General features: G+C 42.6%; 1 protein-coding gene across 1 annotated transcript; it reads left to right on the top strand.

Moving 5' to 3' along the window:
* The first annotated feature begins 38150 nt into the window (after positions 1 to 38150).
* On the top strand, positions 38151 to 117050 carry LOC126456059 (esterase FE4-like). Its single transcript, XM_050091814.1, has 11 exons — positions 38151 to 38165; positions 39467 to 39604; positions 62553 to 62687; positions 62831 to 62981; positions 70433 to 70618; positions 71925 to 72124; positions 75117 to 75282; positions 94700 to 94881; positions 97640 to 97772; positions 116548 to 116665; positions 116897 to 117050. Exons 1-11 carry the CDS (start codon positions 38151 to 38153, stop codon positions 117048 to 117050), a joined length of 1578 nt encoding a protein of 525 aa, XP_049947771.1.
* The last annotated feature ends 27129 nt before the right edge of the window (positions 117051 to 144179 follow it).

Genomic DNA, 144179 nt, shown 5'->3' with positions numbered 1-144179 from the left:
GAGAGAGCATTTGTTGCAGGGTAAACAGTTATTTTGCTACTTTGAGTTTCATCAAAGAAAACGTTTTCAATTAAAATAAGGTTTCCACAGCATTTTTCGTATCAAAAGCCTTTAGAAAATCAACATTAAAGTTACCACAGACTATTAATTGCTTGCTGCTGTCTTACGCATAGCACATTAAGGGCTCCAGATCCCTCACAAATAGTTCAAAATTTCCCAGTGGGGATCTATATACAGTTATAATTAAAAGTGAACTGTTTTCCATCATTAATTCACAAGCACACACTTCCATGTCCTAATCACTAGAAAATTTATTTGTCTCGATGTTTTTGAACTTGTGTTCCATCTAACCAACTCCACCTTTTCTTATGTTATTTCTAAATGAATGAGCTGCAACAGTTTAATCTTTTATATGTAACTTATCTGACACTGTGTTCAGACACAAGATGTCTCTCTTTTCAGCTCTCTAATTTTTCCAGACAGACAAGAAGCTCTTCTATCTTACTACTCTATCCTTTAATATTTTGATGAAATAAGCTAACCTTACTTAACTGTGCGTTATTAAGTATTTTTGGTAGTCTTCATCAAGTGCTACATATCATCAGGTCTTGTTGGTATGCCCTTGCAGGCAGTGTCTTTCAACTTTCGTCATAAAAAAGTCTGTAATTGTCAAATCCGGGTAATAGGTCTACCAAAGCGCAGGTCCACTGAGTCCAGTCCAACGATCGCCAAACAATTATTGTATACATGCTGTAGTATTTCGTACACTATGGGCTGGACAGCTGTCATGTTTGTACTACAGGTTCGTCTCAGTCTGCAGAGGAACGTTTACTAGCATCCGTGGAAGATGGTCTGTTAGGAGGCTGTGCCACTTCTGCACGTTCAGTCTACCATCTATGAAAAACTGGGCTATGAGCTGATGGTTCACTATCCCATACCATTACACTTCAAGGTTGCTGATGTTACACCTGAAGAAACCAACAGAGATTGTCAACTGCCCAATAGTGCATGTTTCGGCGGTTTGCCTGGCCACGACTCCTAAATGTGGTTCATCACTAAACAACATACGATACTCCTAGAATATCCTGTTTCAATGGTCATATTAACACGATTCTCATAATCGTTTCCATGAAGCTCTTCATGGAGAGAGGTGTGATAGGGATGGAACCTATATCGATGGAATATGCATAGGACTCTTACATGATTCATGTCGCTTCGTCGTGCGATTACGCAGGAGCTAACGTGTGGATCACTGCAACAGCAACAAGAACATTAATTTCTTAAGCAAGAGGAGAGAGAGCAGCGGTAGCGCGGTTACTTTCGTCCATTACCTGCTCCTACCTGTGAACTCGTTGCAGCAGATCGCCGGTAGGAAAGCCGAACAGAAACGTACCGTACTTCAACTCTAATGAGGCTGCATACAACGTAACTATAGGGAAAAAGTCTTAATTTTGAACAAAATGTGTAAGTACTGGCAAAACTTCGCTGTATTCTGAACCTTAATAATGTACACGTTCACTGCCAAGCCCGTGCTGATGTTAACACACTCACGCACAAAGCCATTCATTCACGTTAGCAAGTTTATGGTAACATGTTTCCCGAAATCTGAATGGCCACTAAGCGCGGCTTGCTCTTAAAAGAAAATGCTCACTATACTAGTAAGTTTATGGGTGTCTAATGCACTCAAGTTTTTTGTGAACGATCTGCTCAATATGCCACGCGGAATTACTGTCTTTTCTCATACACAAAATTACTTAAAAAATTCGTACATTCTAAAAACCACACAGTTTAAAGCACTTTTGAGGCATGTAGCACAACTAAAACCTACAAACTATAACTTCCTTCGGAGCTCATACTACACACGAACCTACGATTGAAAGGCTGGACTCCGACTCCCAGACTGCTGTAAGCATTCTATATCTCTAAGAGAAATGACGGGTGAAGAATACTCCGTTCTGAATGGTCGGATTTCTTTAAGGCTAATAGAAAAACACTATTCTCCCGCGTTCGTCCACGCTTTTCATGACTAACCAGTCAAAAAATAACACACTTTAGAACTGTACTTTTTCCTAAAATTAATATTTAACATTCTGGTGCCTAGTTTATACGTTATACGTTATTTACTATTTTCACTTGCACCATAATTAGCTTTCCTGTTACCATAAACTTACTTAACATATTTGATACAAAATTCTCTGTCGTCCGCATTCACACTGTCTTCAAATTTCTAACGCCAATTCGTACAGCGTTTATCAGTAGAACAATGTTCTGTACATTTACTTCAGACCACATTCACGCTTTATTCACACTGCTAAAAGCATATACAAAACTGCACAAACATAAATAAACAAAAAAGCCTTCCAGAAATAAATGGAACAATTCACAAAAACATTCTCTTGCCCTGTTTCTTGAATGTCTGTGTACTACTGGACTCTAATGGATGAAACTTAGAAATACGTACTCGACTGAACTCGCTTCAGACCATCTGTCACTGTGCACGCATGATTCATTCTCCCGATACACGGGCTCTAGACAGAAACGATATAATGCGCCACGCTTCAGAGCGAATAGGTGGAACGACTACACTTAAGGCCTGTATGAGGAGGAAGACTTGCCTGATGACGTGATAGAAGGAGAAACAGAAGTGGATTTAGAACAGATAGGGGATCCAGTATAAAAATTATAATTTAAAACAGCTTTCGAGGACTCAACATCAAATAAGGCAGAAGGGATAGATAATATTCCATCATAATTTCTAAAATAGCTGGAGGAAGCGTCAACAAAACGACTATTCACGTTGGTGTGTAGATTGTATGAGTCTGGCGACACGCCCATCTGACTTTTGGAAAAATATCATCCACACAATTTCGAAGACTGCAAGAACTGACAAGTGCGAGAAATATCGCACAGTCAGCTTAACGGTTCATGCAACTAAGTTTTTGACAAGAATAATGTACAGAAAAATGGAAAAGGAAACTGAGGATGTTATGGATGTCGATTAAACCATCAGAGAGTCAGTTCTGAGCTTGCCGTTGATAATCGAAGCAAGACTAAAGAAAAATCAAGACACGTTCATAGGATCTGTCGATCTGGAAAAGGCTTTCGTCAATGTAAAATGATGCAAGATGCTCGAAATACAGAGAAAAATAGGGATAAGCTATAGGGAGAGACGGGTAACACCACTAGCGCTTGCAAAAAGGGCATTCATGGCCAGAAGAAGTCTACTAGTATCAAACAAGAAATTTCTGGGAATGTACGTTTCCAGCACAGCATTGTATGGTTGTGATACATGGACTGTGGGGAAACCGGGACAAAAGAGAATCGAAGCATTTGAGATGGATGCTACAGACGAATTCTGAAAATTAGGTGGACAGGTAATGTGAGGAATGAGGATTTTGTACCCAGAATAGGAGAGGAAAGAATATGTGGAAAACACTGAGAAGAAGAAGGAACAGAAGATATCAGGGAAAGACTTCCACGGTACTAGAGGCAGCTGTAGAGGGAAAAAACTGTAGAGGAAGACAGAGACTGAAATACATCCAGCAAATAACTGAGGACGAAGGTTGCAAGTGCTACTCTGAGATGAAGAGGTTGGCATAGGAGACGAATTCGTGGACGTTAGAAGACCGATGACTCAAAACAAAAAAGTCCACCACTTTAGGTTACGCATTAATGGTTGTATTTTTTTTAAAAAAGGAACTTAAGGTCTTACAAAATAGCGATAGTAGTAACTATCTTTTAAGAATAATTGCGCCTCCAGTTTTGTTATTACGCCTCAAAAAAGCTATGTTTTAACTCTAAGGGAATAATTACCTTCAGATTGGGAACCGCCGATCTAGTAACAGATTTTAGAATGACATGAAGAATTACGCATCAAAAACGACGCATGCAGTTTCCAGGGTCTTCTACTGTTCTTGTTATTGTTAGACATGATATTGTATTTTGTGCATTAATTTTAAGTATTTTGAGTTCTTCACGGCTAACTTCAGTATAATACGAGGGCTATTCGGAAATTAAAATCTGATAAGGTCGAGGAATAGAAACCACAGTGGAAATGAAAATTATTTTTTTATTCGTATATAAACAGTTTGCTACACCTTCCAGCTACCTCTCTACACAGCCGCAGCTCCGACTGAGACATTTGTTGCAGCGTACCTACTTTCCAATATTCTCGTCATAGAAAGCACCGCCTGTGCTTTTTGACAATTCTCTACGCTGATTTGCAGCTCCTTGTCTGCGCCAAAATGTTGTCTTCATAGCCAGCAATTCTATTACTTTAAAACCTTTGGATGGTTAAACCATAGATTGTACCTTAAAACGTTATGTAGCCGCTGCTTTAGGGGAGACATGCAGCCATGACAACATACAATATTTACAGACATAAGAAAATCATACAGGCATAGGGCATGTGCTTACGTTTACGCCTCATACGGAATCAAGACCACAAAAATGTACACATGTTTGTATATTTAAATAAAGGGTATCCTTAGGTTGTACACAAATGCAAACGTAACATGGACAGGAGAAAAATCAATTCCTTTGAGAATGAACAGAAAAATTTAAAAAATTAAAAACTGAAAAAAATGAAAAATCATATTTAGCATTCGTAAACAACAAAACGTATTTTACATCCGCTAAATCACAAAAGGCCGCTTACATTAATATGATGTATTTCAAAGAGTTCATTACCCACACTTACATCACCATGGAAGGAGTCACATTCAGTTGAAACACTGTGGCTCGATTTCACATATTCACTTGAGTATCATTTCTATCGGAGCAAAGCACAAGCCAATGCGATATACCCATACCATTATGCGTCAGAGTATTATTACTCCAGCTACACTGTCGAGGATAAAACCTCATCCAGTGGGTCCGTTGGATGGACTGCCCATGATACAATACTTAGCTCTGCAATATCTTCTTGTAGCTCATGAAATTCCTTGGAATCAAACACAAGAGTAGAGCGAATTCATTCTCCTTTTTTCCTCTTACATTTTTTGATACTAGGGCCTGGAGTTTGGATTTCTCTTTTCTGCTCCTTCGCTGTTTACTGTAGCCATATGGAACAGGGTACTGTTGGTTTGTACCTGCCCATGTACATGCGCAATGAGTATTTTTTGAAGACTGTCGCAAAGTTGATAAGGTTTTTGTACCGGGTTAATTTTCAGCGGTTTTTTACAGGATGGTGCCTTCATCGGTCATAGATTCTCTGTCGAATTTATTTTTCTGTGTATTCAGAATATGTAGTTTCACTGTATTTCGATTGTTGTTTACAGTCACTAAAGTTCGCTGCCATCGCCACAGCCTCTCCCACTACGAGAGGCTCATTATGACGTTCCTGATCCCATACAGTGACACTGCTGATGATAGCAGCTTGACCTGTAATTTACTTTGATTGTTCGCTATGTCGCCCTACATTCCGTTCCCTTGCTCTGCGGCGATGATTTCACTAACACTTGCTGCCTTTTCCGTAGTCTCTTCCACTTCCATAGACTCATCCTGGTGTTCGTCATCGTGTGTGTCATCATCAGTGACGCCGCTTTCATCCTTCACGGTTAAGTGTATTATCAGACTTAATGCTTTCCATTCGGTTCTCTTGCTCGTCGGAAATGGAATTGTAACTTTCTCATTCACATATCTCCCACGGTTTGGCCCTGATGCCCCCCTAGTAGGATCATTCCCCCTAACAACAGTTGCATACACCATTGCTCCAGTTTGACTTCCTTCAATATGCAGTTTCACACAGCATCTACGGTTACAATTTCTCCTCAGGTGTTCAGTGGAATTGCATGTTTAGCATGTGCGGGACTGGTTTCACATACAACATTTGTCCTACACTGAAGCGCCAAGGAAAGTGGTATAGGCATGCGTATTCATATACATAGGTAAAAAGGCAGAAAACAGCGCTGCGCTCGGCAGGGCCTGCATAAGACAACAAGTGTCTGGCGCAGTTGTTAGATCGGTTACGGCTGCCACAATGGCAGGTTATCAAGATTTAAGTGAATCAAAAAATGGTTCAAATGGCTCTGAGCACTATGGGACTTAACATCTGTGGTCATCAGTCCCCTAGAACTTAGAACTACTTAAACCTAACTAACCTAAGGACATCACACACATCCATGCCCGAGGCAGGATTCGAACCTGCGACCGTAATAGTCGCGCGGTTCCGGACTGAGCGCCTGAACCAAAGTGAATCTGAACGTGATCTTATAGTCCGCGCTCGATCGATGGGTCACAGCATCTCCGAGGTAGCCATGAAGTGGGGGTTTTCCGGTACGACCATTTCATGAGCGTACCGTGAATATCAGGAATCCGGTAAAACATCAAATCTCCGACATCGCTGCGGCCGGAGAAAGATTCTACAAGAACGGGACCAATGTCAACTGAAGAGAATCGTTCAACGTGAGAGATCTTCCGCAACTTGCTGCAGATTTCAGTGGTGGGACAAGTGTCAGCGTGCGAACCATTCAAAGGATCATCACTGATACGGGCTTTCGGAACCGAAGACCCATTCGTGAACCCTTTCTGACTGCAAGACACTAAGCTTAACGCCTCGCCTGGGCCCGTCAACATCGACATTGGATTGTTAATGACTGGAAATGTGTTGCCGGGTCGGACGAGTCTTGTTTCAAATTGTATCGAGCGGATGCAGAAAACCTCATGAATCTATGGACCCTGCACGTCATCAGGGGACTGTTAAAGCTGCTAGAGGCTCTGTAATGGTGTGGTCTGTGTGCAGTGGACTGGCTCTAGACAAAAGTCTTAGAAGTGTTCCAAGGAACAATATTCCCCGCATATTATGTTCCAAGACATCCGTCGTCTTATGGGTAATAGCTGAGTGGAATAGAAGACTGGACTCAGTAATTTATAATTGCTTTTCTTATAATCATTAATAAGTCTTACACCAGTTTCCTTTCCAGTTAACAAAACTGTGCCTTCGTGATTATTTATGAATCTGAGTACCTGGTCACCTGCTGCAGTTCCATTTTTCATGAGCTGTAATATACTCTTCTCACGTGTTTGCTTATCTCCCGCATGCTTTAGAGTACTCCAAAGTTGTCCACGTATTCATTACTTTTTCCTGATTTCACCATTAGCATCTGTCAGCTGCAATCGATATACAAAAGTTTATATTTAGTGTACATAGATGGAAAGATACATAGACAGGCAGATAGAATTGTTATTCTGTACATTAATAGTGACTAATTTCATAAGTATGAATAACACGTCGAAAGAAACGAAAATATGTAACAAGTTTATAAAACAAGAACTACCCTTGTCATTTTTCAACATATATTAAGATGAATCGTCCTCTAAGGTGCGGAAGAAATAATAAGTGTGGGATTTGTATTGATGTCCCTTATTACGCCAACGTACTTCTAATTCTGTGTATTATTAAGTACAGAGAATCAAGGCATGTGCAGAATAAGAAGAGAGGGAGAAACACAGTGCTCAGAATAACAAATCAATTTCTTAAGAAAAGTAAACAGTCCAGAAATCATGCGTAATAACAACTGCCAAAGAACTCAACGCTCAGAAAACAAAAAGTGGCTTATGAACTAACACTACAAATTAACTTGCCCCAATACGGTGAATCAACGTTATAATCAGGAGGCAAAAATGAATCTACAAATTACCAGCACACTATTACTTAATACAATAGACAGAATGTCAACAGATCAGACAATCTGAGTTCATTCAGACTAAACGCAAGTCCACGAATGAAGATACACGAATATCAATGCACACTAAAAGAATAGCAGATCTCACCCCAAAACCTATTTCCAAAACTAATCAACCAAAGCCAACACTAAACAGACGAACAAGAGGGAGAAAATTCTCGACGGAACCCACTATCTACGCACTCTGTGGCTCACAGAATATCTGACCGATAAAGCATTGAAATCCGTCAGCAATGACACTTATAATTTTAGTAGATATCACTCCTTCAGGTAGTACGCTTTCAGGTGAATACAAAGGAACCGGCAGCAGCCTCCTTGTGCTTTACGACGTTATCAGTAGGCCACTTAAGCAGACCTGTTGTGCGTCACTCTTTATCCCTACAGCCAGATCTTATCACAATAGGCAGACACTTCTCTAACTGTTATATTTGGAAACACTTCAGCAACCAACTCTCCACTCCCGGGTGCTCTGAGTTACTTGCATCCGCGAAAACCCAGCGCCGACCGCTGCTACAGCTGGAACAATGCCCCGTGTTGACAGCAAACATCTGCCAGCTTTGGCTGTTAGTCTGCCAGACTTCGTCGCTGCTCCGCAATACGTTTCCCTCTTCGTGTCTCCAGGAGGCTCTCTCCACCACCAAATTCTAGTGTTCTTCCATTCACTGACCGTTTCTCATCTGCCCCCATTCCAAAACCTCTACCTGTAGGTAACTGGTGGTGGTGCTCCGATTACTTGCCGCGCTCTGTTCGTGACGTCACGCATGTTCAGCTGCCAAATAAATCTGAACACGCACCGTTGGGAACGACGAATCTGCCGCAATTCACGATACACCCTTGCTCGACGACACTCTTCACCATGAGGGAGCTCCAACGTATATAAGGAAATCATTTACATAAGAAGCCAAAACAATACCTTACGACCAAGTCACACAAACTGGAATTATAGTTCGGTCTGGTTACATGTCGATTTTAGCTGGGATAAGTGGAGCCTGCACTCCTTTGCAGTGGCTACATCCTCCAATATGACTGTGACCAAAGTCACAAAAAGAGTGCTTGGTAGGACCTCTGAAAGCGTGACATAAGCTTATCCATCAGTTTCGCGTTTGCTTTGCTCAACATTCTGAAATTCCTGAGATACATTCTGTCTTCCACCAAAAACATATCTGGCCGTCTCCTTTGAAACTTCCCCTCTGTATGTAAAGAAAGACTGTGCTGGTAATCTTCTACGTTATTTGTCACAGAAACAGCTGATTAAACTGAATGTACTCAGACAGTTTTCTCTTTACTTATTCTGATCATTTATAAACTGACAAGCAATCTGACTTTTAATAATCCCTACAAAAGAATAGCCCTGGCTAACAATAGCCTATACCCTTCACGAATCACTTACCTCACAAAAATCTTCGTTACTCGAACTACTGCAATACAGCAAGCGCCAATACTGCCAGCTAAATAAAAGATTCTAACTACTGAAGGCACTAACTACTGACAGGTAGATGGTTAGCAAATGAAAGATTTTGATAGAGAACAAACAATTTATTTACCTTAATAGTGTTCCAAAGCCATATATATAAATTCTTGACATCTATTCCGACAAATTTCCTTTTTCTGACGGACACACGTCCAGATCCTCCGCTCATATTAACATCTCAGAACTGTGGCATCTCTCTCCCCTCATCCAACACTACTGGCGGCTCGCCTCCAACAGCCCAACGCTACGCGCTGTTCACAGCCAACTGCCCAACACTACACTGGCGAATAATCCAACAATGAGTCCAACCAGCCACAGACTGCACACAAAGCAGTCAGCGATTTTAATACAGAGCGCTACGTGGCATCACCAACATAAAAACCTGAACAGCCTACTTGCTACGATGCCCTACGCAACACCCCCCTCATCTCTTTAGGAGGTGTTTTACGCAGTAACGGCTCACCAGCACACGACAGACTCGATAACGGGGAGTTTGTCCGAAAGGCAAACATTAATCCAGCCGGAGTACCGTTGTGCATTTCGTGTTTAGTACTACTGAACGCATACATCAGCAATTCCAAAGTTTCATCCCAACAGGAATTGTCTAAATGATGCTAAACAATCACAGCGGCACACATATTGTGGTTAACCTTTCCAGAAAATGATGTGTTCGGACAGTAGGAAATGGTTGGAGAATGTCTAACTCATAGACAGATACAGAACGTCTGGGCGTAAACTCCTTCGTACTATCGGGCACCAAGGCCTGGCATGGACTGAATGTGCCGAATATCTGCCTCAACCAGTATATTTTCACCTGCACCGTCGAAGCGTGCGTAGGAAACAGTTAAGAAAACCTGCTAAAGGCGTCCACGCACACCAGTGCGTACTCTTTCGATTGCAAGAGCAAGAACGGGAAGTCGTAGTTTCTCCAACTATTTCTCTATACGTTTGGATGGCAACACCTGTTTAGTATCTTCCACTGCCCTACTGTTGGAACACGTTTTATGTGTCTGCACCGTAGTCCTAATACATGTATCCATCCGTTTCCAGATGAACTCTTCTCTGATCTTCGCACTTGTCTTACACAGTTCCAGGTGGCCATACACTAGCGGCTGATGGTAACAGGCGAATAATATAGGAGCCACTCCCGCCAGAACTACTATCCTGCAAAAGTGGTTGCCCTTAGTCATACACTACAAGTGGTGCATCTGAAAAATTAAGTGAGTGGTTTCAGAAAATAAAGGAAATAAGAGCTATAATTAAAATAGCTTTACTGGTCTTTAAATTAATTCATTTAGATACAACATACTTCTGCCATCAGCTGTAAAACTCTTGGAATCCGTCAGCAAATGCTTCTTGTGAAATCGCTTGCAGCAACGTGGTCATGCGTTGTTGGGTATCCACAAATTCTGTGAAGCGCAAGCCTTCCAGGAATTATTTAAGGCGGGGAAAGAGGAAGAAGTCTTCCGGCGCCGTATCTGCAGAATGAGGAGCATGTTGAAGAACATTTTCTTTGCGATGACAGTGAAAGTTGAGCACACGGATTGCACTGTGCGGTCGAATGTTGTAGAGAAAATTCCACTGTCAGCTCCGGTATAGTTCTGATCTAAATCGTCAGGGGCATTGCAGTATTCGATTAAGAACTCCCTCGAAACCATCCGCATATCTAACCCCGTCAAGCTATTTTGGTCGAAAAATGCGATCAACATGGTCTTAATCTTGAATTTGGTCAGACAACTTCTTTTGGGAGGAGGGGTTGGGGGGAGGGGAGACGACGATGAGGGGGGGGGGGGGGGTAGGAAACGATGAACACAATGCCACTGACCGTCGATTGGTCTCCTCACATCAAGTCAGATCTGTAATGATGGTTTCCAGAAACTGTGAATTCCGGTCGGACCTGTCGATGAAATCTCTGTACGTTTCCATCCACACGTTTGGTTCTGCTCGTTCGTCACCACGTATGGCACAAACCGGATACAGGTCTTCCGCCTTTTCTAAATTTCCGCAAGCAACTGTGATTGCATTGTCTTTGCTTATCTTTAACTCTTCAGTGATCATTTCTAAATGCAGCCGCCGATCATCCGCAAGCATCTGTCGCACTCGTTCGATCTGTCTGGCATTATGAGTAGACCACTGAAAAACCAACATTTTACACACTGTTTCAACACTGTACACTTTTACTAACATTCCGTGGGCCTCAATCCCGTTTTCCCTAATTTCAAGCAAAATCCGACATGGCTCCATTTTGTGCTCAATTTTGCAACGACAGGACTTCTCACACTGACTGTGTTACCTCGGCAGCAACGTGCACCACGGCTTCACGTCGGTGATCTGCATGACAGGAGGCGCTCGTTAACATGTTTCTCCCTATGCGTGTGTGCTGGTGCCTCTCTTCAACCAGCACATTTTTCCGACGCACTTTCTGCTCTGTCATTACTGAGAGTTTATGGCTTCACACCTCCCCATTGACGAGCTTACCACTCACGAAACTCAAGATATTATCCTCCTCTCTAGGCTCCTCAGTGCCCTTAAACAACTCCGGAAAATGTCCTAATCTAGGGTTGACTACACGAGCCTCCTTTTCTTGTCCTCTTAATATCTCAGTTGCACCCTCAACAAAATCCCCTTCTAACATTCTGCTCAATCCGTCCGTAATCACGTTATCGGTTCCTGTTAGTTGCTCATACCAAATTGAAGTGCTGAAAACCGCATCGCTCATCTGTCCATTCTTCCCATATCCCTAGGACTTGCTAACACCAGCTCAAAGCCTCATGAAACTCCTCGATCACAATCAAGCCAAGGCTTCCAGTTCATAAATGATTTCTTTTCTATTGACGACAATTCAGTTGACTCTTATGAAACCAGTCCACCAACCTTCTGGACAATCCGGTAGACATACAGCTGTCGCCCCTGACAGGGAAGCAATCATCTGAAAAATAAACATTGGAAATTGCCACTAAAGAATTGCATACCAGGGTATCCTTCAACCCTCAAAAGTCACGTATTGTGGTTTCCTCCACTCAAATTTTCGCCCCTTATTGAGCCGGTCATTCAAAGATGTGGCAATGTGGGCAACATTCTGATTAAATTTCCTGAAGAAATTGACTATGACGATAAATCTGGCCACTTCCTTAGAATTTCGAGACACTATCCACTCACGAGTCACCTGGGTGGCTTCTGACTCTGTTCACACTTCCGCAGGCGGCGGTCCCCGCTATAAAAATGCTACTAGCTTTCCATTCGCTGGACAGTTCCCTTCTGCCTTATTTGATGTTATGAATAATATGAGCATCACTTGACTGTACTGAGAAGTGGTTCACCAACAACATACCTCTAGAATTCTTTCTAAATTGTACTCCATTAGTACTTAAGCGTTTCATGGTTCCTAACAAGCTATTGAAATGCCGTGTTCCTCAGCAACGTGACTTTAAATACTGAACTGAACTGTTGTTTAACGTGGTTTCTTGAGTTACACAAATAGATTATCCAACATATGTATAACTCTCTATAACTCCATTTATTCTGAACTGTCCATCTTAAATACGCTGCACTTATGGCTTTCTCCTCCCTTCGTGCTTTTGTCAGTAGTTCTTTGCTATGTACATGCTTGCAAAGAAATTTTCTTAGCTGTTTCACGCTATAGGAAGTAAAGGCGGTTCATCCAGAAAGGGAAGCATCGTAAGGGATTCGATCGTTGATAAATACAAATAAAACGTTTTTCTGCGTCTGTCACTTACTTATTTTGCCACTGAGCATTTAGATCGTTCACGCCATCTCCAGTTGGAAAATTGTTTAGTTACGTCGCTTGTGTTAGTGATGAGCACAGACGACTTTTCACAGCAGCTGACCAAGGGCAACATAACTTATAATGCGTAATTTAGAGGGGCAGCAGTGTCAGAAAACGTCAACATACTAGTACTCACTTGCAAGATAATTGAAACGTATATTTTATTACACTTTTTTCACAAAGAAAACTATCTGACGCAGAAACGCAGAGGATATTGCAACATACATCAAACAACTGAATGACCTGTGAATAATAGAACCTCCTTAGCAACGAGAATGGATTCTGCAGATATTATCCGCCCAAAAGGGAGCCCAATGTGAGATTGAGCACTGAAGTTGTCTCGAATCCTGAGGGCGGTTATGAGACGCGCTCTGCACAGGGAGACTGAAGACTTTTTGGTACTGGCCGGATGTTGTGCCTATTTTCCACACGGTACACTCCAACTGTTGTTGCTGTTTGCGCTGGGATCATACGTCTTTTATTTGAATATAGGTTCAGTTGGGTCAAGCACAACGCTATACAGAGTCTCAACGACGAGCGCCAGAGAGGTCATGCTCAGGTCGGTCGCACAGGATCGTGCAGTCTCGTCACGGAACTTCAGTCGGGAAATGGTCTACTTTGCAGCACGTATCGACACGAACAGCATGGACCATCAGCACGACATCCTTTCTTAGGCTTTCCTTGACACGGCAACAGACAGAGACAGGTGTGGTACAACACGGTCTTTTCACAAGGTCCCTGGTCTGCGTATATCTCCACGATGGGCGTATCCATGTGTGGGACTCCGAGTAGAAAAACGTCGGCCTGGTGGTTTGTGCTGCTATTGATTACACACCACGATCTATCAAGTTAAAATAGCCGATATTTTGGAGAACAGCAGTGACAGCTATGATTTATTAAGGGCACTTGTAGTGCACTATGTCCTAGGTGTCCCTGACATCTTTCTATTTGGTAACCTAAGACTGAATGTTGACCTCTTGTCTTATATCGGTACAGACCATGTGTGACTATTTCTCTGTGTAGCAATTTCTCCAGAGCTCTTAACCATTATCATATCGGGTCATCGTTCGCCAAGGGTCGTCCGAAGAGCGAGGTACTGTGGCAGAGTTGGTACCTCACAACGGAACCACAAGGAAACATAATCGCTGCCAGAAGCAACGGTAAATGATCGACGGAGGTGGAGACTTGCGGCACTGCCTCAGCTTGCTTACTTACGTCGTATTGCCGCCTAGCTCAGTCTTCTACCGAGCCAGCGGTGCGATCAAGGCATTAGTCAGAACTCTGGATAAAAATTCATACTCAGTTGTATCCTGTGAGAAGAGACTAGTATCTTGTTCTGTACAAAGTGAAATGTTAACATTCAGCGACAGCAATTAATACTCACGATTTTCCTGTGGACATAGATTGTTGCAAAGTTAAGCATTCCATGTTGTTCAAGTTTTAATAAAGTGATCTAGTATTTTACATGTTTTCGGATAATATGTGACCAACCGGAAGTAAAGCAAAGAACCCACCACTGTACTGAATAGTGCAATTTCGACCGGTAAAACAAGTGAGGACGAGTTTGGTTGTTACGTAGTCTTTACTCTCCTCATTACACGGTGATGTTTGGTGCATTCTTATTTCGTGCATTGTCCGCCCTAAATTTGCCTTGTGCATTTTGATTTTCTGTGTATCATATAAAGTATTGAACCATATCCGAGCCGCCACAGGGTATGACTCTAAACGAAATTGTTCAGTTTCAGGAGCAGCAGACTGAACGACTGTTGCTCAGTGTCACAGTTGCTATCGCAACAAACAGCAACCCACTGGTTCTTGCACGCAAGTTTCACCGGTTCAGCGGTAATGAAGAGGGTCGGTCAGAATATCATGCGTAGATGGAGTCCCATTTCGTCGCATACAACATTACAGGTATGGCACGCAATGCTTTTCTACTTTCGATGGTCGGGGCCGAAGTGTACCGCCTGAGATTAAGGCTGTGCCCGATTCTCATCCAGAAACTATTAATTACGACGAACTTGTTCGGCTGTCCAGTGAACATTATGATGCTCATATACTAGCTGCTGCAGCAAGATTTGAGTTTTTTCCGAATGAAGAAGTAGTCTGCATAAAATTTAAAGTCGACTGCCGAACTTACAGGGCTTAAAAACATGGAAAGTCTAAGGGTTCCTGTGGATTCAGTTACAGTGATGTTACAATATGTGATGCTATCGAACAAAACATCCTAGGCGTCTGTATTCGTGCTGCTGTTCTCTAATTGCCAGATCCCTAACGGAAAAAAGTTCTGTCTGTTGGGGAGTCTCAAGCTATTGTGCACTCAACGTAATTAAATTTGAGATCCTGTGAATTTATGTTGTTAAAAGTACGCAAGACACTATCTAAACGGATTTTCGGTACGCTGGTTTGATTACACGACAGCAGCTTGCGTTAACCAGTTTGTTACAGAAACAGTCAAGTTGCAAGATTCACTTTTTATTTAATTGATGACTATTTTTGGGTTACATGAACCCATTTTCAAATCACCCAGTTAGACAAAAAGCATTTTTCGAAGAAGCATACAGACCACATCAGTATTATACATATTAGAAAGGAAAGTGAAACTGTGAACTGTGACACTTACACGTATAATCTGTCAGTGATCATGTTTAAACTTGACTTTGGTATATGTATAACTCTGCCATAGTCGGTCCCAAGCCCGGTTGAGGAAAGAGGAGGAGAGGAGTAACACCTCGTTAAAAAAAAGACCTGGCTCACCTGAGACACGTGATAGTACCTCGTGAAAGCAACTTGCCAGGACAACGATGAAGGTCTCAACAGCAATGAAGGCGGAGAGGGAGGTCATCTGGAAGAGGCACCCACAATTATTAATGTCAGTTCTGGAATCCAGCGGTTAGTTGTCAGCGTCTGTTCACCTAGTTGGTGCAGCTGATGCGTGCTCTTCTTGATCTCAAGACGTAAACATGTGACCTTTACAGAAGACCACTACAAAACTAGTTTCAACTTGAATAGGCATGATGGAACAAAAGGAAAGAGTTGAGCTACCCTGGGCATCAGTCTCTAGACTGAATTTTCCTGGTCATCGGATTCTGGGGGATGAGAAACAGCAGGCACGGAAGAGTCGAATCTTCTCAAAATATCTACGACCAAAACAGAAAAACTTCGTAGAAGCTAACAACATGAAAACTCTCTCTATGGTAGGTAATCTCAAACAACTCACAAACACGGTGAAAAAATTTCAAATAAAAGAAACACGGTTTACCGATGAAAATAATTTTGATTCAGGGAACTTCAGAATCCACAAAGGAAAACCTGCAGTCCAGCTTAACATGTTATCCAAACAGTTTGGCACAGCTTTAGTTCGGTAATAAATTGCCATTCAACATCAGAAAGAATCCCCACAATCTCAGTAAAATCTGGAAACAAGGCATACACACTGATAAATGCAAATGCTCCCACAGATGACTTCTGGGAACTGTTGGAGGAAACGTCAATATCCCTGCACATCATGTGAAAATTCTCTTAGGAGATTTCAATGGGCAACTCGGCAAAGAGCAAAAAATCAAGCAAAACAACAGGAATTCACAGGGCTCATAAGAGAACAAATAAAAATGGTGAGACTAATCAAATTCTGCGAAAATGTTGATCTTACAACCATGTCCACATAATTCCTTAAACCTGCAAACAAACTTACGAGGTCGAAATCATCAAATTCGACTTTGGCTCAGTTTCAGATGGACTATGTTGCTATATCCAAAATAAGAATACCATAGAAATACTCAACGTACGAAAAAGAAAGGGAGTTTTGACTCAGAACACCATTTGCTGCAAATAAAGATTAGATTTCAACCCAGCAGAAAAAACTACTAATGAATAAAAGTTTCAGAACTGATCCAGAATGCCTGAAACTCAGCAAGGGCGAAATTCTTCGGGAAATTAGGCAATCAGACACGACGAACTGGAAGGAACTTGCCGAAGTAGTGCATTTGATCAAGCAATAGAAGAGACAATACGAACGTGGAAGACTTACAGTAGCAACAAAACTCCAGGAAAATGACAGGAATTTTTGACAATAGAGAAAAGTCCATCTAAGGCAATACGAAGAGAAAAAACGTAGGTATGGTATAAACCAGCTTAACGAAATTGAATAACAATTTATTTTTCACAAAATTTTCAGAGAACACCTTATAAAATATCACTCACATAATCTGAGCTTTCGCCGTCCTGACGGATCACTGGGAACCAACACCAGAAATAATTGTCAAATTTTAGCCAAGTATTTTCACTCACTTCACAACTGCGAGCCTTCAATAGAACAACTAGATTTTGAGAAACCCCCCTCGAATCCTGATACAAAACCACCATCTCCTAAAGAAGTAAAGGAAATAATCAACTCTTTGAAGAACGACAAGTCTCCCGGGGAAGACGGAATCATAGCAGAAATATGGAAATTAAATGACAATAATCTCACAGAGAGCAACTCACAGAATAATATAAAGCGTTTGAGAAACTGAACAAATACCCGCAGAGTTGAAATGTGCATTAATTCATCCTCTCCACAAAGGGAACTAAAACCGATCCAGACAGTTACACGAGAATTTCACTGCTCCCAGTAGTATACAAAATTCTTGCAAAAGCCCTGTTAAGTCGACTAGAAGAACAGGCGGGCCAATTAATAGGAGAGTATCAGACAGGGGTTCGCAAAGGTCGATTTCGAATTCAACAGATATGGAACCTAAAGACAATCTTCCAAATCAGAAATGGTTCAAATGGCTCTGAGCACTATGGGACTTAACTGCTGAGGTCATCAGTCCCCTAGAACGTAGAACTACTTAAACCTAACTAACCTAAGGACATCACGCACATCCATGCTCGAGGCAGGATTCGAACCTGCGACCGTAGCGGTCGCACGGTTCCAGACTGTAGCGCCTAGAACTGCTCGGCCACTCTGGCCGGCTCCAAATCAGAGGGTGGAGGAATACTGTGGTGACTTTTGTCTACTTTAAAATGGCTTATGATTCACTAGACTGCACACTTTAGAGAAACTGAAGATTGACAGGAAAACAAAATCGGTTATCCAACAGACATTAATAGGTATAATTTCCAACATTAAGTTTATGCGACGAACGGCAGAAGCATTTCATATTCGTATTGGTGTTTGTCAAGGAGATGGTCTCTCTCCCCTTCAATTTCACATGGTTCTGGAAAAAAATTGTAAGGACATGGGAAAAGAAAATAAAGCGATTGAAAAGGAACAGAGAATAAATGTGAAGTGTCTGGCTTTCATGGACGATCTTGCTATTCTAATCAAACTTAAAGAGTCAAACTTGCACTGGAGAAGCTTGACGAAATCTCACAGGAAAGTGGCCTACAAACTGGCCTACGAATCTCCTTCGACGATACTCAATGCATGCAAAGCAAGCCTGTAGATAATCTCACCATTACAACTCACTGCGGAAAAGTGGTACGAGTTGCGCACTTCAAATATCTAGGAGAGATAACCCGACCATCAGAGCTGAACTCCATAGCCAATCAAGAAAGAATCTCCAAATTACAGAAAGAATATAATCTCACTTGGAATCACTACAATAAAAAATCTATTTCTGTAAATGCAAAACTAAGGCATTACAACACAGTGGTTCTACCAGAAACGCTGTACGCTGCAGAAATTACAGTGATTCATGGTCATATGAAAATCAGACAAATTGAAAAGCAGGGAAGAAAAATTCTGAGGAATATACATGGACCAGTGTATCGTGAAGGAATTTTGATAAAGGGACCAACAAGAGAGATCTAGAAAGAGATAGAAACAATAACGGACATGTTTAGAAAGAAAAGGATGAAATTTTATGGATAAACATGCTCACAAGGCAAATCTCTGAGATAGCAAACAATAATAAGTACAAGACAAAATGGATCACTGAAGCAGATGAAGACATTAAGGAACTGGGAATATCACGATACAACATAAACGATCCAGAATAGTTCAGGAACATCATAAAGAAACACACACTTAAACAAAGAAACACCGAGAAAAGAACAGGAAACAAATGGCCAGTAGAACGCAAGAGAGAGCACAGCAAGCATGTGGAGAGAATTTAGGAAGAACGATGGAAGAAGAAGAAATTATAACTACTCAAGTTCAATCGCTTTCTTAGAAAGGAATAATCGAAAGTAAACATGATATTTATAATCTCGACTCGGTTTATACACTCCTGGAAATTGAAATAAGAACACCGTGAATTCATTGTCCCAGGAAGGGGAAACTTTATTGACACATTCCTGGGGTCAGATACATCACATGATCACACTGACAGAACCACAGGCACATAGACACAGGCAACAGAGCATACACAATGTCGGCACTAGTACAGTGTATATCCACCTTTCGCAGCAATGAAGGCTGCTATTCTCCCATGGAGACGATCGTAGAGATGCTGGATGTAGTCCTGTGGAACGGCTTGTCATGCCATTTCCACCTGGCGCCTCAGTTGGGCCAGCGTTCGTGCTGGACGTGAAGACCGCGTGAGACGACGCTTCATCCAGTCCCAAACATGCTCAATGGGGGTCAGATCCGGAGATCTTGCTGGCCAGGGTAGTTGACTTACACCTTCTAGAGCACGTTGGGTGGCACGGGATACATGCGGACGTGCATTGTCCTGTTGGAACAGCAAGTTCCCTTGCCGGTCTAGGAATGGTAGAACGATGGGTTCGATGACGGTTTGGATGTACCGTGCACTATTCAGTGTCCCCTCGACGATCACCAGTGGTGTACGGCCAGTGTAGGAGATCGCTCCCCACACCATGATGCCGGGTGTTGGCCCTGTGTGCCTCGGTCGTATGCAGTCCTGATTGTGGCGCTCACCTGCACGGCGCCAAACACGCATACGACCATCATTGGCACCAAGGCAGAAGCGACTCTCATCGCTGAAGACGACACGTCTCCATTCGTACCTCCATTCACGCCTGTCGCGACACCACTGGAGGCGGGCTGCACGATGTTGGGGCGTGAGCGGAAGACGGCCTAACGGTGTGCGGGACCGTAGCCCAGCTTCATGGAGACGGTTGCGAATGGTCCTCGCCGATACCCCAGGAGCAACAGTGTCCCTAATTTGCTGGGAAGTGGCGGTGCGGTCCCCTACGGCACTGCGTAGGATCCTACGGTCTTGGCGTGCATCCGTGCGTCGCTGCGGTCCGGTCCCAGGTCGACGGGCACGTGCATCTTCCGCCGACCACTGGCGACAACATCGATGTACTGTGGAGACCTCACGCCCCACGTGTTGAGCAATTCGTCGGTACGTCCACCCGGCCTCCCGCATGCCCACTATACGCCCTCGCTCAAAGTCCGTCAACTGCACATACGGTTCACGTCCACGCTGTCGCGGCATGCTACCAGTGTTAAAGACTGCGATGGAGCTCCGTATGCCACGGCAAACTGGCTGACACTGACGGCGGCGGTGCACAAATGCTGCGCAGCTAGCGCCATTCGACGGCCAACACCGCGGTTCCTGGTGTGTCCGCTGTGCCGTGCGTGTGGTCATTGCTTGTACAGCCCTCTTGCAGTGTCCGGAGCAAGTATGGTGGGTCTGACACACCGGTGTCAATGTGTTCTTTTTTCCATTTCCCGGAGTGTATTTTATTTCGGAAAATACTGTTTTGTCTGTCTCGATGATTTTAAAATAGGTTAAGATAACTGGAAATTAGTTTTCACTTAAATAAGAAGTGTATGTTGCAACTTCGACTGTTTCTGTATCGAGCTTTGTTTAGTTGGTTGGTTGGTTTGGGGGATTAAAGGGACCAGACTGCTACGGTCATCGGTCCCGAGCTTTGTTTAAAATTCATGTTAATGTAAAGGTGAATAAAAGCAGCGCTTCGACTAATACTAATCATAGAAATAAAAACTTTCAGCCTTGTGGTACACAAAATGTACTGCAGTTCAGACGTCTTGTTCTCAGTGGTTTTCCAATCACGACAGAAAATTTTGTCCTTTTCATGACGCAGAATCGTTCCAGTGTGGTAGGCAAAGTTACTTCCAAACAGTGAGTTTACAAAGCAGCCGGGGCTTGCGCCAGATCCGTCGCCACACAGAGTCACGGTATCAGCGAAATTATCAACACGTGCCTGCCGTGTTTGCACTGCCATTAGAGCCGATACAAGCTAAGGTCCGCATTTCCGCGTTGCGGCAATCTTCTGCTACAGTACACAGGCAGGAGAAAAAACCTTTTGTCCAATAAAGATTTGCTCAAAAGGCAATTCTGTGTTAGTTAGCCTGACGTGCTTCTGTTTCTCTTATCATTAAACACGAATATGAAAGGATCGGTAGCCCGTTGTACAGAGGACTACTTGTGTTTGCCTATAACAGAAATGGAACACCATTACTTGGCGTTTGCAGTTTGGCAGCAACTTTTCACGATATTATGAAACGTTTCGTGTACTCAGTTCTAGGAATACTGCAAATTCTTTTAGCTTACACTTGATTGATTTGTCCAGCCTCTGCATTCAAGGTAGTGTAGTACAAACCAGTGTTCCAGTTACTAACAGTATTGTTTTTGACTTTGTAATAAGTACAGTGAACAAATTTAGGAAAGGCTAACAGTCTGCTATTTTTTCGCACATGAGCTGTCCCCTATGCAGTATATGAGCATGTCGCTCAGGATCCGCAAAGATGAAAATACGAGTGAGCTATCAAACCCATTTCTGCAAATGTGTCGGCATCACCTTTGGTATCCTCAAAAAGCCATCAGGATGTTTAAGTATGTGTGCTGATTTTAAAGTAACAGCCAACTCACAAATCATTGTGGATTTATTTCATCTACCATGACACAGAGGAGTTCATGGACAGATTGGTGCAAGACAAATTCTTTTACAAGATTGACTTACGTGAGATGTACTTACAGTTCCTACTGCACGAGCAGTCCAAGCGATGTTTTGTGGCCAACACTCACTTAGTCTTCTTCCAGTTTCAAAGACTGCTATTTGGAAGTGCTTCAGCTCCAGCCGTTTTTCAACGGTTCCTGGAAATATTAACAGCAGAATTCTCTTCTTGTAGAAAGTATTTCGATAATATTGTCGCCGGCCGCGGTGGCCGAGCGGTTCTTGGCGCTCAGTCCGAATCCGCGCGACTGCTACGGTCGCAGGTTCGAATCCTGCCTCGGGCATGGATGTGTGTGATGTACTTAGGTTAGCTAGGTTTAAGTAGTTCTAAGTCTAGGGGACTGATGACCACAGATGTTAAGTTCCATAGTGCTCAGAGCCATTTGAACCATTTTGATAATATTGTCTCGAGTCGTACAATGGCTGAACGTTTGGCAAATGTAGACTGCTTGTTTGAAGTTCTTTCTGCCACTGGCTTAGACTGCAATAAGGAAAATCGCTCCTTCTTCCAAAACTAACTTCAGTAGTTAGGTCATGATGTAAGTGCTAAATATATTCATTCTGCTAATTCGTACTTGGCTGCCCCATGACATTTTGGAGCTCGGAGATGTCACGGGAAAGCTTGCTTACTATATTAAATTCATTGCAAATGATGCACAGATGTTCGCTCTGCTGAACCGGCTGTGTCGAGAATGTATTTCCTTTGTCTGACCCAGGACGCATTCCAGCATTAAAGGACACATCATGAAGACGAGGTTGTGTGATTCATTTTCAAACAGCTAAGCCTGATGGTTTACATGTGGGTGGATTTTCTTACAGGACTGAAGTTATTCTCTACCATAGAATTGGTTCATCTGATGGTCCTGTTACCTTTTCCTCGAAAGACCTAAGCAAAGTGCAGTTGATTAGTCAGCTTTGAAAGATGCGGTGCCCATTATCTAAGCCATTACCGAGAGCGACCCTTACTTATATGGTAGGAAGTTCTATTGGTTCACCTCTCTAATGGCCTTATACGATCCTTCCAAGCCAGTCACATCATGGAAAGCGCAAAAATTGCAACGTTGGGCCCTGATATTGTCTAATAACAGAATGAGTTGTTGTACAGGCGGCTGCACAATATTCGACCGCTGAATTGTTGTCTCGGTTAACAGTCAGTACCGACACAGTGTTTGATTCATCTGAGTAATCATGTCATAAAACCGCTACTTACGATTTTAAAATGCTTCAAAATATTTCTTTCGATTTTCATTGTGTTTCACAGTAACTGCTTCTGTCTCAGATATGCATTTTGTTCCGTAATGGACCGCCGCATAGTCTGAAAGAAATTTCCTACCCAGTGGTGTGTCACTATTTTTCGCATCGTCACGCACTATCCACGCTGGCAGGTGTTCTGCTGTTGCATAGAGAGTATGACGATTCATGTGTTGTAATTCCTCTCTCCCTCCAATGGGAAGTTTTGTCTCTACTGGACCAATGTCGTTGGGGCATATTTCGCATAAACTGTCTCGCCTGACTTCATTGCATTTATCAGGACATGGATGCTCAGACTGAGCAAGAGACCTCTTGTTAAAATATTTGTGTGGATCATGAATCAGCTCAGCCGTAATGTTTATTTGAGTGGCCACGTCCGTCCAGACTATGACAACGCATTCCTATTGGTCATGCACGTCCGTTGAAGTGCATGTGGATCGCTGTTGATGGTACATGAATACAGTAAATTTCCTTTTGTTGTCCCCACGCTGTCCCTTACTACTGCTGGCAAGCTGTCGGCTTTGTCTTCTGTTCTTTGTCTTAAAGGTATTCGTGATGTCCATGTCCAGGACAACGGCTCACAAATCACATCATCCAATTTTCAACAGTTTTGTGCCCCCAATGGCATTCACGATTTGCTTCTGTACCTTTTCACCCTCTAACAATGAAGATGAACGGTAAATCTGAACATTCAAAAGTCTCATGGGAAACTGTACTCATTCCACATATGGAAGCAAGCCTTGAAGATTTTTCTTTCCTCCTACCTCTCCTTGCCACGTGACGGGAAAACGCCACAGAATTATTTCACAGTCGTTCCTAGCTACCCAGTTGAATCTTCTGCAGCTTCCGCAGAAACTATTCGTTCCACCGATTCAGGCAAACTTTCAGGTGCAGGATGAAGTCTTCTATATAGTTTCTGGCAAGAAACAGCATTAGGAGCACGGTATCGTAACAGAAGACTTAGGACGTTCTTATTTCATCGTGCGAGGTTCTACTAGACCGGATCAGCGTCTCCACAACCAGCTGTGGCGCTCTTATCAGTATGTTAGTGATTCTACTGCTGGACTTTTGCCCCCTTCCCCAGCGTGCCCCCGGGGACCTCAACAGCAGTCACATGCACTAGCGCTAGCGGCTGTGGCCGGCACCATCCTCAATAGTGGCCAAGTGGACTGACGTCGCACCACCACCCCAGTGGTCATCTCCGGCTCTCCAAAAGTCATGGCTGGCACCACCTAGAGTGCTGCCCTTGGGGATCAACGAAGCACCGACGCAGTCGCCGCCGCCGTCGCCGTCGCTGATGGCGTCGATACAGACCTGTCTTGCAGCCTGCGCTAATGGCCATATGCCCCTGGACAGCCATCGCACCATCCCACTAGATCATCTTGCTGGCAGCCAGACCAGTGTCTGCATTACTGGTTGAAGGCATGCACCCTGTGGTGGGTTTTTTTGGCCGGTGTTCCCTGTCACTCGCAAGGTGGATATCAGGGTGCAGAAAGGGAACTACAATCGGCTTTCATTTCACTCCCTGACTGCTGGTCTATGTCAGCAATCAACCTTCCACCTCCCTCCCCAAACCCTCCGTCGTCATATGATACAGTACTACACAATGACAGCCCAGATGTTTGGAGGGTTAGGGGCGAGGAATGTGGAGTCGTCCGAAGAACGAAGGACCCTGGTAAGGTGGGCTTCTCCCAACAGATCCACATGGAAACATGTCGCTGCCAGCACCAACGATGAATGACAGACGATGCCGTAGACACGCCCGGACATGTTTTCCTACGCCAGCACATCAGTTCATTTACTTACGTCTGAGGGCAGTGCCCAATCAGGAATGATCGCCGAACACGAAAGCATCACTTCTCTAACGAGCCAGCAGTGCGGTAAATGTTTTCGTCAGAACTCTGCATGAAAGTTTATAGTCAGTTGTACTCTGTGAGGAGAGAATAGTATCTTGTTCTGTATCAAGTGACAGCGATAAATACTCACGAAATTCCTGTGGGCATGGATTGTTACAAAGTATTTCATCTTGTTCAAGTTTTAATAAAGAGATCTCATATTTTTCATATTGTAACATCATGTGGGCCCTAAAGAACTAAACCAAACAACCCGCAACTGTATCAACAAGTGTTGTTTCGCCTGGCAAAACAAAATGCAAGATGAATTTCTCTTTACAAACAATCAAACTTTTGGGTTAATCATCGGTGTACTGAGATCTCACTGTAAAATTTTCACTTCGGAAATCAATCGATAACCCTTATAACGAAGGTATCACGAGGATTGTATCTTCTCGTAATGATCTATTCTTTGGGAATATCATATGTCCCTCAGTATAAAGACACGCCTTACGGAAAGATTGATAACGCAGCAGGTGTTTAAGAGCCCCTTCACTACATTTGTGGTCATAATACTGGAGTATGATTATGACAATACACGTTCGTCAGAATAAATAACATGTATGTCATATGACTGTACATCACATGATCTGATGTTGAGAAGTAATGTATGTCAGTCTCTACATTATCTTGTGATTTTGTCGTTAGGGAAAACTTGCAATTAATCTTTGTTTTCAGTGTACGATAAATGGACAATAATTGATTCTCTGATAAAATTATCCATTGTAAGTGATACGTTGATAGGCGTCGCTAGTGACTCACAGATAATTACGAAGTCTGATTGCTGATGAGTACTTCAGAATTCTCTGAGGTAATGTGACGTTACACAACCAATTAGATCACCCTAGTATGTAGGGCAGTCTGTAGTGACGGAGGCTGTGACGGTTTGTGCTGACAAGAAATGTTTTCTCTTAATTTGGGAATTCAGGAAATATGTGCCACAAATCTCTCAGTTTGCTCAAATACTATATTTATCAGCTGTAGACGACGAAATCCGTTTGTATTTCAGAGCTGTGTGAAAGGTAGATTAATTAACGATTTACACTTCTCTGGCTTCCAGCCGGGTTAGTCTGCAGAAATGGGACGACGTTTCGTGGAAGTCACCGCAGGAGACACGAGAATCCTATTAATTCAACTCGATGGGACTGAGAGAAAGTTACAATTATACTATACAACATATCGCAAGCTAAATAATACTTGTTACTTTATAACTGCCTCTCGTAATACCACAAATAAAGATGAACAAATGGGAAAAAACGTTATAAAGCGGTTTATAAGGAAAGTAAGACCTGTCGTTTTGGTAGTTTGGAGGCGTGACCTATCGTCCCAAAACATTATTCTATTTAAATGGCTGTTAGAATTAATTTCTCTTGTCATAGTGAGTGAAAGAATGTATGGAATGTTCCTATGGTCGGTTATTTCAGCTATTTGCTACTTAATTCTAGCCATATTCATTCTCATTAACCCATGACTTTGTGCCTCGTTCATCCCATACAAATACAATTAGGTCATGTGAATCTGATATAGTTCTTAATAGTGAATTTGCACAACCTTCTATTTCCACGAATGTACGTATTCCTCGGTATTTAGGTGAATTAGATCCCCTCTCTCTGACATTTTCACCAGAAAAAGCAGTCTTGATCATCTGTTTTGCTTATCCTGCTGTATAATAATTGTCAGTAATTGGAATTGCAGCAACACAGTATTGGCGTACAATATGTCGCCACTAAATTGAAGCTCAACGTCAGTATCATGAAAGTGCTGAACCATACTGCATCAAAATATAGAGTTTTGCAGCAGTCAGTCCTTCAGTACACAATTATAGATAGTTAAAAAGCCTCTCGACTTTAGCTCATCGTCATTTGACGCATCTCTCCATAACTGCTGCAGACTATATCCATTTGAACCTAATTACTCCATTTATCCATTGGACTTCACATACAAATTTCAAATCCCACACTTTTCCGCATTACCAAATTGACGATTACTTCATGTCTCAAAAGGTGTCCTAGCAATCGATATCTCCCTTTTACTCAAGTTGTCCTATAAATTTCTTTTCTTCCCAGTTGGATTCAGTACCTTCTCCTCACACAGTCTGTCCATTTAATCTTCACCATTCTTCTGCAGAGTCACATTTCAAAAACTTAGGTCTCTTCTTGTCTAAGATGCTTTTTGTCCCCATTTGACACCCGTATTAGCCTACACCCCAGAAAAATACTTTCAGAAAAGACTTCCTGATGATTACGTATATATTAGTTGTTAACATACTCATTCTTCTCAGAAATTCTGTTCCTTCTACAATCAGTATTCATTTTGTATCGTCCATGCTTCGGTAATCATTAATTTTGCTGCCCAAATAGCAAAACTCATTTATTACTTTTCGTGTCTCACATACTAATCTAATTCCTTGAGTAGCATCTGATTTAATTCGACTACATTCCCTTATGTTTGTTTGAATTTTGTCGATGCCATTCAATTCCACGCCCTCCTCCTTCCTACTGAAATTCCTGGGGTGTTTTGCAATCTCTATGGCTTCTCTGTATAGCCTTTCATGGTACCCATTTATAGCTGCCAGTACTTGAGCCCTATCAAAATGAATGTGGTGGTCTCATGATTGTAAGGCATATTCCGCAACAGCTGACCTGTCAATCTCCCCTCTTCTGCAATTCCCATTGAACTCTTCGAGTCGTTTTTTGACTGTTCATTTTGTAGTATCCACCCCACAACTACAAGGAATCCTATAAATTACAGCTTTTTTCCAGTGGTTGGAGAGCATTCTTGACCGATTCTATGCGGTCAGTCACGTCCTTAATAAACGGCAAGAAAACTCTATTTAGCCGGCGCTTGAACGTAGCTATAATATCCATACGGTGGTCTTAACGCTCTTTTCATATCAGTGAACGAATAACCATTCTTGAGCAATGCATTAGTGAGATGTTTCAATTCTGCGTCAAGCAGCTCTGATTCGCTGATTTATCTTGCTCTGTCCGCCAACACCTTTATGATGCCTCGCATTTGTTGTGGGTGGTGGCTTGAATCCCGGTGCAGGTAACGGTCTGTGTGCGTGGGTTTTCGATAAACCATGTGACCCAAGCTATCATCTTCTTTCTTGAAAACTAGTACACGAAGAAAATTTAATCCTCCATCTGCCTCCTGTTCCTTGGTAAACTGAATCTTCGTATTGATCCCTTTCAGATGTTTGTGAAAACGATCCAGTTCCTCCCTGCCATGCCGCCACAGAGCAGGTATCGCCCACGTAACTGAACCAGATATTCGGTTTCTTGTTTGCAGATTCCAGTGCCTGCTCCTCAAATTTTTCCATAAAAAGTTCGCTGTAACCGGGCTTAAGGGGCTCTCCATAGTGACACCATCCGTCCCTTCGTAGAACTCTTCTTCCATTTGAAATACGTGGTTGCGAGCCAATATTTAAACAGTTCTGCAACATCGGGAGAAAAAATCCGATTCACTTGTTGCAACACTTCATTGAGTGGGACCATAGTGAACAGCGACAGAATAGGAAGGAGTAGGGGGTGAAACTGAATGACATTTGGAATCCGTTGTTGAAGAATATGTGTACCTATCATCCACCATGGGATGACAGTAACAGTGGACGACGACAGTCAACAACGGCCAATTGCGCTATCGTTTTCAAAACATGTGACGTCACGCCATTGCTCGGAAGCCCACGGAAGCGAAATTTTTACTGTAGTTAGTAACTAGCCAGGGTGTGAATCGGACATATACCAAAGCTACGATACACCTTTAAAATGTTCACAGATGGGGACGAAACGTCGGGTTCTAAAGTGAACTCCATTCGTCCACAGCAAATAGCCTGGAACATTGTGTTAATTGCGACATTTCCGGCGGTGAAAGTGTACATTTTGGAATCAGTCCACCCGATTAAATGAAAACTTGTAAAAAAGAAATGCTAATGAAACAACATGAGATAAACCGTTAATTAAGAACTAATCACATAAGCTTTTCAATTCATAACTATTCACATGTGCAAGTTGCCAACTGCCACTGCTTCAGATGACAATGAAGCTACCTTCTTTCGTAAATATCAGTATCTTCCTTGCAGCAATTTCATTTTAATTCTTAATTTTTCTTTTCTGTCAATTTGAGATAATCAGTCAACTTCCACAGAAACAGTCATTATGAGACACTCTGCAGGAGTTTCATCATTTGTATCAGTGCTGCAATTTTCATTGATGTTTAGAAAGCAACAAATAGGTATTAGCTTAAATAAAGACAGTAGGTCGTATTACAATTTAATTTGTAAAATAGTTTGAATTAGGCCCTGAAGTTCACTCTAACATGTATTATGAATCATATTCATTCAATAATAATATGATTGATAAATGTCTCATAGAAACTTTTGCCAAATTTTATCCTAAATGAGATGCATTTGAGCTTTTCCATAATGCTACCGTTAGTGTGGAATTTCCTCTTCTTCATTTTCTTCCAGCAGTAAGTACAACTAGAAATCGCGATCATTAATTTCAGGAATGTGCGACTACTTGCAGGAACTGTTCACGACACAGATGCAGGCTACTTGCAAATGGCACTGTGAAGCAGAGTGCTAGGCGCCAGTGCGATCAAATTAAGTACTTCAGCACCACGTTGCCGTAGGAAGAGGTTATCCTTCCAATTTTAAAAACAAGTTAGATATGGAAGATACATGTAGTGGACAGCAACGTATCGCCTAAAATGAACGAAACGCAAAGCAACGAGTGACCAAATTTTTCACTATAAGTTCTTCAAATTTTATGCTGCAGAATGACAGTTTGTATGCCAAATAATTTGCTCAGTATCGAATGAGAGATGATACATACAGTAGTGAAGAAAATGTGTAAATACGACAAAAGTCGTTTTAATTTTCTGCCGCGAGGGATTAGCCGAGCGATCTGGGGCGCTGCAGTCATGGACTGTGCGGCTGATCCCGGCGGAGGTTCGAGTCCTCCCTCGGACGTGGGTGCGTGTGTTTGTCCTTAGGATAATTTAGGTTAAGTAGTGCGTAAGCTTAGGGACTGATGACCTTAGCAGTTAAGTCCCATAAGATTTCACACACATTTGAACATTTTTTTTAATTTTCTTATACGAAAAGGAGAAGCTCTACTGAAAAACTAACTCCAGGAATTATATAGCTTTGCTTCATTTACGTACACTATTTTTTTGCATTTTAATCAGCCTTTACTGTCTACAGCAAGAAAATATGAAAAACTCATTTTTCTCATGCACTGCTATCATCCGCTTTGTGGGAACTTTCCGTTCCTTAATTGTTTCTAACTTTAACACTACATCAAACAATGATTTACTTATAGGTAAGCCTAACAGCTAAAATGCACAATTAATAAAATAAGCAAAACGTATCCGTTCGCCTTATGTGCACTAAACGTTTTTGGCGCATGGATTGTAGCCGAATTTCCATTGTGTATACTCTCCATACTGTCGTACTGACGTCGGGTACGAGTTCCTGATATTCAAACAGCTGGTGCTGTGCTCATCAAACGTTCAAATGGTTCAGATGGCTCTGAGCACTACGGGACTCAACTTCTGAGGTCATCAGTCCCCTATAACTTAGAACTACTTAAACCCAACTAACCTAAGGACATTACACACATCCGTGCCGGAGGCAGGATTCGAACCTGCGACCGTAGCAACAGCGCGGTTGCGGACTGAAGCGCGTAGAACCCCTCGACCACAGCGGACGGCTGCAATTGGTCACCGTGTCAAATGCTTTCCGAAAATCTGGAAATGTGGAATCTGCCGGTTGCCCTTCATCCATAGGTCTTTGTACGTCATGTGAGAAAAGGGTAAGTGAGTTTTCCATGGTCAGTGCCTTCTAAAACCATGCTGATTCGTGGACATAAGCTTCTCAGTCTCAATAAAGTTTATTTTATTCGAACTGTGAATATGTTCAAGGATTCTGCAGCAAACAGAAGTCAGGGGTACTAGTCTGTACTTCTGCGGGTCCGTTCTTTTACCTTTCTTATATACTGGAGTCACCAGCGCTTTTTTCCAGTCGCTTGGGACTTTGTACTGGGCGAGAGATTTACGATAAATGCAAGCTGGTAAGGTGCCAGTGCCTTAGAGTACTCTTTGTGAAACCGAACTCGGATTCCATCCGGACTTGGTGATTTATTTATTTTCAAATCTTTCAGTTGTTTCTCTGTTACAGGTATGCCTACTTCTTTGTCGTCCATACGGTAGTCTATCCAATGCTCAAATGACGATATGTTTGTACGGTTCTCCTGTGTAAATTATTTCTTGAACGTGAAATTTAAAACTTCGGCTTTCGTTTTGCTATCTTCAACTGTCACACCAGACTGGTCAGCCAGGGACTGATGGAATCCTTAGACCACCTTAGTGATTTCACATACTGACAGAATTTTCTCGGGTTCTCTGACACATCTTTTGCTAAGATCTGGTAGCTGTTGTATGCTTCGCGAATTGATCTTTTCACAGACGCACGAATCTCTACTAACCATCGGTTGTCGTCATTTGTGCGTCCGATTTTGAACCCAGAAGCCTCTGGATATTTATTTCCTATGTACTCAAGACTTTCCCTGTAACGTTCTACGACGTTTGTTGCGAATTCTGGTTGTCTATAAAAATATCCTCATACAATGGTCACTCCTTGCCTGAATGACAGCTTTATCCAGAGTATTTCACAGTCCGACCCAGTATCGATCTCAACTGCGTTTGAACAGCTTTTAACTGCAATGATCACAGCACCTCCCACATCAGTCCTATCCTTCTTAAACATTGTCCAATCCGAGTTCAAAATTTCACTGCTATTTATGTCTGGTTTCAAATGCCGGGATGGTTCCTTTGAAAGAGGACGGCCGACTTCCTTCCCCATCCTCGCCTAATCCGATGGGAGCGATGACCTCACTGTCTGGTCCCCTCGCCCAAATCAAGCAACTTAGTATAAACTCTTTGATAACACGAGACGAGAGATACTGAATTTAACTGACGGGGGGAGAAATAAAAATGTAGCATTTGAAGCAGCTAGAAGGGAAGACGCCTAAAAACTGTGATTGGTAGAATAAGCAAAAAGACTACGGAGGAATGGCTAGAGGACAAACGCAAGGTTGTAGAAATTTGCTTTACTAGAGGAAAGACAGAAGACACCTACATGGAAATCAAAAAGACGTTTGATGAATGCGGACTAGCGGTTCTAGGCGCTTCAGTCCGGAACCGCGCTGCTGCTACGGTCGCAGGTTCGAATCCTGCCTCGGGCATGGATGTGTGTGACGTCCTTAGGTTAGTTAGATTTAAGTAGTTCTAAGTCTAGGGGACTGATGACCTCAGATGTTAAGTCCCATAGTGCTCAGAGCCATTTGAACCATTTGAACCAAACTGCAGGCTGTTAACGAAGCTATGAGCATAGGAATAAGTTGAAAAATATGTGAGTAGCTCGCTGACTTCTTATACAATAGAGCCCAGTCTATTGTCCTCGACGGTGAGTGATCATCAGGGACAAGGGTATCGCCAGGAGCGCCACAGGGAAGGGTGTTAGGACCGCTGTTGTTCCCTATATACTTAAATAATTTGACAGACAGGATGGGCAGCTATCAGCGGTTGTTTAGGGATGATGCCATGGTGTACGGTAAGGTGTCGAAGTTAATGACTGTAGAAACCTACAAGACGACGTAGACAAAATTTCCAGTTGGTGTGGTGAATGGCAGCTAGTCCTAAATGTGGAAAAACGTAAATTAACATGGATGAGTAGGAAGATCAAACCTGTCATGCTCGGATGCAGTATTACTAGTGTCCTGCTTGACACAGTCAAGTCGTTTAAATAGCTGGGCGTAACTTTCCAAAGCGATATGAGTTGGAACGAGCGTGTGAAAACTGTGGTAGAGAAGGCGAAATGGCGACTTCGGTTTATTGGGAGAATTTTAGGAAATAGTGGTTCACCTGTAAAGGAGATCTCATATAGGAAGCGAGCGCAACCTATTCTTCAGTAGTGTTCCAGTGTTTTGGATCCGTACCAGGTCGGATTGAACCCTTCCTGTCTCCTCTACATCTCTTTTGTTACGCAACCTTCCCTTCTACAATAACCTATGAAACCTTCACTTAGGATTTCTATCTCTTGCTCAATAATAACAAACGAATTCTTCGCTTGAAAATTAATTCTCTTTCTCAATAATAATAAGTGCAATCTTCGCATACAAATTTAAATGCTGCTAATTAAAAGTGATTTGCTGATTATTTCGACGAAACATAGAATGTGTCGTCGTCGTCGCCCTCAGTCGTTACCTGCAATAACCCAAAACTGCTCCTAACCTTTTTTACTGTTACTGGGTCGCCATCTGACTGCTACATCCAACTGCGACATGGTTATACTTACTCTGTTTTGCTAAACTCTACTACCTGCTGGTGGGCTGTCATAATAAGCGGCTGTATTTATAACCAAAGCTGACGTTATTCTTTAATAGGAAAGCTGATGTTATTCTTTAATTAATTTGACTGAAGTTACGTAATTCACAGTTAAACTTTTTCTTGATAACAATAAAATTTTGCAAAGTTATACGTCGATGGTTTTTGGGATGGATTATAATCAGTAATGCAATATTGCCGGCAAAAATTAATTATATTCTGAAAACGATTCTTCAAATGTTTACTGTTGGTAATGAAATGATTTTACAAACGTTCAAATGGGACTTACTTTTTACAATAATCTTACAACTAGCACTGCACAAACATACCTTCAGTATTCTTGAGTTTCTCAAAAAAAAAAAAAAAAAAAAAAAAAAAAAAGATTCAGTAATATTAGTTCCTCTTATGATAATAGTTAGCTGATGTCTCTGTAGATCCGTTTATAATCTCTTGTAAATCATAGCTGGTGGCTGGCTGGCAGACCGCTCCTCTCAACCTCTCACTTCAGACCTGCTACCAACTCGCTTCACATCTCGCTTACTACTGACTTCCTGCGGACGCTAAAGTGCGGTCTCTCCCTTCAACAATGTTTTCTGGTGCAGACAATCCTTTCTACCATTACAAAATGTATCAATGCGCGGTCTTTCCCGCTCTTTTCTTAAAATGTATCCATACGCGGTCTCTCCCGCCCTTTTTAAAATTATATCAATTTGCGTTCTCTCCCGTCAACAATACTTTGGTACAGACATTCCCTGCTACCACAATTATTTCCAAAATTACAAATATTAATTATTCCTACTTAATCATATCAATAAAATATAAACATCTTTCACAAATTGTCGTTTAATAATAGACAGTAGAAATATACACGTCTTACAGGATTGAAGGAAGACATCGAAGCATTTCAGAAACGAGCTGCTACTTTTGTTACTCCGAACTTCGGACTTCAAAACAACACGTGTTATGAAGATTCTTCAGGAACTCAAATGGGAATTCCTGGAAGGAAGGCGACGTTCTTTTAGAGAAGCACTATTGAGAAAATTTAGAGAACCGGCATTTGAAGTTGATGCAGAACGTTTCTACAGCCGCTAACAAGCGTCGCGCATAAGGGCCACGAAATTAAGATACAAGAAATTAGGGTTCATAAGGAGGCTTATAGACAGTCATTTTCCATCGCTCTATTTGCGAGTAGAGCAGAAGGGAAAATGACAAGCAGTGGTACAGGGTGCCATCTGCCACACACCGTACAGTGGTTTGCGGACTGTCTATGGAGATGTAGATGTAGAAGAAGAAGAAGAAGAAGAAGTCAACGAAGAAGAAGTTAGTTCAGAGTGCACATTCCCTCATCTTCCTAATAGTAGCCTACTCCCAATAACCTACAGCTCGCCAGATGCACTTAATGTAAAACTCAGAAATGAGTTAAAATAGAACGACGGCCATAAATAAACCTCCAGCTATTAGAAACAGTGTCATAATTAAAAGACTATCTTGATGGACTACTACTACTACTAGTACATGATCAGGCCCAGTGGACCGCTCGCATCTACAAGTTTCCTCCTCCACTGTATTCTGTCCATTGCTGCTATCCGCCATTCGTTCACAGATATTGACACTTGGTTTAAATCTTCATTGAGTCCATCCCTCCAACGCTTCTTGGGTCTCCCTGGCGGTCTCTTTCCTGTAGGTGTGAAATCCTGCAGCTTCCGAGGCCATCTGTGATCCTCCATCCGAGCCACATGGTCGGCCCACTGCATTCGTTTGGCTTTGACAGTTCCTGCTATGTTGGGTTGCTGGTATAGTTCCTCAAGCTCTTGGTTGTATCTGATCCTCCATTCCCCTGTATCTTCATCCAGAACCGGACCGAAGATCTTCCGAAGCACTTTTCTTTCAAAAACAAGGAGCTTATGGAAGTCCTGTTTCCGGATACTCCATGTCTCACAGTCACATAGAACAACAGGCTGGACCATGGTTTTGTACAGTCGAATCTTGAACTGTCTGGAGAGATATCTGGACCGAAGCAGTTGTACTAGGCTGTGGTAAGATCGGTTTCCTGCTTGTATTCTGGCCTTGATCTCTGCTTCACATGATAAGTTCTCAGTGAAAAGTTCCCCTAGGTATTTGAATTCTTGCACTCTCTTGTAGGACTGGTCCCCAACTTGCAGGGATTGTAGATGATCAGCAGTCTGACAATGACCACGCGTCATAGCGAGGTACTCTGTCTTGGCTTCGTTAATGTTTCTATCTTGATGGACACCACTGTTTAATATTAAAGCGCCTGATAACCACATCAACGACTCGATATTTAAAGTAATGTAGAGAGAAGGAAGAAAAACACATGACGATGTTCTCAAAAGCGCCATGGGTGAAGCTTTACGAGGATATTATGCAGTCAAATAACGTCATAGCCTGTCTAAAAGTCGAAAACATTCGTGTTAGTTGTTGCTTCGGTAGGAGGGCATGTTGTACAGGAGCTTCCAGAAGGAGAACGATATCAGAGGTAGACTGATACCCAATGAACCCACACTGAAAGTGAATACAGCTGAGGCCAGATGCTAAGACCCAGATATTATAGATAATCCGCTCCGTCGTCAGTAGGCAGCATACGAGTGTAACACTACGATAGCTACTTGGCATCTGCGGTCCTTCAAAGGCTTGGGAAAGATAATTAAAATAACTTGCTTCCATGAAACAAAAAACCGTTCAGTTTCTCATAGCGCCATAAAAATTGCGAAAACGTTTCCTGTAGCATTCCCAGCAGTGCACAGCAACATGCTGTAATCGATTTTGTCCTAACTTGGACCCGTGTCGCGTGCTGGGGTAAACACTGAATCCAGCTTCCACATAATAATAAAGGTCAGCTTTATCAACTTTATCAATCGTGAAATCATAGACTCAACTGTCCCTCTCAATAGAAATTCGGTAGTGAAAAAAAGCCAGATCCGATTGGCGGTAGCAGTGATTTAAAAGAAATTCTCCGCCGCAGTCTCAAAAATAACTCACTCGCTGGTAAGGAGATTTCCATTCTTTACCACAGCATTAGCATGGCACCGCTCACCTCCTTGTAATACCTCTATAAACTGCTGGTACATGGGTTAGTGGAACATTTGATGGAGTTGACGAACTGTTACAACGATCTTCTGTTGCCGTCGTTAACGATAAATCTTTTACGCCTCACCACCCAGAAACCTACGAGGTTCTTATCAATTGATCTGCATCTGAATTATTTGCACATCCGCAAGGCTGCACGCACGGTGAGCGACATTCGTCAGTTTCCAGTTACCCTGCATTCGTTATACCTCCAAGAGACAGGTGATCTTTGGCAGGGAGGTACCAGCAGCGTCAAGCATCTGTTTCGTTATATTATCCATTCATATTACTGCTCGTGGACGCTACTCTCAGACATAGTCAGCAGGCAGTACCGCGCCCAGTTCGCCTTGCATAGCACTTACCTGGGCTACGGTATCTACACCTCCATTAGGCAGCATCTGTAGTAAGCATACGCTCATATGAACGGCAGATACACTGCTGCTGTAACTACTTGCACACTAGTGCTTGGGAAGGAATCGAGGACAGATGTTTTTCCTTGATGCGACAACCTCACAGTACAGAGGCCTCGGTAGATTTAAGATAAATCTCCTGGAGATAAAAAATGTCGTCCTCTTTATAAATGCCAAGGTCTGGTTTTCCTCTATATGTATCCTTAATCTATTGAAATTGCATTGGTTAATCTTTTCTACTTCTGGCCCCTTTTATTGCTAAGTTCTTAAACTTCAAGAAAGGACTGGGTGCTTCCCTCCCGCAGGCTTCAAGCAGACAAGCCTTCTTTGGGTTCGTTTGACACCATCACACGCAAAAATGGTTAGATGGCTCTGGGGCACCATTGTCAGTTTCTGGGTGTTAGTTTGTCGGTTTTCTTTTTGTAGCGAACTTGTTTGCGCTGAACACTCTGGTACAATACCGGCAGGGGTGAAGCTGCGACATCGAGTGGCTCAGCAGCTCACTTGGTGAGGGCATTGTCTGCGAGAATCAAGATTCTGGCTTCACGGCTCGGTCTGATACAAAGTTTTCATCTGCCCACAAGTTTTAAAAGTACACACATTCCGCCGCGGAGTGAAATATTCATTCTGGATTCAGGTTGAATGTCTCGCAGTTTCTTGTTGGATTGTTGTACGCACCTTCGTAAGGTTGTTGGCACCCGCTGCAGCAGAACCGACGGATAACACAGTGGTTCAAATGGCTCTGAGCACTATGGGACTCAACTGCTGAGGTCATGAGTCCCCTAGAACTTAGAACTAGTTAAACCTAACTAACCTAAGGACATCACAAACATCCATGCCCGAGGCAGGATTCGAACCTGCGACCGTAGCGGTCTTGCGGTTCCAGACTGCAGCGCCTTTAACCGCACGGCCACTTCGGCCGGCGATAACACAGTGGATGCAATAGACTAAAAAGTATACTGGCGAGAATATATATTTGCATTGGTGCTACTGGTTTGTGCCTGCTCTATTGTATCAACGTTTGTCACAGGTATTTTTCATATGGGGACGAATGATGGAGGCTTTAATGAAATGGAAATTTTGTACGCTTCGTTATAAGGAATTCGCTATGTGAATTTAATCTGCCGGCCGGGGTGGCCGAGCGGTTCTAGGCACTACAGTCTGGAACCGCGCGACCGCTACGGTCGTAGGTTCGAATCTTGCCTCGGGCATGGATGTGTGTGACGTCCTTTGGTTAGTTAGTTAGGCAGTAATGGAAACAAAATAAAGGGAGATTTCATTTCAACCGGTAAGGGCCATTGTGGTAAAATGTTATCATTCAAGGTATTAGAACTTTCTTTTATGCGATACTTATACTCAGCTGCTCGTGCTGTTGTTTTTTTACAATTCCCTTATAAGATACATGTTGCGGTGTGGTCAGGCAAATTATACTGTATCTTACATTCTTAGTAAAATAGTTCAATTCATTATTTATCACTTCTATTTACTTCAGTAGAGGAGCACATCTTTGAAGGCACTTTGCTAGTAAACATGTATTCTTTGTTACAGGTCGATTATATAACAAATCTTCCTTGTGTTTCGCAAGACGTGCAATAATGTGATAACATGATAAAACTTTATCTACTGATTACTTCAGAAGATCCATCTATAAAAGGAGCAAAGGAATGCTACTGGCTAATTATTTCATCAGATCGTCTGTTGTTAACTAAAGCCGAACAACATCGGTTATTTTCATTACAAATATAGGTTGTTTCCTTTCCTTCTTGTTATCGTTTGGTTAAGCGGATCATTACTGACGTTAGTTTTTCTATGAAGACTCAGACAGAGTTACCCAGTTAGGCCACCAACAGCTATCATTTAAGTAAAGGAGATCTCCAAGACAATGGCGACACTTCGCTTATTTGCAATTTTACACCTCTGTTTAATGCCACTCGTCATATCAGTAAGTACATTAATTTACTCAGCATAACTAATTACTTTTCGCACAACGCATTCTGCATCATACAGTGTGTGTGTATATGTTACAACAAGAAAAACACACCGTGCTATGTCACTAAAAAGAACCATTTATTAATCGCTACGTATTTCACAGGGACTTAGTTTCAATTTCACAAAAGAATCTAGAATTTTAGTTCGTAGCTCTCTTCAACGAAACGTAGTTCGACGTTTCAAAATGTATTAAATGAGACCTTGAAGGCCGCAGAGGAACACTAAAGTCTCAACAGAACCAGCTTTTTTTTTCTTTCTGTGAAACAATGTAACTTCCTTTATAGCCTACTAAAAAGATATACGCGACAGGAAGCTTCGGAAGTTTCTTTCGGTAACCTTTGTCTTCTGACAATATTTCTGCGACAGTGAAATAACCATTGCACATTTCGTCTTTCCCGATTTTTTAATCGTTTTCCACAAGCTCTGATGATCATGTTTTCACACGGTCTCTAAAGTACCTTGTGTCTTGCATACAGCCCGCTGTTGCTTTCTCCTTGTACTTCAGTGAAACCATGTTTCAAACGTTCAGAGCGATACTTCGTAACTTGAAAGGGGTCACCAATCTGCTGTTTGATATTTTCAAGATTCTTATTAATATGATGTAATTTTCATTGTTTTCCTTAAATATTTTACAGGCTGTCGAGTATGTTACAGTGGACACAGAAGAAGGCACATTGAGAGGTCAGATGTCCGAAACGTTAACAGGCAAACCCATGTTTATGTTTCAAGGCATTCCGTTTGCGGAGGCACCAGTTGATGATCTCCGCTTCCAGGTAAGTGGCTGTTATCACACACTTAGTGCTCCACAATCTGTGTATTTCTCTTGTGGGGAGTTTTATACATACAAAATAAAACACTGACAAATTTTATGACCGTAGCTCCAAATGAGCTGTTTATTAAAATACATAACGTTTTAATGTCACAGGCGACAATGAGAAGTTTGAAGAGTGAATAATTATCCGGCACAAAAACTGTCACTTTTTTGACTATGCAGGTGTCATAATTGTCGACAGGTTTTTAAAAGCGACAGTGCAAAAATTACGAAACGCACCGCAATTACACTCACACATATGTAGTATGACATTACAATGAAATGAATACCCTTAGCTACATATAGGCATTGATATAAGTCAACGGGGACAGTTGAAAATGTGTGCCCCGACCGGGAATCGAACCCGGGATCTCCTGCGTACATGGCAGACGCCCTATCCATATTTTTTTTTTTTGGTTCGTTGTTGATCGTTGTATTTGGTTGTTGCCGACCGTCATACGACATCCGTTCATGTTCTATTGTTGATCCTTCCACCCAGCTCTCTGACCGAACACGCTGAGCGATCGTTCCGGCAATCCATCTGAGACACCGAGGACACAGAGGACAGCGCGACTGCAGGGACTTATCTCGGGCACGTCTCCCGTGAGACCCACATTCTCAGCTTATTGTCCCGCACTATATTCATAGTGACCATGCCCATCATACTCATTACTCGCGGCTTTACCGCCGATTCCCGTAAGAGTTCGGGCACTGTTTGTGAATCCGCATAGAAGAAGATGGTCAAACGGCCCGTGAGCCTTAACTATATATCTATGAAGATGGTATGTGATCTTTCGGACATGTCCCAAAGAACTGAAACCATCTTCATATACCTATGAAGTATCTTTGCCAGTCTTCATATACGGGGCAAATCACTGAAAACTTACACAGCAGATATTGTGGAAATGCAAAGTGCTTTTGACGAGCAGTTTTCACAGAATGGATTGGCGGTCAGGGACTTGCACTGTTTGTCAATAACCAAATTATAATAATACTTAGAAAGTGATTTTTTTTTTGCAAATACACACTTCTTAATGAAACAATGACGTTTCACATCAAGAGGCTGAAAATAGGGTCAACTGGAATGTCAGTAGCGTTTGGTGCATGATTCTAGTGAGAGTGGTTTATGAGGTATCGTATTCTGAAAAGTATCCACACCAATACTTGTAAAATAGCTGCGGTACCGCACACTAAAGAACAACACGAGTGCACACAATAGTTGTGTGGACTCTGACGGGTAACGAGACAAATGACCATCTCAGGTTGTGTTAAAAATGGCCACCTGCAGCGGCAGTACACACTACCAGTCTGGTGTGGAGCGACTGCTGCATACGTGCTAGCATATCAGCGGAGATGTTCGAGCAGACAGCAGTAATACGTCATTGCATATCATGGGGTATAGTTGGTATGTACCTGTAGACAGCGTCTTATAAGGGCCGTCCAGCACTGGGGAGGGTCGTTGTAAAAATCACATGAAAGCCGAAGGAATCACTCGTGAGTTACAAAGTGCTACCAGGAATTCAGACCTTCATAAGCCACGCATTTCTGTAGTCAGTACAAAGTGACGTTTCAAGTGGTGACGCTTGATAGTGGATGACTGGAAACGAGTGAGTTGGGGTGAGGTATCCGTCTTCACGATGTGGCCATCCGACGGAAGGGTTTGAGTTTGGCGAACGTCTGCAGAATCTTATGGGCCAAAATATATAGAGGCAAGAGTGAATTGCGGCGGAGGTGGTCTGACAGTATGCGGATTATTTTCGCGGTTAGTGTGTAGTCCTCGTATTGTGCGTATTTTCCGTAGTCAGTAGCGATCCAGGGTGTGAATAGGACATTCAACGAAGCTACGATCCACCTTGAAAATGTCCTCCGCACACACTTTACAGCACTTTGTACTGCGTGTAGAACAGTTCAAAGATGATGACTGTTTGTATCAGCAAAACATTGCACCGCTGGAAGAAGCTGGAATTTATAGGATTCTGTGAAACTGTGGGGAAGTGCACGAGGGTACTACAAAAAGAACTGTCAAAAAACGACTCTAAGGGCACAAGGGCAATTGCAGATACGGGGAGATCGGCAGATCAGCTGTTGCGGAACATATTTTACAGGCAGGCGACCACCACATTAATTTCAATAGGACTCAAGTACTGGCAGCCACAGGCGATACCAAGAAAGGCTGTAGAGAGAGGCCGTAGAGATTGTGAAACACCCCAGGAATTTCAATAGGAAGGAAAAGGTCGTGAAATTAAACGAAATTTGGATTCTGGTGCTGAAGAAGATGTGTACCAGTCTTCCACCATGGGATGACAGTAACAGCAGACGACGGCAGTCGACAACAGCCAATTGCGGTCACTATTCGTAACATGTGACGTCATCACACTGCGAGGAAACTCGAGGAAGCGGAATTTTGCCGTAGTCAGTAGCGAGCAAGGGTGTTGCGAAAGGGACATTCACCAAAGCTACGATCCACATTGAAAATGTTCTGCGCAGATGGGGACGAAACGTCGGTTTTTAAAGCGAATTAGGTAGGGAAATGGTTATGGGACACAGCCCTTGTCGGCCTATTCACCTTCAATATTCCCGACGCACAGGATCCGTATACCACTGACCAGGTTTGATCGTAAATGGAGCGTTCATCGGAGAGCGTACTAGAGAAATCTAGAGACATATTTACGTGCGAAAGGAAGAGTTAAACGCAACGCGCTACTTGTGACAAGTCAAACTCTGGATGAAGAAGAGGCGTAAGTAGCACATATGAATTTTTCTGCACAATAGTCTTGGCTACATACTAGAAAGTTGGCGAGCAGGCGAACGCAAAAATAAACATTTACCGAAAACAGCCTGCGCCACGGCAGCGGCAGTTGGTGGCAGCTTATGCCCCACGTTACGCTGTTCTGTACGTAGCGTTGGGAAAAGCTGACTGGTTAAAACCGATACCGCTAGTTTTCGGTATTTATTTGGTCCCAGTTATAACAGGTGCTTTTTTTATTTTTTACTATTACCCAGCTAAAAAAAACAAAGTTAGCTATAGCAACCCTGCTAAAGTCTTTCATTTTTTTAATAAACTGTATTCCTAAAATATTTATTGCCTTGAAATATTGCGTTTTTATCCAGAGCCCGCCAGGAAAATGTATACACTCTTTGTCAGGATGTATCGAGGTATAGATGTAGTCGTTCGATTTGAGTTACGAGTGTGTTCTAGTATGGTTTTTGGCGCAACAGTACTTTCATCTCGGTATTGACAAAACAAAATGGCTGGAGCACGCTTGACATTCGAGCAATGAAAATGTATTGAGAAGTGGTTTTACAAGTTTGATAATCCCGTTGAAGTGCAACGTCAGTGGAGGCGAGGTTTCGAAGCAGAACCGGCAACCCGCCTAACAATTAAACGCATCAATGACCAAGTTTGTATTACATGGAACGATTTGTGATATACTCAAAGGAACATCAGGAAGATAGCGTACAGCTGCAAGTCCGGCTTCGTCGGCTCTCGAGTTGGAAAGGTTTGTTAATTCTCCACAGAAGTCTGCTACGCAATGTGCACGTAAAGTGGGGGTTAGCAGTACAAGTGTACGAAGAATTCTGAAAGCTGCAAAGTGGAAAGTTTACATTCCACAGTTAATGCACGAGATTAATGCTGGCGATCCTGATCGCTGAATGCAATTTTGTGAATGGTATCAGAAGATGGTAACTAATGACGAACAATTTGTGACGAAGGTAGTGTGGAGTGACGAGGAACAATTCAAACTTAATGGAACAGTGAATCGGTATAACAGGCACAGAAAAATCCGCATGTTTATATGGATAAAGCGACCAATCTATTAGAGATTCATGTGTGGTGTGGACTATCATCCAAGCGCTTAATGGGACGCTTTTTTATTTGGCGCTACTGTCACTCTAGAAATGTACCTGGAAATGTTATTCACATCAATTTTGCCAGGTATACGTCCGATTTCTGGGGCTGATACAGAGGTCTTATACAAGACTGCGGGGCGCCACGACACTTCCACCTAGCCGTACAAGCTTTTCTGGGTGACAATTTGCCGGGGCATTGCATTGGACGAAAAACGCCCATTGAGTTCCTTTCATGGGCGCCAGATCTAACACCTATGGTCTTTTACTTCTGAGGAATCGTGAAAGACAACGTCTAAACTGTGAAAGCCAACGTCTATCGACGTACGCCACGCACGCTGGAGTAACTTCGCCAGGAGATTAACAGCGACATGTGCAGCGATGTCCACTGTAACAATGACTGACGTAGTAGCGGCAACTGCTCGTCATTCTGTTATTTGTATAGCCACATGGTAAACATTTATAACATTTACCACTGGTATAACAGTTGTACATTGTCGTAGCTGTGTTGGGAAAGTACCAGAGTTCCAAGCGCTAATACACTACTGGCCATTAAAATTGATACACCAAGAAGAAATGCAGATGGGAAACGGGTATTCATTGGACAAATATATTATACTACAACTGACATGTGATTACATTTTCACGCAGTTTGGGGGCACAGATCCTGAGAAATCAGTACCCAGAACAACATTCTCTGGTCGTAATAACGGCCTTGATACGCCTGGGCGTTGAGTCAAATAGAACGTGGATGGCGAGTACACGTACAGCTGCCCATGGAGCTTCAACACGATACCACAGTTCAGTCATTGACCAGACGTTTTCAATTGATGAGAGATCTGGAGAATGTGCTGGCCAGGGCATCAATCGAACATTTTCTGTATCCAGAAAGGCCCGTACAGGACCTTCAACATGCGGTCGTGCATTATCCTACTGAAATGTAGGGTTTCACGGGGATCGAATGAAGGGTAGAGCCACGGGTCGTAACACATCTGAAATGTAACGTCCACTGTCCAAAGTGCCGTCAATGCGAACAAGAGGTGACCCCATACCATCACGTCGGGTGATACGCCACTATGGCGATGACGAATACACGCTTCCAATGTGAGTTCACCGCGATGTCGCCAAACACGGATGCGACCATCATGATGCTGTAAACAGAACCTGGATTCATCCGAAGAAATAACGATTTGCCATTCGTGCACCCAGGTTCGTCGTTGAGTACACCATCGCAGGCGCTCCTGTCTGTGATGCAGCGTCAAGGGTAACCGCAGCCATGGTCTCCGAGCTGATAGTCCATGCTGCTGCAAACGTCGTCGAACTGTTCGTGCAGATGGTTGTTGTCTTGCAAACGTCCCCATCTGTTGACTCAGGGATCATGACGTGGCTGCACGATCAGTTACAGCCATGCGTATAAGATGCCTGTCATCTCGACTGCTAGTGATACGAGGCCGTTGGGATCCAGCACAGCTTTCCGTATTACCGTCTTGAACCCACTGATTCCACATTCTGCTAACAGACATTGGATCTCGACCAACGCGAGCAGCAATGCTGCGATACGATAAACCGCAATCGCGATAGGCTACAATCCGACCTTTATCAAAGTCGGAAACGTGATGGTACGCATTTCTCCTCCTTACACGAGGCATCACAACAACGTTTCACCAGGCAAGGCCGATCAACTGCTGCTTGCGTATGAGAAATCGGATGGGAAACTTTCCTCATGTCAGCATTTTGTAGGTGTCCCCACCTGCGCCAACCTTGTGAGAATGCTCTGAAAAGCTAATCATTTGCATATCACAGCATCTTCTTCCTGTCGGTTAAATTTCGCATCTGTAGCACGTCATCTTCGTGGTGTAGCAATATTAATGGCCAGTAGTGTAGAAAGCACTGATGCTGAAAACGTTATAGGCCCTGGAAGATGGCTAAAGCCGAATGTAAGCTGAGTCGAAATTTTTGGGAAGAACCTAACCGTGTTAGGAAAGGATAGGCTAAACATTGTTGGCGGTGGCGGGTTTGTTGCTTTTAGAAGTAGTTTATCTTGTCGTGAAATTGAAGGAGATACTTCCTGTGAGTTAGTAACCGGAATTAAATAATAATAGGATCCTTTTACCGACCTCCCAATTCAGATGATACAGTTGCTGAAAGGTTCAAAGAAAACTTGAGTTTGATTTCAAAGTCGTTCCCGACTCGTGCGATAATAGTTGGTGACTTTAATTTACCCCCGATATGTTGGCGAAAATACATGTTTAATTCCGGAGGTATATATAAAATATCATCCGAAATTGTGCTAAACGCATTTTCTGAAAATTATTTCGAGCATTTAGTTCATGAGCCCAAGCGAATAGTAAACGGTTGTGAAAACGCACTTGACCTCTTAGCAACAAATAATCCTTAGTTAATAACCAAGCATCAAACCCGATACAGGGATTTGTGAACACAGGGTTGTCGTAGCGATATTGAATGTCGTAATCCCCAAATCCTCCAAAAATAAGCGAAAAATATATCTATTCAAAAAAGCAGATAAAAATTCACTTGACATCTTCCTGAGACACAATCTCCACTCATTCCAAATTAATAATATAAGTGTAGACCAGATGTGGTTTGAATTCACGAAACAGTATCGGCAGACAATTGAGAGATTTATAATAAATAAATTAACAAACGACGGAGCTGATCCTCCTTGGTACACAAAATGGGTTAGAACACGTTAGCAGAAACAACGAAATAGACATACCCAAATTTAAACAGACGCAAAATCCTCAAGATTGGTAATCTTTTACAGAAGCTCTAAATTTATCGCGCACTTCAATGCGAGATGCTTATAACAGTATCCACAACGAAACTTTGCCTCGAAACCTGGCAGAAAATCCAAAGAGATTCTGGTCGTATGTGAAATATGTTAGCGGCAAGAAACAATCAATGCCTTCTCTGCGCGATAGCATTGGAGACATTATCGAAGACAGTGCTGTCAAAGCAGAGTTACTAAACATAGCCTTCCAAAAAGCCTTCACAAAAGAAGACGAAGTAAATATTCCAGAATTCGAATCGAGACCAGGTGGCAACATGAGTAACGTAGTAGTAAATATCCTCGGAATAGTGAAGCAACTTAAATCACTTAATAAAAGCAAGTCTTCTGGTCCAGACTGTGTACCAATTAGGTTCCTTTCGGAGTATGCTGATGCATTAGCTCCTTACTTAAGAATCATACACAACCGTTCGCTTGACGAAAGAACCGTACCCAAAGATTGGAGAGTTGCACAGGTCACACCGACATTCATGAATGGTAGTAGGGGTAATCCATTAAATTACAGGCCCATATCGTTAACGTCGATATGCAGCAGGATTTTGGAACATATATCGTGTTCAAATATTATGAATTACCTCGAAGAAAACAGTCTATTGACTCACAGTCAACATATATTTAGAAAACATCGTTTTAGAAAACATCGTTCCTGTGAAACACAACTAGCTCTTTATTCACATGAAGTGTTGAGTGCTGTTGATAAGGGATTGCAGATAGATTCCGTATTTCTGGATTTCCCGAAGGCTTTTGACACTGTATCACATTAGTGGCTTGTAGAGAAATTGCGTGCTTACGGAATATCGTCTCAGTTATGTGACTGGATTTGTGATTTCCTTTGAGAGAGGTCACAGTTCGTAGTAACTGGCGGAAAGTCATCGAGTAAAACAGAAGTGATTTCTGGCGTTCCCCAAGGTGGTGTTATAGGCCCTTTGCTGTTCCTTATCTGCATAAACGATTTCTGAGAAAATCTGAGCAGCCGTCTTGGGTTGTTTGCAGATGAAGCTGTCGTTAATCGACTAATAACGCCATCAGAAGATCAAAACGATTTATAAAAGATATCTGAATGGTGCGAAAATGGGCAGTTGACCCTAAATAACGAAAAGTGTGAGGTCATCCACATGAGTGCTAAAAGGAATTCGTTAAGTTTCGGTTACACGATAAATCAGTCTAATCTAAAAGCCTTTAATTCAACTAAATGCATAGGTATTAGAATTACGAACAACTTAAGGAAGGAACACATAGAAAATGTTGTGGGGAAGGCCAACCAAAGACTGCGATTTATTAGCAGGACGCTTAGAAAATGTAACATGTCTACTAAGGAGACTGCCTACATTGCACTTCTCCGTCCTCTTTTAGAATACTGCTGCGCTGTGTGGGATCCTTACCAGATAGGACTGACGGAGTACTTCGAAAAAATTCAAAGAAAGGCAGCACGTTTTGTATTTTCGCGAAATATGGAAGAGAATGTCACAAAAATGATACAGGATTTGGGCTGGACATCATTAAAAGAAAGGCATTTTTCGTTGCGGCGTTATCTTCTCACGAAATTCCAATCACCAGCTTTCTCCTCAGAATGCGAAAAAATTTTGTTGTCACCGACCTACACAGGGAGAAACGATCACTACCATAAAATAAGGGAATCAGAGCTCGTACTCAAAGATATGTGTTCGTCCTTTCCGCGCGCTATACGAGAATGGAATAACAAAGACTTGTGGAGGTGGTTCGAAGAACGCTCTGTCAGGCACTTAAATGAGATTTGTAGAGTATCCATGTATATGTAGATGTAGATTTAAAGTAACCAAGTGCTAAAGTGAAGTTTGTACAACATGTGTGATCAATTATTGAATGTTCCTTAAAGTGTGTATACATTTTTCTGGCGATCTCTGTAGAAAACGGTAAAATCGATCAGTGTTGTTTAAATAGTAATGCCGACGTTGACGAATAACAAAGGCATAGCATAAGAAAGAGTGCTGCTGAGACAATAATGTACCTGTTACCATGAGACGTGGCGTATGTGTTTGTACGAGTGTACATGCAGTGGACTAGGCTTACCCCTTCTGGTCTACATGGTAGTTTTTCACTGTCGTCTCCGGGCAAAAAAATGGCATCAACCGTAGTCTGGAAATATTTTACGAAGTGATATAGTAAAATAGAAAGGAAACTCTGGTAAGAGTAATAAATTGAAAACATAACAATTCTTTCATAGTTTCAATAAAAATGGAAAGCGTCTGATCTACTGCCTGTGTCTACATAATATACCTTTAACTGCTTATAGCCCTTGAAAACGGACAAATTAACAAGATAAATAGAGTTCTTCAATCCAACTTTTCACCCTATAGCATTGATTATTCGTAATGTTTAAATAGTGGTATGATTCCCAATTACAAGGTGGTTTTTGAGCAAAGATTCAAAATGTTAGAATCAGTAGAAGAATACCATTTGTTTTTGGAGTATTCAATCACTTATCACTTTTCGGGATAACCAGCAAACGATGGAAATACTAACTTCTTCTTCGTTTGCTTCTTGTATTTTGATCCTATGTGTCTTGAAACTGAGGTAGTCCCAATTTTCCAGTCTTTGTTCGATTTCTACGTTGATGACAGGAACATGTAGGAATAAAGAACAGATTTTCGGTATTTTGGATCATCTTAGATACCAGTTACTTTGTGCCGTTTTAACAGTCACTTTAAACTGGCGTGGAAGGAAACCGCTATAACCGTAAAAGGGTTCTTTCATCGATAATTCCCATCCTTATCTGGGGAGCTATCTAGACGATGGAATTATGGGATGGGTCTGGCCTTTGCACTTTGTGTTCACACTTCCCTGTAGAAGAGCAACGCACATTCATCGGGGTACGGCCAAAGGAGCAACTTCTACGGTCTTTGAGGTGCTTCGATGCAATAGAAAGACAGACCAGCCTGAATACGATCCCGTGCAGTGACGCTCCATATCGGCAGAATACGGCGGATGGGAAGAATGACGCACTTAGGTGAGACCGGGGACAACATCGGAACCAACGCTTGCGCTATCCAGATGGAAATGATGTGCAGGATCGTCTCCGAGGTTCACGAAACCAGTGACGTCGTAGGTCCGAAACAAGGGAAAGGCAATGTTAGCGGCAATAAGATTTTCCAGTGCTGTTCATGCACTGGGTTCAAATGGTTCAAATGGCTCTGAGCACTATGGGACTTAACTTCTAAGGTCATCAGTCCCCTAGAACTTAGAACTAATTAAACCTAACTAACCTAAGGACATCACACACATCCATGCCCGAGGCAGGATTCGAACCTGCAACCGTAGCGGTCGCGCGGTTCCAGACTGTAGCGCCTTTAACCGCTTGGCCACCCCGGCCGGCCATGCACTGGGATTACCAACCGCGCGAAGTGTGATACTGGCGACCACAAGCACAGCGGGATGTGGGACAGTATTGTGAAGACCTAACAATGCCGGAAAAGGCAGAAAACCAGTGTCCCCTCGTAGGAATATCTGTGGATGTGATTCAGATTAGAGCTTGTCTGGAAATGAGTTGTGAGGAAATGCCCGTGCCGTTCCGGCTTATAGGAAACTAGTGGGGAGCGGCAGGATATTGACGGAGACTCCTGTTGAGAATTCTCACTTACTACAGCCTTTGGTGGCAAAAGAAGCACTGAAGCTGAAATCGTCATAGATACAGAAAGCTGCCTAAAGTCGGAGATAAATTCTTCTGAAATTTTTACATAGGCGCAAACCGTTTTCAGAAAGGATACATTAAATAAAGTAAATGGTGGTGTGTTTGTGTCTGTTGGTAGTAGTTAATCTTGTAGTGAAGTTGAAATAGATAGTTCCTGCGAATTAATATGGGTAGATGTTATACTCAACAGCCGAACCAAAATAATAATTGGCTCTTTCTACCGACCCCCCGACTCAGATGATATAATAGCTAAACGGTTCAAAGAAAACTTGATTCTCATTACAAATACGTACACCACTCATACAATTATAATTGATGGAGACTTCAATCTACCCTCGATTTGTTGGCGAAAATACATGATCAAAGCCGGTGGTAGACAGAAAACACATTCGGAAATTGTACTAAATGATTTTTTCTGAGAATTACTCTGAACAATTAGTTCATAAGCCCACACGAATTGTAAATGCGAAAACACACTTGATCTCTTAGCCAAGAATAATCCTGACCTAATAAAGAGCGTCATGACGGATACAGGGATTAGTGAACACAAGGTCATTGTAGCGAGGTTAAAAACCACTAAAAATAAACGCAAAATATGTCTATTTAAAACAGTAGATAAAATTTCCTTCCAAGCTAATTATGAAAGTGTAGATCAAATATGCCTCAAATTCAAAGACACAGTATCGACAGCGACAGATAGATTCATACCGCATAAGGTGATAAGAGGCGGGACTGATCAGCCATGGTACACAAAACACGTCAGAACATTGTTGCAGAAGCAACGAAAACAGCATGCCAAGTTCAAAAGAACGCAGAAACCCCAAGACTGGCTAAGTTTCACGGAAGCTCGTAATTTAGTGCGGACGTCAATGCGAGATGCTTTTAATAGTTTCCACAATGAAACATTGTCTCAAAATAGGGTAGAAAACCCGAAGAGATTGTGGTCGTATGCAAATTACAGCAGTGGCAAAAAACAGTCAATACCGTCAATGCGTGATAGCGATGGAAATGTTACCGATGATGGTGGCACTAAAGCGGAGTTACTAAATAGGGTTTTCCGTAATTCCTTCACGAAAGAAGACGAAGTAAATACTGCAGAATTCGAAAGGAGAACAGTTGTTAGCATGAGTGACATAAAAGTAGATATCTTAGGTGTTACGAAACAACTCAAATCAGTTAAGAAAGGCAAGTCTTCCAATCCAGATGGTATACCAACCAGGTTCCTTTCAGAGTATGCAGACACAATAGCGCCTTTCTTAGCAATCATATGCAACCGCTCATTTGACGAAAGGTCTGTTCCTAAAGACTGGAAAGAAGCACAGGTCACACCAATATTAAAGAAAGGAAATAGGACTAACCCATTGAGTTACAGACCCATATCACTGACCTCAATTTGCAGTAGGACTTTGGAGCATATACTGTACTAGAACATTATGAATCACCTTGAAGAAAATGACTTACTGATACATAACCAACACGGATTCAGAAAATATCGTTCTTGTGCGACGCAGCTAGCTCTTTATTCCCATGTAGTAATGAGTGCTGTCAACAAGGGATCTCAGATAGATTCCATATTCCTAGATTTCCAGAAGGTTTTGATAACGTTCCTCACAAGCGACTATTAATAAAATTGCGTGCATATGGAGTATCGTCTCAGTTGTGTGACTGGATTCGTGATTTCCTCTCAGAGAGGTCAGAGTTCGTAGTGATAGATGGTAAATCATGTCACCACTGTGTAGAGAATATTGTGCTACAACAGAAGTATATGGGAGAACGTTATACTGTCGGAAAACACCCCCTGTAATGTTGTTCATGAATGGCAGCGCAACAGATCGAATCACTAGAATGACGTACAAATTTGCAGTCAGAGTGCATGGGATAAACACAAGAGTGCTCCTGCTGTCATACGAAGTCGCAGCCCAGGCCATCACTCCAGGTGTAGGCACAGTGTGTCTAGCACGTGGAAAGGTTGGTTAGAGGCCCTCAATTGGCCACCTCTTAACCAACACACGGCCATCACTGGCTCCGCGGCAGATCCAGCTTTCATTAGAAAACACAACAGACCTCCACTCTGCCCTCCAATGAGCTATCGTTTGACGCCACTGAAGTTGCAAATGGCGGCTGTTTCGGATCAGTGGGAAGCACGCTGCGGGGCATCTGGCTCAGAGCTTTCCTTGGAGTAACCCATTTGCAACAATTCGTTGTGTCACTGTGGTGCCAGCTGCTGCTCAGACTGCTGCTTGAGATGCAGTACGATGCACCAGAGCCACGTCCCGGACACAATGGTGTTCCCTCTCGGTAGTGTCATGTGGTTGTCCGTGGCCCAGTCTTCTTGGGACGGTACATTCTCATGACCACCGCTGCCAGTAATCACGTACAGTGGCTAGATTCCTGACAAGTCTTTCTCCAACATCGCAGAAGAAACATCCAGCCTCTCGTAGCCCTGTTATGCGACCGCTACATACTCCGTGAGATTTTAATAATGATGTAAAGGCATTTTGACTAACATCAACTCACTACGTCCAGTCTCAAAGGTAACTGACGCTGACGACCGTTACAGCGCGTGTTTAAAGGAAATGTGATATGTATTCTCATAGTGGTGGTCTGATTTTTTTTCCATTACTGTAAATGACACGCAAACTGTGGTGGGAGATAAGTGTTTATTATGTTCATATCACTCCTAGAACGGTATTTAATAATTCTGGTGCGATGACACCTCAGTACCTTGGGCAATAATTAAATCTCTCGTACAGTATACCAGCGCTTGAAACGTAACTTAAAGCGTATTAGGTAAAGCTGTAATAAGCTGTGCTAGGAATTAAGATTAAAATGGGAACCATTCATTAGTTTCATGCACGCTATACCCATGATACCTGTGATCATAATTGTGTAGACCTATACCGCTTGACATTTAGTGGATGTACATGTCAGCATGTATAGCCAACTAGCCAACTCACAAGGAATGACAACCTGGATGGTTAGTTCCTGGCAGGTATAGGATGCCTCCTGCGTATCAGAACACGCACACACACACACACACACACACACACACACACACACACACACACACACACCTGATTAGTGAGAGAGATATGCAGTTGAGTACGATTAACTTATCCTTTTGTCTTGTCCATCTTTTTGTATCTTTTGAAAGTCAAAGCTGTTGTACCTCATGAATTTTTAGCTGCTTGTTCACTCGTAATGCAGCGGAACAGACCGTTTCTCAGTAGGTAGAAAGCGAGCAGATGGGAATGGAAGTTGCTAGTAAAATACACTGATTCAATGTCAGGGGTGCACTTAACTAAAATCTGCACAAGTATATAAGGGCAGAGCCGTACGGAAATGATTTTAATCCCTCATTGCCAGATACGAAAGCTTCATTCCTCCATTGTCTGTAAAACTACTTTTGTGTAATTTTTTATACGCTCGCACTCGTGATTATGAACGATGCGTCTATCTGTGGCATGGCTGGTAGTTACAGCGAAAACGATAGTCCAAATGCGATTTGATACAAGAAATACATGGGTTAAACGGTTCTCATAGTGATTAGCAAACAAAAAAAAGAAAAGAAAAGAAAACAAGTTAAACATAGTAAGGCGTACTGCCAGTGCTGTTACGTTGTCAAATGCTTGAACAGTACAGTCCCCTATCGACCTTCCTCTCTTCTTTCCTCCATTTTCGCGTCTGGCATAGATAGTCAGCATAACGGTACAAATCGGTCAAAATAGGAAGCCTTCGGCCAACTAAGCACATTTGTTTCAGCGTCCGCTCGCCGACCCTTGATATCCTACAAAACAATAGCGAAATGGCAGCAGTAACTACAACGCTGAACGGCAAACTTCTCTGAGGGTGAAGATACGTGCACCAAACGCACTTTTGCCACATAAACCATATCATCGATAGCCCTAATAGTCATTTCTTAATTATGGTATATGAACGAAATGTTACTGTCACAACTGGATGTGTTTAGAGTTGCACGCCGATGGAAAAAGGCCTCTTCTCGAAGGCAGAGGAATGGAACACAATGGTTGATTCGTAAACCGTTGATTCTTCCTTTGTTTAATCTGGTCTGTTTTTTCGCCCCACTGTCAGTAGGCCGATGGTACGTGCCGATTTCGCCATGCCAACGGTATTTACATTAGAATTAACCATATGCTCTATCGCCAATTAAAGCTTTTATAAAGGAATTACATTAATGTGCAAGATGGCAGGTCCTCTGGCCTCTTTATACCTTTGTTAAAGACCATCAAAGCAGCCTACCACGCATTTCTCAAATCTCAATTTGCCTACATGCAAATTAATATCATAACACTACTGTATTTCACTGTCTGCAAAGTCAGTAATCCGATGCTACGTATCGGTATGTACATGATATGGAGTAGGATGCTTGAGTATCATAATGCTGTTCATTTTCATTGGAGACGAGCTGTAACCTTAGGCTTGCGAGAAGGTCAATCACTCACAATAGCAGCAAATGGTCAGAAGATGGAGGGAACGTCAGGTCACTAGTCATTGCGGACGGAGTCTCAACCTGTCCATGGCTAGCGGCTTTATCTCTCGATGTCAGGTCTCAGGTGACAGAGCAACGGGTGCTTCCTGTATTCATCGTGTCTCGGGCGGTTTTATCATGTAAGCCTCGTGTTTTGAGCAGGAATGCGTGAGCTCGGCGCCATAGCTGTGCTGTTGCTTGGAATGTATCGCAGAAATGGTCGCTGAGCTTCACGGAATAGCCGGCAGAATGCCACCACACATAGCACCCCAGTTATCGTATTCCTTTGGCGCCCGTTGCCAGAATGCTGCCGGCACTAAGTCCTAGCGGAGGCTGTTCAAATACAGGGTGTTACAAAAAGGTACGGCCAAACTTTCAGGAAACATTCCTAACACACAAATAAAGAAAAGATGTTATATGGACATGTGTCCGGAAACGCTTAATTTCCATGTTAGAGCTCATTTTAGTTTCGTCAGTATGTACTGTACTTCCTCGATTCACCGCCAGTTTGGCCCAATTGAAGGAAGCTAATGTTGACTTCGGTGCTTGTGTTGACATGCGACTCATTGCTCTACAGTACTAGCATCAAGCACATCAGTACGTACCATCAACAGGTTAGTGTTCATCACGAACGTGGTTTTGCAGTCAGTGCAATGTTTACAAATGCGGAATTGGCAGATGCCCATTTGATGTATGGATTAGCACGGGGCAATAGCCGTGGCGCGGTACGTGTGTATCGAGACAGATTTCCAGAACGAAGGTGTCCCGACAGGGAGACGTTCGAAGCAATTGATGGGCGTCTTAGGAAGCTCGGAACATTCCAGCCTATGACTCGCGACTGGGGAAGACCTAGAACGACGAGGACACCTGCAGTGGACGAGGCAATTCTTCGTGCAGTTGACGATAACCCTAATGTCAGCGTCAGATAAGTTGCTGCTGTACAAGGTTACGTTGACCACGTCACTGTATGGAGAGTGCTACGGAAGAACCAGTTGTTTCCGTACCATGTACAGCGTATGCAGGCACTATCAGCAGCTAACTGGCCTCCACGGGTACACTTCTGCAAATGGTTCATCCAACAACGTGTCAATCGTCATTTCAGTGCAAATGTTCTCTTTACGGATGAGGCTTTATTCCAACGTGATCCATCTGTACATTTTCACAATCAACATTTGTGGGCTGACGAGAATCCGCACGCAATTGTGCAATCACGTCATCAACACAGATTTTCTGTGAACGTTTGGGCAGGCATTGTTGGCGATGTCTTGATTGGGCCCCATGCTCTTCCACCTACGCTCAATGGAGCACGTTATCATGATTTCATACGGGATACTCTACCTGTGCTGCTAGAACATGTGCCTTTACAAGTACGACACAACATGTGGTTCATGCACGACGGAGCTCCTGCACATTTCAGTCGAAGTTTTCGCACGCTTCTCAACAACAGATTCGATGACCGATGGATTGGTAGAGGCGGACCGATTCCATGGCCTCCACGCGCTCCTGACCTCAACCCTGTTGACTTTCATTTATGGGGGCATGTGAAAGCCACGCAACCACGGTACCAAATGTAGAGACTCTTCGTGCTCGTATTGTGGACGGCTGTGATACAATACGCCATTGTCCAGGGCTGCATCAGCGCATCAGGGATTCCATGCGACGGAGTGTGGATAGATGTATCCTCGCTAACAGAGGACATTTTGAACATTTTATGTAACAAAGTGTTTGAAGTCACGCTCGTACGTTCTGTTGCTGTGTGTTTCCATTGCATGATTAATGTGATTTGAAGAGAAGTAATAAAATGAGCTCGAACATGGGAAGTAAGCGTTTCCGCACACATGTCCACATAACATATTTTCTTTCTTTGTGTGTGAAGAATGTTTCCTGAAAGTTTGGCCGTACCTTTTTGTATCATCCTGTATATGTGAATTCCTAAGGGAACAAACTGCTGAGGTCATCGGTCCCTAGACTTACACAGTACTTAAAGTAACTTATGCTCGGGACAACACACACACCCATGCCCGAGTGAGGACTCGAACCTCCGCCGGGAGGGGCCGCGCATTTTGTGACATTGCGCCTCAAACGACGCGGTCACACCGTGTGACCTAGCTAAGGCTGTGACAGGCTGCTCGACTGTTATGTCAGTACACGTTTGCTGCCATCGTCGGCAGCTGGAAAAAATGGTGTTGGCGCTTTGGTGACAGAGCAGAATGGTGCGAGTCTAGACGAATTTCTGTATGCCCGTAATTGGTGGAACTTTCGTTTATCGCCAACGATCGGCCAAGTTCTGGCACAGGTCCCTCTCGGGGCGGGGGACGGAAGAGAACTGACTGGAAAGTTGGTTCCTGGCGAACGCAGGAGTCGGTCGTGTATTTTGCCATTCTTGCTACGATGTAATTTCATTCGTAGTTTCACTTTTCAGGCTACCCGAACAAACACTAAAGTTTTTTCGCGCTCGCTCTTCGATCGGTCACCATGGTGGAGGCCATCTCCAAGCAGTATCGCCGACCTCAAGGAACAGCCGTCATCACCACGCTCAATGTGTCAGTAATATAGTCCTGTAGGCTTTAGATTGATTTTTCAGCCTCCAAAAATTCAAAATGAGGACAGTGGATACACCGGTTCCCGTCAGATCACCGAAGTTCAGCGCTGTCAGGTGTAGCCGGCACTTGGATGGGTGACCATCCGGGCCCCCATGCACCGTTGCCGTTTTTCGGGGTGCAGTCAGCTTCGTGATGCCAATTGAGGAACTACTCGACCGAATAGTAGCGACTCCGGTCACAGAAAACCATCATAACGACCGGGAGAGCGGTGTGCTGACCACACGCCCCTCCTATCTGCATCCTCAGTCAGGATGACACGGCGGTCGGATGGTCCCGATGGGTCACTTGTGGCCTGAAGACGGAGTGCTTTACGTTAATACATATAATTATTCGTTGTACAAATTCAAGACCAATTTTGTGTTCCATGTAAAGAAAGTAGAAGTAATTGTAAATTTTTAGGACGGCATTTATGTGATGAACTGTCACACTCACCAAACTCCTTTCCCATCTTCGTTTTTGGAGGGCTACTTTGATCAATTAATTTGATGAATAAATTGTATGAGAGTTTAGCGACCCCACGTAGGATTTGTATCAGAGCCATTAAAAGATAGCGTTACATAACTTGTGCAGATTCAGTATAAACACACTCGGGTGTGCTTTGCTTAATATCATGATTCTGCCCCCTAGCTTGCATATCAGTTAAGGGTCCCACAACAGCAAATATGTGGCTAGTTTCTAAATGCACTCAACTCATAATAAGCAGCTGGTCTATGTTAGCAGGTGTCGATGTGCATATTGCCTGGTAAGATACCGCAGTTGTTTTTTTTTTTTTTTTTGTGCATTACGCTGTCCATGCAGAGGAGTTACAACATTAAAAACCTCCCATTATAAATGAACACAGATATAATATACACAATGAGACATATAAAAACAGACAAGGTATAGAGCGTGCATAAAAGAGCTTAATGGTAAATACGAGAAACCCTTTCAGGATTCTGCTACCTATAAGCTAATACTATTAAATGAAAAAACTATTAACATTAAATAGATCCTTCTTAATGAAGAATCCAGTTACCAAGGGGATTAAATTTAAATAACTACCTTAGAATAGGTATCAGCAAAGAAGTAGCATCAGAATAGTGCAAATATGTAGTGCACATTTGTATAGAAAGAAACACTTCTTAAACCCGTCATAATTTAATGTATACAAATACTTTTACGTTCTGGTAGAGGAGCCATAATCATTATAATGGAAAACAAAACCAAAGCCCGACAGCACTGCAACGACACTGAAGCATTAAATGAAGCTTGGCAACTCAAAAAATTCAAGTGGCTCTGAGCGCTATGGGACTTAACATCGGAGGTCATCAGTCCCCTAGAACGTAGAACTACTTAAACCTAACTAACCTAAGGACATCAGACACATCCGTGCCCGAGGCAGGATTCGAACCTACGACCGTAGCAGTCACGCGGTTCCGGACTGAAGCGCCTAGAACCGCTGAGCCCCCGCGGCCGGCTTGGCAAGTCAAATTCAGTGAAAGTTTATCCTAGGTCAGCCATACATTGACCACGCACAGGAGCACATAAGTCTCTTCAGTGTGGTAGACAGGTATCTCAAAGTATTTGTTTTAAAATGTTTCTCACCGGGTTAAATTGTTTTCGGTACTCCACTCATGGTGCACTGAATGAAGAAGATAAGAGCTGTTGGCGCAGCTGCCATAGGTCTGCTGTTAGACCAACGTAACAGACTACATCATCTTCACGCCCATGTCTCCGCATATTCCGTGTAAAAAGTGCGTCTCCTGCCACGGTGCCACGAGTTGACAGAAGACAGACAAGGTCGCAGGCATCGCAAGGAAAAGGAGCACATGATTCGTCGCCTAATTTGACTCAAAGCCACTACACGGAGGACACCATTCAGAGCGAGACTTTGCAGGCAGTAGCCTCTTAATTCAGACAAGCGGAGCATGCCGCACACCCTAGCGGGCCGCGATATCTCTCGTTGCTAGGTTACATCGTGCAGAGATACCGTAGCCCGAAGACTACAGCTGTAGGAAGTTCACGAGCTGATAAATCGCTCAATGTTTGTTTCTGTGACCTACTCGAAATTCTTGCAGTGTGTTGTTACACATTTCGTGTTGTTATGTTTTTCATGTTCTCTTTTATTTGTGATGTCGCAATCTTATTGTTTCTGTTTAAAGGTACAGACTGACAATCATTTAACTATGTGAAATAAAATTGTGATAACTTCAGAACGGTTTGCATTAGACGTTCAAACTGCACCACTGGTCGCGGGGCATGATGAGAATCAGTATGCGCATGCGCATGGTTTATCGACGAACCCACTTTCATTTGAATGTGTTCGTCAATAAGCAAAATCGGCGCATCTGGGGAACTGAGAATCTGCATTTCGCGATCGAGAAATCTCTTCACCCTCAACGGATGGCTGTGTGTTGGGCAATGTCCTGTCCCGGAGTAATCGGTGCGATATTCCTTGATGGAACAGTGACCACCGAACTGGACGGGAAGGTTTTGGAAGATGATTTCACCCTCATTATCCAAAGTGACCTTGATTTCCACAAGATGTGGTTCATGCAAGATGGAGCTCGACCACATCGTAGAAGGAGTGTGTTCGATGTCCTGGACGAGCACTCTGGCGACCGCAAACTGGCTGTGGGTTACCCAGAGGCCACTGGCATGAGCTTCGATTGCCGCCATATTCTCCGGATATGAACACATGCTACTGCTTTTTGTGGGGCTGTAGTAAAGACAAGGTGTACAGCAATAGCCCCAAAACCACTGCTGAGCTGGAAACGGCCATTCAGGAGGCCATCGACAGTATCGATGTTCCGACGCTTCAGCGAGTCATGCAGAATTTCTTTGTTCGTCTGTGCCACATCACAGCTAATGAAGGCAGTCACATCGAACATGTCATAACCTAAATATCTGTAGTGACATTTACATGTTGAGTTAAGGGTGCGCACGTCATAGTTTGTAACTAATTTACTTTTTTACATAAAGTTCAATAATTGTCACACTATAAATGTCATGAGCCACACGTATTTCTTGTTTATTTTATTGATATGACATTTATTGTTTGCATTCCGCTTATCTGGCCAGTGGGATGTTGAAAATGAAATTTGACAAATTTATGAGTTTCGTGTACGTTATTTATCTATTGTGTTTGGTTTACCTTGTACATTGTCAGTATATTTTCATATCTCTGAAGTATGCAGTTTGTATTGTTAACATAATGGACGTGTCACACTTTAAACCCTTCTTAGGTATGGAAATGAATTACAACTATTTATTTTTAGGAAGAGAAGTGTCTACTCAGAGGAACCGAACATGAGAGGCCAAGTGTATAATACGTGAACTACAGAGCCATACCTCATTCACTTTCTGTGCCAGAAACTAAAGAGTGACTCCATAGAGCGATGTACTGACTAAAACAGGCTCAAACCTAACGGATGCCACACGTATAAGGAAGCCTTACGTGTTTAATGATGCGGTCCAACTACATCGTATCTCAGAGGACGACAATGCAGACAAAACGCTAAGGACGGTATATGCCGCTAAGCTTTGTTGTGATTGTCTCACAACTAGCAGAAGGGACTGGCCAGTTGTTGCCCTCTCGGCACGAGAAAAGCAAACATCTTAGCTGGTCCCTCTGCCCACGAGAAACAAACACAGCAGATGCCAGACAATCCTGAGTTTTCTCCGAAAAGCTGAACTTCTTTGTAAACACTCCGTAAACTGGAAGCTTGCGGGACCGTGAAAATTTCCTAGGCGACCACGCAGCAACGGAAATTTAGCTTTCTGCACCTCGGAATCGACAGGAGACGGGCACCCAAGAAGGCATCTTCTATTGACTGCCACTAATATTTCGCCAGCCAGTGACAGGATTGTTACATAGTTACAGTGTTCTGGTAGCACAGAAGGGGATGGACGCCAAACAAAACCAACAACTTGCAGTCTTATCATTTTCATCTTCACCTATAAAATGAGAATGGGTACTCGCTTACGAAAACTGTAGCAGAATCTGAAGAGTACAACTTTGTAGTGCGGAAATCTGTAAGGGGTAAAGCCATGAATGTTACACTATTGATGGAATGAGCATCGAAAGTAGTGTGTGAAATTTACAGGAAATGAGACAGGTCAGCGTGTTACATCGATCTTTGACCCAAAGCGCAAGTTTGGGAACGTGAAGCTAGTGGAAATTCTTACTCGCATAAATATCTAATAACTTCTCCTGTCGTGAACGAAATAAAGCCAATAATTCGAGATTTACGTTACACAGAACGCCTCAGTAAATATAACAGAGGCTGCATTCGTAATCCAAATAAATCGGTCGGTAATATCATCCCGATCCAGATTCCTAAACATGTGTTTCTTGATTTAAAACCAACGATGTGGGACGTCAACGATACTCTAATTTTATTTAAAGATGTCGCCTCGGTAAACTGCAAATATTAAAAAGTCTACACATCGAATCATATTTTAGTACAGTCAGAAGAAATAAAATATCAGTTATACATCGCATACGGAAGCCCCAAACACTCTGTCTCGATTGAAAACCAAAAAGCATGGGTAGCAAGAATTAGAAATGAACATGAGGATTCAGGAGATCAATTTGGTTATGATGTCGACGATAAAATCAATAGAGAAATATTAACTGAGGTTAATAATAAAATGCAATTATACATTTTTCCCCACTTTCACTGCTGAATACGGACAGTAAGTATTTGACGTTAGTTTCACGTTCCATAGATCATCTGTACGACTAATCATAATGATGTGGAGCGAGTCATTTTACATTCAAATTACACATTCATTTCTGAATATGATTACATACTGACCTTTTGCGCCAGCCGATGTGACCGAGCGGTACTAGGCGCTTCAGTCCGGAACCGCGCTGTTGCTACGATCGCAGGTTCGAAGTCTGCCTCGTGCATGAATGTGTGTGTTGTCCTTAGGTTAGTTAGGTTTAAGTAGTTCTAAGTCTAGGGGACTGATGACCTCAGGTGTTAAGTCTCATAGTGCTTAGAATCATCTGACCTTTTGCAAGGCGTTTTTTTCTAACAAAGATGTGAGATAGTAATTTCCACGCAGAGTTTTGCACGTATTAAAAAAATATAACTTCTTTTAGGGAATTAGAGGAGTGCTTAGTAGAGTATTTTTAAAATTATTTTCAAGTTTCGCTTTACTGTCGGTATCACAGGGTAAGCGACAAAAAATTTTAGCTGCAGCATTGTGCTGACCTTTATGTGCTAAAGACAATATTAATGTGTAGTAATGAATAATACTAAACAGACCTGATGATGCTCCGATATGGGTAGTATTGGCAGTTGGTATGAGGATTGCACTCAAATAACATACTCAGTTGTTGGTTCTGTCATAGGCTTCACATCTACAGAACAGCTTCCTTCTTTACCTATGTCCCTAACAGTTTATTTGCAATTTTTTCGCTGTTTCTTATTTTCATTTTATTTACGTCTCTCTGATACTGCCGTATAGACTTATCTCACATAAACAGGAGCTGTCTTTCTGCAGCCTCCGGTGAAAAGGGCGCCTTGGACTGGTGTGAGAGACGCCTTGAAGACGCAACGCACTTGCGTACAGCTACACAGCAGCGGGAAATCGACTGGTGGAGAGAACTGCCTGTACCTCGATCTTTATGGCCCAGGGGTACGTATTATGTTGTAATAAACAGCTATGAGACAACGAGCTTTTAATTTTCTTAGACTAACATGTAAACAGCACCAGAGTGAAAAAAAAATGGAAGCATTTGATTCTAATTTACAATTCGATTGTTGTGTGTGTTATTGCAGACGCCATTGAGAAACGGAACACTGAAAAGCGTTATGGTTTTCATCCACGGAGGATGTTTCACATCAGGAACTGGTTCTTCTGCGAAACCGTACTACTATGTGGACCAGGATGTCATACTCGTCAACATAAATTATCGACTGGGAATTCTGGGTAACGCACAAAATTACTTATTCACTTACGTGAAGTGTCAAAATCTTACAAAATTAGGCCAATGTTACGTAGTAATTACAGAATAAATCAAACTTCGCTCATAAAAGATTGAAGGCAACTGAGTCAGCCTGGAGTGTGATATGATAGATGGTAAATAAGCTGTAGTCCGATATGCAGTGGCTCCATACGGAGAACGGATTAAGACAACATATTAAGCAATAAATGATAATTAATTGAAACCCTCAGCTGCCGACGGGTGTTGTTGATATACCTCGATGGGAACAGCTAAAAACGTGTGCCCTGCCCGGGACTCGGACCCGTGATCGCCTGCTTACATAGCAGACGCTCTATCCAGCTGAGCCACCGAGGACACAGAGAAACAGCGGGTCTGCAGGGACATATCCCGTGCACGCTTCCCGTGAGACCCACATTCCCAACCATCCACAATCTACATACATAATGGGGATGGTCAAATATCTATTAGGTACATTACGTATGTAGATTGTGGACGGTTGGGAATGTGGGTCTCACGGGAAACGTGCTAGAGATGAGTCCCTGCAGACCTGTGTCCTCGGTGGCTCAGATAGGTAGAGCGTCTGTCATGTAAGCAGGAGATGCCGGATTCGTGTCCTGGCCGGGACACACATTTTTAGCAGTCCACATCGAGTTATTTCAACAACACTTGTCGACAGTTGAGGGTTTCAATTAATTATCATTTACTCTAGAGAAGCTGCACGGTCATCAATGGTATCTGTTCTTTCGAGAACAGTTACTATCTTCATATATACATATTAAGCAGGAGAGGAAGATAATACTAGTACATATATCAGAAATGATGATTTGAAAACACTGTATCTTCGTCATGCAAACTTCTATTTCTTACGAGTTAACACAAATTTTTCACAAATACGTAACTAGCTTTTAATAAGTCGCTGTAATAAGGTACGGAACATTTCGTAATGTGGTGGTGAGTGCTCTGAATGTTTCTAAACACCAATGTGTGCCTCAGTATGCTCCGATAACATTGAAATGTTGATGGAATTAGGACATGTGACAATCACTGAAGTTGACTCATCATTGAATGGAAACAATATTCTCGACCGTTCCCATAACCAAACATTTTCAATTTCGAATGTGCTGAACGCATTGCCAATACCAATAAAACATAAAACACAGTTCCAGATAAATAATATTTCTTAATGATTCAGATGTTAGACATGTTCCAGTTTAGTGCAGAATAACTATTTGCTACTGCCAACGCCCTTGCCGCAGTGGTACCACAGGTTCCCGTCGGATCAACAAGGTTTAGCTCTGTCGTGCTTGGCTGACAGCTGGATGGGTGACCGTGCAGTCTGACGAGCACTGTTGGCAAACGGGGTGCACTCAGCCCTTGTGAGGCAAATTGAGGAGATACTTCATTGAGAAGTAGCGGGTCGAATCCCGCAAACTGACAAAGGCAGGGGGAACAATGTGCTGACCACCTGCCTCGGAGTATCCTCACCGTTGACACGTATAGGCAAATGGTGACACGGCGGTCGGTCAGTGCCGTTGGGCCTTCCGAGTTCTGTTTGGACAGTGTTTAGTTTAGTTTAAGTATATACTACACGGAGAGTACCTTGAGCAGCAAGCAGCTCTTAGTGAGGGAGATAATCCTGTGTATGGTGCTGGAGGCTCCAGTTCCTAGATTTCACAAAGGACATGAATATCTCTAACACTGCCTTTTATTTGGAATACCGACAGATTATCCCTTACCTATCAGTACTCTAGAGCTGCCATCCGCCTCTTTTGCCTTTATACACATCAGGAGAAACGAAACTGGCGTTCTACGATTCGCAGCGAGCGTTGTTAGATTCCTTAATCGGACGAATAGGTTGGAGAATTTAAAAAGAAAAATTAATAATTTCAAGTTAGATTAAGTTGTAATTACTGAAGCTAGGTGGCAGGAAGAACAGGACATATGGTCAGGTGAACATAGGGTTATAAATAGAAAAAAATACGGATAATTCAGGAGTAGGTTTAATAATGAATAACATAATAGGAATGTGGATAAGCTACTAAGGACTCCGTAGTGAACCCATTACCGCAGCCAAGATATACATGAAGCCCACAGCCACCATTGTACTACAAGTCTGTATGCCAACTATCTTCGCAGATGGCGAAGAGGTTCAAGAAATGTGTAATGAGATGAAAGAAATCGTTCAGATAGTTACCGGAGACAATAATTTAATTGTGACGAGGGAATGGAATTCGCTCGTGGGAAAAGAAAGAGAATGAAAAATAGTAGGTGAGTATGGAAAGGAATAAATGAGGAAGCCGCCAACTGAGGATAAGGCTTGGTTTAAGAATCACGAAACAAGGCTGTATACATGGAAGTGACCTGGAGGTACCGCAAGGTTTAAGATTGACTATATAATGGTAAGACAGACCTTCCGGAAACAGATTTTGAATTGTAAGACGCTTGCAGGGGCAGATGTGCAGTCTGCACGCAATTTATTGGTTATTGACTTGTAATGGTACTTTGACTACCGCGCGTCCGCCAATGCAAAGATATAATTTACGTTCGCGCATGCGGAAGAGCGCTGCGCCAGCGACCGATTTTTATAAATAATTTTGATTTTTTTTTTTTTTTTACTTTTGCGTAGGTTTTGTTTTTAACAGCTAATTGATTACTCTCTCTCTTGTCTTGATACGAAAGACGTGTATTTTTCGGCGCTGTGTTGAATGTGCTTTTGGGTGGAAATTAAAATTATCTTACAAAGCGAGGTTGTTTCAATAGTGATTCGAGGTGGTTACCGCCAAATTTGTAAATTAATCATGACAGTGACAACTTGAAGAAGTTTTCAACAGACGGAGAAAAGTGAAAGACGGGTCGTCCTACAAGAGAAATTAGGCGGACAGTCATGAAGACTATATTGTAATTAGTACTGCGTTTCTAACAAGATTATAAGGTAAATTTCCACTAGCTTCTGATGCTATTTCCGTACAGTCGCTTTTTGTAGTGTTGCCGACCCGGTCTGCCATGCACGGTCAAATTACAGCACTATCTCAATCAATAATACGAAGTCCGCCTTATCCGCAACTGAAACCACCAAAATTCAAAACCCAATCAGATTTTCTATTTTATATTTTCACGGCAGAACCCCGAGGAAAGGAAACACTGCAGACTGTAGACCAAAACTGAAGAAATTGCGAAGAGATAATGAATTAAGAAGGTGGTAATTAAATAAGTTGAAAGAACCAGAGGTTTCTGAGAGATTCAGAGGAAGAATTAGACAACGATTGAGTAGAACAGGCGAAAGGAATACAGTAGAAGACGAATAGGTAGCTTCGAGGGATGCAATAATGAAGGCAGCGGAGGACCTCGAAGACAAAAAGACAACGCCTAGTGGAAATCCTTGAATAACGTAACAGCTACTGCATTTAATTGATGAAAGCAGAAAACATAAAAATGTAGCAACTGAAGCACGCAAAGAGAAAGAAACATCTAAAATTGGGATTGATACGATGTGCTAAATGGTTAAGCAGGAATGGCTAGAGGACAAATGTAACGATTAAGAAGCTTACAGCACTACGAGACAGACAGTTACAGCCTACAGGAAAATTAAAGAGGCCTTTGGAAGAAAGAGAAGCAGATGTACGAATATGAGAGCTCAGATGGAAGCCTGGTCATAACCAAAGAAGAAAATGCTGCAAGGTGGAAGGAATCTATAGAGGGTCTATACTAAGGAGATGAACTTGAAGGCAGTATTACGGAACTGAAAGAGGACGTAGGTAAAGATGAGAGATATAATACTATGAGGAGCATTTGACAGAACACTGAAGGACCTAAGTCGAAACATGGCCCCGGGAGCAGATGACATTCCGTGCAGAAGTTATCCATTGATGCATAAACTGAAAACCACTATAAACAGTCCACTTCAGTTATAAAATTAAATTGGAATCCCGTTGGTTCCTTCACATACTGTATCTACATCTTCCTCTTCAGTGTTTCCCTATTTCCTTTGACAGGCATTTATGACAGCAATTGTTTCATTCAGCTACTTCATCGAAAATACCAGTTCTATTGTATCTTCTACTTTATCCAAATTTTCATTCTCAACCAATAATGACACACTGCTGGAAACGCCGCATTGCAGGTTACTACAACACCACTATTGCAGAGCCCAGCTGCAGAATTACATCAATGGTTGGTCCACAAATTTCTTGGCTTATTGCAAAGTCTTGGCTGAAGATCAGAGTACGAAACATTCTAGCCTCTCATTAGTTACCCCCTGTATTTCAAATGCCTTGTTTATTATCAAAATGTGTCTCCCCAATCTATCCGAATCCGACTTTCATCATGGCGACCTGAGCGAGTTCATGGAGCTCCCTAACCAGCAACAGACTGGTGAAGTCGAACGTGGGGGGCTGTACAGCCATGGTCCACACCAGGCTTAAGTTTAGTTCGGCTTAATGTTTGCATGCTCCATGGATCATATTCTCGTGAACTCTCAACGACGTACAACGTGCCAACATGTTTACAAATAGTTACGTCGTGGCCATTTACGTAACTGAATTTTCCCCCCCTTTTTAATTTATACTATCGCTCACAATTTTCTTCTGTCGAATAGAATGAAATGTCAAGTGGAAATGATGTCGGTTTGTTTTAAAGTATTTTACTGTCTACCTTCACCTCACATGGTAGGTGGCTAAACATTTTTTCATGGTTGCATACTTTGTTTCTTTCTGTGCGAGTGTACAGTTAAGTTGTGGCCAGTCGATGCTACTTGTGTTCTTAGCAGTAAATTTATGAATGCTACGATTATCTTCAAATTGTGCCTCATTGATCGCAACAAATATACTAAAAAAGTACGTGTACTGAGAGGTTCTGGTTGGTATGCAAATTTTTTTTAATGTTTTGCCCACTTTAATTTCTAGAATGGTTACCTGATGTTTTCTTCACTAAAGTTTATTAAATCGATCTGTGTAACTATAAGAAATGTCATATATACGTCACAAAAAGGGTTTCGTTTTCTTGATATAAAACGTCATTTGTGGTCTGCAATCAAACATATTTACTATTTTATTTGATTTCTAGATCTACAAACAGTTTGTTACAAAAGATGTGGATTTCACTTAGGGTATCTCGTGTTCATTCTCGCTTACATCAGCAAATGTCGTCTGCTTGCATATTTTTTATGTGTTGCATCGTGTGGCACTGCTAAAGTATTTCCATAATCCCACATTGCTTTTCTATTGTACACAATTCTTCATGCAAAACGACGACACAACATAGCAGCGCTACTGTTTTTTTTTTGTTTTTTTTTTTTTTACGTACAGTACTTCTGGCTAAACGTATGTCCGTTTTGTGTGAAAAGTGTTGCCAACTTAACCGCTATCCTTCGTTTTCACTTCGTCTAAAAAGTTCTGTCTGTGCCAGCTTAACAGTAGCTTTAGTTTTCACCAGACTAAAAATGTTCTTTTCGTGGCAACATTACTCAGACACACACACACACACACACAAAATAAAAAAATAACGAGGGACGTGTTTAGCCAGAAATATGTAAACAAAATCAGTGGTGTTACGTTGCTTCATATTTTACATCAGTGAATTTGGAGATCTGCAAAACAATGTCAGCGTATGCAAACAAAACGGCAGTGTCCAACAACAGAGTAACTCAAAAATGGACAAGCAGACAACAATTCCTGCTATGAACATAAACATGTCTTTGTAGATCCTTTTAGATTTAGAAAGCACGCCAACTGTAAATCTATTTCACTGCAGACCGCTGACGATATTTTACATGACACACGTTTCGTGACAAAAATACACACTTCCTTGCATTTATTTAAAATGTCTCCAGTAAATATAGGGCAACTGTTCACGCTATGTCCACACAAATGAAGCATTGTTATCATCCATATTCTGTACGGTGAACAATCACTTTGTGTCTGTGTGTGGAAATTTCCCAGAGAACTGTTCCATACCACATCGATCAACGGAAAATTGCGAAGTAAATTTTCAAATGATTTCATAACCAAAATCAGCTATTATACTCAGAGGAAATGTTGCTGAACTAAAGCGTTTGAAAAGATTTGTAAGATGAGATTCAAATTCAAGTTTTTGTTAATTTGCAGTGAGCTGCGTTTTCGATCGGTGGATGAGCTAAAGCCAAATTCGGGTATAACATGACGCTGTGGTTTGCAGTGTGAATATGCCGCGCCAGCGCCTTACCACCAGAACTGATTACATTCACAACAGTGGGAAATCTCGTAGTTTTCTTCACTTACAGGAAGCTGTCTCGTAATTACATTCTCACTGTCTGGGGCAGTCAGCCTTTTCCGTCCACGGAAGCATCCTCCAGCTAGCTTCTAGCGATTCTCAGACTGTACGATTCGTTACACACAAGATGTGAACGCACAATGGCACAATGGCTCAAGAAGGTTTTAGAGCAGTTTCCCAACTATTGTATCTAGGTTTTCAGTTGGCGTTCATATTACTCTCTTTTACGGTAATGTCTACACGACTTTGTGCAATGTATTCAGCAATACTATTCGAGTAAAATGCCATTGTGAGCTGGCCTAACTTCCAGCATCAATTTTACTTTCACTTTTACCCACAGAAAGAGGTGTTCCGAAAGTACTCTGATTCCCAGTACCTTGATTCCATATTACTCTGAAAAAATATGACAGCAAAACTTGAATTCTACTGCAAAACTCGTAATCTTTTCCTTCTCATTATTACTTTTACATATGCAACTAACGGAACAACAAAAACGGAATAAAGTATTAAAGTTGACACTAGATTAACGTTAACATGATATGGTGTCACGAATGCTATCTAATAGCAAAATACATAATAATTTCGAAAGATGTGTGTGTACATATTCAGCCGCGCGGGATTAGCCGAGGGGTCTCTGGCGCTGCAGTCATGGCCTGTACGGCTGGTCCCGGCGGAGGTTCGAGTTCTCCCTCGGGCATGGATGTGTGTGTTTGTCCTTAGGATAATGTAGGTTAAGTAGTGTGTAAGCTTAGGCACTGATGACCTTAGCAGTTAAGTCCCATAAGATTTCACACACATTCTGTACATATTCAGTTATGCGAAGATACAAGTGTCAGTTTTAATAGCTACAGTTCAGAGTTTGAATGTTTTGCTTCTCAAAGTTTTGACAAAGCGCTGGTGCCTAATTTAAATGTAATTCTTTCTTTAACTTATGAAGAACATTAATGTTTGTAAACTGAAAAAAACCGCAGCTTCGGTGTATGTTTTGTACATGTATAATTTGGGTTTATTTCGGCAAATAACGCTACATGAAAAGCATTAACGTAATACAGTGTAATCCCCTTAGAAATGTGCTGGCACAAATCCTAGATTTCGACTTCTGAGCATTTAGCACAGAAGTTTTTATGTTATTAGTTTGTTAGTATGTGTCTAAGTGTGCCCTTTACCTCACAACAATGAATTATCGTAGGTTTCCTAAGCACCGGAGATGATCTGGTCCCTGGGAACATGGGTCTTAAGGACCAGACAGAGGCACTTCGTTGGGTGCAGAGGAATATAGAGGCTTTTGGTGGTGATCCACAAAAAGTAACCATTTTCGGACAAAGCGCTGGAGGTGCATCCGTTCATTACCACGTTCTGTCTCCACTGAGCAAAGGTAACTACTGTAGATTTCTCAAACTAATTGCTCATCTAGAAGACCTCTTCACAAGAAACTTACATTTATATATATTTTGTGTGTGTGTGTGTGTGTGTGTGTGTGTGTGTATGTGTGTGTGTGAGCGCGCCCGTGTGTGTGTGTGTGTGTGTGTGTGTGTGTGTGTGTGTGTGTGTGTGTGTGTGTGTGTGAAGCAGGCATAGAGAGGTGAACAGGCACTCATTCATCTTGCCACTATGAATTTTGAGGATTTACGACCACCATTAGATGGATTTATTTAAATTAGCAAAATATTTATTTGTCTATACAGTTTTCCTTTGTTACCACTCAATGTCACAATTTATCGATAAACGCAGTTATTGCGTTATCAGTTGAAGCTCATAACAGCCACGATTTCGTCCAACATAAATTGTTTGCATTACAGTGTGTAGGTCTGTTTACACGTCACTATGGTTCCCTAAATCACTACATCCAGTCATATCTATAATTATGAACTGGAACAGCACAATCACCTTTAGACTGTCTCGATCGTACTTAATAAAGTGAGTGTTTTCATTCCTCTAACCATATATCTGTGCCTCCTACATAGACACCATAGATATCGCCTGGAAAGGCAAGGAGGCATAATGGTAAAACTCGGTTCGTATTCAGAAAGTCTGTGCCTATATTCTCTGTTTGGCCTTCTAGATACAGTTACTTTCAGGTTATCCTATACGCAGGGACGGTTTCCTTTTTTACTCCCTACCAGATTCCTCCATCTATAAAGACACCCATTGTCAAAGACATACAGTACTAACTTTTTTAGAATACGGGCATAGGCAGATCATTCTCTTAACGTTGCAACATAACCTCAGAAAGATATATTCTGCGAAGGCGATCATACCACGCAGGTGATCACACGATGCAGTACCATGAAACAGGTTCACCGGAGACGTAAGCATCTCTACACTACATTGTGCGTTTTGGGCTCCTTCAGCCGTTTCGCAACATGCAAATGGATTTTTTACTACGTTTCACTAAAGCCTTTTTTTCTACCGAATCGATAGTCCTTTTGGAGGATACGCAGGAGATCTAGACGTCGATGAATCCCGAAATGGTGCAAAAAATACACAATGTAGTTCACTTATAACAATCGGAAGACAGTCTATGGCTTCTCTCTTGAACGGAAAACAATGTCCTTCTTTCCTTGTCGCCCCTCGGCTTAAGTGAAAGGTGGAAGTCTTAACCTGTTCTGCATTAATGTATTCGTTTCTCTTCAGTGCTACCAAACTACTGTTTTTAATTGTAAGCTTTCACTGCTCATTAGGTCTGTTCAAGAACGCCATAGCGATGAGTGGAGCAGCATCAAACACTTGGGCGTTCAAAAAAAGTGCTCCAGACAGAGCGGTGCGGTTTGCCAAATACCTGGGCTATACTGGCGAAAATTCCACTGATCTCTTAAATTTCCTCAAAACTGCAAAGGCGAGTGCATTAGTGACGAACATCACTGCCGCTCTGTCGGAAGAGGTATGTACTGTATTTTAACAACATTCTTTGATCTACAAAAAGTGGTTGTACTTTCTGAGCAAAGAGAAAGCTATGTCCTTGGGATTCACGAATTTTTACTGATACATTTACAAGCGTGGTAAAGCTACTTACAAATGTTATGTTGCAGTAATCTCTTATCATCGAAATAAATTTTTATTTACACTCTCAGTCTTACTCCTCCTAATTTGCGTTATTAGGCTGTTTTTTTACTACTAGTGAACCCTGTCCGGCGCATTTTATCGGAAACAATCCATGACTCTCTTGCAGCTAGCAGTACATCTTTGTGAAGATAGTCTTTTTTTCGTTGTGAAAGCAGAGGAATAGGTTTAAAATTTGGAATATACTGAATACGACATCAAATTGGCTTAAGTATAAACTGGTTCAAATTGTGCAGGAGACTAACTTTTCATGTGTGTAGTGTATTTTCTTTGGTTTAGCCATTTTTCCATTCCGTAAATCCGTTCTGTTTTAAAAGTATAACTGATTAACCACACCAAGCTTGTGTAAATGGTAGAATCATTTTAACCACCGTAGGCAGTCAGGTTATTCCTTTAATGAGCCACGCACATAAATTACAATGCTGGCCAGTTTCGGCCTACAGTCATCATCAAATGTCTGCAAATAATATCAAAAATACAGTGAATACGTAAGACATATTCACTAAAAATCGCGAGAAACAAACATCAAACACAGAGAATACTACGAACTGTCATTTTACAGAGACAAAGTTATCGCCAGAGTGAGTTGCAATTATGTGATCGCAGTGTTGTGTACGTGTCGTTAATTCTTATTAAGCCTCTTATATGAAGGACTTTGACAATACTTATAGGCGTAACAAAACTTTCGTTATTGCTGCAATGATGCTATGTGATCTTATTACATTCTTTTAAAAGTTGCGCCAGTTTTATATGTCACTATCGAAAACAGCCTCCGTCCTTGATGTCCTTACACAAATCATAAAGTGACACAACATTACTGTCCCTCGCTACGGTAGTAAAACGGTCCTTACATTTGATACCCGTTTACTGTACTTTTGGTATTACTTGCGGACATCTGGTAATAGCCTGAGGCCGAAACTGGCCAGTAATGTAATATACATGCATGGTGCATTAAAGGAATGAAACTGACAGCCTACGGTGGTTAAAATTTTCACCATTTAGACGACCGCTCACGGTGTAGACCCGTACACTAAGAAATCATTACACTAAGTTTGTTTTCAGAATTTGTAAATGATCGCATTTCTTTACATTTAACCATTTCGTCAACATTACTTAATGAATATTAATGGAAGGAAGGAAGATTAAGGTTTACGCTGTGAAAATTTCTTCTAGCAAGTAGCTACAGAATCTACTCATGAACTCGTAGTAACTAATAGACGAGAACTTTTTGAATTATTGGAGGGAAACAGTAACAGTAAGGCTGTTATAAGGTCAATTACTGCAGGTGTTATTTAAAAAGAGTATTTAGAAATTTAGGATACTTTTCAAGAGCGGCAGAAACAGATTGCGTAGTACCTGAATAGTCAACGTTAAACATTCAGTTCTGAGGACGAAGAAATTAAATGCAAGTGGACAAAATCATTGGACATACACAATGTGAGCTCACTGGCCTTTCTTCAGCTATATCCGTTAGGAACTTTATATCCACCTAAGATTATAACTCGGATTACATACCTTAGCCACTCTCTGCGCTTGTCCAAAAGTTTCAGGAAATTCGTGCACGATTCCCACGGATGAAGTGTTCTATTCTGGCTCAGATAGTCTCATCAATGGACAGCACCTTGTGTCTGTCAACAGGTAAAGCGTCAGGGAACAGCTGTGTGAACTGCACCCACATTCGCCTTGTGCCCAAGGACTTAGGAACCCACCACTCTCTCGCCGAGTGCCGGCAAACCAGATAGACCATGTGCATCAGAATGAGAAACTGTCAGCTGACACCAGGGGCACTAGATGTATACTACAGTCCTAATCCAAAATGCTGCATAACGCCCCAGGCCCGGTATGGAGACTGAATACAACGAAATACGAATAACGGAAGTAAGAAAATAAAATCAAGTTCTGTTTTCTTTCAGATCGCAATAACACTAACGTAATAATCTAGTGAGCGAGCGCTGTCATTGACACATCGAGAGGTTTAGTTGCGAAGCAAGGGACTGGGTGGAGTATTATGCATTTCTGTTTGCCGACTAAGCGGTAAAATCAACTATTTTCAGTCTGGTCGTTCAAATTTTCCCCTTCCACGACTTTCATAATTTTTTCCATTGAAATAGTTTGTCCAGGTAGCTAGCCGCGTTAAGGTGCGCTCGCAAGCATCGCATGAGCCGGAAAAAGTTGAGCATCCTGTGTAACACATAGCAGGGCGCGCAGAAGTTACGGGCACGTAACACCGCTGTCAGCACTGAGCCTGATGGCGCCAGAAAACCGACAGCGCCGAACACGCGAGCGCTGTTCACAGCTGCGAACATAGTAATAGCGTGCTGATCGTGAACCCCTCTGTTCGCAGTGTATACGGCACTATAACCCAAATCTATACCTATCTGTAAAATCAAATCTGTTCCTACATTGTTTTTCTGCGGGGGCAACCACAGATGAGGTATGGCGAAGAACGAAGGTATAAAGTGATGTTTATCAAGATATATCGTGGGGTATCTGTCAATAACGTCGAATACAGACATCGGTACCCAAAGTGTTAATTTCCAGAGTACGTTGGCTGACTGCCTTTTCTACTGACTTGTGATACTAATTGAGAGATACAATAATTTATTTTTCCATTCTCATAAGTGGTCTGATTAACGTAATTACTAATAGCAAAGGTTGTGATAATAACAGTATAATACTTAACGTGAAATTAAGTACGAATAAACCAAAGCTCAAAACAATTTTTTGCTTAGATGTCTCTATTTTTCTTTAAATGTGTAATTCATTAAATGTACTTAGTAAACGATGTACAAAACAGAAATTCATTGTTACAGGAAAGCCTAAGTTTGTTCGACTGCATCTGGACACCCACTGCCGAACCTGAAAACGACGGTGCGTTTCTGACGGAAGAGCCGTGGACCCTTGTCGCTGAAGGTCGCTACAACCTGGTTCCTTTTATGACTGGTGACACTAATATGGAGCGACTTAAACAAACACAAAGTAAGATAATATTTACTCGTCAATATGATGAAATATATTTTGATTTTCTAAAATTTTCTAGAGACAAAATTTGTGCTTGAGAGACACCGCAACAAAAAGCAATTAAAACCGATTCATGAGTAAACAAATCAATGCATGTGCTTAGAATACTTAGCGCTGGTATACAGTCCTTTCAAGTATTTTCGTAAAGGTTAGAATAAGCCATCAAGATAGATTTGGATGATACGAAATACCTGAAAAATACGTAATTTTTCTACAGCAGATACAAGTTTCTGTAATCCAGATCGAATTAATGATGCTTCTTTGTAGAGTTTAAAACAACTGTTGGTTGTATTTGTGTTACACACACATGTAAGCGACATGTGCCTTTAAATGCGTACTGGCTATTTATCCACATGTGATGTGAAGGTTGACGCCTGCCACAAGCGCTTCAAAATACCTAATAGTAGAAATTAGTTAACAGCACTGATAGTAAATCTATTACAGCCGGTTTGTTCCATGATTTATTTCTTAAGCCAAATCGACTTTGGATAGGAAACTGGATGACAGATTTTATATTGTCTTTTGAAAATTTTTTCCATCGTCGAAACGATAATGTATGTTTTCATGCATAGAGTACTCGTTCCTAATTATTATCCCCGCACCCACGGGACATGCAGTTAACCAGGTCATCAGGAAATCCACTGAGAAGTATGTCCTAAACTGTGACTCCTTTGACCAAACGCGACTGTATAAAAGGCATAGCATCTCCTTCTTATACGAGAAGTGTGAAAAAACGAACCCGCAAAATAATTGACCCGTATTCTTAACATGGGTTTGCTGCATAATTCTTGAATATATTCACAGTTCGAATATGAAATAGTTCCTTGAGACGTATAAACTTCGGTGCACGAATTAGCACAGATGAAGAAAGCATCGCTTGTGCGAAAATCAGCTCACCGTTTTCTCACACGATATCCTGCGAAGCACGGGGAGATTCCTGTTCCGTAGATTTTTGAAACTTACTTGATACGGTGCACCACTGCAGACTGTTAACCAAGGTACGAACACATGGAATACGAAGCGTGTTTTTTTAAGTAAGTACTGTTTTGAAGTTAAAGAAAGACGTGCTAAGATATCTCAATAATTTTATTTTTACATGAGAGCCTGTACCTTAATCTACGCGCTGATGCCATTACAGTCTGATTCTTCCTTTTTTACGCTGTGTACTGAGTGTTCAAGATGCATCCGATAATAGTGAGTCCCGCCGAATGTGAAGTACGGGCTGTTATAAGATTTCCTAGTGCTAAAGGCCTAAAAGCGACCGACATTCATCGTGAGATCTGTGCAGTTTACGGAGAAAACATTATGAGTGATGGAATGGTAAGAAAGTGGGTGAGAGCATTTAAAGATGGCCGCACGAATGTGCCTGATGAACAACGGAGTGGTCGTCCTTCGGTCGTTAATGAAAGTTTGGTGCAGGAAGTGGACAATAAGGTGAGAGAAAACAGACGTTTTACGATATCCTCCTTGCGGGATGACTTTCCTAATGTTTCTCGTAGTGTTTTGTAAGGCATTGTGACCGAGCACTTGAATTACCGAAAACTGTGCTCAGGTTGGGTAACTAAAATGTTAACGGATGTGCACAAAACCAAACGTTTAGACAGTGCATTGACTTTCCTTGAGCGGTACCACAACAACGGTGATGATTTCTTAAGCCAAATTGTAACGGGTGATGAAACATGGTTGGCCTACGTCACACCAGAATCAAAGCAACAGTCCATGGAAGTTGAGCAAGGGCATCGTTTTGCTGCAAGACATTGCCCGTCCGCATGAGGCGAATCAGACCAAAGATCTCATCACATCTTTTCGATGGGCAACTCTAGATCATCCTCCGTACAGCCCCGATCTTGCGCCCAGTGACTACCATCTTTTCCTGCACATGAAGAAACGTCTGGGCGGTGAGCGTCTTCAAGACGATGACGAAGTCGAAACTGTGGTGATGCAGTGGTTAACAAGTCAGGCGGCAGACTTCTATGAGGAGGATATTCAAAAACTGGTGCAACGTTATGACAAGTGCCTCAATATTGACGTACATTATGTAAAAAAGTAGATTAAGGTACAGGCTTTCATGTAAAAATAAAATTATTGAGATATCTCAGCACGTCCTTTTTTAATTTCAAAAAGGTGCTTACTTAAAAAACACGCCTCGTAGATTCCATATATGTGAGTGGCTGGAAGACATCTTATGTAATGGAACCCAGTACTTTGTCCTCGAAGTCGTGTGTTTATCAGAGACAAGGGTATCGTTAGGAGTGGTCCAGAAAGTTTGATAGGACCGTTTTTACTCTCTATGGTCTGACGGACATTATGAGCAGCCATCTTCGCTTGCTTGCTGGTGAAGGCGTCGTCGTTGAGTGACTATGGCAGTATACAAGATGACTTCGATTAAATTTCTAGTTTGTGTGATGAGCGGCAGTTAGTTCTAAATGAAGAAAACTGTAATTTAATGTGGAGGAGCAGGAAAAACGTATCTGTAACATTCGATACACTATTAGTTATGTCGTGCTTGACATTGTCACGTCGTTTAAATATCTTTGGGCTCAACGTAGCAAAGCGATACAAAATGGAACGGACATATGAGGACTGTTGTAAAGAAGGTGAATTGTCGATTTCGGTTTATTGGGAGATGGTTAGGAACATGTGATTCATTTATAAGCAGGACCCTAGTGCGAGTTATTCTTGAGTACTGCTGGAGTGTTTCGCATCCATATGACGACGCATCAAAAGAAGACATCGAAGGAATTCAGACGTGGGCTACCATATTTGTTACTGGTAGGTTCTAACGACACGCAGTCATTACGGACACGCTTCGTGAACTCAAATGAAGAGAAGGCGACAGTCTTTTCACGGAATACTATGAGAAATATTAAGAGAACTGGGGCTTGAAGGTGACGGCGGAAATATTCTATTGCCGCCAAAGTACATTCCATGTAAGGAGCACGAAGAGAAGAGAGGTTACGTCCTTAAGAAGTCATGTAGACAGTCGTTTTTCACACAGTGTGTTTAGGAGTGAGACAGGAAGGAAATGACTAGTAGTGGTCCGAGGTACATTCCGCCATGCGCCATGCGGTGCGTTGTCCAGTATTTATGTAGATGTAGATGTATATATGATGGAATTTGTAGTAATGATTAATCGCTTGTAATACGAGACATAGTTGTGCAGAACGGGAACAACTACTGCTATCAAAAACATACAGGATTTTGGTTCAGAATGGCTCTGAGCACTATGAGACTTAACATCTATGGTCATCAGTCCCCTGGAACTTAGAACTACTTAAACCTAACTAACCCAAGGACATCACACAACACCCAGCCATCACGAGGCAGAGAAAATCCCTGACCCCGCCGGGAATCGAACCCGGGAACAAGTGCGCGGGAAGCGAGAACGCTACCGCACGACCACGAGCTGCGGACAACAGGATTTTGTTAGCAGTTATTTGATCAATGTTTCGTTTTCCTTCACTTTACTCATAACAACTACTCACGCTGAAAGAGAAACGCTCAATCCACAATAATTACGTAACTGGTGATACAGGATATCTGATGCGACTGAAAAATTAAATGGATGTAAGAGTTTTTCTAGACAACTGTCGATACTCTTCTTCGGTACTGGTCCCAGTAGTTTGTATTTCATTTACGCAACAGCAAAAATATATGATGTCTTCTATTATAATAAAAAATCTAATAAGATAAAACAGTAAATTGGTATTACTCGTGTAAACTGAAGTGTGAAAAAGAATGAGGTGGCAGATTAATTCAAAAGCTATTTCTTGGAACACATGGCGAATTGTTATAATTTCGAAACCAGCCACACAAGAAACAGCTTTACAGTGTGTTTCAGAAGCTCACTGAACAGCTTAGAGGGACAATCTACATCTACATCTCCATGTAGACTTCGAAAGCCACCTTATGGTATGTCGTAGAGGGGCCATTATGCATATCTCTCTCTCTCTCTCTCTCTCTCTCTCTCTCTCTCTCTCTCACACACACACACACACACACACACACACACACACACACACACACACAGTGTATTATCATCTTTTCTGAGGAACACTTACTTTTAGCTCGTCGGATATGAATTATACACATGACGCGCCCGTTAAGTTTCTGAGAATGGAGAATATCTGTACACACGTTTCCTTTAATTACGCGCATACACGTATCGGTTGACAATAGGTGCTGAACAGTGTGTTCTGAACCTCATTCGATATGGAATATCTTGACACTAAAGACGATCCAAATGTCTCAGTCTTAATAAGATCCTCTGTAATGTCTGTTCAGAAATGGTTCAAATGGCTCTGAGCACTATGGGACTTAACTTCTGAGGTCATCAGTCCCCTAGAACTTAGAAATACTTAAACCTAACTAACTAACCTAAGGACATCACACACATCCATGCCCGAGGCAGGATTCGAACCTGCGACCGTAGCGGTCAGGCGGTTCCAGGCTGTAGCGCCTAGAACCGCTCGGCCACTTCGGTCGGCTGTAATATTGTGCACACGATACTCATTAAAGCCTGTAATATGGTAAGTTGACGGGCTTCACCTTATGAGAAAGGATTTTTGTATAGAAATTGACCGCGTGTACCTGAATGGAGGCAAATCAGACTTACACCCACTCTGTAATAACAATGATACGTCAAGCAAGTCCGAAATGCAACTACACGTTAGGATGGACAAGAAACAACACAGAATATGCTACCAATCTGTTAATAATACGGTCGCCAGCCTAATTAGGCATTAACTGAGTTTCTTCCTTGTACAAGTTGATGTACGTTCATACAAAACAACACGTAATAACACTGCATAATATGGTAAATTTTAGAACCAGAAAATCTACTGAACTGATAATTTCACTTTCTGTACTAATATGGATAAACCATAAATATATAACATTACACTATAATGTTTACTACAAAACTTCGTACTGTCTATTGATCTGATTGAAATCGGGCATAGGTTACCCTAGAAATAGCACTTTCGAAACACACACACAATGTCTGTTCTTGTGAAATGTGCGAGGATTCCATCATACTGGATGCAGATATACTTGCGGACAGCCATCAATACTTTGCCGAACAGATTTTAGTAGCCTTTTTTTTTTTTTTTTTTTTTTTTTTAGGGCTGGAGGGTGGGGGGGGGGGGGGGTGGGGGGGAAATATGGGGGCAATCGCTCTTATGACTGGTTTGACTGCGCCCGACACAACTCAGTCTCCTGTGCCAGCCTCATCTCAGAAAAGGACTTCCACCCGACGTCTTCAAGTATTTGTTGGGTACAATCCAATATCTGTTTTCCCCTACAGTTTGTACCATCCACAGCTCACTCATTCCCTGATTTCGTAACACATGTCCCGTCGTTCCGATCTTTATCGCTGTCTTCCAAAGATTTCTCTCCTCGCCGATTTGGGGAGAACCTCCTCATTCTTTGTCGATCTATCTAATTTTTAACATTCTTTAACCGCACCACCTCTCAAATATTTCGATTTCCTCCTTTTCCGATTTGCTCACAATTCTTGACAGGAGGACGTGTGTCACAGAATAAAGAAACAGAGGATGCTGTTGAAAAAAAAGTACAACAGTTCATATGTTCGTAGCGAACAAAGATACTAGAAAGATAGTCCCCCTGTTAGATGAAGAATATTTGCTTGATACACCTTAGATCCAAAGTTGCTTTCAGTGATCAAGATAATCGGGATACATGTATATAAATTCTCGATTACTGCAGCTTTGAAAGTGATGTAGGGCTTCGCAACAATGAGAGAACGCGACTGATGTAGCCAACTTGATCAGATGGCATCGAGCCATCATTCATAGGACGAGTAACAATGGAGAGTTATTGACACACTGATGGGAGGTGAAGCTCAGAGGTGGCTAGGTGGTGGAATAGTCATCTGTCTAAAGTTAACGGATGGTGGCAACATTTTTAACCACAAGTCCATCAACCAAGTTTCCAGTCCAGGACGGCCAATCGGTTAGCGTCTCGATGACAGGCCGCAACCTGTTCTTCGTCATCGTCAGCAGCAGCCATTTAGCACCCACTGCTGGATACGTGGCCAATTCCAGATCATTCCAAACGTTGCGTTCTTCAGCTTTCCGGTTCCTTCTCCTGCTTCCCTCTTTATGTCGTCAATGTATCGTCCATTGGATCGCCCTTTACCTCTTTTCTTGGCGCTAACAATCTAACACAGAATCTCATCGGTCAGTTTCCCATAATTTCATGTGGGTATCTGGCTGGCCCATCTTCATATAAGTTTCGTAACATTCATTATCACGACTTCCGTTGTTCGTCGGGCAAAATTCATTTTTTATGTCTTTGATTACGAAATCTCCATTTTTCACTTCCGTAAGTCAACACTAGCAGCAAATACAACGTGAATTCAGTTTCCCAGACGAACGCGAACACCGAGCGAGGTGGCGCAGTGGTAGCACACTGGACTCGCATTCGGGAGGACGACGGTTCAATCCCGTCTCCAGCCATCCTGATTTAGGTTTTCCATGATTTCCCTAAATCGTTTCAGGCAAATGCCCGGATGTTTCCCTTGAAATGGCACGGCCGATTTCCTTCCCAATCCTTCCCTAACCCGAGCCTGCGCTCCGAGTCTAATGACCTCGTTGTCGACGGGACGTTAAACATTAACCTAACCTAACGTAACCGAACGCGAACAACCTTTTTATTTCTTTGAGTCAACATCTACATCTACATCTACGTGATTACTTTGCTATTCACAATAAAGTGCCTGAAAGGGGTTCAATGAACAGCCTTCATGTTGTCTCTCTACCGTTCCACTCTCGAACGGCACCCGGTAAAAACGAGCACTTTAATTTTTCTGTGCGACCCCTGATTTCTCTTATTTTATCGTGATGATCATTTCTCACTATGTAGGTGGGTGCCAACAGAATGTTTTCGCAATCGGAGGAGAAAACTGGTGATTGAAATTTCATGAGAAGATCCCGTCGCAACGAAAAACACCTTTGTTTTAATGATTGCCACTCCAATTCACGTATCATGTCTATGACACTATCTCCCTTATTTCGTGATAATACAAAACGAGCTGCCCCTCTTTGTACTTTCTCCATGTCATCCGTCAGTCCCACCTGATGCGGATCCCACGCCGCACAGCAATACTCCAGATTAGGGCGGACAAGCGTAGTGTAAGCAGACTCTTTGGTAGACCTGTCGCACCTTCTAAGTATTCTGCCAATGAATCGCAGTCTTTTGTTTGCTCTACCCTCAATATTACCTATGTCATCGTTCCAATTCAGGTTATTTGTAATTGTAATCCCTAAGTATTTAGTTGAATTTACAGCCCTCAGATTTGTGTGACTTGTCGCGTAATCGAAATTTAGCTGATTTCTTTTAGTACACATAAGAATAACTTCACCCCTTTCTTTATTCAGGGTCAACTGCCACTTTTCGCACCATACAGATACCTTATCTACATCATTTTAAAAGTTCTTTTGAGCATCTGATGACTTTAAAAGACGGTAAATGACAGCATCATCTGCAAACAATCTAAGACGGCTACTGAAATTGTCTCCTACGTCGTTAATATACATCAGGAATAATAGAGGGCCTTGGGGAACGCAGGATATTACTTCTGTTTTACTCGATGTCTTTCCGTCTGTTTCTACGAATTGTGAACTTACTGACAGTAAATCACGAATCCAGTCGCGCAACTGAGGCGATACCCCGTAGGCACAGTCGAAAGACTTCTGGAAATCTAAAAATATGGAATCAATTTGACATCCCCTGTCGATAGCACGTATTACTTCATGAGTATAAAGAGCTAGTTGTCTTTCACAAGAACGATATTTTCTGAATCCGTGCTGACTATATGTCAATAAACCGTTTTCTTCGAGATAGTTCATAATTTTCGAATCAGTATATGTTCTAAAATCCTACTGCAAATCGACGTTAGTGATGTTGTTGTTGTGATCTTCAGTCCTGAGACTGGTTTGATGCAGCTCTCCATGCTACTCGGTCCTGTGCAAGCTTCTTCATCTCCCAATACCTAAAGCAGCCTACATCCTTCTGAATCAGCTTAGTGTATTCATCTCTTGGTCTCCCTCTACGGTTTTTACTCTCCACGCTGCCCTCCAATACTAAATCCCTCGATGTCTCAGAACATGTCCTACCAACCAATCCCTTCTTCTAGTCAAGTCGTGCCACAAGCTCCTCTTCTCCCCAATTCTATTCAACACCTCTTCATTAGTTATGTGATCTACCCATCTAATCTTCAGCATTCTTCTGTAGCACCACATTTCGAAAGCTTCTATTCTCTTCTTGTCTAAACTATTTATCGTCCACGTTTCACTTCCATACATGGCAACACTCCATACAAATACTTTCAGAAACGACTTCCTCACATTTAAATCTATACTCCATGTTAACAAATTTTTCTTCTTCAGAAACGCATTTCTTGCCATTGCCAGTCTACATTTTATATCCTCTCTCCTTCGACCATCATCAGTTACTTTGCTCCCAAAATAGCAAAACTCGTTTACTGCTTTAAGTGTCTCATTTCCTAATCTAATTCCCTCAGCATCACCCGATTTAATTCTACTACATTCCATTATCCTCGTTTTGCTTTTGTTGATGTTCATCTTATACCCTCCTTTCAAGACACCGCCCATTTCGTTCAACTGCTCTTCCAAGTCCTTTGCTGTCTCTGACAAAATTACAATGTCATCGGCGAACCTCAAAGTTTTTATTTCTTCTCCATGGATTTTAATACCTACTCCGATCTTTTCTTTTGTTTCCTTTGTTGCTTGCTCAATATACAGATTGAATAACATCGGGGATAGGCTGCAACCCTGTCTCACTCCCTTGCCAACCACTGCTTCCTTTTCATACCCTTCGACTCTTATATCTGCCATCTGCTTTCTGTACTAAGTGTAAATAGCCTTTCGCTCCCTGTATTTTACCCCTGCCACCTTCAGAACTGAAAGAGAGTATTCCAGTCAACATTGTCAAAAACTTTCTCTAAGTTTACTAATGCTAGAAACGTAGGTTTGCCTTTCCTTAATCTATCATCTAAGATGAGTCGTAGTGTCAGTATTGCCTCACGTGTTCCAGTATTTCTACGGAATCCAAAGTGATCTTCCCCGAGGTCGGCTTCTACCAGTTTTACCATTCGTTTGTAAGGAATTCGCGTTAGTATTTTGCAGCTGTGACTTATTAAACTGATAGTTAGGTAATTTTCACATCTGTCAAAACCTGCTCTCTTTGGGATTGGAATTATTATATTCTTCTTGAAGTCGAGGGTATTTCACCTGTCTCATACATCTTGCTCACCAGATATAGAGTTTTGTCAGAACTGGCTCTCCTAAGGCTGTCAGTAGTTCTAATGGAATGTTGTCTACTCCGGGGGCCTTATTTCGACTCAGGTCTTTCAGTGCTCTGTCAAACTCTCCACGCAGTATCATATCTCCCATTTCATCTTCATCTACATCCTGTTCCATTCCCATAGTATTGTCCTCAAGTACATCGCCCTTGTATAGACCTTCTATATACTCCTTCCACCTTTCTGCTTTCCATTCTTTGCTTAGAACTGGGTTTCCATCAAAGATCTTGATATTCATGCTTGTGGTTCTCCTTTCTCCAAAGGCGTCTTTAATTTTCCTGTAGGCAGTATCAGTCTTACCCCTAGTGAGATAGGCCTCTACATCCTTACATTTGTCCTCTAGCCATCCCTGCTTAGCCATTTTGCACATCCTGTCGATCTCATTTTTGAGACGTTTGTATTCCTTTTTGCCTGCTTCATTTACTGTATTTTTATTTCTCCTTTCATCAATTAAATTCAATATTTCTTCTGTTACCTAAGGGTTTCTACTAGCCCTCGTCTTTTTACCTATTTGATCCTCTGCTGCCGTTTTGTGTACCATGGGGGATCAGTACCATCACTTATTAATTTATGTGGTATATATCTCTAAATTGCTGTTGATAATGTCGCTTTGAAAACATTCCACAACTTTTCTACACTTACATGATCAGATAGGAAGGAGTGAAGACTGTCTCTTAAAAAGGCATTAAGAGCATATTTATCAGCTTTTTAAATAGATATACCTTGCCTTTCTTTTTGATTGTTGTATATGTTACGGTATTCAGCCTTGTGGTCGCTAATCCCTGTATTCGTCACAACACTATTTGTCCAGGATTATTTGTTGCTAAGACGTCAAGTATGCTTTCGCAACTATTTACGCTTCGAGTGGGCTCATGAACTAATTGTTCAAAATAATTTTCTGAGAAAGCATTCAGTACAATTTCGGATGATGTTTTATGCCTGCCGCCGGCTTTAAAGGTAAAATTTTTCCAGCATATCGAGGGTAGATAGGAAGTCACCAACGACTATAATTGTAAGAGCGGGGTACGTATTTGAAATGAGACTCAAGTTTTCCTTGAACTGTTCAGCAGCTATATCTTCTAAGTCGGGGGTCGGTAAAACGATCCAATTAATAGTTTAGTCCGATTGTCAGGTATAACCTCTACCTACACTACACTCCTGGAAATGGAAAAAAGAACACATTGACACCGGTGTGTCAGACCCACCATACTTGCTCCGGACACTGCGACAGGGCTGTACAAGCAATGATCACACGCACGGCACAGCGGACACACCAGGAACCGCGGTGTTGGCCGTCGAATGGCGCTAGCTGCGCAGCATTTGTGCACCGCCACCGTCAGTGTCAGCCAGTTTGCCGTGGCATACGGAGCTCCATCGCAGTCTTTAACACTGGTAGCATGCCGCGACAGCGTGGACGTGAACCGTATGTGCAGTTGACGGACTTTGAGGGACGGCGTATAGTGGGCATGCGGGAGGCCGGGTGGACGTACCGCCGAATTGCTCAACACGTGGGGCGTGAGGTCTCCACAGTACATCGATGTTGTCGCCAGTGGTCGGCGGAAGGTGCACGTGCCCGTCGACCTGGGACCGGACCGCAGCAACGCACGGATGCACGCCAAGACCGTAGGATCCTACGCAGTGCCGTAGGGGACCGCACCGCCACTTCCCAGCAAATTAGGGACACTGTTGCTCCTGGGGTATCGGCGAGGACCATTCGCAACCTTCTCCATGAAGCTGGGCTACGGTCCCGCACACCGTTAGGCCGTCTTCCGCTCACGCCCCAACATCGTGCAGCCCGCCTCCAGTGGTGTCGCGACAGGCGTGAATGGAAGGACGAATGGAGACGTGTCGTCTTCAGCGATGAGAGTCACTTCTGCCTTGGTGCCAATGATGGTCGTATGCGTGTTTGGCGCCGTGCAGGTGAGCGCCACAATCAGGACTGCATACGACCGAGGCACACAGGGCCAACACCCGGCATCATGGTGTGGGGAGCGATCACCTACACTGGCCGTACACCACTGGTGATCGTCGAGGGGACACTGAATAGTGCACGGTACATCCAAACCGTCATCGAACCCATCGTTCTACCATTCCTAGACCGGCAAGGGAACTTGCTGTTCCAACAGGACAATGCACGTCCGCATATATCCCGTGCCACCCAACGTGCTCTAGAAGGTGTACGTCAACTACCCTGGCCAGCAAGATCTCCGGATCTGTCCCCCATTGAGCATGTTTGGGACTGGATGAAGCGTCGTCTCACGCGGTCTGCACGTCCAGCACGAACGCTGGTCCAACTGAGGCGCCAGGTGGAAATGGCACGGCAAGCCGTTCCACAGGACTACATCCAGCATCTCTACGATCGTCTCCATGGGAGAATAGCAGCCTGCATTGCTGCGAAAGGTGGATATACACTGTACTAGTGCCGACATTGTGCATGCTCTGTTGCCTGTGTCTATGTGCCTGTGGTTCTGTCAGTGTGATCATGTGATGTATCTGACCCCAGGAATGTGTCAATAAAGTTTCCCCTTCCTGGGACAATGAATTCACGGCGTTCTTATTTCAATTTCCAGGAGTGTATTTCACATGAACTATCTACTTCAATTTCGCTACAAGGCAAACTACTGTATTTAATCTATTCTTTCTGAACACTGTTAGATCGTTTGAAAAAATTTCGGCTGAATTTATTTCCGACTTTAGTCGCTATCTGTACCTACAATTGTTTGAGCTTCAGTGATTTCTATTAGGGCTTGGAGCTCTGGTTCTTTCACAACACAGCTACGACAATTTACAACTACAATACCAATCGTTTCTACAACCACCTTACTGTGTTTTACCTGCCCACTTTTAGACGAACGCCCCTTCTGTGGTTCCCTAAGACCCTCTAAATTAAAAAACCGCCCATTCCCTTCCAGACAGCCCCTGCTACCCGTGTAGCCGCATCCTGTGTGGACTCCTGACCTATTAAGCGGAACTCGGAAACTCACCACCCGATGGCGCAAGTCAAGGAATCTGCAGCCTACACGGTCACAGAACCGCCTGAGTCTCTGATTCAGACCCTCCACTCGGCTCTGCACCAAAGGACCACAGTCCGTTCTATCGACGATGCTGCAGATGGTGTGCTCCGCCTTAATCTCGGAAGCAAGACTGGCAGTCTTTACCATTTTCGCAAGCAGCCGAAACCGGACAGAATCTGTTCCGATCCAAAGCGCCACACGTCATTGGTACCGACATGAGCCACCACCTGTAGCTGGCTGCACACTGTACTCTTCATGGTATCCGGAAGCACCCTTTCCACATCCGGAATGACTCGCCCCGGAATGCACACGGAGAGTACACTGGCTTCCTTCCCCTCCTTGGCAACCATATTCCTAAGGGACCCCACTACGCGCCTAACGTTGGAGCTCCCAGTTACCAGCAACCCCCCCCCCCCCTCTGTGAGTCTCAGACCTTGTGGACCGAGGAGCTTCCTCTGGAACAGGGTGGACTACTGCATCCGGCTCAGAGACATCGTCAGCCACAGATAATGCCCGAAACTTGTTCGTTAAATGACCCGGGGAGGCCCTATGATCAGCCCCTCTGAAAGTTTTTCGCTGCCTGCCAGACTTTGGAATGACCTCCCACTCGACCACGGTTAAGGGATCAACCTCAGTGCAGGCAGTACCCGGGGAGGTCACAGCTGTGGACCGATCGGAGGACACGTGGGACGTGCCCGACGTCCCTCGCATCCCCGCGTCTGATCCCCCACAGTGACGCCCCTTGGCAACAGTCTCAAGCTGTGTAACGGAAGCCAAAGCACCCTGAAGCCGTGAGCGAAGGGTCGCGAGCTCTTCTCGCATCTGTACACAACAATCACAGTTCCTTTCCATTACTGCAGTCGCTCTTGTCTTAAAGCTCGGAAAAATATGTAACAAGCGAACGGTGTACTCGCCTTATTAGTAGCAGGAACTAGCGGTGTGCTCTCGCTGACGGTGTCACTGACACTGAGTTGTTGTTTTCAGTTGTTCTAAGTGGCTAAATGTCCATTTAATCACATCGTTTTCAGGTCTGTAATCATAATTGCTCTCTTCAGCTGCTCTATTCTTCTCTGAAGCTTTCCTGGATGCAATGCAAACAAAACAATACCACCTGAAAATCGAGGGAGATTCAAGTAAGATTCGCTTAAGCATAGTTCTTACTCGTCACAATTTAATCTTCCAAGGTTTCAGAAACTCTTTTCTCAATTCTGAACTTTTTACACTCTTGATGTATCGAATACAAAGTGTTGATTTGTACATACTGTTAAATAAACTGATGAAGATAGATTCTGTTCCTCGCTTCGTAACTGTTACCAACAAAGATTTTATTGTGACAGTCAAATTTTTCCTTATGTAGTAACCTATCATCAACTGGAAACAGTCACGGAATAGATGATTCGGATAACGCAGTGTGAACTTGCATGTACATCAATTTTACAAGGTGAAAGTACAGGGCTACCCAATATCGCATCCCGTATGGAATTTGTGCAATGGTTGTCATCAAAATGCTAATCATGATACGTTGCACATAAATTTTAATAGATAATGCTCGTGTTTTACGTGCTGGACATTTTAACAGAAGGAATTATCACGTTCAGGGCTAGGAATGGAAGATCTAGTTTTATTATTAGAAAGAGTGGAAGATACGTTTGCAATCTTTGACCCTCACTGTTCAGTCCTTACAGCGAATGAGCGATGTCGAAAATAAAACATTATTCTTAGTAGTTAGTAGGTGACAAATTTGCTGATGACACTGCTACTCTCAGCGAAGAACTATAAGGTATACTGAAAGGAATGGACAATCTAATGGACACACTGTATGGATTCAGAGTAAAATGAAGGAACTCGAAAGTGATGACGAGTAGCAGAAATGAAATTTGTGAAAAACTTAGCACCAAAATTGGGAACCACAAAGTAGATGAAATGAAGGAATCCTGGTAAACTGGAAACAAACTACCGTCTGACGGACGAGGCACAGAAAGCAGACTAGCACAGGCGCAGAAGACATTCATGGGCAAAAGAAGTCTACCAGTGTCTGACACTGATCTTAATCCGAGGAAGATTTTTCTGATAATCTACGTCTGGAGCACAGCATTTGTGAAGAAACATTAAACTGAATGATTGCTTTTTTTTGTAGCTTTACTAATTATGAAGATACTGTCATGAGTACGTTTCCTTACTAATGGAACCCTAAAGTTTTTATTCGGTACCCCAATTCCTCTCTTCAGGACCTCTTCAAAAACGTATCGCAGAGAACCATTCATGTACACACGGGTGTTTTGATCAAGCAGCACAGAAAGACTTTGGCTGTCGTGTTGTAGTTCACAGTGTAGGTATCCCAGGTACGCCTAACTCGTCCACTTACTGGAACTGACAATAAACAAAAGGAACACAAAGAAAACGCAAACTATTCAACCTTCTTCAGTTGAAGTTCTGTGCGAGTACAACTTTCACCTTGTAAGAGATAGATAAAATTCCGCTCACCTACGGAGCACTTAAGTTAACAGAACAATAATAACAATAACGTTTTCTTATTTACAATACGGATATAGGTAGTACAGTACTATAGTACTGCAAAAAATTATTTGATTGCATTATATTATAATGGTTAAAGGTAAGCAAAATGCTACTTAAGCAGTGGGAACTCCACAGAAAGTGATACCAAGTGGCGCTCCAGTAAACGGGTTGCTTTAATCCAAGGAAAAGCAACTACCGTAGAAATCGCACTGACGAAGCCCCGAAGTTACTGTTCTCACATTTGCTGCAAGGAATCCACGCTCGAGAACACGACAGCTTGAACAGCAGATTGGCAAACCTAAAACCAGTGAACATTGCGTTCTAAGGCGTCACTATTCCACTCATAATGCATACTTACACAGAGAACTGCAAGGAAATGATTCTCAGAATCGATGTACAGTTCTATCAGTGGGAACATCAGGTGCTCTCCAACCTGAACTACTACTCTGATGTTCCTTTTGCTGCTGATGGTTACTTCTCATACAGAGAACAGGTAACTACAAAGGAGATGGATTATTGATCCTACGAATCAAAAAAATGGCTCTGAGCACTAAAGGACTTAACTGCTGAGGTCATCAGTCCCCTAGAACTTAGAACTACTTAAACCTAACTAACCTAAGGACATCACACACATCCATGCCCCCGAGGCAGGATTCGAACCTGCAACCATAGCGGTCGCGCGGTTCCGGACTGTAGCGCCTAGAACCGCTCGGCCACTTCGGCCGGCGATCCTACGAATCCCGCGATGGCTTAGACAGGTAGAGCATCAGCTCCAGTAGAGTGTCAACGTAAGGTGTGGGATACTTCATGCTCTAATTACTGACCCAGATTCCGGCGACGGTAACCTTAAAGGCAGGGCGTTTGCCAGATTTCTCAATCGAATTCTTTCTCGTCTTCTGGATGAAGTGGCGCTAAGAACCAGAATGCTTATGCAGAGCAACACTTTAGACATCCTGTACATAATGGGTTGCTTGATCGACGCGTTCTCAACAGAAGGTATCCTTCCAGATGAACTGGTAGTGGAGGAACAGTGGATTGCTCTGCTCGGTCTCCTGACTCCTACGCATATTTTCCTTTGGGGCTGCACAAAAGGCCTTATCCAACGCAATAATCCTACAATTTCAGAAAACACGCGGAATGTATTGTGTTTTCTTGTAATTCACTTCAGCAGGCCACACTCGAAGCAGCGATGAATTTCATCCAACGCCTGGACCACTGTGTCGCTATCCACTGGCATCACTTTCAGTACTTATGAATGTTCTTCACCTACTTTTGTCCACGGTGGATAACGGTACTGCAGAATCCTAGTATAGATTTCCGTTTCTGTTTCGTATTTAGTTGAATGCAGTGTTTACGTATGAGCTAGAACAGGAGGCCCTAAGTCTTTTTGTGCTGCCTTGTTCATTACGCCATTTTTACATAAACGGTTCTCTGTGATGCGTTTTTGAAGAGGTCCTGAAGAGAAGAAATAGGGTACCGAATAAGAAATTTAGGGTTCAATTTAAAAAAAAAAACGTACTCCTGTTCATATCTTCATAACGAGTAAATCTACAAGTAAGGCAATCATTCTATTTAATGTCCTTCTGGTACCTAAAGAATATTCACTTGAAATATTTTGTATTTTGTTTCTGGACAAAAAATTATTTGCGTTGGTCAAGATAAATGCGACACCTTGTCGCATGCTGATTACAACGTCATTGGTGTCCGTGTAATAGCTCTGTTCAATACAACTTTTGTGATAGCGTTGGGAGTTTGTCTTCAGTTTGTGGAAAACAGTAAGTAAGACGAACTCATGCACTGCACGGAGGAAAGTATATCTATCGCTGTATCCCTTAATGTAAGAAGGCTAGGTGATATAAATACTTAGACCTTGAAAGAGGGCGGTGTGTAAAAACGGTTTACGTCCTTGTTATATCTACACATATGTGGGTTAGACTACATGAGTTTGGCACGCTTATGTGACCTCTGCGACTGGAAAACTGATGCCAAGGATTATCAAGGCTCTGAGTTTCATGAAGGTGACCGTATACGTCAGCTTCAGGTTGAGTATGCCCAACTATGTGTATAGCTTCGTATACGAAGACTGGCGCATCAACCAAATCAATGTCAATATTTATTATGTGCAATTGATATGTCCGATGTTAGATATTACTTCGAAACAGGCACGTGAAGAAACAGGAATCTAATTCACGACTAATAGGTGGCTATGCAGTATGCTAACCTGTTAGGAATCATTCATTTGCGATTCTGTTTAGTATAGTCAGTGTGGTACTCACTGCATAAATCAAGACGTTTCGGCTATAACATGAACTAAGCAAGCTCTGTGATGTGCAGTTAAAGGGGCTTCACAATACCAAGAATATTCAGAAATTAACTAAGGATTTATTATTTCACAATGTGGAACGCCAGCAAACATCTTGCTCCAAGACATTCAGAGAGTTTAGAAAATACATCCAACTACTCACGGACAATTCCGTAATGAACACTGGGTAAATGAACTGAAAGCATAATCAGAAACATGTAAATCAACACAGCCCCTGAGGACTGCGAGAGTTACAATAAGGATGAGCCAAGAAACTCCCAAATTCACCCATATATTGCATCATAAAAAGATACACTAACTAATCTTCCATCGTACATTATTTTAAAATTCAGAGCGTGATCGAAAGCGACAGGGACGTGCCACAACTCCTGAGTGTAATTCCATAATCAAGACCCATTATGGAACAAAAATTGCAAAACCAGACACCAGAATAATTTTTACATATGCAAAGGTCATCATCTTATTCAGTATAAGTCACCTACCATCCAAATTTATTGCATAGTTGGAACTCAGATTACAACTTGTGTCAGCAGGCAAAAAATGCATTAAGTTTATAAATTCTCAGACATGAAAACATCGGACATGAAAATTCCGTAAAATCAAGTATTCATGCTCGTAGTCATTCGACTCAGATCACGAACTTTACTTTGAAGGAAGTGGTTTGGAAGGAAGCTCCTATCTGGGGGCACGTGAACAGATCGGAGACCAATTATAATTATAAAATTGTAAAATATGCAACTAATGGAAATTCAGCCACATACAGTTATTTGTCTGACTGTACACAATCCGATCTAGCCTTTAAGCAACACAGTAAAGGTCTAAACAAACAAATACTGTGAGTTCATACAACTTACAGCGATTCATTGGAAGCTACATACTGTGATCTAGGTTGTGTGTTACAGTTCTACGGCCCCATACATCTTATGATCAAGTGGTGAGGCTAAGGCTCAAGTGGCTCAAGTGCATATACGAAGACAGCTTCCAGACACAGAATATCAACTACATTCTGAAGAAAAATATTTGATCAAGTGAACATCATCAACGGAGAAACTTATATATAGAATAAAAAATCGGATCCAGTTTTCTGTTATTTCATAATTTCTTCCACGAAATGTTTCAAAGTATAAAGCTTCATCTTCAGATGCCTCCAAATACTTGTGGCGATCGGACCAGTCAGTCAAGGGGGGGGGGGGGGGAGGGGGGGGAGGCTACATCGATGTCAAACTAACGTAGGACAACCAACCACAGCGCCCGTCTGGATAGCACTGTGGAAGTGCGTTTGTTTGGCACTGGTGTAATGACCCCACATGACTGTCTGGCACGTCCGCCACACAGTTATGTCCTCGTAATTATCTGGTAGCACCTGAAAATAAAGCTTTATGTTTCTAAACCAGTCGTGTAACAAAGTAAGAAATTATCAGTAACTGGATCGGATTTTTTATTCAATAGATATACCAAACTGTAACATTACAAATCTGACCATGCAGAACACGGTTCAAATACATTCATGCATTCAGTGAAACATACACAGACACATGCCGGAAAAAATGGGAACGAAGCAAGGTGTGAGCCTCAAGAGGCTCTGTACGATTGCGACAGAGCGAAAAAGGAATAAAATAGCAGACAAACCGACACAGCTCACATGTTAAAACGCGAAGGGCCGTTTGCACTTGTGAAACGGGATCAACAGAACCGTTTCAGTCTTAGCACGAAGAAAACCGCATAACAACATCTCTGGGCGCAGTCTCTCAGGATTTCTCAGCTTCATTGATTAATGGTGTGCTTCCCAGTCCTCACCTTAGTTGTTGTTTCCTTTTTATGGACGGTATTTCGGTGACTGAGTCAGCGTCTTCTTAAGGTGCTGCGAGTTTTACTTGTAATGTGTACCCACTGAATGGTGACTGCAAGGCAGTCACACCACAACTCACAGGACCTGAAGAAGACAACTGGGTAGGCCGTCGAAACGTTGTACATAAAATGGAAACAGCAACTCGGCAGAACACCCGTGAGCACGCCAGTAGCTCTGGACGAGTGTTACTCATAGCAGTCAAATCCTGTGTCTGAAAACCTCTTCAAAACATTCACTTCTGCAACTCATTTCTCGGATTCAGAATAGTTTGCTCTGTTGTGAAAGTTGGAACTTGACTCTTAAACAGTAAATGTCTTTTATCACAGGTGGTGGTGCGTTACATACTGAAGAACAAATAAGCAACTTCAACGAAAACTTCGACGAGATTGTGGGGATTGACATACGACTTCCTACAAGGGAAGAACAGCTGAAGGCAGCTGCGTCCATTAAAGAGTTCTACTACAACGGCAGCGACATCACAGTGCAGGACAACTACACCACATGCCTGGTAAGTCAGAGGACATACAACTACCTTGTCTAAATCTCTACTGGTAAAATATTATAGAAACAATTTGATCTCTCATGTTACATGGAGTAAAAGAAGATAAATACAGAGGTAGTGGTATCAAATAAATATACAGGGTGATTAAATTTAAAGTTAAACTTTCAAACCGCTGTACAGATAACACCACTGGTAAAAATGACGATAAATTGCAACAGAATATTATCGGAGAAGGAGGGAAATGTATGGCAGAAGATAAATAAATAGTTACAAAATGTAGCAATAGGTGGGGCTGTAAGCATCATAATTTAATAGTGGTCGACTACAGATGACAAATGAATCATACAACAATGCCTAAGGTATACGTTTGACGCTAAACAAACTGTACTATTCAGTGTGCATGGGCGTACAGGTGTGATACTGTTAGTTAAGTAAGCCCGTCCACCACGGCAACGTCATATCACATCGGATGGGGAAAGTCGGTTTTTAACTGTTCTGAGGCCAAAAACCGCATAAAAAGCATCACTCACGTCTGTTTTTAATTGCCCTGATGCCAAAATCCGCATAAAAATCGTCAATCACATCAGTTTTTAATTGTCCTGAGGTCAAAAACCGTATAAAAGCATGAATCAAAATCAAAGCGGATTATTAATTTCCGTGTGACTGGCGCAAAACACGTTCAATATTCTGTCCACCGTTTACTGCAACAAGTTGAAATCGAGAAACAGCGTGTTCCACAACTGATCAAAGCGTTTCCGGGGTCCCGTACAGAATGTGTTGCGCTATACATGCTTTTAGTGCAGCTAAGTTTTCAGTCGGAATACTGAACGCTACGTCTTTTAGATAGCCCCACAGCCAGAAGTCACATGGGTTAAGATCAGGTGGTCGGGACGGACAGGCTGTACGGAAATGGCGGGTGATAATTCTAGCATTTCCCAAATGGAGCTTCAGCAGCTGCTGAAGTGGAGATGCATAAAGATGGTCCCACCCACAAATCCACGGTGTTGGTGAGCTGGAATGACGTGGTTCTGCAAAAGACATTCATAGCGCTCACCAGTGACGGTACAGGTAACAGGACCGGAAGCACCTGTATCTTCAAAAAAATATGGCCTTATGGTAAATGATGCAGCAAGCCTGCCCCACGCAGTAACGTTTTCAGGATGAAATGGTACTGGTGGATTTGCGTGTGGATTTTCCGTTGCCCATATTCGACTATTCTGTGTATTGACATATTCTGTCAGATGGAAGTGGACTTCGTCTGACCACAAAATCTTCCATGGCCAATCATTGGGTCCACTTCCATGCGAGCAGGAAATTCTAAAGCAAAGGTCTCTCTTGCTGGCAGGCCAACAGGAAGCAACGCGTACACATGGGTAGTTTTGAATGGATAGCAAAGAAGGATGTTTCGTAGGATTTTACGCACCGTGCTCACGAGTATGTCCATTGTTCGTGCAGTTCTCCGTGCAACACACGTTTGCGCACCACCACTCGTCTCCTCCTGCATTTCCGTGCCCACTGCTTCCACTGACGTCGAATCAATTCGTTTCCTCCCTCTACCAGGTTGCATACCAAAAGAACCCGTCTTCTTGAAATTCCGAATCATTTTCTGCAGAACCATGGCATTCATCAGACTAACGCTTGTTTTTCAGACACTTCAGTGTCCGGAACTTCTACAGAGTGACGTGTGCACAGTCATCAGCTTTCCAAGCAGATGGCAATCCTGCATTGAGACAGTCATGGCGAATGTTGCAGACGCGAAAGGACGAAAAGCCGTGTACCCGGCGTGTTCATACCAACTTCAGTGGGTCGTACGAATGACAGGTGTTTTCATTTGCATATTCTGACACATGTAGCACCATGTATTGATCAATTTTCAAACTATTTTTTTCTTCTGTTATACGTTTCCCTCTTTCTCCGATGATATTCCGTGCAATTTGACATCATCCTGACCAGTGGTGTTATTTCTACGGCGTTTTGAAAGCTTAACTTCAATTATAATCACCATGTACATAAAATTTATGAAGGAGTTAAAATACTACTAAAATTGCAATAAAGTGAACATACGCATTTAAAATAATGAATAGAGTATCGATTACAATGGTATCTCACTGTTCTGTTTCTACGATGCTGCCTTGCTGTTTATGCACGGTTCTGGGCCCTCCTAACCACTTCTATATAATTCTCAAACATCCAAGTTATAATATAATAATTTCATGTCAGTGAACTTTCCTGGAACATCGATGTTAAGGTACCTCTGTTAGGAATCGGTGAGCGTATAACTCATTTTGCTGGAAGACAATTTTTTGTCTTTGTATTTATTTGGTTCTAAAGCAACTGAAACTCAATAACGAAAACATATGACCATCTTGAGAAACGTTTTAGCCTGAACAGAAGTTTCATTCTTTATGACGCCTAGTAAAAGATTATTATAAATAAACAACTGGGTAGCGACGGATGATAATCTAGTAATTAGCTAATAAAACATCGTCTTCACGTAAGACAAAAGCTTTTGTAAATTGCTACCAGACTCATTCCCATGGAAGTGGAAAAAATAATAATTTGACAATAGAGGGTTATTTTATACGATTTATGTATTACATTGACCAACGGACACTTCAAAATACCCATACCATTTATTCAGATTTGTGATCCAATGTGTGTAATACATTAATGGACGCAATACAGTGGAATATTAATGTTTTATGCAGATTTCACGTTCCTGAACTACTGCAGTTTTTCATGATGCACGTATTACATTTTACAGTTGGAAACACACCGCCATTTTGTGGAAGGAGTGGACGCTGCCGTCAGGAGCATGGCTCGCTATTCCTCGAACCCTGTCTACTACTACCAGTTCTCGTTCGTTGGTAGTCGCAGTACTTTTCCTCGTGGTCCAGGTAGGATTAAAACACATTAGAGTAGTACTATAAGCCTTTCTCGCTATCTATTGTACTATATTCGTCAATCATGTAGACAATATATATATATTACTACACAAATGTAACTTACTTCCAAGATAATTAAAACATTTTTCGTATTACTTTTATTCAGTAAGAAAAAATTGTGTAGATGACCTGCTGCTTAATCGCGGAAGGCATTACAACATACATTGAATACTGTTAACTAAAGTGCACCAAATGATATCTCCTTATGAACCAGCATTGATTCTGAAAATGTCATTTCCCATCTAGAACGCAGCAGGTCGTTTAAAATCTAGATGGCCCTAAGTGAATTTACGGATTGAACCTGTCTTATATTCACCTTCACTACAAAACTGTGTACAGTACATGTATGACAATATGTTAAATCGTAATAATAATAATAATAATAATAGTGTGAATGACCTCAGCCAAGGCAATGTCGAGTTACTAGTATCGCCCATCTCCTTGACGCAAAAGGGTTTACATGCGGAAAGTGGGAGATTTCTGCCAGCAGTAGAGGATCAATTCATTGTGACGAGGAACTCCCTGAATTATATCCTCAAGGAACGAGAAATCGTAGATAGCTGCAGGAAGTATTAAAGATAGCTCCGGGAAGTGTTATAGATAATTGGTATCAAATCGAGATCATATCACACATTTATATGGATGTAAAATCTTGGCATCCACAGAAATTTTGAAAGGTATGATGACGTCAACAAAATAGTCGGCCTTACGTTGTACAGTAGTACTATTTAATGAAACGCATCAGTCCATATTACGTACATAGAAAATGAAATTCGAAAATATACTGCAAGCGTAGCATAATAAGCCATGAAAAATAGTCTGTAATCGATCGGACTGAAGAATGATCAAAAGAGCTGATCAAGTCACCTTACATACAGACATCACTGTAGTCAGCACCAATAATTTGGAAACTACCTGCGATGAGAAAGTTTTATTTAAGGGAAAGGGCATGTGAAAACACAAATCGGTACACATTTTTTCTATCGTAATAACGCCCACAAGTGGTATCACATAACATACTGAAAAGGGCCTGCAGGACCTAACACTGCATTATTCACTCTGTTGGCTACTGTAGAAGGCAGTTGTTCAGAACACAGGTAGAATCGCTGGTGGTGTTCCCAGAAAACACAGGTACCACTCGTTAACTTATTGTTTAAACTATGACCGTTTCGTCAGTATCGATAAGAACGGGAGATTCAGTAAATAATAATAATAATAATAATAATAATATACACCATACAGTCGCTAATCCGATCATTCCTTGCACGTACGTGTGTCAGATCAACAGAAGCGTCAGATTATTGAGAGCATCTGAAATTTAGTTTCAAGAGATTGGCGTATCACATATTATGAAACATTTTTCTTAATTTTTAGTTGACGTAATGCTGGTATGGGGCGGCGGTATGTTTCATTTTGCGACGACTTTAAAGGCATTACTTTGGCACTGCGTATGTAATGTTGTTGCGCAATATACGATAGGGAGATGTCTCCAGTTTCACCACCGGCTCTCACCTCCTATTCTTCACCTTCCTCATCATTACTTTCCTGTACGCTTTTGATTATTTCTTCATCTGCTAAAGTTTGGTGTCCATCACGCTTTTTCTCATTTAGCAATATCCTCACCATCGATTTCTCCTCCTCCTGAAATATTCTGGAGCATGTCAACACACAAATTATTAGCAACTGATGATTCTGAATTGTACTACTGATTGTTCTCACTCAATTCCGGCTCCAACTCCGTATTAATGGATAGCCACACATTTCTTCAGATCTTCATTGTGGTAGCGTTCTCCACTTCATCCCTTGTTTCTGCCACTTTGAAAACAGCGTCACGTGAGTTAGAATGAAGACTTTCAGGAATAATGACGTTGCTGCTAGTAAATCTTTCGAGGTATGAGGTCGTCGTCCACGAAACTCTTCTTCTCCTAACGTTTCGTCCAGAACTGCACTGGACATCTTCAGAGGCTAACACGGCAAGACTCAGCGGAGGACCAATGCCTCATTCACTGTGAAATGTTCAGAACACTCGTGACAGAAACGTCCATAATATTGATGCTGCTGACTGGTGCGTGACGAGGTTCACTGCATCGTGGGAATACACATCTCTCCATCATTAGCCTTGTCTGGTGCACGTCGTTGTACTGGTGAAAACGTCCTTAGCCACCAATATACGAAGTGGTTACTTCCAATGCAGGCAATAGTCTACTAGAGTGTGTTGTTGACCTTTTATGCAGAAACAATGACAGTCGATAAAATTCTGCGGCCTCTTCAGATTTAAACGCTGAGAAGAAACCATACTGAAAATGTAAATAGGCATGAAGTATAATATACACTATTCAGCCACAGCATTATGACCACTGAACTATCGATATAAACCTGTCCAGGTGATAGGAGCGTCGGCTGGCTAGGAATGACTGCTAATCAGGCATACGTACGGTGCAGCTAGCATCAATGAGCGCGCTATCCATATGTAGACCGGGGAAGGCGCAAGATCTATATGAGTTTGATAGAGGACGGACTGTGACAGCCCGGAGGCTCGGCACGACCATTTCGTAAACAGCACCACTTCTCGGGTATTTGAGAAGTGCTACGATGAGTGTGCTCAACACGTGGCGAAAACAAGGTGAAACCACGTCCAGACATTGTGGGGTTGGGCAGTCACACCTTATCACAGATATCGTAGGCTGGGCAGACTGGTCAAAGAGGACAGACGTCGAATTGCGATGGAACTAACATCAGACTTTAATGCTGGGCAGACTACACATGTGTCTGAACACACAGTGCACCGAACACTCCTAATGATGGGCCTCCACAGCAGACGACCCACGCATGTGCCAATGTTAAGACTGCGACTGATATGTGCACGTGACCATCGCACTCGGAGTTGTCGCAGTAGCAGAGCGTTGCATGATCTGATTAATCTCAATACATTTTTTTCGTCATGTCAGTGGGAGGACGCGATTCTGTAGTCTACCAGGGGAACAGCTCATTGACACGTGTACTGCGGGAGGGAAACAAGCTGGCGGCGACTCCATTATGCTCTGGGGAACAGTCAGGTGGGGATCCATTGGTCCAGTGGAGTATTTGCAAGGCACCATGACGACCAATGAGAATCGTAGACTGGTTGCAGACCACGTACACCCCTTCATGACGGTCATGTTTCCCGAAGGCAGTGGCATATTTCAGTAAGGTAATGCGCCATGTCACAAGGCCAGAAGAGTGATGGAGTGGTTCGGGGAACACAACGGCGACTTGTAATAGATGTCCTCTCCGCCAAATCGCCAAATCTCAACCCGATCGAACACATCTGTGGTGTGATTGAACTTTGCGTCAGAGCTCACCCCCCCCCCCCACCCCCACCCCCTCTCCATAACTTACGGGAATTAGCTAACTCGTGCGTGCATATATGGTGCCAACTCTCTCCAGCAACCTACCAAGGTCCCCTTAGTTCCATGCCACGACGCGTCCCCGCTGTCATCATGCCAAAGGTGGACTTACCGGCTACTATGTAGGTCGTCATGATGCTCTGGCTAATATGCATCGATATGTAAATAATTAATATTTCAACACAACTACACGAAGTAGACTGGAATGACGCCACTTGCATTCTTTATCTAAGGAAAGATTAGGCAGTGGGCATCCTGTTCAGAAATCGATTTTTAAGGCTCATTCTTTATGAGATTATCTTATGCGAATAGAGAATCGTTAGGATAAGGTGGACCAAACTGAATGCCGTTCAGAATTCTAATGGCATCCCAGGCTCGCACTCGAGTGGGCATACATTTCTCAGTTAGTTCGTTATTTACAAGTTCCATAGGTCATTTGAACGATTTTTTATCTAAATGATGCGGAACCTATCAGCTTACGGGATATATATAAATGATTAGCGTTAACATAAATTAACGCACAGTCATTTATAGTTGTGCTCATGTGATTACACATAACATTTTTTAATTGTCTGCAGGTTTTTAAATTGAATTTCGTCGTTGTAATAGAAGGAGTTATCCAGTAGAAATGATTTTAAATGAGTTTTAAAGCTTGCTTCGCTACATCTCAGGCATTTTACGTTATTGGGCAAACGACCAAAAATTTCTGTTGCTGCATAGATACCAACCATTTGCTGAGCCACTGACAGTTTAAAAATGGGTAAAGAAGTTCATTTTTCCTTCTAGTGTTGTAGGTATGGTTCAAATGGCTCTGAGCACTATGGGACTCAACTGCTGTGGTCAGAAGTCCCCTAGAACTTAGAACTACTTAAACCTAACTAACCTAAGGACATCACACACATCCATGCCCGAGGCAGGATTCGAACCTGCGACCGTAGCGGTCGTGCGGTTCCAGACTGTAGCGCCTTTAACCGCTCGGCCACTCCGGCCGGCTGTTGTAGGTATGGACATCGTTCTAGTCAAATAGTGATGGATTATTTACGACTAATTTCATTAGCATATAAATATGTGTTGTGATGGTGCAGATAAAATGTAAAGGTCCTTGAAGAGGTACTATGCGACGTCCGTGGGTAAACACATGTAATTCTTACTGCTCGCTTTTGTGCAATCAACACTTTCTTTCAAAGTTATTGGTTGTCCCAGAATACATTATTAAGAGGAAATTAATAAAATATGTCAGAGGTTGATAAGTTTGTTTCCTAGTTACTAATTATACAAAGAGCCAAAGGAGTTGAACCTAACTATTTGAGAAACTCAATAATATACTTCTTCCATTTCAAGTTTCATCAATATCTACACTAAAAATTTGTTGTTCGGATCTGAACGAAGTGTGTGTTTTATTTTTTCAAAATTTAGGGAGAGTCCATTTTCAGAGAACCACTGATTAATTTCTTTGAATACATTTACCGATTCTTCTGTAGCTTTCTTTCTAATAAGATTTGTTGTAATACTAGAATCGACTTCAAAAATTACCAACTTCGCTTGTTGAATGTTAAGTGGAAAGTCATTCACGTACACTATTTGATCAAAAGCATAAGGACACCCGGCTAAAAATGGCGTTCGTAGCCCCCTCCATCGGTAATGCTGGAATTCAATTTGGTGTTGGCCCAACCTTATCCTTGATGACAGCTTCCACTCTCGAAGACATACATCCAGTCAGGTGTTGGAAGGTTTCTTGAGGAATGGCAGCCCATTCTGTACGGAGTTATGCACTAAGGAGAGGTATCGATGTCGGTCGGTGAGGCCTGGCAGCATGATGGCGTTCCAAAATACCCGAAGGGTGTTCTATAGGATTCAGGTCAGGACTCTGTGCATGCCAGGCCATTAGGGGGATGTTATTGTCATGTAACGACTCCGCTACAGGCCGTGAATTATGAACAGGTGCTCGATCGTGTTGAAAGATGTAATCGCCATCCCCGAATTGCTCTTCAACAGTGGGAAGCAAGAAGGTGCTTAAAACATCAGTGTAGGCCTGTGCTCTGATAGTGCCCCGCAAAACAACAATGGGTGCAAGACCTCTCCATGAAAAACACGACCACACCATAACGCCACCACCTCCGAATTTTACTGTTGGCACTACACACGTTGGTAGATTACGTTCACCGGGCAATCACCATACACACACCCTGCCATCGGATCGCCATTGTGTACCATGATGAGTCACTCCACACAACGATTTTCCACTGTTCAATCGTCCAATGTTTACTCTCCTTACACGAAGCGAGGCGTCGTTTGTCATTTATCGGCGTGAAGTGCGGCTTATGAGGAACCGAAGTTTTCTCACCTCCTGCCTGTCATAGTACTTGCAGTGGATCCTGATGCAGTTTGGCATTCCTGTGTGACGGTCTGGATAGATGTCTGCCTATTACACATTACGATCCTCTTGAACTGTCGTCGGTCTCTGTCAGTCAACAGACGAGGTCGGCCTATACGCTTTAGAGCTGTACATGCCCCTTTCGTCTCCACTTCCTATCACAACGGAAACAGTGGACCTAGGGATGTTTCGGAGTGTGGAAATCTCGTGTACAGAAGTATGACGCAAGTGACACCCAATCACCTGACCACGTTCGGAGTCCGTGAGTTCCGTGGTGCGCCCCATTCTTCTCTCTCACGATGTCTAGTGACTAATGAGGTCGCTAATAGTGAGTATCTCGCTGGAGGTGACAGTAAATGTAGCTAATATGTGAAAAACGTATGTTTTCGGGGGTGTCCGGAAACTTTTGATCAAATAGTGTATATAAGGATAGTATTGGGCCCAAAATGAACCCTGTGTGATACCGTTTCAGACTTTTTTCCCCAACCACCGACATAGACACTACGACGTCTGGAGCCGCGCGGGATTAACCAAGCGGTAAGGCGCTGCAGTCATGGACTGTGCGGCGGAGGTTCGAGTCTTCCCTCGGGCATGGGTGTGTGTGTTTGTCCTTAGGATAATTTAGGTTAAGTAGTGTGTAAACTTAGGGACTGATGACCTTAGCAGTTAAGTCCCATAAGATTTCACACATTTGAACATTTTTGCGACGTCTGAGGCAACGTGGACCATTAGCACGGTGACCATCGTCTCGGGTTCCCTTGACGTGGCAGCAGAGGGTGGCAGGTGTCTCATAACATTGTCTTTTGACGAAGATCTTGTTCCTACGTGTCATCATCGACGTATCTATATGCGTGGACTCCAATGAGAATGAACGTCACATATTATATACGTCGTCGTCAAAATACAGGCCCAACTGTTGGCCCAGCGGTTTGGTGTGCCATTGGGTACACAGCAGGCTCACATTTATTCGAGTAGCCAATATTTTGGAAAGCATCAGGAAGATTTCTGTCCTGTTACGGCTGTTTGTAGTGTCTTATCTTCGTTATCTTTCTAGAAGTAACCCAAGACCAAACGTTGGCCTGGTCGTCTTGATCTACACCAATTCAGAGGCTGTTAGACTGTTGCTCCGAGTAGCACATTCTCCAGAACTCTCAGCCATTGAAATGTCTGGTCATCGTTCCGAGAGAACGCCACGCCACGTCTCGGAAGCCACTGTGACTGATGAACTCTGGCAATGAGCTGAGCGGTATGTAATGACGTCCCCGTATCTGTCAACCAGGCTCAGTTAGACTTGGTGCCCAATTGCATTGGAGACGGTGTTACTGCCAAAGAAGGCAGCTGCGTGTACTGCATGTCACATCCTGTGTACAGAGCAATGACAAAGTTACAACTGTATACTTTCCACCATACTGTATCTGCACAATAAATAAAATTTTCCTATTTGTTATCCTTCCTGGTGTCGCACTTTTAGTAGGCAGCGGTGTAAGTATAATCGTAGACCTTGAAACATCCTATTACGTAGTCTTTTGCAAAGTGGTTTTGATTCTTAGAAATTCAGTTTTTGTTCAGTTTTAAAAATGGAAACGTTTGGGTATTGGAGGCAAAAAATCACAACTCCAACGGCATCTTACGTTTCGTGACAATCGACGAATTCTCAAATTTAGACATCCAATTTCTCCAAGCTGTCGAAAGTTCCACAAGGTTTCCAGTACGGCATCAACACTCAACCAACCCTGACGGTTCACTGTTGTTGGCTAATGTACGTTCACTTCCATGTTCAAACGAATCGGTTCCAAGTTTGAAATTCGAGAACTTAACTTGCATGACATGTCTTTGTACATTTCGTTTATTCGCTACTATCCTACTCTGACATGTGGTGAATACTGTATCCAGAAAGAGCAAGAGGACAGAAGACCCGGCAGTTCGCAACTGGTAGTTTCGTGCAGCGGAATACATACACCTTCCGCGTAAATTTTTTAATGTTTTTCTCTGAGTTATTAGTGTGTGAACTTTTTGTAATGTAAAAAAGTTTTTGAAAGTAAGTCCCATCTATAAAGACCTGAATGCATATTTTAGATTGGAAATAAATGTAGATAGTGCACTAGTGATGAATGTTGACGGTTGTAGTAGGCTGATGCAGCTCTGCCCTTTATTGCGTAATCCGTATGTTTCACATTTGGCCAGTAGGAAGCATTTAAGCAAAGTAGTAATGGAAAAGCACGAGCCAGTAACCATTGTCGACGCCAAATAACATATTATCAGCATGTGAATGAGTCCTAATAGAGTAGAGTGAATATTTCCCAGGAAGCGTTCCATTACAAAGTTACACATCGGAGTGTACGGGTATTCTGCTACGATAGTGATACTGTGTGTGGAACCAGGGGGAGGAAGAGGGAACAGTGTCTTAAACAGCGAAGTAAAGCGACTGCAATAAGAAAGGAAAAATAATTACAGTTTTACTTCTCGGCGGCGACACAGAAAGAGTTGGATGGACGGGAAAGGAAATTGGCCATAAGCCGGAAATCACATTTAACGATTTAGAGAAAAGACGAGAACGGAAAACTTTATGGTTCGACGGCCATATGAACCACAGCGCTCCATAAAGAGAGTCTTACGACAGTACCACTTCGCTCTGTAACCGCACCGTGGGATGATCACGATAACCATCATGAATACCGAAAACAACGCTCGTATGAAACGCAACTCGCGCTTTCTCACATTACGTCCCGAAAGGAAGGGATGATGGAAATCGGGTACTTGTAGTATCTTTTGAATGCTGAAAAGCATTTGACCATCAGACAATAGCTTATAGTTCGATTATATGAACTATCAAACTAAAGTTGTAGCTGTACTGTTGGTTCCTTTGTAGAATGCAGTAGATTATCTTAGACGGACAGTCATTGAGAGATGTAAAAACAGTATCATGTGTGCCCCGTGAAAGCGTGTTGAGATTATTACAATTCATCTCAGTTACATCCACATGTACCTGTTTACTCCGTAATTCACAGTTAAGTGCCTGGCAGAGGGTCCACCGATCGACCTTAATGCTATTTCTCTACTATTCCACTCTCAAAGAGCGCGTGGGAAAAACGAAGCCTTTAATTGTTCCGTGAAAACTTTGATGTCTATTATTTTATTGTTATCGTCTTTGCTTTAATGAATGCCACCTCTATTCGCGTATCATATCCATGTCACTCTATCCCATATATCGCGATAATACAAAGAGAGCTGCCCTTCTTTGAACTTTCTCAGTGTCCTCCGTCAATCCTACCTGATGTGGATGCCACAGCAATGCGCCAAAACGGCATAGTCTGTATAGTAAACTTGTTAAACTTTTTGTGTGTTCTGTCGGTAAATCACGACGTTTGGTTTGCTTCCACACAACATTATCTATACGATCGTTCCGGTTTATATATTCGTAATTGTAATCACTAAGTATTTAGTTTAATTGCAATCTTTAGATTTGTGTGGTTTCATCTGTAACCCAAATTTAGCGGATTCCTTTTAAACTCCAGTGGATGACTCCACACTTTTCATTTTTTATAGTCAACTGCCACTTTCCGCATCATACAGATATCTTGTGTAAATAGCTTTGTAATTTGATTTGATCATCTGATAAGTTTATAAAACGGCAATGACAGCATCATCTGCAAAAAATGTAAGATGGCTGCTCAGATTTCGTACCAAACCCTAACCAGTGGAACGCCTCTCTGCATTTCCCAACCTCTCCAAGCAACTGCATCATCTGCGAAAAGTGTCAGAGATGCAATCTATCAGCAGTAACATAGATATAACACATTGTATGTACCGAAGTATCCGAGTAAATACATTGCTTAGCTCCTGGAGAAGCGTTGTTTTATTAACAGATCAGATCTATAGAGGACAGAAAGATCGAACTCGCAGACTTTCCGGTCTTCCTCCTAGTTCACATTTTGAAAATCTTTTCCATCTGTGCTGACATCACTTCAGAACATACACTTGACGTTCTTTCGTTGAATAAATAGAGTATTTCATTTCCGTGCTATATCGTGTATGTAGATTATGAACAGAAAAGGGCCTATATCACTTACCAGGGGAACGCCAGATATTGATGATGATGATGATGATTATGAGGTCCCATACTCCGAGGAGCGTAGGGGGACGATTCGAGAGACCAGCACCGCCGACTAGGCAATGTCCTAGCGGAAGAGGTTTGCCATTGCCTTCCTCCGACCGTAATGGGGATGAATGATGATGATGAAGACGACACAACAACACACAGTCATCTCGAGGCTGGGAAAATCCCTGACCCCGCCGGGAATCAAACCCGCGACCCCGAGCGCGGGAAGCGCGAACGCTACCGCAAGACCTGTTTTACTCGATGACATTCCGACAGTTACCACAACCTTTCAACTTCCTGACAATAAATCACGAACCCGGTGGCAAAAATGAGACTATATTCCACAGAAAAGCAATTTGATTAGAAGTCGCTTGTCAGAAACGATGTCTAAAAAGGTTTCCGTAAATCTAAAAGTAGGGAATCAATATCACAACCCCTGTTGATAGCACTCATTACTTCGTGAGAATAAAGAGCTGGTTGTGTTTCACGAAAACGATATTTTCTGATTCCGTGTTGACTGTTCGTCAGTAAATCGCTTTCTTCGAGGTAACCCACAATGTTCGACCACAGTATGAGTTTCAAATCCTACTGCAAATCTACTTCAGCTATAGGAGTCCTTAATTCGTAATTAATTATTTTTGTTTCTTTTCTTAAATATTGTTGTGACTCTGTAGCTACGGATTTTTCGTTGAGTGAGCAGTTGTATATGATTGCTAAATGTGGAGCTATTATATCAAAATACACCGAAAGGAACCTGGCGGGTATACAGTCTGGACCGGAGGACTTGCCTTTATCAAGTGGTTTAAGCTGTTTCTCTACGCCGAAGATATCTGCTTCTAAGTGCTCATGCTGGCAGTTGTTCTTGGTTGGAAATCAGGAAAATGTGCATCGTCTTCTTTGGTGAAGGAATTAAGGAAATCTGTGTTTAATATCTCTGCCTTAGTGTCACTGATTGCGTCGATAACATCACCATTGTAATCGGACAATGAAGGTATTGATTGCGTTTTCCAAATGGGTTATTTTACATATGACGAGAATCTCTTCAGATTTTCTGCCAGGTTTCGAGACAGAGGTTCCTTGTGGAAACTAGTAAAAACATCTCGCACTGAAGTTCGCGCTAAGTCACGAGATTCTGTATAAGACCGCATGTCTTCGGGGTTTTGCGTCCTTTTGAATTTGGCGTGCTTGTTTCGTTCTCTCTGCACCTGTATTCTGAGCTGTTTTGTGTACTATGGTGGGTCAGCACCATCTGTATTAGTTTGTTATATATCTCTTAGTTGTCGTCGATACTATTTCTTTGAATTTAAATGACGTTTGGTCTATACTTTACATAGTCGGCCTGAAAATTGTGGAGCCTGCCTCTTAGAAAGGTATCAAGCAAATGTTTAGCTGATGTTTTAAGCAGAAGTGTTTTGCGATTATTTGGGCTTTGATGTAACGGTGTTTAGTCTTGCTACAGCACCCTTGGTGTCACTAATCCCTCTACACCTCATGATGCCCCCACTTTGCTCAGAATTATTTGTTGCAAAGAAGTCAAGTACGTTTTCGCAATCATGTACTCTTCGAGTGAGCTCCTGAACTTATCGTATAAAATAATTTTCTGAGAAGACATTCATTACGTTTTCGGATAACGTTTCATTCCTACCACCGACTTTATAAACTTGTATTTTCGTCAAGATATCAAGGGTAAATTGAAGTCACCACCAACTATAATTATATGAATGGTTTACCTATTTGAAATGCATATTAACCATCTGCCACACAATCTTACCAATTACTTCAGACTTTCCGCAGACGATGCAGTTATCTATAATGAAGTGCTGTCTGAAAAAGCTGCATAAAATTCAGTCACAAGATTTCAGAACGATACAAAGACGGTTACTTGCTTCCAATGTAAGGAAATAAAAATTGTGCGCTTCAAAAAACGCAGAAATGTAATATCCTATTACTAAAATATCAATGAGTCGTAATTGGCATTAGACTAAGCGTTCAGGGAATCGAATGACAACATGCGCTCAGTCTTTGGCAGTGCAAGTGGCAGATTTTATCGGTAGGTTACTGGAGAAATGCAATTATTCTTCAAAGAAAATTTCTTACAATACAGTCGTTTAAACTCTCCTAGAGGACCGCTCAAGTACGAGCGGAACAAGTAGTCACAGGTTTGTTCGGACCCTTGGGAGTATGTCGTTGGAAAGCTGAGAAATTAAAATTGACATGTGCCTGAAGAAAGACGTCAACTATACAGGAAATTCGAAGAACCAGTAATACGTGAGTGCACGTGACAACGGCCTTCTCGCAGTGATAACATAGGTTCCCGTCCTGTCACCGAAGTTACGCGCTGTCGGGCATGGCTAGCACTTGAAAGGGTGACTCCGCGGGTCTGTCGATCGCTGTTGCAAAGCGGGGTGCACTCTGCCCTTGTGATGTCAATTTAAGAGCTGCTTGACTGAGAAGTAACGGCTTTGGTCACGAAAACTGACAACGGCCAGAAGAGCGGTGTGCTGACAATATTCCCGTGCACATCCACTTCCAGTGATTCCTGTCGGCTAAGAATGACACGGCGGTAGTTCGCTATCGTTAGGCCTTCCGAAATCTGTTCCTAAGGAGTTTAGTTCAACAATACGTGAGTAATGATGAAATATACTGCATTCTCTTGCATGTCACTCCGATAGGGGATGCGAAGGCAAGAGTAAAAAATGGTTCAAATGGCTCAAAGAACTATGGGACTCAACATCTGAGGTCATCAGTCCTCTAGACTTAGAACTAGTTAAACCTAACTAACCTAAGAACATCACATACATCTATGCCCGAGGCAGGATTCAAACCTGCGACCGTAGCAGCAGCGCGGTTCCGGACTGAAGCGCCTAGAACCGCTCGGCCACAGCGGAAGATGAAGGCAAGAGTAGATTAATAACAGCATGCACATGTACATTTAAACAGTCATTATTCCCGCGGTCCAGCGCGAACTGAACAGGAAGAAAACCAGTATGTTGTTCAATGGGAAGTACACTCCGACATGAACTTCCTAGTGGTTTGCCGAGTGTAGTTGTGAATGTAGATATGGTCTGCACTGCCGTAATGGATATTACATATTTGGCACCCCGACACACCCTCTTATGCTGCAATTGGTGTACTGGTGTCTCCGTGGAGAACTCAATGGAATCTCTCCCAATCTGGTCGGCTGACATACATGCAGTTCTGTCGATTTATGTAGTCAAAAACTCGCAGACATCTATGTATGCAACACATGAGTAATCGAGCTTCCGGCAAGTCCCACTTTGAACTACGAGGTGTACTCATAAACTTTTGACTACAACATCAAAAAAATAAAATTATGTAATGAATTTTGTGTTTTTTTTCAGGAATACGGGGTGTTAATAATTAAAGTTCCAGTTTCAAAACGCTGTAAAAGAGAACCACATTCCAGAATGAAGTAAAATAAATTCGAACAGCATATTACTCGTATTGATGCAGAGGGGAACGTAATGGAAGCAAAAAAAAAAAAAAAAAAAAAAAAAAAAAAAAAAAAAAAAAAAAAAACGAAAATTTGATGAATAGATGACACTGTAAGCGTCAGAATATGCACACAAATAGACGCGTCACATCCGTCTGCCCCTCACTTTGCGTCCGAAATGAGTGACATGACCGTCTCCATGAATAATCGCGAGCTGCTCGTAAAGTTCTTATCCAAGAACGGCGATTGTGCACTAGTCCTGCTGAAGTTCCGGACACTCAAGGGTATTAAAGAAGGCACCAGTCTGACGTCTACTAAGGGTCTGGAGAAAAATTCGAAAAGATAGGTTTTTTTTTTTAAGTGCAATGAGCCAGAGGGAGGAAAGCAGCTGATCCGACGTCTGTCGTAGATGTGGCCACAGCACTGTGGGAGGGGTCGAGAGGTGGTGAGCAAACATGCAGTGAAAGAGGAATCACCTGAACTTCGGAATTATCTGCAAGCATAAAATACTGCGAAATATCCCGTATTGTCATCCATACAAAATCACCTATGTTCAGGAGTTATTTCCTCCTTTCCTGCCAGTGAGACAAACGTTCGCTCTGGAATTTCTTTCTCGCATGAAAGTGTACAATGAATACCAATGAAACATTCTGTAAACAGACTAAGTCCATTTCCATCTCCAAGATCCTATCAATAAGCAGAACTGCAGAATATGGGCAGCGGAAAATTCGTACGCACATCAACCGATACCATTTCTTCTGCAGAGGGGACTGTGTTTTGCGTTTTGACGGCATCGTTTATCGCAGGGCCTTTTTTTTCTCAAGGAGATGAGTCCTGCGGGTCCCCTTACGCGTACCGTCAGAGGTAAAACGCTGTGAAACTGTTTTGTACACACTTCATTCCAACCCTTCAACTGGATGGATGTTAGGGTTGGATTGTTTGTATGCAAGATGGCGATCGTCCGGGCACTACACAGCCAGTGAAGCAGCAGGCATTTCGCAAATGCTAAAATTATCAGCCGTCATTTCCCTACAGCCTGGCCGTCGAGATCAACTGATCTTAATCCATGTGACTTCTGGTTGCGGGGTTATATGAAAGATATGTTCAGTGATCCAATAACGAACGTAGCCGAACTTAAGGCTCGCATTGCGCAACGCATTCTGAACGAGAGTCCCGAGACCCTCCGGTCCATTGTAGATCATGCTGTTTCTCAATTTCAACTTGTAAGAGAAAACGGTGGATTGCGCATTGAACATGTCTTGCGCCACTGATGTGAAATTAAAAATTGATTGCATTGTTGCTTTGTAAGCGGTTTTTGGTCCCAGGACAATGAAAATCATTCACTTTGCTTTGTAACTGGTTTTTGGCTTCAGGACAGTTAAAAATGATTTTTTTTTCTATTGAATGTGGTACGAACTTGCCTTGGTGGGTGGGTTTATCTAACTATCAGTGAGGCAATCGTTTAATACCGTGCTTGTAGTGATGCTCATTGAATAGTACAGACGGCACAACGTGCAACTCAAACCATAGCCGTCGTATTGCATTTTATCTGCCATGTGTTAAGACGCTTACAAAGCCACTGTTGGTAATTTTTTTTGTCCTGTAACTTTTCTCAGTGCATCAAGAACATATTATTCAAATTTGAAGTCATTCTGCGATATGGTGCCCTTTCTACAGCGTTTTGAAGCTGGAATACTAATCATGTACATCCTGTATACCTGCAGTCCTGGAACATATTAAAATCCCCGCGCACAGCCTCGCAGCAGCCAGCAGAGGAGCCAAAACAAAAAATCGCAGCCAGTTGATGAAGTGCGGTATTGTACGGTAATTCCTTTTCTTCATCTGTAAGGCAACAACTCCGCAGCAGTTCGTAGGGAGTTGTTCTTAGTGTAGGGCTATAGTATATCTCATATGACACAGTGATTAGGTGACGATGACGTTTCGAGTGCAGTCAGAGAAGCGTGAATGAAGGACGAAGTGGTGTAAGTGTATGGCTACAAAGCCCCATAATAATACATTGATTATGTGACGGGGAAATGGAAACCTTATTTTCATCATGGCAACGACAACAACAACCATTACGAAATTGTCTCGAATGGAAAACACCCCCCAGTTGCACTAAATTATGTTTATTTTAAACCTTGACCATTGTTTCGTCTATAATAATACAGCCTTCTTCAGAACTCCTAAAAATGACCAAAATAACATCTAGACCAGTGATACAATCTACACATAAACTTCAAAATTACGCAAGCGATAACATATTCCTTACATAAACACTAATCAATGAAAAATGTCTTATCCCAGCGGCTGCGTCAAGACCAATAAAATAACTTTAACAGACATAAGCCTGTTTCGAACAAAAGTAAAATTAAATATGGCACTGTATGTCCTCCGGCACTACTTCTGTAATACTGGGCGCGTGGTCGTCAAATGCGAGAGGCGTTCAACGAATTCGAAAGTAATGTTCTATGTACTGACTTGGCAGAAAACCCTAAGAAATTTTGGCCTGACGTTCAAGCGGTAGGTGGATAAAAGAAAATGTCCACACACTCTGTGACCAAAATGGTACTGAAATAGAGGATGACAGACTAAAGGCCTAAATACTAAATGTCTTTTTCCAAATCTGTTTCACAGAGGAAGACTGCACTGTAGTTCCTTCTATAGATTGTTGCACAAATGACAAAATGGTAGATATCTAAATAGATGACAGAGAGATAGAAAAACAATTAAAATCGCCCAAACGAGGAAAGACCGCTGGACCTGATGGGATACCAGTTCACTTTTACACAGAGTACGCGAGGAACTTGCCCCCTTTCTTCTCTAGAAGAGCGTAGGGTTCCAAAAGATTGGAAAAGGGGACAGGTCATCCCCGTTTTCAAGAAGGGACGTCGACCAGATGTGCAGAACTAAAGACCTATATCTCTAACGTCGATCAGTTGTAGAATTTTGGAACACGTATTATGTTCGAGTGTAATGACTTTTCTGGAGACTAGAAATCTACTCTGTAGGAATCAGTATGGGTTTCGAAAAAGACTATAGTGTGAAACCCAGCTCGCGCTATTGGTCCACGAGACTCAGAGAGCCATAGACACGGGTTCCCAGGTAGATGCCGTGTTTCTTGACTTCCGCAAGGCGTTTGATACAGTTCCCCACAGTCTTTTAATGGACAAAGTAAGAGCATATGGACTATCAGACCAATTGTGTGATTGGACTGAGGATTTCCTAGGTAACAGAACACAGCACGTCATTCTCAATGGAGAGAAGTCTTCCGAAGTAAGAATGATTTCAGGTGTGCCGCAGGGGAGTGTCGTAGGACCGTTGCTATTCACAATATATATAAATGACCTTGTGGCTAACATCGGAAGTTCACTGAGGCTTTTTGCGGGTGATGCTGCAGTATATCGAGAAGTTGTAACGAAGGAAAATTGTTCTGAAATGGAGGAGGATCTGCAGCGAATTGACGCATGGTGTAGGTAACGGCAATTGAATATCAATGTAGACAAGTGTAATGTGCTGCGAATACATAGAAAGAAAGATCCTTTATCATTTAGCTACAGTATAGCAGGTCAGCAACTGGAAGCAGTTAATTCCAAAACTATCGAGGACTAGGCATTAGGAGTATTTTAAAATGAAATGACCATATAAAATTAATCATCGGTAAAGCAGATGCCAGACTGAGATACATTGGAGGAATCCTAACGAAATACAGTCCGAAAACAAGCCGGTCGGTGTGGCCGTACGGTTCTAGGCGCTTCAGTCTGGAACCGCGTGACCGCCACGGTCGCAGGTTCGAATCCTGCCTCGGGCATGGATGTGTGTGATGTCCTTAGGTTAGTCAGGTTTAAGTAGTTCTAAGTTCTAGGGGACTGATGACCACAGATTTTAAGTCCCATATTGCTCAGAGCCATTTGAACCAGTCCGAAAACAAAGGAAGTAGGTTACAGTACACTTGTTCGCCCACTGCTTGAATACTGCTCACCGGTATGGAATTCGTACCAGATAGGGTTGATAGAAGAGATAGAGAAGGTCCAACGGAGAGCAGCGCGCTTCGTTACAGGATCATTTAGTAATCGCAAAAGCGTTACGGATATGATAGATGAACTCCAGTGGAAGACTCTGCAAGAGAGACGCTCAATATCTCGGTACGGGCTTTTGTTGAAGTTGCGAGAACATACCTTCATCGAGGAGTCAAGCAATATATTGCTCCGTCCTACGTATATCTCGCGAAGCGACCATGAGGATAAAATCAGAGAGATTAGAGCCCACACAGAGGCATACTGACACTCTTTCTTTCCACGAACAATACGAGACTAGAATAGAAGGGACAACCGATAGAGGTATTCAATTTACCCTCCGCCACACACCGTCAGGTGGCTTGCGGAGTATGGATGTAGATGCAAATGTAGAAATGTGCTGCACCCAACGCACCATAAGTGACGCTCACCACAGTACGCTACATCGCACCGTTTATCAGGCAACTAGTGAATATATACGACAATAAATTAATAACAAGCATACATGTGCACATAAAAGGACCATAAACTTATTAATACGAATGTCCAACAGATGAAATACTGTTGCATACGATCATTAAAGTGGCAGAACATTAACAATTTCATATAACAAAGTTTGTCGTGTCGCTATTTGATGCATCATTCAGAAACGACACTATTATATGCAAACATAACTTCAGCTGAACATCACATACACATGTGATGTGACCCATACGTATCGAGAGTAAACAGGATCCATTTCATTAGCAAGGATTTGGAGCACAGGATACTTAGTGACCATCCTTAACGCAACGGTGTATGTAGCCAGAATTGTGTACTCCTTTTTCAGAGAATAATGTGTGCCGGTCACTACTTCTCCGTCCTGCAAGTTCGCCTGACAGGTAGGCTGTCGAACACGATAGTAACGCAGCTGGTCGACATCATGTTTGTCACAGTCGACTGGCGACTTACTGATTCTACGTAGTTTTGCAAACAAAGTGAATGGAAGAAGATCCCCAGAAGCATTTTCAGGTTTTCAGGCCTTCTCTAAATCCATACCATGACGATTTGAATCTCTGCTTGCAGTACACGGAGACTTCCCACTGCACCGAATTTTCATAGTTGGGACTCTTTAGTCTTAACTTAAAATTATATATTTTCATGTGCTTATTATGTGGCATAGAGTTTATTTCAGTCACATGAGACCTTCTCGGTGTTGCAGTCTTCACGGTATTCATTAATGAACCATAAGAAATTAAAAAGTTATTACTTATAAATACAAGTACTTCATAAATGTTGTTTCTTTTGCGTAGCTGAGAACAATATAACTCTTATACTCGACTATAAGAATTCATAATGAGTATGCTTCTGTACCAAACCTGCACTATATTTGTTTACATGCCTTTCATTTACTTTCAGGTGCAGCTCACAACGATGATGTGAAATACATGCATGCAACAAATCTGGATCCTGATTCGGATGAAGGTGTAATCCAAGCTCAGATGACAACAATGTGGACTAACTTCGCTAAATATGAGTAAGTGATCTTCTTGCTAAAGGTTCAGATTTTTTTAGTATACTGTTGTTATAAAGAAAATGAAACGTCTGATAAGATAATTCTATGACAACACGTCCATATAATTTACTCATCCATGAGTTGTCATACTTTTCATACTGGAAATGATGTAGATGTATGTGATGGCTCCATTAGAGTGTTGTGAATTAAACACGACCTTGTGACCAACTCATATGATTGTTACTGTTTCAGCAATCCGACGCCGGAACAGACCTCCATACTGACAGAGACGTGGAAGGAGTACGATGAATCTTCACCTTACTATCTGGAGATAAATGGACCTCTTAGCCTCAAAACTAACTTGTACGAACCCTACATGACCTTTTGGCACAAGCTGTTGCCTTAAATACCTTCTATGTGCCACTAATGACCACATTTAACGATTTGGTACGAGATGGAAGTTGCTTAAATGAAAATTCCAAGAGCAGCAGTTTCAGTACACTATTATGTATGATTTGCTATATTGATATTGTAGTCCTCAGAGACATAGATGTTGTACAAACCTGCTAATTTTTTAAGTGTTGTAGCTTACCCTTTCTTAACAAGCATTATTAAAGAGATAATGATTCTACTGTGAGCCTCTATTTTTTTAATTGTACCGTGTATTGTGATTACGTCTCTGTAAGAAATATGAAATTAATATACTCTTGAATACCTTATGGACATGAATTTTGTTAACCTCCTCGTTTTGTTTTTTGCCTGTCGAATCATACCGAGATAACAGTTATTTGAGCTCAGTTTATTTTGAAAACTTTAATGTACAGTTATTTAAAAATAACTATTTACATGTAATTTATGAGCAAAAGTATATGAAACCAAACAATTCTGCTGCAATGATTTGATGGTGCATGGATAACTGTCGTCCTACAGATTACTGTAGTCATGCTATTTCACAGAAAATATACTATTTGTACAGTTGTAGGGCACAAACATCACGATTCATATTTTACGAAAGACTTACATACAAGGCGCCAATAACAGTAATAATAATTTTTTGTAGGAGAGGAAATACTCAATTTCTAGATAGCAAATTCGAAACAGTGAGACCTTTATAATACAAAAAAGCGTGATAAGGCCTTTGACAGATTACTTGTGTTGTATTTCATTTTATTAGGAAATCTCATGAGCTGCCATCGTACTGATGCTAGCCTACTATAGCATAGCCATGAACACGGACATTCAAGTAGGAATTGACCAACCAGGGCATAGATAGTTAGGTGATAACTTAAATTATGTAGTTACAATATTGTATGGACAGACTGTGCCATATCATGCTGTTTTTCACACAGGATTGCTACATCACCTATGACCCTATACCTGTCATTTGGTTGCAACGTTCATTATGGATTTACCCGTAATATACCTCTGCGATATATATCCACCACTATTCTAAACATGTGCTTGAAAATACGCGCAGTGCTCGAAACCTGTCACACATGAGGGAACAACAAAGGACGTTAAAACAGATGAGTTGGAACTATTTCTTTGTTTTGCACATTTCACCTATGTTAGGGGCATCACCTGGCCATAATGTTGCACAACAGCCGTACCGGTTGAGCTGTTGTGTAAAAGCGCTGTAAGAGGTATCCCTCGTTACGTGCTGCGACAGGTGGTACAGACCTCATATAGAAGTGTCTTCAACGGGAACAGAATGTTTGCACGTGGGGCAAATTGTTGTAATACACTCCTGGAAATTGAAATAAGAACACCGTGAATTCATTGTCCCAGGAAGGGGAAACTTTATTGACACATTCCTGGGGTCAGATACATCACATGATCACACTGACAGAACCACAGGCACATAGACACAGGCAACAGACCATGCACAATGTCGGCACTAGTACAGTGTATATCCACCTTTCGCAGCAATGCAGGCTGCTATTCTCCCATGGAGACGATCGTAGAGATGCTGGATGTAGTCCTGTGGAACGGCTTGCCATGCCATTTCCACCTGGCGCCTCAGTTGGACCAGCGTTCGTGCTGGACGTGCAGACCGCGTGAGACGACGCTTCATCCATTCCCAAACATGCTCAATGGGGGACAGATCCGGAGATCTTGCTGGCCAGGGTAGTTGACTTACACCTTCTAGAGCACGTTGGGTGGCACGGGATACATGCGGACGTGCATTGTCCTGTTAGAGCAGCAAGTTCCCTTGCCGGTCTAGGAATGGTAGAACGATGGGTTCGATGACGGTTTGGATGTACCGTGCACTATTCAGTGTCCCCTCGACGATCACCAGTGGTGTACGGCCAGTGTAGGAGATCGCTCCCCACACCATGATGCCGGGTGTTGGCCCTGTGTGCCTCGGTCGTATGCAGTCCTGATTGTGGCGCTCACCTGCACGGCGCCAAACACGCATACGACCATCATTGGCACCAAGGCAGAAGCGACTCTCATCGCTGAAGACGACACGTCTCCATTCGTCCCTCCATTCACGCCTGTCGCGACACCACTGGAGGCGGGCTGCACGATGTTGGGGCGTGAGTGGAAGACGGCCTAACGGTGTGCGGGACCGTAGCCCAGCTTCATGGAGACGGTTGCGAATGGTCCTCGCCGATACCCCAGGAGCAACAGTGTCCCTCATTTGCTGGGAAGTGGCGGTGCGGTCCCCTACGGCACTGCGTAGGATCCCACGGTCTTGGCATGCATCCCTGCGTCGCTGCGGTCCGGTCCCAGGTCTACGGGCACGTGCACCTTCCGCCGACCACTGGCGACAACATCGATGTACTGTGGAGACCTCACGCCCCACATGTTGAGCAATTCGGCGGTACGTCCACCCGGCCTCCCGCATACCCACTATACGCCCTCGCTCAAAGTCCGTCAACTGCACATACGGTTCACGTCCACGCTGTCGCGGCATGCTACCAGTGTTAAAGACTGCGATGGAGCTCCGTATGCCACGGCAAACTGGCTGACACTGACGGCGGCGGTGCACAAATGCTGCGCAGCTAGCGCCATTCGACGGCCAACACCGCGGTTCCTGGTGTGTCCGTTGTGCCGTGCGTGTGATCATTGCTTGTACAGCCCTCTCGCAGTGTCCGGAGCAAGTATGGTGGGTCTGACACACCGGTGTCAATGTGTTCTTTTTTCCATTTCCAGGAGTGTATATACCATTAGTAGACATACATCTTTAAAGATTCCTCCTATTCTGTAGCGTAGACAACAAATGAGCTCATGATCAAGTAGTAGATACTCAGACCGTTGGGGGCAGAGGAGCTGCAGTCAGCACCAATGAGTGTTTAACAACTACCGAATAGCAGTGTGGAGCGCTTGTGGGGTTGCCGTAAACAAGCACAGTTATACGACAGCTTCACAACCAGCACTAAAACCCAAATTCTGTATAAAACAGTAAATAATAGTCTGACAGTGGCCAAAGCTGGTCCTCTTGCAATAGCAGGGCCGTTATCTTTTGACTGTTGATGACGCTTTGCCAGCGTTGGAAACAGACGAACTGAGTGTGGATATTTTTTTCTTAATTGATTGTTTCTTTGCGTATTGATGAGAGGAGGGAAGGAGTCAGGGAAATCTTATATCAGCGAACTGTATTAAAATATACACTTTTGTACACTTACAACGATAAAAAATGAGAGTAATATTCAACAAATGTGTTTCTTCTGGTCGTATTCTTACAAAAATCACAGCCAGTAATGATGTAAATGGTGTTCTTATGTAATTGGTGATGCTTCTTTTCGATTGACAATTTTCGTAATGTTAAGAAGGAGCGGAAGCATCTACGTCTGGGAGCATGGCATGATGCTTAAATGGGATGCGTCTGATCGATAAGTGGAGGCTGAAAAGGAGAGGTGGCTGGGAAGGGTACGGGGATCTCCATATAATAATGTGGCAGGCAGAGCTACAGCTGATAGTGTAGACAGATTACATCGTAGAGTTATGAGTTACGAAGAGAGAGTCTTAGGGCAGGACATAGAGAATGTGGCGCTGGGAGTGTGATGGAATATTGTACATGTGCGACAGAAGCCTGAGACAGCAGAGCAGTGGGGACACACAGCTGTTCAGGCATCAGTTTCACAAGAGGTATGGAATTTGCGTAAATGCTCTTACATTTTGAGCGGAGATTGAAAATTTAATTAGCTGTTAGAGAATGCATGTGCAAACGGGAAGACGAATGTGGAAGTATAAGGCTTTCTAGGCATCTCAAGAGGTAATATTTTGAGGGTGTAGAATTTGAGCTTGGTTGGGGTATAGAACATGGTAGTAGAGATAAATAAATAAGCAATTAATGAGTTTATGACTGAATGACTTATTATGAAGCCAGCATGTAGGCTGCTAAATGGACTATCGCACTTTAGCGGGTCTTGCATATCTACAGTAAAACTATTGCTCACTGAACTCTAGGTGAGGGTAGTCAGGAGCGCTATATTCTTAACATCTCCAAGTTTACATTGATGACCCTGCCACATATATTTCAAAAACGTCAAAATCAGTTTTATCCCTGCAAGAATACAAACAGTAATAGCGTAGATACAATTTAAAACATAATAATGTCTTCCTTTTTCTTTCAATTGCTTAGCTCACAGTATAGTGAACACCTACATGTTTACATTTAATTACCAGACGACCTCTGGCTGCTGTAACACAAGATCAGCTTCATGGACATCTGCCACAAAGGTAGTAACAACTGATGTCATCATTTTTTCTTTTGTAAAATAACATGTACCTTCCAGAATGAGATTTTCACTCTGCAGCGGACTGAGCGCTGATATGAAACTTCCTGGGAGATTAAAACTGTGTGCCGGACCGAGACTCGAACTCTGGACCTTACATGTTACATTCCTTACGAACACAACATAGGCATTGCGATTGTCAGTTACTTGTCATAATTTAACAAATGTGTCATTGTGAAGGCTGTTCCTGTAGAGCCTACACAAGATCCGTTTCTTCTGCGCTCAATGATCCATCGATTCATTCTAAAACTACACCTATATCAATACTCCGTAAGCCACCTGCCTGTGTATGGCGTAGGGTATTTCTGGTACCAACAACTGCGCTCCTCTTAGTGTTCTCTTCGCGAATGGCGCGTAGGAACGACCATTGTCGTTGAGCCTCTGTATTACCTCTAATTTCTCGAATTTTCTCGTCGTCATCATTTCGCAAGTTGTATGTCGGAAATTGTAATGTGTTGTCCCGCCGGCCGTTGTGGCCGAGCGGTTCTGGGCGCTTCAGTCCGGACACGCGCTGCTGCTACGGTCGCAGATTCGAATCCTGCCTCGAGCATGGATGTGTGTGTTGTCCTTAGGTTAGTTAGGTTTAAGTAGTTCTAAGTTCTAGGGGACTGATGACCTCAGATGTTAAGTCCCATAGTGCTCAGAGCCACTTGAACCATTTTTGTGTTGTCAGACTCTTCCCGGAGAATATTCTCTCGAAATTTTAATAGTAAACTTCTCCGTGATTCACAATGCCTCTCCTGTAGCGTCTGCCACTGGAGTTTCTTGAGCATCTCTGTAACCTCTCCCTCTGGTTAAGCGATTCTGTAATGGAACTCACGGCTCTAAGTTGGATCGTCTCTGCCTCGTTCATCAGTCCTACCTGGAAAGGGTCCCAGACTAATGAACAATACTCAATAATAGGGCGAACAATGACTTCTTTCGTCGATAAGGTACATTTCCTTAAGATCCTTTCTATGGATCTCAGTCTGGCATTTGATTTTCCTACTATTTACTGTATGTAGTCATTCCACTTAAGTTCGCTCTGGATAGTACCTCCTAGATATTTTACGGTAGATATTGTTTCCAGCATCTTTTCTTCAATGGTGTAGTTGTACGGCAGTGGATTTTGTCCCCTGTGTGCATGCAATATGTTACATTTGTATTGAAGTTCCAGGTCAACTGCTAGTCGCTGCAACATTAATCAGGTACTTTTGCAAATCGGTAGCGTCTTATAACGTTGTTACCTTCTTGTAGACAATCGTTTCATTCGGCAATACCCTTTGGAGATTCGACATTTTTTACTAGATAATTTACATATATCGTAAATACTAACGGTCTTATCACATTTCCTTGGCGTACTCCGGTAATTACCTCTACATCTCTCGATTCCGTTTGTTAAGAGCAGAGTGTTGATTGTGTCTTCATGTAGGTCTTGAATCCAGTCGCAAAACTGGTCCGGTACCCGGTAAGCTCGTATTTTTCTCACTAAACGGTAGAGTGGGACAGTGCCAAATGTCGTCCTGAAATCGAGGAACATAGCATTAACATGAATGCCGTTGTCCACAGCGCTAAGGGTCTCATGGAGGAGCAGAGCTCGCTCGGTTTCGCAGGACTCCTGTTTGCGCAATCAACGCTGATTTATGTAGAGGAGATTTTCTTTCTTCAAAAGTGTTATAATTCTTGAGTATAAAAAATTTTCCATAATTCTACAACAATTTGACGTGAAGAACATAGGCCCATAATTATGTGCACTTCTCCTACGACTCTTCTTGGAAACAGAAATGACCCGCGCTATTTCCAGTCGCTAGGTAACCTTCGTTGCTCCAGCGATCTACAATAAATTTTTGCTAGAAGGTAAGGAAGTTCTTCCACATTGTCTTTGTAGAAAACTGAGGTGTCTCATTTCATCCTGATGCCTTTCTAACAACTAAGCGCTTGACACTGCTTTTCTGTTTCGCAGTCGGTTATCTCAGTATCTGCGACTCCGCAGTTAAACAATTTCCGAAGACAGAATTCAGTATTTCGGCGCCAGTGTGGTACTAAGTGAGTGAATTGAAGATTTCGGCCCGTTCAGTGATTGTACATGAGATCAAAACCTTTTAGGGTTTTTAGTCGCACTACCTGACTAAAATTTACTTTCAGAGTCATTGAACGCTTCTCTCATTGCTATCGTTACACTCAATTTCACTTCGTTCAGCTTTTGTTTTTTCATGTGCGTTTTGACTTCTACTGAATCTGTGATGAGGCTCTCCTTGTTTACGTAGCAGTTTTATAACACGGCTATTACAACATAATGGGTTTTTGGCAACCCTTAAGACATTGTTCGCTTGACGAAAGATGAATCATGTTTCTCAGGTTTTTTTTTCGTTTTTACTCCACATCTTCTTCCTCAGCACTGAATACTTGCTGTTGACTGTCTTAGAGATACTTCACAATTTATATTCTGTCACCCTCGCTAAGCAGAAACGTTTTTGTGCGTTTCTTAAAAGTTTTTTTAATAGCCGTAGTCATAGCTGCTATTACAGACTTGTGATCACTGATACCTTCCTCTGCTTTAACTGATTAGATAAGTTAATGTGCGTTTGTTGCTAGGAGGTCTAAGACATTACCCTCTCGACTTTGTTGTCTAATTATCTGCTTGAAGTAATTTTCGGATATGATATTCTCAATGACGTCAGACGAATCCCTGTCTCTGGCACCAGTTTTAATATCATGACACTCACAGCTTATAACACGGAAGTTGAAGTTACCCCATATTACAACAGTGAGAGAGCACTTCGATTTCCTGCTGCTAATAAGGCGAGTACACCGTTCGCTTGTTACACATTTTTGCGAGCTCCAAACAGGTACAACTTATTTTCAGTTATCTGGGTAGTTACTATTTTATTTTTGTAATTTCTTGCGTGTTTGAGTGCCTACTAGACACAACCGTTTATTTTAATAACAGTGTAGTGTACAGTATCGCCGTTGCTATCGACCCTCGTATCGTACAGGCTTTTGTTTGTTTGGTTAGAACAGCTCAGTGTCGGTTAGACCGTCAGTGAGAGAGCACTTCGATTTCCTGCTGCTAATAAGGCGAGTACACCGTTCGCTTGTAGGGTAAACATAGTCATGTGTAGGGACTGTGGTTGTTGTGAGCGGACGCAAGGAGAATTGGCCACTCTTCGGGGGCAGGTGGAGGCTTTGTCTGTTAGGCTCATCGAGCTCGAGGCGCAGGCGTCGGCTCGTAGTGGCGTTGGGGCAACTGTGGTGAGACTTATGCCTACTTCGGTGGCCTTGGAATCGCATGGAACCCCTGATGTCGCTGCGTCTTCCGGCAGTGAGCATCTTACCGGTCAGCCATCACTCCAGAGTGAATGGCGGACAGTGGTGGGCTCGCGCGTGCCTGGCCGAAAGGCGAAGGTGGGATCTGGCCGCGTGGCAGCTGCCTTACCCCTTTCCAACAGGTACGGGGTGCTTCCTAGTGGTGATGACATCGTTTCCGAGCCACCACAGGATGCCTCGCCTGTTGGGCCAGTGGCCGATTCTCCGGCAAGGTCCCGACAGTCACAGAGGGCGGGCCTATTAGTTATAGGGAGCTCCAACGTTAGGCGGGTTATGGAGCCCCTTAGGAAAATAGCGGGTAGGTCGGGGAAGAATGCCAGTGTGCACTCGGTGTGCTTGCCGGGGGATCTCGTCCGTAATGTGGAGGAGGCCCTTCCGGCAGCTATTGAACGCACTGGGTGTGACCGGCTGCAGATAGTAGCACATGTCGGAACGAATGACGCCTGCCGCTTGGGTTCTGAGGCCATCCTTGGTTCCTTCCGGCGGCTGGCTGATTTGGTGAAGACAACCAGCATCGCATGCGGAGTGCAAGCTGAGCTTAATATCTGCAGCATAGTGCCCAGAGTCGATCGCGGTCCTCTGGTTTGGAGCCGTGTGGAGGGTCTAAACCAGAGGCTCAGACGACTCTGCGACTATAATGGTTGCAAATTCATCGACCTCCGTTATTGGGTGGAGAACTGTAGGGCCCCCCTAGACAGGTCAGGCGTGCACTACACGCCGGAAGCAGCTACTAGGGTAGCAGAGTACGTGTGGCGTGCACACGGGGGTTTTTTAGGTTAGAGGGACCCCCCCTTGGGCGAAACGATAAAATACCTGACGGCTTACCAGAGAGGACATTATCATCGTTGATAAAGAACGTCCGTCCTCAGAGACCAAAAACAGGAAAAGTCAACGTAATATTGGTAAACTGCAGGAGTGTCCAGGGCAAGGTTCCTGAATTAGTATCTCTTATTGAAGGAAATAGTGCGCATATAGTATTAGGAACGGAAAGTTGGTTAAAACCGGAAGTGAACAGTAACGAAATCCTAGACACAGAATGGAATATATACCGCAAGGATAGGATAAACGCCAATGGTGGAGGAGTATTTATAGCAGTAAAGAATTCAATAATATCCAGTGAAGTTATTAGCGAATGCGAATGTGAAATAATCTGGGTTAAGTTAAGTATCAAAGGTGGGTCAGATATGATAGTCGGATGCTTCTATAGACCACCTGCATCAGCAACCGTAGTAGTTGAGCGCCTCAGAGAGAACCTGCAGAACGTCGTGAAGAAGTTTCGTGATCATACTATTGTAATAGGGGGAGACTTCAATCTACCAGGTATAGAATGGGATAGTCACACAATCAGAACTGGAGCCAGGGACAGAGACTCTTGTGACATTATCCTGACTGCCTTGTCCGAAAATTACTTCGAGCAGATAGTTAGAGAACCAACTCGTGAAGCTAACGTTTTAGACCTCATAGCAACAAATAGACCGGAACTTTTCGACTCCGTGAATGTAGAAGAGGGTATCAGTGATCATAAGTCAGTGGTTGCATCAATGACTACAAGTGTAATAAGAAATGCCAAGAAAGGAAGGAAAATATATTTGCTTAACAAGAGTGATAGGGCACAAATCGCAGAATATCTGAGTGACCACCATCAAACGTTCATTTCTGAGGAAGAGGATGTGGAACAAAAATGGAAAAAATTCAGAAACATCGTCCAGTACGCCTTAGATAAGTTCGTTGTGAGCATCTTACCGGTCAGCCATCACTCCAGAGTGAATGGCGGACAGTGGTGGGCTCGCGCGTGCCTGGCCGAAAGGCGAAGGTGGGATCTGGCCGCGTGGCAGCTGCCTTACCCCTTTCCAACAGGTACGGGGTGCTTCCTAGTGGTGATGACATCGTTTCCGAGCCACCACAGGATGCCTCGCCTGTTGGGCCAGACTTCCTCAGAAATGAACGTTTGATGGTGGTCACTCAGATATTCTGCGATTTGTGCCCTATCACTCTTGTTAAGCAAATATATTTTCCTTCCTTTCTTGGCATGAGACTAAGGTCCAAAGCGAGGGGAAAGATCCACCGTGGTATAACAATCATGTACGAAAGGTACTACGGAAACAAAGAAAGCTTCATCATAGGTTTAAGAGTAGTCGAATCATAGCTGATAAGGAAAAGCTGAACGAAGCGAAAAAGAGCGTAAAGAGAGCAATGAGAGAAGCATTCAACGAATTCGAACATAAAACATTGGCAAACAATCTAAACAAGAACCCTAAAAAGTTTTGGTCATATGTAAAATCGGTAAGCGGATCTAAATCCCCTATTCAGTCACTCGTTGACCACGATGGCACCGAAACAGAGGACGACCGAAGAAAGGCAGAAATACTGAATTCAGTGTTCCGAAACTGTTTCACTGCGGAAAATCGTAACACGGTCCCTGACTTCAGCCGTCGCACGGACGCCAAAATGGAAAATATTGAAATAAACGATATCGGAATTGAAAAACAACTGCTATCACTTAGTAGCGGAAAAGCATCCGGACCAGACGAGATACCCTTAAGATTCTACAGTGATTATGCTAAAGAACTTGCCCCCTTTCTATCAGCAATTTATCGTAGATCGCTGGAAGAACGTTAAGTACCTAGCGACTGGAAGAAAGCGCAGGTCGTTCCCATTTTCAAGAAGGGTCATAAATCAGATGCGAATAATTATAGGCCTATTTCGCTTACGTCAATCTGTTGTAGAATAATGGAACATGTTTTGTGTTCTCGTATTATGACGTTCTTAGATAATACAAATCTCCTTCATCATAACCAACATGGATTCCGCAAACAGAGATCATGTGAAACTCAGCTCGCCCTATTTGCCCAAGAAATTCACAGTGCCGTAGACACTGGCGAGCAGATTGATGCCGTATTCCTGGACTTCAGGAAGGCATTTGATACGGTTCCGCACTTACGTTTAGTGAAAAAAATACGAGCTTACGGAATATCGGACCAGGTTTGTGATTGGATTCAGGATTTCCTAGAAGAAAGAACACAACATGTCATTCTTAACGGTTCAAAATCTGCAGATGTAGAGGTAATTTCGGGAGTACCGCAGGGAAGCGTGATAGGACCTTTATTGTTTACAATATACATAAATGACTTAGTTGACAACATCGGTAGCTCCGTGAGGCTATTTGCAGATGACACGGTTGTCTACAAGAAAGTAGCAACATCAGAAGACTCGTACGTACTCCAGGAGGACCTGCAGAGGATTAATGCATGGTGCGACAGCTGGCAGCTTTCCCTAAACGTAGATAAATGTAATATAATGCGCATACATAGGGGCAGAAATCCATTCCAGTACGATTATGCCATAGGTGGTAAATCATTGGAAGCGGTAACGACCGTAAAATACTTAGGAGTTACTATCCGGAGCGATCTGAAGTGGAATGATCACATAAAACAAATAGTGGGAAAAGCAGGCGCCAGGTTGAGATTCATAGGAAGAATTCTAAGAAAATGTGACTCATCGACGAAAGAAGTAGCTTACAAAACGCTTGTTCGTCCGATTCTTGAGTATTGCTCATCAGTATGGGACCCTTACCAGGTTGGATTAATAGAATAGATAGACATGATCCAGCGAAAAGCAGCGCGATTCGTCATGGGGACATTTAGTCAGCGCGAGAGCGTTACGGAGATGCTGAACAAGCTCCAGTGGCGGACACTTCAAGAAAGGCGTTACGCAATACGGAGAGGTTTATTATCGAAATTACGAGAGAGCACATTCCGGGAAGAGATGGGCAACATATTACTACCGCCCACATATATCTCGCGTAATGATCACAACGAAAAGATCCGAGAAATTAGAGCAAATACGGAGACTTACAAGCAGTCGTTCTTCCCACGCACAATTCGTGAATGGAACAGGGAAGGGTGGATCAGATAGTGGTACAATAAGTACCCTCCGCCACACACCGTAAGGTGGCTCGCGGAGTATAGATGTAGATGTAGTGTGATCAGGAGGGGTTTTAATGATAAGACTCAAGTTTTCTCTGAAACGCAGTACCAGTACATCTCCCGACTTAGGTGGTCTATAAAAGCATCCAATTACCATTTTTGACCGACATTTGATGCTTAACTTCACCAAGATTAATTCACATTCGGAATCCATGAGAACCTCGTTAGATATTATCGAATTCCTTACTGAAATAACGATGCCGCCACGACTGGTGACTAACCTATCCTTACGATAAATTTTCCAATCTGAACTTAGGATTTTATTGCCGTTCACCTCTGTTTTCTAGTTAATTCTGTGCCTAATATTATCTGGTCCAGAGTATCGAGCAGAGGGGCTGGTGACACAGCGGCATCTGCAATAACATTTATTTTCCAGGGTGATTTATTTATAAATCTGTCTCATTGCCTCGTACATTGGCCTCGTATCAGTGCTTGCAGCGAAGAAACACTTGCGCACCCCGTCAATGAGTAATGACGTCAGAGCCGCAGGTCAGACCATCGTGGGCGAGTGTTGTCGGCAGGCGGCGACGTGGAGACGGGCAGCCCCTGCCGTTCTGCAGTACAGTACGGCCCTGCACCTTAGAAATCTTGTAGGCAGCCAGTAGTGTGCGTAGGAGAGGATAGCCAGCTGTGTGGTCCAGGAGTCATTTGTCGGGAAGAATAGGCCTTCAAACGAAATGAAGTGATCGGTCGGCAGTGATGGCCGCCGAGTTACAAGTCTTCTCAGTTGACGAGACATTGGGCGGATTGCCTGTCGTCAATGTAGAAATGATGATGAGGACAACGAAACATCCTCTCCCCGAACAGAGAAACTCTCCGACCTGATCGGAGGTCGAATCCAGGCTCGCTGCATCGTAGTCAGATGTACTGACAATTTCCTAAGAGTCTGGTCATCCACCAGTGTACCACATCTGTATGCTGCGAAGGTGACATCTTGCAGATCTGCTGCATTTGACCCTCAGTGGGAGTGGGGAGGGGGGGGGATGGATGGAGGGACTGTAGCGCATAAGTCTTCTCCCCATCGACAATGTTCCAGTAAGCAGCAACAGAAGACCGTGCCTGTGGCTTGCATTAGTTTGGCTGCGTCTTACTGTTTAAGTCAGCAGGGAGGTAGCAGGCAGCTATCTTCGATCAACTTGTCACGGTTACACTGAAACTCCGTAGATTGTTATACTCTCTGCTTCTAGTGGTACGGACAGAATGGAAGCATGAATGAATGTATCTTTGAGTTCCGGAAGCTACATTATTTCAAGAGTCCATGCTTATGATGTGGTAGCCTTGGGTACATGATCAAATTTCACTCCTTTGCTGGTATGAACAGCGGTCGTACCCTTGCCGTGTTGGTTGATTAATTTTATGGAAAGCCGCTCATGTTGCCTAAACAGAACTTTATCAAGTACACGACCAGTTCAGCCCTTATATTAGCCCATTATCAAATGTATCTAAAGTTTATGCTGTTGAGTATCAAGAGAGCTATAATTATTCTGATCAGTAATTATTCTCGCTCGCTGAGCTTGTGTCTCTCTGCAGCGTTTGACTATTGCAGTAGTGTTCTGGCAGTTGTAGTCATAAAGTGTTACTCCACATTGCCCAACAATGTTGAATTACGGTTTTTGCTCTTTTGCTTCCCTCCCTCGTAGGAAGCCTGGTGCCTTCCTTCTACTACATCAGCAAAACGCCATCCTGACTTTCTCATTGCTACACCAGCCCCGAACTGTCTTCCTATGTTCTGAGCTCGATCGGTAGAACTTTAAAAATTTTCGGCTTCTGTACTGAAACTACTATGTGACGCGGCACTCCTCTCTTTTTCCAAAACAGTCGTTTTAAGTGTTCCCTCTGATAATCTTCTGCAAAAATCGCATACATTTACATATATATATAGCCGTATCATGTGCCAGTTACTCCGACATTTTTGCTCAGGTGAGATGACCTACATGGGTCTTTCTTTTGTACCATTAATTCTATACCATTATTGTTAAGTTCTGGTTTCAAGAACCCTTTTGAAAGTTTCCTTATGTTATTCGTACTTCTGTCCTTACAAGTGATCACCAATTTACGGTTTCTCTTACTCTATGATTTGCACGTTATGTCAGTAAACCTCTCAACAAGTATCTGCTGTGTCGCTAGGTCCAGTAAATGAATGTCTGAACACAACTGAAGTACGCAAATTGCTATGAGAATACCGGCAAAACTCGTGGTTGTAATGCCGATGTTATGATGTTTCATCGTCGGTTCCGTTGACATTGCTGAATTGACTGAAACATTTGTCCCATGGAAATTATCCCTTGCTGAGATCCTACTAGTGTATCTAAAGCTCATATGATGTCAGGATTTAGGGCGTTGTTAAGATATGTTACATTTTGTGATGGATATACTTCTTTCGCCAATGCAGTACAGAGTGGCTTAGTTGGAGTACACTCGTACCCACGACTGTATCTGGTAGGCTGAAGTTCGTCCCGGCTATTACACAGGTTGTACCGTTCAGCAAAATGCCACTGTTGCTTAAATCGAACTTTGCCATCTCCATAGATTTTTCATTCTCATAGCAAAGTAGATCCAATGTGCTTAACTTCTGAATATGAGGTTGTGGAGTCAATATTTCTTTCAAGCATTTCGTTGCTTCTGCTTTACCTAGCGATAGTTGCACTTGGCCTTTCTGTGTTTCAAGTTTGCACTTCTCTGACTGCAGAAGAGGTAATGCTCTCCTTCAGACACTTCTGTTGATCTCAAGTCACATACTAGCTCAGAAATTATCAATATCTCTTGCGTCTTCACTTGGATCAATCTACCCATCGTATCCAATCCTACTGAATAAGGGTGAATCGGATAAAACTGGTACCGAATGTCCATTGCAATGACTGGTAGTCAGATCAATAGGTAAAACGTTTCTCTTCTGTACATGTTTCCAGGGTCCCTATATTCTAAAATGTCGCCAACTTCTTTCCGTCACTTCTATCACGTGCTATAGTTAAGCAGGAAATTCTTTTCCGCTAGACACAAGACTGTCAGGAATTGTTGTGCCGGTAATGACACCGAATTCAGTTGTCTGTTTAAGGCATTGTAAACTGCTTCTTGTAAAGTCTCTACTGTCAACTCCGTGGGAGTCTAGTTACTACTATGCTGCTGTCTAGTAAGCTCAACCGATTCCGTGATCCTCCGAAATCACTGTTTTCTTTTTTCATTGTATCGCAGGTGTACTGGGCTAAGTCTGTAGTTAACTCATTCAACCATTTTGGTATTGTTTAGAATGTCCTGTTCTAAATTCGACAATTGCATAGTATGCCATTCTGATATGGGTCCGGTGGTGCTTGCGTGAGTTGCACTTGCCCAATTGTGTCATTCATGTTCTGAATATCTTCGTTATCTCTCATTCCAAACCCTATCTTTAATAATTTGCTCCTGGTTTGACCACACTCTTTTTCTGCCAATTAGCAACCGTGGTAGAATGTCAGTGATCTGGCTGGTTCAAATGGCTCTGAGCACTATGGGACTCAAATTCTGAGGTCATTAGTCCCCTAGAACTTAAAACTAGTTAAACCTAACTAACCTAAGGACATCACACACATCTTTGCCCGAGGCAGGATGCGAACCTGCCACCGTAGCGGTCTCGCGGTTCCAGACTGCAGCGCCTAGAAACGCATGATCACTTCGGCCAGCGGTCAGCGATCTGTCTCAGTTTTGCCTATGATAGAGTAAGTTCCTCATATTCGCCCTGAAATTCAATGAGAATTTTGTTGCCTTGTGGTTCCCTGTGTAACTCTACGAATGCATCCTGCAACGTGAGAGTTTCATTCCACTGTCAGTTTCCAATGAGGACAGGTTAATAGCACATCCAGCTGTTGGGAAAACGACACATCTGTCTTTAACAGCTGTATGTGCACTGTATGCTTTGCTCTTCTGTTGATGACATGCAGCAACACTAGGATTACCCCAGCCTGTTTCGCTGTCCCTGGTGATCCACCATGTGGGAGACAGTAATCTTTGTCATTCCCTCCCTCCTTCCAAATTTGTCCACTTAATAAAACAAGTAAGAAATATCACATAGCAAAAATACAACTGTAACTAATATAAATTCTCAATACACTCGAACAAAAATAGAAAAAAGACGCATTTATAAAATATCACAATTATCAAGTTTCTGTTAGTAATAACTCAATTAAGCCTGAATATTACTACTTGTCGTGAGACCTCAACGCGTAGGGTATATAGTGTCCAGGACAGGGCCGGCCAGAAATTCTGCACGCGTGCGGTGCTCCTGCACGTGTGCAACTTCCGGGTCACAGCGTGCACGCCGCAGCCATCGTCGTTCATGTAGTGCATTTTTCTACACACGGATGTCGCATTATCCACTAGCTGGGATACTCTGTACCGGCGCATTCTAGTGCTCTTTGCACAGCTTGCAAGCCAACCGTAGGAAGGTATTTCGCGTATTAAACATTTAAAATACTGTCACAGTCTACTCATTGAGACAACTACTTTTATGTTAACAGTTTAACCCAGTAAGACATGTAATACAGTTAACAAACGTGGGTTTTTATTAAGGCAGCTTGACTGACGGCACGTAAATACGCGTAATGTTTTTGAGCAAGTATTTAAGAAAGAGAGCACTTAGCGACTTCCAACGAACCTTATTCATGATTTCAAATAACATTAAACTAATGCATGGTTTCCTATAACTAATTCTCGGTGCCCTCAGTTGCACCCACATAATTTCTGTCTCACTGACCTCTGAACAGAATGATAACCGCAGTCCTCTCGAGGATCACCTGTTATTTCAATACCATTATTGCTATCTCTTTCATCAGTTCCGTCTGAAATCTGCATAATAACCGACAATTAGATGAATGTTATGTTTTATCGACTTCAGCTGAGCGTAGCCTTTCACATATTGTTTTTAAAGAAACCTAAATGTAAGTATGCATTGAAACAATCGGTTTAATGACCAATTTTCCTCTTGCTTGTACCACATAAACAGGGAAGTGGAGCCGCCGCCGTTCATTTAGAACACATGTCTAATAACAGATGTTGCTGTCGCTCCCTGTCGCTCCCTGTCGCACACGACGTGCGCACATGTGCAGCACTTCCGCACGTCTGCACACTGTGCAGCGTTTGGCCGGCCCTGGTCCAGGACGTTCTTTGTTGTGAAGGTTAGGCCCCTGTAATGCAACCCGGATCAACCAAGCCTGCAACAGAATCTGATGAGGTGGCCAGGCATTAATTTCAACATAGTAGTCATACGAAATATCTTCTATATAAGACCAGTTTGTGTCACTGGCCGGATCTAACAGAAACGCTTTTCTCAGACAGATGTTAATTTTCTGCCCTGACCTTTTGTCATGTCTTAAATACGTAGGGTCATGGTTGTCTCCTAATGTTGTTAGTTCTTTTCTGGTCACAATATGCTCTTTGTCTGAGCTATCAATTACATTGGCTCTAATGACGTCCATCTTTACTTTGAAGTTTTCGTATTGGTCGTGAACGTCAATAATTCGTAAGCTATCGTTGTCCATACCTAACTCCTCTTGCCTACTGACAACAGTTATCCCGCTGGCGTTTCGTATTTCAGAAATGCTTCATTTGTAACGATGCGGATTTCATCCCTTTCTGTTCTCCTTCTCCTAGTGACCATTTTCTTTCCCTACCATCAATTTCAACATTTTTGTCCGTTCGCGCAATTTTCGCAGCGCCTTTTTTCTCACTTTTTACCATCTCTTTAACAATTGCTGCTCGCAAATTTTGCACGGCACTAAATACTTCTATTTTAGCCTAACTATAAACCCATGTCGTTTTCTCGACATTTCATTTTCTCCTTTCACTACTACCTAACCCTCTGGTCGCATAATTACTTTCTAAATCCTCCCACTCACATTGATTTAGCACTTGCTACAGATCATCGATCTGCTAGCGCCGTCGGCCGCTGTGGCCGAGCGGTTCTAGGCGCTTCAGTTCGGAACTACGCTGCTGCTACGGTCGCAGTTTCGATTCCTGCCTCGGGCATAGAAGTGTGTGATGTCCTTAGGTTAGGTAGGTTTAAGTAGTTCTAAGTTTAGGGGACTGATGACATCAGATGTTAAATCCCATAATGCTCAGAGCCATTTGAACCATTTTTTCCTAACGCCAATTTGCAATCTCTGACAACTCACTTTCGCAAATCATATCTTTATTTAAACTGTTGTCGGTGCTTTCTTCCTCGCCTACAAACATTTTCACGTTTTCTCTTTCTAGGGTGTCGTTATCTACTATACCAGATTCATTGCATACTACTAGGACGTCTTCGTTCTGACCTGCTGCCGCAATTACAGCTTTCACGCCGACAGCTGATTAATCTGACGTATTTGTTGCTAGTGGGAGCTCTGGCCGCAAGCTAGTATTTGTTTCATGGCCTGCCGCCGTGACTCATAACTGAGCGCACCTGTAGCTTCGTTTGTAGTGTCCTCAGGTAATTCGCGGTCGCTCCTATGTGTACAAAGTTTATTACATTTAAGTCGGTACTGTTTCTTATATTTGGGCCATGACAACCTGTTTGGGATGTTCCTGTCCTTGTAACGTTGCGATGCAAGTTCCCTACAAGGAACAGCTGAAGTACCTCGACCTCTGCCCCTTCCTCTTTTAGCCATGTTCATGAACAGTGGCGACTACGGTGTAAGAGCACAAGAGCACGTGAACACCCTAACTTTTGACTCCTTGCGGATTTATTGGTTATATTTCTTTGAAAGCTATTAAACGCAACATAGATACAACAATCTGAACTACACGGCACTTAAACCTACCGCGCTGTTCTGCCTTGCTACTCCTTTAGGCTCTGTGAAATTTGGCATCCGGTTCGGGAGCATACCTTCAGTTGCGAGCGTTTTAAGGAGCTTTAGCGCATGCGCGACTGGCGTGACGTAATTAATTGCCACCGGCCGCGGTGGTCTAGCGGTTCTAGGGGCTCAGTCCGGAGCCGCGCGGCTGCTACGGTTGCAGGTTCGAATCCTGCCTCGGGCATGGATGTGTGTGATGTCCTTAGGTTAGTTAGGTTTAAGTAGTTCTATGTCTAGGGGACTGATGACCTCAGATGTTAAGTCCCATAGTGCTTAAAGTCATTTTTTATCTCGTCTGTCTCATTCATCGTACTCACTAGATGGTAGAGTTTCGTTAGGCCTGGCTCTCCCATGGCTGTCAGTAGTTCTAATGGAATGTTGTTTCCTACCGGGGTCTTGTTTTGACTTACGTCTTTCAGTTCTCTGTCAAACTCTTCACGCAGTATTATATCTTCCATTTCATCCTCAACTGCATCCTCTTCCACTTCCATAATATTGTCCTCAAGAATATCGCCCTTGTATAGACCCTCTATATACTCCTTCCACCTTCCTGCTTTCCCTTCTTTACTTAGAACAGGGTTTCCATATGAGCTCTTCATATTCATGCAAGTGGTCTCTTTTCTCTAAAGGTGTCTTTAATTTTCCTGTAGGCAGTATCTGTCTTACCCCTACCCCTAGTGATATACACCTCTACATCCTTACATTTGTCCTCTACCCATCCCTGCTTAGCCATTTTGCACTTCCTATCGATCTCATTTTTGAGACGTTTGTATTCCTTTTTGCCTGCTTCATTTACTGCATTTTTGTATTTTCTCCTTTCATCAATTAAATCCAATATCTCTTCTGTTACCCAAGGACTTCAATTAGCCCTCGCCTTTTTATGTACGTGATCCTCTGCTGCCTTCACTACTTCATCTCTCAAATCCACCTAGGCATCTTCTACTGTATTTCTTTCACCCATTCTTGTCAATCGTTCCCTATCGCTCTGGCTGAAACGCTCTACAACCTCTGGTTTAGTCAGTTTATTCAGATCCCATCCCCTCAAATTCCCACCTTTTGGCAGTTTCTTTAGTTTTAATCTACAGTTCAATAAATTGTGGTCAAAGTCCACAGCCGCCTCTGCAAATGTCTTACAACTTAAAACCTGGTTCCTGAATCTCTGTCTCACCATTATACATTACTGGCCATTACAATTGCTACACCACCAAGATGACGTGCTACAGACGCGAAATTTAACCGACAGGAACAAGATGCTGTGATATGTAAACGATTAGCTTTTCAGAGCATTCACACAAGGTTGGCGCCGGTGGCGACACCTACAACGTGCTGACATGAGGAAAGTTTCCAACCCATTTCTCATACACAAACAGCAGTTCACCGGCGTTGCCTGGTGAAACGTTGTTGTGATACCTCGTGTAAGGAGGAGAAATGCGTACCATCACGTTTCCGACTTTTATAAAGGTCGGATTGTAGCCTATCGCGATTGCGGTTTATCGTATCGCGACATTGCTGGTCGCGTTGGTCGAGATCCAATGACTGTTAGCAGAATATGGAATCGGTGGGTTCAGGAGGGTAATACGGAACGCCGTGCTGGATCCCAACGGCCTCGTATCACTAGCAGTCGAGATGACAGGCATCTTATCCGCATGGCTGTAACGGATCGTGCCGCCACGTCTCGATCCCTGAGTCAACAACCATCTGCACGAACAGTTCGACAACGTTTGCAGCAGCATGGACTATCAGCCCGGAGACCATGGCTGCAGTTACCCTTGACTCTATATCACAGACAGGAGCGCCTGCGATGGTGTACTCAACGACGAACCTGGGTGCACGAATGGCAAAACGTAATTTTTTCGGATGAATCCAGGTTCTGTTTACAGTATCATAATGGTCGCATCCGTGTTTGGCGACATCGCGGTGAACGCACATTGGAAGCGTGTATTCGTCATCACCATACTGGCCTATCACCCGGCGTGGCGGTGTGGGGTGCCATTGGTTACACGTCTCGGTCACCTCTTGTTCGCATTGTCGGCACTCTGAACAGTGGACATTACATTCCAGATTTGCTAAGACCCGTGGCTCTACCCCTCATTCGATCCCTGCGAAACCCTACATTTCAGCAGGATAATGCACTACCGCATGTTGCAGGTACTGTACGGGCCTTTCTGGATACAGAAAATGTTCGACTGCTACCCTGGCCAGCACATTCTCCAGATCTCTCACCAACTGAAAACGTCTGGTCAATGGTGGCCGAGCAACTGGCTCGTCAGAATACGCCAGTCACTACTCTTGATGAACTGTGGTATCGTGTTGAAGGTGCATGGGCAGCTGTACATGTACAAATCACTCACGCTCTGTTTGACTCAATGCCCAAGCGTATCAAGGCCGTTATTACGGCCAGAGGTGGTTGTTCTCGGTACTGATTTCTCACGTTCTATGCACCCAAATTGTATGAAAATGTTATCACGTCAGTTCTAGTATAATATATTTGTCCAATGAATACCCCTTTATCATCTGCATTTCTTCTTGGTGTAGAAATTTTAATGGCCAGTAGTGTATAATCTATATGAAACCTTCTAGTATCTCCAGGGTTCTTCCATGTGTACAACCTTCTTTCATGGAACCAAGTGCTAGCTATGATTAAGTTATGCTCTGTGCAAAATTCTACCAGGCGACTTCCTCTCTCATTCCTTACTCCCATTCCACATTCACCTAGTACGTTTCCTTCTCTTCCTTTTCCTGCTGTCGAGTTCCAGTCACCAATGAGTATTAAATTTTAGTCTCCCTTCACTATCTCAATATTTTCTTTTATCTCATCATACATTTCATCAATCTCTTCGTCATCTGCGGAGCTAGTTGGCATATAAACTTGTACTACTGTGGAAGGCGTGTGCTTCGTATCTATCTTGGGCTCAATAATGCGTTCACTATGCTGTTTGTACTAGCTTACCCGCTTTCCTATTTTCCTATTCATTATTAAACCTACTCCTGCATTACCCCTATTTGATTTTGTATTTATAATCCTGTATTCGCGTGACCAGATGTCTTGTTCCTCCCGCCATCGAACTTCACTAATTCCCACTATATATAACATTAACTTATCCATTTTCCTTTTTAAATTTTCTAACCTACCTGCCCGATTAAGGGATCTGACATTCCACGCTCCGATCCGTAGAACGCCAGTTTTCTTAGTCCTGATGACAACGTCCTCCTGAGTAGTCCCCACCCGGAGATTAGAATGGGGGACTATTTTACCTCCGGAATATTTATCCAAAAGGACGCCATCATCATTTAACCATACAGTAAAGCTGGATGCCCTCGGGAAAAATTACAGCTGTAGTTTCCCCTTGCTTTCAGCCGTTCGCAGTACCAGCACAGCAATGCCGTTTCGATTAGTGTTACAAGGCCATGTCAGTCAATTATCCAGACTGTTGCCCCTGCAACTACTGAAAAGGCTACTGCCCCTCTTCAGGAGCCACAAGTTTGTCTGGCCTTTCAACAGATACCCCTCCGTTGTGGTTGTACCTACGGTATGGCTATCTGTATCGTTGAGGCACGCAAGCCTCCCCACCAACGCCAAGGTCCATGGTTCATGGGGGGAGGATGATCGAGTATTTAAAAGGCTTTACTCTCTCTGATCATGCAGCTGACAAAACCAAAGGAGAAAGGTGCGGCCTTCTGTCCAGTGTGAAAGACCCTGAGTTCTTACTTTGGCAAGAATTTTTTCACAGGATAATGCCACATGAAGACATACTCTTCAGTAAACCATAACATGGGTAACGTGACTTAACAAACACTAGATAATATTTATTGTAGTTTGAAGATGTAATTACAGTCAAATGAAATATTGCCAATGAAGAAATAGACACATATCCGCAGTTAAGTGAACTAATGAGAATAATAATAACAACTCGTCGTACAACAGTTGAACCTTAAAGTTGTTTCTCAACAATGAAACGAATAAAAACCTTTCTTCGAAAGACAAGGATGGAGAATATGTTTTATGCAAAGGCACTGCCTGTAACTGAGAAAAACATTGAGAATGGTGCTAAGGACATCAGTCATAGAGTGATCGAGTCAATTGCACGACTGATAAACAAATGCATGGATTTTCTTTAAAGATAAACAATGTCAGTCATGTTGCAGTACAGTTTTTCCAATTTAATGTATATTTACAGTGCAGTTTAATTTGTATTATAATTAACTTTTGTGTGAAGTACATGGAGGGAAGGACATTTCATAAGAAGAAATTATGCCGTTTTCCTCCTTCATAAAATGAGGCTTGGTGAGTGATAATACTTCAGTAATATTAATATCTGGCTGACAAAACGGAGAGTAGTGGCAGATTAAATATTTTTTCATGCCATAAAGTCTACTTAAGTATGTACAAAACAACGACATCATAAAAAACGTCTTTCTTTCGTCAGACAAGTTGGGTATATTATTATTATTATCATTATTATTATTATTACTTTGGCAGTGGGTGCAGCTGTATAAATTACTTCAAAATTTTAACTGTTATACAGCAGACACCTTTTCACACTTCCAATTTTATCTGGCTCGAAAAATTTGTGAACACCCAAAATGTATATTCCCGAGCCGCCACTGTTCACGAGATATCTACCGCCATCATTTTTTTGGTCGTTATCAGTGCAATTACCTCCATTGTTGTTGCTATTTTGACGATAATCACTATTACCTTGCCAATTATCTTTATCCTTGACTCTTTCTAGAAACGCAGAAAACTTTTATGATTGCTTCCAACATATCTCTCTGAATCCTCTGGCAGCTTTTTCCACATATCCCAAATAATTTCAGATTCGGATCGTGAACTTCTTAAGTGTACTTCGCTACCAGAACTCGCAGAAATCTTTCATGGAGTTTCTGCTCCTACTGTTATTCAGTCTGGCCATTATAAATTCTGGCCACAAACATTCTTGTTTTTGTTCTGACCAGTATTCGTCCATAAATTTTTGTTTGTATTCATTAAACGTCATTTGCCCTGTGTTCAAAATAAGTTCCCACATTTTGCCATCATCTGATAACTACGTTAATCTTTTCCTGATCTATTAAACATTCAGGAAAAAAAATCATTTTGCAAGGTTTCCTGAACTCCAGTGGATGCTAACCAGTATGTCTCTTGGCAGGACCATACCGTTGCACACCCTCTAATACTTTATAATAAAGTAGCAGAGTAGTTTGGAAGGTAGTAGACGAGATAGTGGCGGAAGTAGAGCTGTGAGGACGTGTCCTGAGTTGCGTTTGGGTAGTTCAGTTCGTAGAGCACTTGCCCGCAAAATGCAAAGGTCGAGAGTTCGGGTCTCTGTCCGCCACACGGTTTTAATCTGCCAGGAAGTTTTATAATAAGGTACTCTATGAGTGACACAGACTGACTTGCCTCTGATTTTCTATTCAAGTTCAAAAATTTTGCCTTGAGTTTATGAAGTGCTTTGATCACACATATGTTAGCAACGAATTACTTGTTTACTTCTACCTTATCAGAACTGTTTTTCTCAAATGTGAGATTTCATTTCTACATTTCGGTTTTCAGACAGAAATGTTCATCGTCCACATTCGTTGCCACTGAAGGTTCTACCGTTTCTCGGATCTTCAAGATTTCTGGATCAAACATCTCTGTGGTATTATTGATCTGCCACTGCATAGTGATAGCACTGGCAGTTATGTCGTTTGTTTCTACTTTTATGTCCTACATTACAGTACTCAAAACACCTATGTTTTGACTGGTTCTTCATTCTGTTAACAGATTTTAACGTCTGTGTTTTTCATGGCTTCAGCTTGAGTTTTCAGTTGATTATTAATACTGCTAATACCACTGCTTGTGTTTTGAGTTGATTATCAAGATCACTAACTCGTGCCTTAGTGTTACTGTTAATTGTACTAATTTGTGTGGACAAAAGCTTGAATACGTCTTTCATCATTCATGGTTTTTCAATATCCTGCTGTGCTCTGCCTTCATGTTCTGGTTCTAAATCATGTGTTTCTGTTGGTTTTTTCCTTATTTGCGGCGAGCTAAACATATTAAACGACTCATTCGCGTAACCACTATCTTCAACGTAAGCTTCCTCATTTGTTTCCTCCTCTACCTCCTATTTAATTTGTGATGGGCTCACTATCTTAATTTGTTCGTTTACTTACGCGTGGTTTTCCAAGTAAGCCAATTGCCGTTCTTTGGTGTTTCCTGTGCATTCATTTCGGTAACCGCTTTCGGACTCCATGAGATTTCTCGGTACACCCTGTGCTCCCTCGTTCCGCGCGATTTCATTTATCACTGTTCTTGTATCCATTATAATAATGAATGTGAGCTACAATTTACCTTATAAGACCTCACAATATTTACTATTTTTTTCTTTATTGAATTAACTACAAGTTCGCGTCGCCGGACTTCCAGCTCTCGTAATGCACTCGTATCGCGCTATGTACATGCTCTACGGTCTGTGTTTAAAGTGTACCTTCGAATATCCTACGTTACTCGTAAATTCAACACCACCCACCCACTAGTTTACCCCAAGCTCCTGGTACTCTGCCGCCCTCTACCACCACATTCCCCCAACGCTCATCTCCACACTCTCCACATACTCTTCCAACGAAATTCTAATAGTCTTCCTATACCCCCTCCGGCCATATCTAAGCAGAAATCATCCTACCTTCCCCGGCCAGGGCCGCTTTTCTCTCCACTCCTCTCCACCCACATCCTAAGGCTTCATCCGGAACGGCACTCCTCTTCACTCTCAAGAATTCCTCCTCAAAACATCTGCCCACAGAAATACCCTCTCACGCACTACCCCTACTGCTACATTCCCATAATACCCCTCTTCCTGGCAGTTTAGGCCCAGAGTTTTGGAAACCAACTTTAACTTCAGATAGAATAAAATTGACCCTGTATATCACTATACCACTTTTCTGTTCTGCCTAATAATATATTCGTTTATTGATTTACTACTATCTTTATAATAATAGTTTGCTGATCTTGGTTGGTGTTGGAAACTATAAGCCCGTAGCTTCGCGGTCTTCATATGTAAGGCACTTTGAAAGAACTTACGTAAGTGTCCTGTGCATACTTACTTCTCATGCTATTGAAGTCTCTAAATAATTGCATCTTTGTATCATCATATATCTTACTGAAACGTTTTAATTTGCTTCTGTAAGTAGGAAAAGCAGGGCAATCACTATTTGATACTGATCTTTTAAAGGAATATTGCAGCCCACACTCAGCCATGTATCCGTAATTGAGCATGTGAACAAATAAGGCGGCGTGAATTTCATGGTTTTTTTCTCCTAAATGAAACATACGTAGGTTTTAAGGCTGTATCAATACGAAAAAGAGCGAATGTTTGGTAAATATCAATAATAATTAGAATTAGATAACCTGGTATATTTGTTATGTAAGCATAGATTTTTTTAAACATATTTACCTGTAGTCTGCACCAGTCAGTTTGGTGTAACAAGTTCCTCTTTCGAAATTTCATGTTCTTCGCCACTGACTTTCTTCAGTTTCAAAATGTTTCTTTTCCAGATTTCACGTCTCCATTTCTTTCGAGCGAATGCGGAGCGTTGATTCTCACTGTCACTATTGCTGTCGGCCATTTTGTCACCATTACATACAAACAAAAGCGAGTGCACGGCACTGTTCCCATCAAACAGCAGAGAGATTTGTGCATAGGAACTTCTCAAATGTCAAGTCACCTTTTTCAACTTAACTCTGTAATTTTCCCACGAAGACAGTGTGCAGTAAGTCTCGTTTTCACGTTAAATAATGCCAGTGCACTACTATACGCCGCACAGCTCTTAACTCAGACACCATAAAATAGTGAAGAAATCCCCTTCCTTGAACTCAGTGCTGCAACTATTGCTTGGCTTTGGGAACGCTTGATCCTGATGAGCCATTCCTTACAATAGGAAGAAAACTGATTGAGGTGGATTTGCCGCAAGCGTTTGTATTTCTGGAGTGAAGGGTAGAGGGTAAGGAAAGCGATGTCATCAGCATATTGAAGGACGTGAATTGGTGGAAGCAGTGTGGGCAAATCAGTTGCATAGAGAAGGTAACGGGGAGGAGAGGGAATGAATCCTTGTGGTACTCGGCACTCTTGCAGTGGGATGGAGGATATAGGCTGGTATTGTTTTTAGTCCCAAAGGATAAGCAAGAAGATAGTTAGGATGTGATAAGGAACGCATTCTTAAATGGAAGGGCGTTAGTCTCGAGTCTGAAAAGGATACCGGAATGGCGTACACTGTCGTAGGTTTTATCTTGGTCGATGGAGACAAATATAGCGGATTTACTGGAGTGCATCTGCTGGAGAGGGGGGGGGGGGGGGGAGGGGAGATGAGCGAGGTGCAGGAGCTGGTCATCAGAGGAAAAATTGGGACAGAAGCCACACTGTTTAATAGAAACGTGGGGTGTTGGCCTCCATATTGATGGATGCGTAGGGAGAAAATGGAATAAAATACCTTGCTAAACACAGATGTGAGGTAGATGGGATGTTGAGATAGTAACCTCTGGTTGGTTGGTTTGGGGAAGGAGACAAGATAGCGAGGTCATCGGTCTCATCGGATTAGGGAAGGACGGGGAAGGAAGTCGGCCGTGCCCTTTGAAAGGAACCATCCCGGCATTTGCCTGGAGCGATTTAGGGAAATCACGGAAAACCTAAATCAGGATGGCCGGACGCGGGATTGAACC

This window comes from Schistocerca serialis, chromosome 2 (genome assembly GCF_023864345.2).
Source record: "Schistocerca serialis cubense isolate TAMUIC-IGC-003099 chromosome 2, iqSchSeri2.2, whole genome shotgun sequence".
In the NCBI taxonomy this organism is placed as follows: domain Eukaryota; kingdom Metazoa; phylum Arthropoda; class Insecta; order Orthoptera; family Acrididae; genus Schistocerca; species Schistocerca serialis.
This window is presented reverse-complemented; position numbering and strand designations above follow the sequence as displayed.

Excerpts from the sequence above, each read along its gene's own strand:
- LOC126456059 (XM_050091814.1), top strand. Across the intron at positions 72,125-75,116 it reads CTGCCGCTCTGTCGGAAGAG|GAAAGCCTAAGTTTGTTCGA; the intron begins GTATGTACTGTA and ends TCATTGTTACAG. Across the intron at positions 94,882-97,639 it reads ACAACTACACCACATGCCTG|TTGGAAACACACCGCCATTT; the intron begins GTAAGTCAGAGG and ends TACATTTTACAG.